Source organism: Saccopteryx leptura, chromosome 2 (genome assembly GCF_036850995.1).
Source record: "Saccopteryx leptura isolate mSacLep1 chromosome 2, mSacLep1_pri_phased_curated, whole genome shotgun sequence".
Classification (NCBI taxonomy): Eukaryota; Metazoa; Chordata; class Mammalia; order Chiroptera; family Emballonuridae; genus Saccopteryx; species Saccopteryx leptura.
The window spans coordinates 122,444,919-122,589,097 of record NC_089504.1 but is presented as its reverse complement, the minus strand read 5'-3'; positions in this window follow the sequence as shown (position 1 = coordinate 122,589,097).

The following is a 144,179-nucleotide window of genomic DNA, read 5'->3' as shown; positions in this document are numbered from 1 at the left end:
AGACATGGAGAAGTTCTGCATCTCTGGGTCCTGGTCCGTCTGGGCCTGATAGGTGTAGGTGTGGGCTTGTGGCCCCAGAGGCTGGACTTCTCTCACAGTAACATGGAACTGAGACACCTGCTCATGGATGAGACACTGGGCCTGAGGAAAGTCCTTATTTTGGCTCCAATAACCCTTGCCACTATGCCTCAAGTCCTCCGATACGTGAGTCCCCAAAATACTTTTCTTATGACTCTGTGGAAGAATACTATTCCCATCAGCAATAATTGCAGCTCAAATCCTGACTCCACCTCATTATAACATTATACCTAAGGCAGGCTACTTAATTTTTGAAAATCTGACTTCATAAATATGTAATGTAAATCATAGTTGTAACCACCACATAAAGTTGATGTGAGAAACAAATTAAATGGGGTAAGCCTGACTAGGCAGTGGCACAATGGATAGAGTGTCAAACTGGAATGTGGAAGGACCCAGGTTCGAGACCACAAGGTCGCCAGCTTGAGTATGGGCTCATCGGGCTTGAGCAAAAAGTTCACCAGCTTGGACCCAAGGTCGCTGGCTCCAGCAAGGGGTTACTCGGTCTGCTGAAGGCCCACGGTCAAGGCACATATGAGAAAGCAATCAATGAACAACTAAGGTGTCACAATGAAAAACTAATGATTGATGCTTCTCATCTCTCTCTATTCCTGTCTGTCTGTCCCTTTCTATCTTTCTCTCTGACTCTCTCTCTGTCCCTGTAAAAAAAAAAAAATTAAATGAGGTGAAGCATATACGTACTTAAGACTATGTCCAGAACATAGTAAGTACTCAAATAAATACTTAAACATCCAGTATAACACTGTAAGTGTATATTTGCATTCATTTCTCTGTCTTCCAATAAGTACTATAAATTTCCTTTGGGGAATAACTTTCCCTAATGATCAACCCAAGAGGTTGGCATCAAGAGGTTCACCCCTAACACAAGAGGATGTAACCTAGAGATCTTCTGGAACCATTTTGCCTTCATGTTAACCTAGGAAAGAAATTAACCCACAGAGGGAACAGAGCTAATCCAATAAATCTAACATTATCTGAGCCCCTAAATCCATCCATGACTGATGACATGGATGCCCATGTCTATTTCATTCATTTATCAGTACATTTTTCTTTCTGCCATAAGCTACTTTGCATTTTTCTGTCACTTGCAACTGAAACTGGTATAAATGCTTGCCTTGCTTTAGCATGGCTGAAGCTGAAAACCTTTTCTAACTTATTCCTCTGGGTCCTTAGTAAAGTTCAGTGGTTGCTCAATACATAGCTATTGCTCAGAGGTAAAATACTGTTAATGGTGATAGTGGGATACTTTCTACACTCAGATTGTACCTCTTTATTTTGCTCACTCTTTCAGCAAGGCATGGACCATAAGCCTGCACAGATTGGTGTAAAGGCCAACCTAAAATGGTATTAATCACAAAAGCCACATGAAAAAAATATTCCTTCACATGTCCATAACTTCCCTGGGGCTTAGAAAATTGTCTGCATTTGAAATGCCATCTCCTCTAGCTGCTATAAAAGGAAACAACTAGCTGGTTTAATAAAACACTTAATTAAACTGACTAGATGACTATGTCAATGAGAATATCCAAACAATATAATACCTCCCATGACAATGGAGAATTGCTTGCTTCTGGTTTTAAAATGACTACTTTCATGACTTTTTAAAAATTATCTTTAGCCTGACCTGTGATGGCGCAGTGGATAAAGCTTCGACCTGGAAATGCTGAGGTCGCCGGTTCGAAACCCTGGGCTTGCCTGGTCAAGGCACATATGGGAGTTGATGCTTCCAGCTCCTCCCCCACTTCTCTCTCTCTGTCTCTCCCTCTCCTCTCTAAAATGAATAAATAAATAATAAATTAATTAATTAAAAATTATCTTTCAGGACTAATTGTTTTATTCAAAAGCAACATTTTTTCAAGTTTATAATGGGAACTTATGGAGTAAAAGAAGGAATGGAAAACTTTTCTTTTCCAACAACTTTTCAAATTTCATAGTTCTGACCTTGCCAGGTGGTGGCACAGTGGATATAGCATAGGACTGATTTAAAACCCTGAGGTCGCCAGCTTGAGTGTGGGCTCACCAGCTTGAGCACCGCACTGAGTCATTAGCTTGAGCCCAAGGTCGCTGGTTTGAGCGTGGGGGTCACTGGCTTGGCTAGCACTCCCCAACACATGTCAAGTCACACAGAAAAAACAATCAATGAACAACTAAGGTGCCACAATGACGAATTGGTGTTTCTCATCTCTCTCCCTTCCTGTCTGTCTGTCCCTGTCTGTCCCTCTCTCTCTCTAAAAAATATATATATATTTTTAAAAATTGTGACATTTGTAAGGTGGTTTTATCTAGCTAAACTATACCTAAAACTAATTTAATAATTCTATAATTGTCAAAAAACTATTTGTGTTCCTTCTCCTGGACATCATGGTGAGGAAGAAAGGAGACCGGCACACGGATAAGTAAAAGGAACAAAGGATTCAAAGAGAATGTGTATTTATTGAAAACCTTGGGGCAGCTAGGATGTGGTGAATAAAAAAGAGACGTTAAACAATTCTTATGAATCATTTATGTGAATTGAAGGCCTTCAGTCTGAATGTAAAAAAATAAATGTTATTTTGATGCAGATGGCGACAGAAATAAATTTCAAGAAAGAACTCAGCACTTGCCATCAAAAACCCTGTGGGTATATTCCCCTTCCTTCTGCTGCTTTGCTCAAAGGGACATAACAAAGAGAACTGGGACCAGTTAGCAAATCATGGTGACCAGTATCACCACTGTGGCAGGGCCCTTCCTATGTTTGGCACACTTTCCAGGTCCGAAGAGTTTTCCTTCTTGAAGGGCTAGAGATAGACAAACTATAATCCCGCTCCTCAAGGTGAGAAAGGTTGTTTCCTCACATGGGTATCTGCAGCTGCTGGTCCTTCAAGGCTTTGCTAGTTAGAGCTCCTTCTCTTTCTTTTAAAAGTTGGCACCATTTTAATATTTTTTTAAAATTTTTTCCTCTATTACTTCCACCATGCTGAGATATAAAGGGGGGGGGGATCTCTAATTTGAGGATTCATTAAGCAGCTGTTGTCACTTATTTGGGGCAGGAGATGCCTGAAATTGGCTGGTTTGCTGGCTTGATAGACGAAACTCTGGTATCCTATCCAGACCGATTTTTATTTGTTTCATTCTGAAGTCAAGCCAGTGGAGATCATAGACATCCAGCTAAAGATTACATCGACAGTTCTTTCTCTTTTTAGAATGGCATTCATTCATTCATCAAATACTATCTATGAGAAAGCTCTTATAATATTGTACGGTTGCCATTTCATGGAGAATACTTTGCAATGGAAAAAGTCTGGTTTTTTTTAGGATAAGTGAAAAAGGCTAGAAGCTGGTTCTTCTTAATATATCAATATATATATATATATGTTTATAATCCACATACATACATACATGCATAAATATATTTATATTTATAATCCACATATGTACATACATACATACATAAATATATTTATATTTATAATCCACATACATACATACATACCATCACACTTCTTTTTCCTTCCCCGATTCTAGCAAGGAGAGAGAAGGCAAATCATTCTTCCAAACTTCACAGCCACATGGCATTGTCTCCACTTAGTGTGCTGTGCAAAAAGTCTAACATGAGCAAAGAGAACTTATGCAAAGTGTGAAATCACACATCCCTCCTCCACTATGGCACAGTTCTATATTTGAGTACCTACAATTTCACCATAGCCATTCTCCCCTACATTTAGGAGCTGAATTTCTCAGCCAAAAATATACTATTAAAAAATTATTAGCATTCTACTCAGTCTCTTTAAGTCAAGAAACGATTAAGAATAGGCTTTCTGGTCAATTAAAAATTGAGACATATCTAAAATTTTGTTAAAAAGAAATAGAGCTCCTTCCTGATTTTTAAATATACGAAAACTGTCTTCATATTACATGACGAGCCCTTAGTGTCAGCTCACTAAAACAATACAACTTAGATTTGTATGTGCAGAAAAAAAACAATGGCATTAGAGAGCTCCTCTGGTAAGACTGAACACCACCCAGGGCAAAACATTTTCTTCAAACAACCAAGTGATCATCCCACAAAAGATGCTGAAATGACAACTCAACCAGGGAGCCAGAGTTGTTTCCATTGGTGAGAAATTGGCACCACCTGCAAGCTGAAAAAAGAATTCTATGGTTCCTGTCCCCAAAAGTCACTCTTGGCCACATTTTTTCTCTGAAGACAGAGAACTGAAATATTTGTTCTTGTGAATTATTTTTTGTTCTTTTATTGAAACTCAATAGAGTAAAAATAACTGCTGCCCATTATCCCTGGCCTGTCAGCTCTACCTGGGCTGAGGTGGTGGGAAAGGACAGGAAGAGCTGTTACAGATGTTGAATAGAAGAAAGCCCTTTTTGGAATGTGTTTGCATGACTCATAAAGAACAGTTATTCTTAGCTTTCCCGTCACAAGGGATAAGCTCTTTGTCCTTAATACAGGTTTCTACTTTAAAGGGAAAACCCAAGGTCCATTCAAAGCTACAGCCCAATAATAAGCACTCGTTATGGTACCTGCCCCAAACCCCTGGAGTTATATTATATCACTCTTTATAAGCTTAGGATGTAATGCAAAATTTTATTGTTTGGCTCTTTACATTTGTTAGGGTTGTGTCACGTGGAACAGTGGGAATTACTTAATGTAGTGACAATGATTTTAATTCAGTTATAGGAATCATCAATTTAGCAATACAATTTAATGTAATTTAATATGTTATGCTGTGTAGAAAATTAATCACCTCTTTTGGATCACCTCTGTAAAATCAGATCTCATAATCAAATTTCAATCTCATATTGATTATGCTTTAGTTAAGCCAGTGTTGATCCCCAGAGTCAATAAACTGATAACCTTTGGAAGCACTTTTCTAAAGAATAGATAGCAGCACTCTTTGATGGATTACATAGGAAGAGGTCAATGGAGACTGAAAGGACTTTGGAATTAAAATGTGTCATTTCTTCAGTTTGCTTCTGAACTGGTTTCTTGCACATTTTTAGATTTTGCTCCTTTTGGATAGTCACCTCCCAAATTGACATTTTCCTCTGATCATTCTATATTGTTTTTTATTCTTTCACCATTGATTGACATTGTTTAAATGCTTTCTTTGTGTTAAATTCTTTGTTGGGCATTATGGGCAAAGTGATGGATGTACTCAAGGAGCTCTTAATCTAAAAAGGAAGACAAACAAGGAAAATGTGGTCATACATAGTGGTAAGAGCTATGAAGATGGGAAGCTCACAAAGCTGTGTGAAACTAGCGTGCAGGTGCCCAGAATAGGTTCCAGTAAAGGATTGTCACTCTGATTCATAGAGGAGACACCATTTACACCTATCAGTGACCCCTGGGGCCAGTGGAAGATGAGAAGAAGGTGGTCTTTATAAGTGCTCCTTCTGACTGGAAAATTTCCCCAATTAAATCCTTTTAAACACTTAGGTCTCACTTTGTCAGCTCTCTCAGGAAGACTTCCCTGACCACCTCTTTCTCAAGTTTGAATTGGGGACAGTTTCATAATTAGCAGCAATATCTCCTTATACTTACCCCTGAGGTACTTCTAATGGGATTTAAACTGAGTGTATCCAGTGACAGCAAAGTCTGTCATCTCATAATTCACACAGGCTGCTGTCCCCTGAGATGTGGCTAGTCTTTCTGTGTCATGCATTCTTTATTGTTGTTTTATAATGTATTAGAAATAAAATATTTAAAATACATAAGAATAAGGAATAGAAGCAACTCCCACTTACCCACCTCCGATTTTAATTAAAGAACTGTAACTTACCTTTGCTGTTGTTGTCTTTATGCACATTTATCTTTTCCATTTTTCTCGCTAATCAGGTAAGCAAAATGTTGAATTTCTTTTTATCACTCCTTTGCTTTCCTTTATACTTTTACTACATATGTTAGCATCCTTACATTTATTTTCCATTAAACATAATGTTCCTGAATTTATCTAAATTATTTGTTTCTGAAATACATAATATTTTCTTATATAAAGATATCAAAATTTGTTTAGCATTTTCACTAATAGTGAGCATTTGGTTAGTTTCAAAGTTTAGGGTTTTTTTGTTGTTGTTGGTTGTTGATGTTCATAAACAGTATCTTCTAGTTAATATGTGCAAGAATTTTTCTAGAATATATACCAAAGAGTCAAATTGCTATATCATGAGGTATGTACATTCTCATCCTAATAGAAAATGTTAAATTCTTTCCAACGTTGTCATATCTATTAATATTCCCACTCTCAGTGTATAAGGGGTCCAGTTGTTTCACAGCTTCACCAGTCCTTGAAAAAGTCAGTATTTTTCCTACTTGAGGGATATGAAATGATATAATTTTGGATTTAATAAGCATTTTTCTGATTTCTAATGAAACTGAACATTATTTCTTAAGTTTCTGGTCATTTATTATTACTCTTTTGTAAAGTTTAGTTATTTCAAGTTTTTTGTCCATTTTAACTTGTCTTTTGAGTTGTTCTTGGGGTGTGGGGTGGGTTAAGTTTTTAAATATTTTTGGTAGCATTTATTTTACTTGTTTTTGGTTTTGCAACTATATTTGCAGATCTTTGGGTTTTAAAATTTTCTTTGTGGTAATAAGCATAATTTCTAATTAAAACAGTCAACATTGTCTATAATTTAATAGAATGATTTAAATATCTTATTTAATATACGTTTCTTAAGGCATAGTATCCTATATAGTCTTCTCAATGTTTTATTGGTCTGACTTTCACATTTAAATCCTTTATTCCTCTAGCATTATGTGAATTCACCTTATTTACTTAATTCTGACTTGGAGGGAGATGATTTTATATAAACTGTGAGGTAAAGATTCGATTTCTTTTTTTTATCTGAAAATAAATGGTCCAGCCCTGACTGGTTGGCTTAGTGGTAGAGTGTCGGCCTGGTGTGTATAAGTCCTGGGTTCGATTCCCTGCCAGGGCACACAGGAGAAGTACCCATCTGCATCTCCACCCTTCCTCCCTTCCCTTCTCTCTATCTCTCTCTTCCTCTTTTGCAGCCAAGGCTCCACTGGAGCAAAAGTTGGCCCAGGCACTGAGGATGGCTCCATGGCCTCTGCCTCAGGCACTAAAATGATGCTGGTAGTAATGGAGCAATGCCACAGATGGTCAGAGCATCACCCCCTAGTGGGCTTGCCAGGTGGAGCCCAGTGGGGCACATGCAGGAGTCTGTCTTTGCCTCCCTGATTCTCATTTCAGAAAAATACAAACAAACAAAAAACAACTAATGGTCCAGCTCTACTTAGTAAAAAAATACACCCTTTCCAAAAGAATCTTGATACTATCCCTGTTATCAATTTTCCATACCATGAGGGGTGTTTCTTTGCACCTCCTTCTGTTCTGGTGGTCCATTTGTCTGTCTCTGAACCAATACATACCACATCTTCAGTCTTGAGAACTGATACTGAAACTTCAATCATTCATCTTTTTCTTCTAGGAGAATTCATTCTAACTATTCTCAGGCATTTCTTTTCAATATAAAATCTTAAATCAATTTCCTGAATTTCATGAAAGTACTCGTTGGGATTTTGAAATGTGTACATTTATAATATTGAGGTTTGAATTCACAAAAGTGATAGAAGGTATGGCAAAAGTAGGCTCACAGTTGTTCTTACTGAAAATAATACAATAATTAACAAATAATAATACAAGAATAAATACTGTGTTTCACCTACTCACAACTGTAAGCCTGCTTTTCTTCCACCTTGTACATCTCTCTATGCAATTTTCCTTAATATATTTCAATAAAATTGTATTTTTTCTTTTATTGTCTGACAAATATTATATTGTACTTATTCTTGGGTACAAATCTTTCTTAAGGATATGGTAAGTGGCATATTATTATTATTATTATTATTATTATTACATTTCTTTTTTTATTATTATTACATTTTTTGTTGTTGCTTGTCCTTAAAAAGTAATTAATTCTTGTGTTTGATTTTGCAACAGAAACATTGCTAAATTTTATGTTCCAAATATATATATTTGCAATCCTTATCTATTTCACTTCATTTTCTTGCCTTATTGTTTAGACACAAAATTGAATTGAAATGTTACTAGAAGGCAACCTTGTCTTTTATTTTCTTCTTTTTTTTTTCCAACCAAGAGGAGGGGAGATAGATAGAGAGACTCCTGTATGCATCCTGACCAGGATCCACCCAGCAACCCCCGTCTGAGGCCGATGTTCTGCTGATCTGGAGCCATGTTTGCAACTGAGTTACTTTTAACACCTGAGGTGGAGGCTCCATGGAGCCATCCTCAGGGCCCAGGGCCTGAAGTGCTCAAAAATGTTGAGCCACAGCTGTGGGAGGTGAAGAGAGATAGAGAAGGGGATGGGGGAGGGGTAGGGAAGGAGATGGTGGCTTCTTCTGCGTGCCCTGACTAGGAATCGAATCCAGAATACCCACACGCTGGGCTGATGCTCTACTGCTGAGTCAACTGGCAAAGGCCAACCTTGTCTTTTATGATCTGAAAGAGAACATCTTTAATATTCTATTAAATTATTTTTGAGTATTTTATCTAGTTTTTGTATATTTAAGAGTTCTTTTTTATTCTTAACTTACTGTTTTTATCAACCAAAATTAAATTTCATCAAGAGCTTTTATGACTCTATTAAGATAATAATCTAATTTTTCTCACTTAAACTTTTGATATTAAAAATGAATATAATAGGATTTCTAATTTTAAACAAAACTCAGAATGCTGGAATAGAACCCAAATTATTTAAGATATATTACCATTTGAAATAATCCTACTATTTTCTGCTAATATATACAGAATTTTTTCATTCATATTCATGAATAAGATGGTTCTACAAAATTTCTTTTCTGTCTTTGTCAGGTTTTGCTATACAAAATTAACTTAGTCTTCTAGAATTACTTGAAGGGAGATGTTTTCCCTTTTAAAAAAATTTATTAATTTTAGAGAAAGAGGAAGGGGGGAGAGAGAGAGAAAGGAACATCAATTTGTTCCTGTGTGTGCCCTGACCAGAGATCAAACCAGCAACCTCTGCACTTCAGAATGATGCTCTAATCAACTGAGCTATCTAGCTGGAACTCTCTTTATCTATTTGTGTTCTCTACATTATTTATTGTAAGATCAAAGCACTTGCTCCTTGAATGTTTGATAAAATTTGCATATAAGATTATCTGGATCTGGTATTTTAGCTTAGCAAATGTTTTTAGTTACTGGTTCATTTTTTTTTTCTGTTTTATAATTTTATTTTTTAATTACAGTTTACATTCAATATTATTTTGTATTAGTTTCAGGTGTACAGCACAGTGGATAAGTAATCATATACTTTACACTGATTCATTTTCCTTATGGTTCATTCAGGTGTTTTCATTCTGCACTAATAGTTGTGATTAGCGACATAGTTCTACAAACTTGTCTGTTTTCTGATCTTTTCATTCAAATTGTACATATAATTCTCTCTCTCTCTCTCTCTCTCTCTCTCTCTCTTTGTAATTTTTGATCCATTATAACCCTCTTTTCATTTTTTTGTCTCTTTTATTTTACTTGATCAATCATGGTATTTCAGTTTTACTTTTTTTAAAAAAAATTTGGTTTAATTAGTTACTTTTGATATGTTTGTTTTCTAGTATTTTTGTTTTAGTTTGCTTTTGCTTTTGGTTTTTTGCTGGGGTTTTTTTTTTAGATTTTTGTGGGGTGATTTATTCTCTTGTTCTTTTCCACATCCTTTAAGATGAGAAAATGAGGTAGATTTTGTTATTATTTGCAATCATTCATGCTACCCTTTTTATTTATTTATTTATTTATTTAGTATTTTTCCTGAAGTGAGAAGCAGGGAGGCAGAGAGACAAACTCCTGCATGTGCCCAACTGAGCTCCACCTAGCTTGCCCATTAGGTGGAGATGCTCTGCCCAACTAGGGCATTGATCTATTGCAACCAGAGCCATTTTAGAGCCTGAGGTGGAGGCCATGGAGCCATCCTCAGCACCTGGACCAACTTTGCTTTAATGTAGCCTTGGCTGCGGGAGGGGAAGAGAGAGATAAAGAGAAGGGAGAGGGGGCAGGGTGGAGAAGCAGATGGTCACCTCTCCAGTGTGCCCTGGCTAGGAATTGAACCTGGAACATCCACACACAGGGCTGATGCTCTACCGCTGAGCCAACCAACCAGGGCCCTACTCTTTTAAATAAAAGGACCCTACCTCTCTGCCACTGATTTTGATCTAAACTCTGTAATGTGCTTTGGGAGATAAAATGTGAGCAGAGGGGGCAGGGTGCCAGTTCTTTACTCCTGATTCTTGGCAGAGGCTCTAAGAAGCGTGTGAATTGCTGGCACAGAAGCCAGACCTTCAGCCATGAAATAGGAAGCAGTAGAGTGGAGCCCAGACCATCAAAAGTCTCTAGCTGAACAGCAGCTGACCTAAGATTCTGTGTAACATGAGCAAGAAATGAATTTTTATTGTTAGAAGCACTAAGAGTTTTTAGCTCATTTGTTACAATAGCAAACTCGACTAAAGCAGAAATTGGTATCTCCTGTAACAAAAAACTCAGTCTGTGTTGACCTTGGGACCAAGAGACACATCACAAAGAAACTGCTCTTGGAGGCTGGAGGAAAAGGTGATCCATAGTATGCAGTGACACAACATTGAACAAACTTGCAATAACATAAAAAGCAAATAATTTATCTAATGATTGAATAGATCTAAGGAAGAAGTTTTAAAGCAGAATGTTACTAGTGTGATTTGGTTATTTTTCCCCCAGAATTGTCAGACAAACTCAGAAAAGAATTGAGTTGCTTTGCAAGCAGGGAAGAAGGAGAAATGAGAGTAACTGGGAATTGTAGGGATTGCAGAGTTGGTACACAGAGTGTTTCTATTACTAAATGATAAATGAAAATGCTTTGAGCAATAAAGGCCTCATTAAGACTCAGATGAACATATATGCCCAAACAAAGGGCATTGCCATTCACAACCTTTGTTAAAAATGCTACATGGTTAAAGTGACCCCTAGATAATTATGTTAGTTGCATAAAAATGGCTTTGCAAGCCTGGCCAGGTGGTGGTGCAGTGGATAGAGCACCAGACTGAGATACAGAGGACCCAGGTTAGAAACCCCAAGGTCACCAGCTTGAGTGCGGGCTCACCAGCTTCAGCGTAGGATCATGAATATGATCTCATGGTGGCTGGCTTGAAGCCCAAGGTTGCTGGCTTGAGCCCAAAGTCTCTGTCTTGAGCAAGGGATCACTCGCTCTGCTGTAGCCCCCTGTCAAGGCACATATGAGAAAGCAATCAATGAACAACTAAGGAGCCGCAAAGAAAAATTGATGCTTCTCATCTCTCCCTTACTATCTGTCTGACCCTCTCTGTTCCTCTCTCTCTCTCAATCTCTCTCTCTCTCTGTATGTCACCAAAAAAAGAAACAAAAAAAGGCTCAGCAGAAAAGAGATGCCCACAGTCTCTTTAAAGCCTGGTAGCTCAAGTTATCTTTTAAGTCTAGAAAGAAAGATTTATTTTAAAAGAACACAGGGATTAGGCCCTGGCCAGTTGGCTCAGTGGTAGAGCATCAGCATGGTGTGCGGGGGACCCGGGTTCGATTCCCGGCCAGGGCACATAGGAGAAGCGCCCATTTGCTTCTCCACTCCCCCCTCCTTCCTCTCTGTCTCTCTCTTCCCCTCCTGCAGCCAAGGCTCCATTGGAGCAAAGATGGCCCGGGCGCTGGGGATGGCTCTTTGGCCTCTGCCCCAGGCGCTAGAGTGGCTCTGGTCGCGGCAGAGCGACGCCCCAGAAGGGCAGAGCATCACCCCCTGGTGGGCAGAGCGTCGCCCCTGGTGGGTGTGCTGGGTGGATCCCGGTCGGGCTCATGCGGGAGTCTGTCTGACTGTCTCTCCCCGTTTCCAGCTTCAGAAAAATACAAAAAAAAAAAAAGAACACAGGGATTGAGAGGAAAGGCTATTTGCACTGTTTCTGATTGAAATAAAAAAAAATTAACAATATTTTTGGAAGACTTGTTGTCCAAGTTCTAATAACCAGAATTAAAAGAAACTAACTACTAAGACATAAAACATTCTGGATACCCCAGTTTTCTATAAGGACTGAACAGGTTTGACAGGCTAGTCAGCCCCCAAAGTTGCATATTACTCACAGCCATTCTGAGATGTGGCCAACAAAGACAACAAGAAAGAAGTCTTTTCAAGAGAGAGGGAACTAAGAAAACAATGGCTGTGCAGAATGAAGGCCTAAACAAGTGATACTTCTTATCCACTTTCCAATGGGAGTGTACTGTATTTCCTCATGCATAAGATGCTCCCATGTATAAGATGCACCTTAATTTGGGGGCCCGAAATTTGAAAAAAAGTGTATCACATAAAGTTATTGAACTCAAGTTTTATTCATCATAAAATTCATACAAAACTCCCATCCATTAGCTTGTCCTCATCTGTGTCTGATGACGAATCACTGTCTTCAACAATGAGCGCAAAAACAAGCACAAGAAAAGCAGGAGCAGAGGGACAGCTGTCAGAGAGAAGGGGGATGAGGGGATGGGGTCAGAGAAAGTGAAGGGATTAGTGATGTTATATATACATAATACAGAGATATAGATAACAGGACAGCAAATCCCAGAGAGAAGGGGGGAGGGAGTTAGGAGGAGGGGGGCAGAGGGGGTATAATGGGGGACATGGGGGTAGGGGTGAGGGAGTTATATTCAGAGGGACACTTGATTCCATGTTAACACAATAAATTAAAGTTAATAAAAATTAAAAAAAAAAAAAACTATGGAATTACATTTTATAAAAAAGCCAGAAATGCAACTAAAAAAAATCTACAACCACTGTATAATACACACCCAATTCTTAGACCCCAAATTTTTCTAGGAAAGGTTCATCTTATACATGGGGGAAATACAGAATATTGCAGTTATATCTACTGTGCTATGATTATATATTTGAGGGAAGTACCCCTTTATCCCTTTTATCTGATAGATCTCCAAATCTTTACCTGATGACAAAACTATCATGAGACCCTACATTTTGAGCTTTTTGCCCAGATAGCCTGAGATATTCAAGGTTTCTTTATTAGGGGTGGCACTGAACATCTTCTGAATGCAGAAGGAAGAAAACCACTTGTCTTTTTATCAAGATAACACACAGTCATGTATTTCCTTATAATACAGCCCAACCTGTTGGCTTTGGGCTTGGGCATGGACTTGCTTTGACAATGTGCCAGTTGTGCTTAAAAGCTTTGAGGTACAAATAAGTTTCCACCATTGCTCTTGCTCTTTACCTCACTGTAAAAATAAGAATAGACTGGTCCCCACAGAGGGTCTTTCATCCTGAGCCTTGGAATGAAGAGACACTTGAGCAGAGCCACTGAGGCCGAGCAGCAGCTGACTCCCAGCTCCATGTAACGTGAGGAGGAAATACATTTCAGTCATTGTAAGACACTGAGGTTCACAGTAGTTTGTGACCACAGAAAACCTAATCAAAAGAGTTACTTAGTTCATTACTTTTCATACTTTATTTTCCTAATTAAAAAAAATCAAGTTATAACATTTTCTCTAAGTATTGCTTTTAGCTGTATTCCACAAAGTTTGATAGGTAATAGGCTCATAACCATTCTATTCCAAGTATTTTCTAATTTCTGTTTTCATTTTTTGTCTCATGTCTAATTTAAAGTGATTTTTGCAATGTTAAAATATTTGGGAGAATTATAGCTACTATTTGTATTGCTTTCTAATTCGATTGCATTTTAGTAAGAAAAGGCGACTCAGATTATACCAACTCTTTGTGACACATTCATTAGTCACTTTTAATAAATGTCACAAGTGCAGTGAAATAAAAGTATGCTGGTGCAAAAGCCAAAACCAAGCAAGCATATTAAAACAACACAACATCACCAACAACAGAACACACACCATTTGTATTCCCCAAATGACTGATAAGTATGCTTCACTTAGTTACATTTTCTCAGGTGTACCTAGGAAAGCTTCATCTGGAACCAGTATCTAGAAAACCCTCTGCCAAGAGAGAGGTTCAATGATAGAAATTAAAAAAAAAAAAAAAAAAAAGAAACCATTTGTTCATGTAAACAAAGGGTGTTAAGGCTGGGGGTGGGGGAGAGGAGATCAGTGGGAATAACTGCCGGCCTGGGGCAAAAACACGGGCATACTGGAACAGAAGAAGGATCTGGAGATGTCGTCACAGCCTCTCCATCATCCATCACAGCTCTTACCCCTCCCCCACCAGCAATAGATGTATTTTCAATGAGAAGCAGAAAGCAGGCATGGGCTTTTCCTCCTTCCTTCTCTCCTTTCCTTCTTCTATTTCCTTCTCATTTATTGTGTACCTACTGTGTTCCCAGCATTATGAGGATGATTGCATCTCAGCCTCTACTTTCAAGCTGTTACACATTCATATAGACACTAATAACAATAATGAAAGACATGCTTTCTAGAAAGTATGGGGTGCTAGGAAACAAATGAGAAACGAACCAGCCTACCTCACATGAAGGAAGGATGGTAAGTATTTCCAAGTTTGAAACAAGAACTTGTCTGGGCTCTCAAGAAAACTGTCACTCTGGTTTTCCTGCTCGGAATGTGTAGAAATCAGGAATGCAATTTAGATTACCAAATCAGTGCATCAGTTTCCTAGGGAGGAAGATAGTTGAATTCTTACAGCATTTTTGCACATGCCAATGCTGTAAGGTTTTCTCTAGGTGATTACGTAAGTTTTGTTCTTTCCAGTCAAGACAACATTACTCAGGCCCTGTTAGTCAGACAACAACCAGTCATACAAAATCATTTTTAAAGCTGTTAGCATTTCCTTAAAAACTTCTTCCAGTTCTAATGTCATTAAGAAATGAGAAATTTAACTTTTATAATCCCATAAGATTTGAGGAGCTAACTTTCTGATGATTTTTCCGGTTTTCTCCTTTAATAAGAAAAAAACAGGATCATATCAGAGGTAAGTAAAATCCTGGTATAATGCAAATATTTTCAGAGACAAGTTACAAACATCACTCTCTGATATTTTCAACTACTATTGTGATGAGACATTTAGAACTATCCCCTTGGTGAATCACTCTAGAGAATTTCAGTGGGAATCTGAATCATACTTCCTCCAATCTGGAGCATGGGTCATATATCATTTCCAGAAGTGAGCAGTTTACTCATTTCTTTACAGAAGAATGTGTTTCGTTATTTTACTATAGAAAATAACATAATTACAAAAAGCTCTTGGAAAAATACAAATGACAGACATTTTCATTGTTCCGTCACCTTTAAGGAGTTACATTCACTTCTAGTAGTCTCCCTTGTCTTCAGAATATATGTTCAGGACCCCCAGTGGTTGACTGAAATGGGACATACTGAACCACATATTTATATATTACACTACATATATAATATATATATAATATTTTTTTCTTATACATACATACCTATGGTAAAGTTTAGTTTATAAATTAGGTAAAGAGACTAACAACAATAACTAGTAATAAAATAGAACAATTTTAACCACTAACTGTAATGAAAGGTATGTGATTGTGGTCTCTCTCTTTGGTAACTGATCTGATAACCAAAATGGCGGCTAAGGGACTAAGGAGCAGTAGTGTTCACAGTGAGCATACACTGGACAAAAGGATGATTCACATCCTGGACATGATGGAGCAAGATAGTGTGAAATTTTGTCATGTTACTCAGGACTGTGCATAATTTAAAACTTATAAAACTGTTTCCTTCTGAAATTTTCCATTTAATATTTTCAACTTTTGGTTGACCATATTAACTGATTCCAGGGACAGCGAAACCACAGATAAGGAAAGAAGTACTGTATTTACTAATTACCTAAGAGACATTTTCTAGACACTAAACAGATAAAACCTACTGTGATGAAAAAAATCACTGTATGTTTTCAACGAATGTGCAAACTATAGACTTACTGTTTTTTGCCCTAGAAATTGTTGATAAGCTGGTCATTAAGGTAAGGTTATTTGATTTAACTCTCTACTTCAGCTATGAAAGGTCATTAATAATAATCTGTATTGCTTATAAATGTCCTTTCCAATAGAAATATAATATTAGCCACATATTTAATTTAAAATCTTCTAGTGGTAACATTTTAAAAAGTAAAATTAAATTATTAAAATTACTTCAATGATGTTTTATTCAACTGAATATATCCCAAATATTATCATGTAAATACACAATCAATATAAAAATATTAATGAACTAATTTTGTGGGTTTTGTTGCATAGCATCTGAAATTCAGTGAGTATTTTACACTTTTAGTGCATATCAATTTGTACTAACCATATTTCAAGCATTTAGTAGTTGCATAGAGCTAATGGTTAACATATTTAGATAGCTCAGGTTAAAATATAAATTAATTGTTAAGTGTTTATATTGTTTATAACACAGGAAGGAAGAAAATATAGTAATCAGCGCAACAGTTTATTAAAGTCAGAGAGGTTTAATACATCTAAATAAAGTTGAGAATAATAACAACAAATGTAAAGACTGTATAAAATTCATACTCAGATTCACAAATAAACAGAGATCCCTTTAAGAAACTGAAAATTATTGTTTCTCCTATTTATATGGGATTGCATTTGTTTTTAATTTACGTCAATGTGTTTTAAATTGTCTTGTTTACAGGGTGGACAGTTCTTAGTATAATAAGTCACCAGAATAGCAAATGCAATGACTTTTTGGCCTTGTACAGAGGAAATCCTATACTATACGGAGCTGCTGGACTTCAGGGTGGGGTTCTGTTATTCTGAAGAACAAGCCAGTCAAATTAATCAAGGTTTCATTCAGAGCCAAAACCAAAATAACTACTGCTTGCTTGAGTTGGACTTCAATGTGTCCTGAGAATGGAGAACAATTTGATGTAATCACAAACTACATGTGTTGAGTACTTGACATATTCCATGCACTGTGTTATTCCCTGGGATTAGTAGTAAGATTTTTTTAGGGAAAAGTCAAGAATAAATTGGGTTATTTTCTGGTAATAAATACATCAACTTTTAGTGATTGCAGGATTTGTGAGAAGGGAGGACATAGTGGTAAAAAAAAAATGTAATTCTCTGATATCTGAACTGTGAATTTTTAAGCAAAGTCAGACTGTTAACAAAAGATACAAGAAAGTACTGGAATGTATGACAGAGGAATTGGACCCAGAGACATTGACTTATGTGAGCTATGTAACAAAGGAAGATTTAAATTAAGATTATTTGAGCTTTGAATCAACAGTCACAGAGTACCCTTGGGCATTTGTATTCACATCTTCAAGTCTACCTGAGCCAGTACTATTCATGCTCAAAAGCTGTCATCATTACTTTGTTATTATTATTCTATACTTTATGCATTTGGTATAAGATTTAATATCCAATCTTATAAAAACAAATAAACAAACAAAACAGTATTTAAACAACATCTAGTTACTTTAAAACACAACCAAAAAATTGATTTGCCAACCATACTTCTGGGGCTAGCTGACCCATAGATTCAAGAATGACACTTGGAGAACAAAGGTTCCAATTCATTATCATTTTATAATAACAGTAAGTAATAGTCTGATAAGATCTTGGTACAACATTGCCAGATTTTTACTTTGTTCTGAATAGAGCTGAGTGTGAGATAATCGCCAGCATGACCTCTATAATCCCCAAGAGCCCTAAATGAATGCCCAAACACAGAAGTTACCTCAGTGGTGGGATTCAAGTCATTTAACAATCTGTTCTCAGTCCTAATAACCATTTTAAGTATAAAAAAACTATATACCAAAAGGTAGTTTATTATTTCATGCAGTTAATACTTTAAGAACAATAAGAGAGGTACACAAAACCAAATTATGTTATGAGTTTTAAAATGTTAATTAAAAAATATTATATAATAGCTGACAAAAAAACAAAACTGTTATTTAAGATATTTCCATATTGCTTCTTGATTGGCATCCTCACTTGCAATTTTTTTGTCTATGGACGAAATGAACATTAATTACTACAGGCACTGTTGCGCAGATGAACATTAAAAAAGAGTGAGAAATGTAAACTTGTGATTTTTACATTGGGCGGCTGCCCAGGTGCCCACCTTAGAGAGAACCCCAATTACAAGTGCCATTTTAAAAACCAGTTCGCTTAACTCAACAAAAAATTGGGTATTGTTTCTGCTGAACAGGTATGAACCGGCTGAATCCCACCACTGAATTACATCCTGAGCAGGTATAAGAAAAATGCCATCGCCTCATCTGTGCAGTAGCCTCCCAGGCTTCTGTTACATATTCAGAGTGTTTGAATTTTTGTCAGTAATGATACACGTGAGAAAACAAACAAAATGTCATACAGCGCATGGTGTCCTTCCAAGTGTCGTGTCATACACAGCTTGCAAAGTGAGCCCAGTCATACATGTGTGTACCTTTCAGTCCCTTTCACTAATTATTCATTAAGCTTATTTCCCAACCGATTTCTCATTTCCATAACCTATTTTCCTTTTCACCTCTCTACTTCTCTGCTCTAGTTTTTAACTTTTTTCCTTTCCTAGTCTCTAATGCAAAAGAACATTATGTCCCTTGATAGCACATTTTTTATATTCAGGTTAATATTATTAGATAAAACCATTTCTCTGTACCACCATTGGTCCCTGAAGCAATCCTGAAATAGCAATCCATTTAAAGCAAAATGGCAATCTAGATGCAAAGGAACACATCCCTCAGTTATAAAAGGCGTACATATTTTATTGTATTTTCTATTCGTGTTATTCATTGAGAGACTATGGAGCTCTAGCTTGAGTATATTTATAATGTCAGAAAATATGTAACCAAAAAAGTAATCTCTTCCTTTTCATTTATGGTAAATTAAGTACTTGAGGAAGGTTACAACCTTAGACAGCGCATCTTATTCTCAGGTAGAAGTCTCCAACTTAACATTAGCTGTGAGATCATAAGCAATGTTGCCAACTTCCCTAAGCCTCTGTTTCCTCATCTGTGAAGTGGTAATAATAGAGCACCTACTTAGTGTCACTGAAAAAGTAAATAAAATAATACACAGTTCTTTGAAAATGAAGAATCCATTAGTTGTTATTGTTAGCACCATTATTATTATCATATATAGTACATTAGTATTATCATAATGAGTTCTTGACCAATTGGCGAACAAATGTCTATGGAGTCTAGTCAGTGTCCAAAATACAGATAGAAAAAAGGTGATCAGAAAGCCGGTATGTGGGGGCCAAGAGAGAGAACTATGCTCTTTAGGTTTTCCCAGTTTAAATAGAAAACACAAGATGAATGCTTGATTCTGCCCCATTATTTATCAATTTATTGCATTAAATTTTGTTGATAAAGCACTTAAGTCTATTTTAATTGATTGTCTCCTCCATTTTATTCTATTGATTCTTATATGTTAGAAAACTGAGTCTTTTCATCATTAGAGAAATGACTATAAAGAAATCACTTTCCCTCAGTCTAAATTTTTCTAATTATATCAAAATTTTGCTAGTTAGTAGATTTCTGTGTTCTCTATTTTCCTTGCCAAGTTGTTAGATCTAAGGCTTGATCAGACTCAGATTAGATATTTTGCAAGATTTTTCTATGGATGATGTATTGTTCTATCAGGAGGCACACTGTCTATTTTTTGGTTTTATAAGCTGCCATTGATGCTTAGTGTTACGATTTCAAATGGAGATTGAGGGGGGTAAGAGGCAGTAGTAATACTGCAATACTATCATCTTTTCATTGATTTCCTAGAATATTTCAATAAAGAGAAATTTTTCTTCATCTACCTCTTTGTTACCCAACAGGATAGTATAAGAAAGGCAGATTGAATGCTTAATCTCTTCCTCTTCTCTTATTTTTTACCAGTTTTAAAAATAATGAGTTTGTTTCTTAGTGTTTTGAAACCAATACATTTTTTAGTGGTGATTTTTGGTTTTGGTATTATTAAGAACAGATTGATTTAAACATACTTGTACTAAGTCATTGAAATTTGCATTTTTATTGATGATCAAATTGTTTCATCATTTTGTGATAAAGTTGATTTTATTGTAATGCATGGATACTTGCCCAGTAACTGAAAGAATAATCAGGGGAAAAAAATCAGTAAATATAAAAATGTTTTTAAAACACTAACACCTACTGCCTGACCAGGCAGTGGCACAGTGGATTGAGCATCAGACTGGGATGCGGAGGACCCAGGTTCGAGACCCCAAGGTCACTAGCTTGAGCGCATGCTCATCTGGTTTGAGCAAAAGCTCACCAGCTTGGACTCAAGGTTGCTGGCTTGAGCAAGAAGTTACTTGGTCTGCTGTGGCCCAATGGTCAAGGCACATATGAGAAAGCAAACAATGAACAACTAAGGTGCTACAACAAAAAACTAATGATTGATACTTCTCATCTCTCTCTGTTCCTGTCTGTCTGTCCCTGTCTATCCCTCTCTCTGAATCTCTCTCTGTCTCAGTAAAAAAAAAATATATATATATATATATGTATATATATATATATATTAACAGCTACTGAAAGCAATCAATAGATTCAACACAATTCCTATTAAGATACTAATTGCATATTTCACAGAACTAGAACAAATATTTTAAAGGTTTATATGGAACCACAAAGACCACAAATAGCCACAGCAGTCTCAAGAAAGAAGAACACAGCTGGAGGTATCATCCTACCTAATATCAAACTATACTACAAGGCCACAGTAATCAAAACAGATGATACTGGCCTAAAAACAGAGACCTAGATTAATGGAACAGAATAGAGAGGCCAGAAATAAATCAATGCCTTTTTAATCAATTAATATTTAACAGAAGAGGCAAAAACATACAATGGGGTAAAGACAGTCTACTCAAAAAGTGGTGCTGGGAAAATTGGAAGATACATGTAAAAAGTGAAACCAGACCACCTTCTTAGACCATACGCAAAAATAAGCTAAAAATCAATTAAAGATTTAAATATTAGACTCAAACCTATAAAAATCCTAGAAGAAAACATAGGCAGTAAAATCTCAAACATTTCTCTCAGTAATATTTTTTCTGATATATTTCCTGGGGAAGGGAAACAAACAAACAAAGTAAACAAATGGAACCACATCAAACTAAAAAGGTTTTGCACAGCAAAAGAAACCACCAACAAAATGGAAAGACAACACACTGAATGGGAGAACATATCTTCTGATACAGCTGACAAAAGGTAAATATTCAAAGTTTATAAAGAACTTATAAAACTCATTACAAACAAAATAATCGAATTAAAAAATCGGCAAAGGTCTTGAATAAACACTTCTCCGAAGAGGACATACAGATGGCCAAAACACATATGAAATGATGTTCAATGTCACTAATCATCAGAGAGATGCAAATTAAAACCACAATGAGATATCTCTTCACACCTGTTGGAATGACTACCATCAATAAATCAATAGACAACAAATGCTGGCGAGGATGTGGAGAAAAGGGAACCTTTATGCACTGTTGGTAGGAATGCAGATTAGTGCACTGTGAAAAGCAATATAGAGTTGTCTCAAAAATTAAAAATGAAACTATCTTATGATCCAGTGGTTCCACTTCTGGGAATATATCCAAAGAAATTTGAAACACTAATTTGAAAGAATATATGCACTCCTATGTTCATTGTAGCATATTTACAATAGCCAACAGTTGAAAGCAGACTAAGTGTCCATCAGTAGAGGAGTAAATAAAAAAGCTGTGGTGATTTACACTACTGAATACTACATAGCCATAAAAAGAAGGAAATCTTCCTTTTATGAAAACATGGATGGACCTGGAGAGCATTATGCTAAGTGAAATAAGCCAGTCAGAGAAAGACAAGTACAATATGATTTCACTCAATGGGGAATCTAATAAATAAAATGAACTAACAAGCAAAATAGAGACAAACTCATGGATAGAGAGCTGGCTGACAGTGGGGGGGGGAGAGAAAGGGGGAGTTATGGGGGGAGGAATTGATTAAAAAAAACTCATGGATACAGACAACAGTGTGGTGATTGCTGGGGGGTTAGGCAGTGGAGGTGGTAGAGGTGGGTAAAGGCAGGATAAGTGATGATGGGAAGAGATTTGACTTGAGGTGGTGAACACACAGTACAGGGTACAGACTGTGGAATCCTGTTGAGGAATTGTGCACCTGAAACTTGTATAATTTTGTTAACAAGTGTCACCCCAATAAACTATAAAAAAGAAATTAAAAAAAATGACTAATAGAGTTTTCATAGTTGTATATAAAAAGCATTTCTGAAACAACTATAAAACGCGGGTTTTTTTCTAATACAATTGGAATTGTTCCATCTTTTTCTGGTGGAATCCTCCTTAGCTTGATTTCTGAATCATTTCAACATGACCTTAGTAGAATTTGAAAGCTTTCTTACTAATTTGCATGGTAAAATGTTCCAAACTCATCTGGAACATTACCTGTCTTAAGCACTTTGGTTTATTTTACTGGGAAATGGCATCTCAAAGCCAAAATCTGAATGCCAGGGCATTTATTGGTCTTTGCTTAGTTATGGTGTTTAGGCTTTTTTGTTAGACTAAGTCAAGTTTCTGCTCCCAATTCTACCATGAGGTAGGGGTTTTCCCTCACATCCGAGAAGGAATTCTCAGACACCAGCTATGTCTGTTACAATTCAGCTTAATTCTAACACTATCTACCCAGAGAGAGCATCAGATTCCATAGATTAAGGGTTCAGTCCTACAAGACTATACCCCTTCACACCCACACATACACTAAGCTTTTGACTGACATATTACTGTTTGGAGGTTCCAGTAATCCCCTCCTCAGGTTCAATTAATTTGTTAGAGTGGCTCCCACAACTTAGAGAAACATGTTACTGACTAAATCACTGGTTTATTATAAAAGGATATAAATTAGAAATAGGAAGATGAAAGAAATGTATAAGGCAAGTATGGGGTAAGGGCACAGAGCCAATCTCCAAGGGTTCACCAACCCAGAAATTCTCCAACCTTGTCCTTTCCTAGCTTTATGGAAGTTTTTTATTCACAGACTTGGTTTATTAAATAATCAGCCATTGGCAATTGATTTAGCCTTTATTTCTTCTCTCTCCCCTGAGGTCACAGGGGTGGGACTGAAAGTTTAATTCCTCTAGTCACAAGGTTAGTTCTCCTGGCAATCAGTCCTACCTTTAGGTGAGGTCCAAATGTCACCTCATTATAACATAACAAATGACACCCTTATTGCTCTCATCACTTGGAAATGACAAGGGTTGTAGGAGCTGTGCCAAGAACAGTGGACAAAGACCAAGTACATAGTTTTTTATTACAAATTACAATATCACTAAGCTACAATTTATTTTTAAGACAAATTATAACAAGATTTCTACTGTTGTGGACTGAATGTTTGTGTCCCCCCAAATTCATATGTTGAGACCTTAACCCCTAATCTGATAATATTAGTGAGTGGGGCTTTGGGACCCCTTTATATCAGGGTCCCAAATGGGAAAATGTATGGAATTGAAATAAATGATAGACAGGGACTTAAAGATATATATATCTTTATATATCAGGAGGATGCCACAGCAAACAATCTCTACTGTTCCTTAGTCATAATGAGCCTGCTTCCAGAAACACATCCACTTTTATTCATAGAAAAAAATGTGGTCCATCAGCAATTCAATTAAGTTTCCAAGGCAACTCAAAGACAACCCCCACCATACCATCCAAATCTACTTTACACTAATAAGAAACTAGCTTCAAGCCTCCTCCAGAGAACATAGGTGAGACAAATGAGAATCAGGTGTAGCTCTTTGTTAACTAGGCAAATGAGGTGGGTTTTGGGCCCAGCACCTCTGTCCAGATTGCAAAAATACCCTGTTTATTTATTTGGTCCCCAACATATTCCCCTTTTTATTTTTATTTTTTTAAGCCAGTTCGTGTGCTGTGATTCATACTAATCTAAATTCCCATGTTCAAATTCAGAGGCAGACCGGAAAACAATAAAATAAACAATAAAATTGAAATAGCCAATACTAACAGATACTATAACAAGTGTCCTAATACAAGTGATTAGATTATCAAGCAAAGTCTTAACTAATACAGCAGGATCTATAATAAAATTTTTACAGTCTAAAATGTCCTTAACATGTTAATGTAATTTCACCAAGTCCATGTTGACACCATCATCACTTCATATTATTTCTAAATGTAACCCAACCCCACTTCAGTCTGAGAACTCTCCCAAGGAGCAGGAGTCAAACACATTCAGGAAGTGTCCACAAGGCACTGGAGTTGTGGTCACATTTCTACACTTCACAGGTAGAGTCCAAGTCCCAATGACCACTGCTTCTAGCTGATAATGATTGAGATGGACTGGTAAAGCCATCTGCAGTACAAATGGAGATGAAGATTTCGTTTTCTTTAAACTGGAGAGATGAACACAGGGTGCCTTTCCCTGGAGCTCTGCAGCTGTGGCGTGCTGAAGAGAACCTTGGGATAAACTATGCTGGGTGGAAGAGGTAAATTCATCTAAATTAGAAGCAGTTTCCAGCCTAAAATAGGCATAGGGCATTAAGGCAGGAGAAATAAAGGAAACACTATATCAGAAAATAAAGACTATCAACACCCACAGAGATCTTCAAGGGATGAATAAAAATCCAAATATTCAGGCAAGGCATAGTAAGTGGTCCTCATGTCCACAAGAAACGAGATGAGTTTACCTGCTAATTGGAAGAAATACCCTAAGCGCGGTCCATGGTGACGTGAGATGGGGCTGACAGCCCTGGGCACCTTTAGTCTTCAGTGGCAAGTCCCAGCAGACTGGGCAAGGTTAGGTCACAGGTGGCTGGAGCAGGGCTGGAAGAGACTGAACCCTCCCTTAAAGGAGTGAAGGGGCACCTTACCTTCCAGTGTCTCTTTTTTTTTCCACAGCAAAGGTATGTCCCTGGTAGGGGCAGAGAAGCCTGGCAGGCTTTAGCTCAATGACCTTCCTTTCTACTCTTGAAGCAGGGCTCTGATGAGTCCTATGAGGCTCCTTTGGGGCATTGGAGCCTTTAAGGGTGTATGCCAAGAGCTGGTATTTTTCCTGATCTCTTTTGGGTTTTGTCTGCCTTCTCTTTTTCTCTTGGTCATTGCAGACCCTAAAAGCCATGCTCAGAAGATCTTGCTGAGGGTTTGGAGAGTCCATATCCACCTATATAAACTTTTTCTGTATATCTGAAACTATTTAGAAAAAGACAAAACAGTGTTACTAGTTGGATCAAATAAAAGGGGGTAGAAGTTTGCAAAAGAAAGAGGTTTGGCATCTCCTGTACATCAGTATTCAAAAGAAATTCTTCAAAGTAAATAGATTTGCAGGAGTTCCAGGACATGACTCCCCCCCTTTTTTAAATATTATATATAATTTACAATTGACCCCTAAGCATTTGTTGAGTACACTCCACACACCTTGACCTCAAAAACTGCAAGAAACACCCATCTCAATGCCAACCTCCAACAAAATACAGCAAATGTACTTTCAAGCATCATTCCCACATCCATCAAAACATTTCTACCCAATCAATCAACAGGCAATTTAAAGAGTAAAAAAAAAAAATTTACACCTTTGTTAAGCAAATCCACCCTGCTTCAAGCTTTGCAGCTGCAGCAACTTTAACTTGGAGCAGTTTGGCCAAATTAGGAAGTCTTTAGGATCTACATTTCATTTTATCCAAATTTCAATGAGTGTACTTTACTTATTTCAATTAATTTTCAGAGCCAGCATTTCTAATTTTTGCATGCATAAACTTAATTCAGGCCTTGAAGACAGACACATTTAGACATTAAACAAAGACTTCACATATAATTACACAAATCAAGAGTGAAACCCGGGATTTTAGAGATTAGAATGTGGCCTGCTTGATCTTAAGTAGGGCTATTTTAATAGGAACATGGTAAGGATAAATACCAAACAGAAATTTCTCTTGAAAAATCTCAAGTTGGCCATATGAGATCTCTGTTTAGGCACATCCAAACAGGCTCCCCCTTCACCCTCTTTCCAGGCTTGGAACAGGAAAAAAATAAAATGACCTAGAACATTAAAGAAAATTAGATAATAATACAACTTTAAAAAGCATACCAGTCTTCTAATTATTCTCAACAGAAAAAGGGATGAAAGCATAGTAAAATAAGTCTTATTCAATTGTTCTTGGAAAGTGAGCCTCTCATTCAGAAACATGGTGTCTCTCCAATTGTTCAGGAATCCACCAAGGAGCTTCAGCAGACCTAGGAAAAGCACACACATATTCTCGGCTCCATAAGAGAACAGGGTCAGGCCCTTGCCAGATTCCTGTTAGCGTGTCCCTCCATCGCACTTCAGGGAAGGCTTTCCTTGTAGAATTCCAGAGTCTCTCAGCTGCTGAATGACCTTGTACATCAGTATTCAAAAAATTTAAAGTGAAAAGAGCATGAGAAAGAAGATTTTCAGGAGTTCAAGGGTATAATTCCTCTTTTTTTATTTTTTCTAATTGATTTTCTTTTTATCTTTCTGAAGCTGGAAATGGGGAGGCAGTCAGACAGACTCCCACATATGCCCGACCGGTATCCACCCAGCACGCTCACCAGGGAGCGTGAGGCAAAGGCCACAGAGCCATCCCCAGCGCCCAGGCCATCTTTGCTCCAATGGACCTCGGCTATGGGAGGGGAAGAGAGAGACAGAGAGGAAGGAGAGGGGGAGGGGTGGAGAAGCAGAAGGGCGCTTCTCCTGTGTGCCCTGGCCAGGAATCGAACCCAGGACTTCCGCACGCCAGGCCAATGCTCTACCACTGAGCCAACCGGCCATGGCCATCTAATTGATTTTTAAGTGTTTGATGTGCATGCTCTATAATGCCTTGACCCTGGGGATTGTAAGGCATTCCCGTCTTTAGGTCAATTGTAAAAGTCTGACAAAATGTAGTAAATGCTTTTTCTACATATGCAGGAGCATTGTCAGTTTTAATAATTTTAGGAAGTTTAATAATAGAAAATGCATAAAAACAATGAGCTATAACATGCTTAGCAGCCTCTTCTGTTCTGGCAGAGGCTACTATAAATCCAGAATAAGTATCCACTGTAACATGGACAAAGAGCTGTTTGCCAAATGAAGGTATATGAGTAACATCCATTTGTCAAAATTGTCCTGGTAGGAGTCCTCGGGGGTTAACTCCAAACAAAGGGACAGATTGTAGTATAGGACACCTTGGACAGGATTTACCAATCTGTTGTGCTGCTTCCTGAGAAAGTTGAAACTGTTTATGCAGGGCTCCAGTGTTCTGGGGATGAATAGTATGAGACTGAATTGCTTGATCTGTCACGGTTGTTCTAATAATTTTCTTTTGAGTAGCTTGATCAACAAGGGCATTTTCTTGTGCTAAAGCTCCAGGGAACATGGAGTGAGCTCGAATATGTCCTATAAAACATGGAGCTCTATGTTGATGTACAAGTCTTTAAAGAAGAAGAAATTGTTGAAATAGTTCCTCATCAGCCGTTGTTCCTAAGACAGCAGTCTCTATAATGAAAACAATCATAAGTAAATATTTGCTGTCTATATACAGATTAAAGGAGGAACAAGGCAAATGCTGAAAAGCCATGATAAGGCATGTAATTCTACTCTTTGAGCTGATTTTAAGGCAACTGTTTCAGTATAAACTTGTCCATCAATTATTAAACCTGCTATTCCTGAGCTGGACCCATCAGTAAAGACTATAGGTTCTTCAAGAATGGGCTCATTAACAATTGTCTTAGGAAAGACAAATGTAGTAATTAATGAAAATTGAACTATTTTATCAGCTGGGTAGTGAGAATCAATTTGGCCTGTAAAATTTGCAAAAGCAATTTGTCATTTTGTGGAAGTTTCCCAGAGCCATTGTTGTTGATCCTTTGAAAAAAAAAACAACAATAATTAATTTGAGGCTCATAACCTATAAGCTGTAATAGTCGCCTATGCCCCTTGATAATCAAGGAGGCGACAAGATCAAAATACGGAGATAAAACTTTCTTAGGAGTAAGAGCTAAATGAATCCATTCAATAGGACCTGAAGCTTGCCACAATAGTCCCGTTGGAGTGTAATTTGAGGGACAAATTAGTAAGGCAATTGATTCTTCAGAATTTATGCATTTTAGCTGTGCTTGTTGCAAGGCTTTTTCTACAAGCTTTAAAGCTTGTTGTCCCACAGCTGTAAGTAGTTGAGGAGAAGCTGGTTCAGCTGAGCCTCTAAGTATATCAAAAAGTGGTTTCAGTTCCCCAGTAGTTAATTTCAAGGAAGTCTAAGCCAATTAATATCTCCTAATAATTTCTGAAAATAAAGTTTTCAAATGATCTGTTCTGATTTCTAATTTTTGTGGATGAATTTGTTGTTCCTCAATAATTTGCCCTAAATAAGAAAAAGACAAAGATTGTTGTACATTTTCAGGGGCTATATAAAGTCCTGATTCTTTCAAATAATGTTTTAATTGTTGCAAAATAGCACAGTATCTTTATCTGGATGAGCAATAAGAATATCATCCATATAATGAATTATGTATGCCTTAGGGTGCTGCCTTCATACTGGAGAGATAGCTTGAGCAACATATTTTTGGCACAAGGTAGGACTGTTAGCCATACCTTGAGGCAAAACTCTCCACTGGTATCGCTCCATGGGAGCCTGGAATTTAAGTGAAGAAACACTGAATGCAAAATGCTTGCAATCATGAGGGCTTAGGAATAGTATAAAAGCAATCTTTCAAATCAATAATTATAAGGTGATAATTCCATGGAATGGCAGTAGGAGAAGGGAGTCCTAGCTGGAGAGGACCCATAATTTCCATAGTTTTATTTATTGCTCTTAAATCTTTTAATAGCCTCCAGTTTCCTGATTTCTTTTTAATTACAAGTATAGGTGTATTCCATGGGCTATTAGAAAGTTCAATGTGCCCAAGCTGTAACTGCTCTTGTACCAATTGAGCAGCTGCCTTAAGTTTCTCCTGAGAAAGGGGCCATTGATCTACCCATACAGGATTATCTGATTTCCAAATAACTGGTTCTGCACAATGCATTATTGGGGTAGCAGGAGCTACCAAGGCCCCTATGCTAAATTTGGATACCCTAATCCACTCCTTCTGGTATTAGGTGCCACTTCTATGGAGGTGAGAATTCCTTGCTGTTCTCTCCCTAATCCCTTAGTGCAGTGTTTCCCAACCTTTTTTGTGCCATGCCCCACCTTAACCTTTCTAAAATTTTTATGTCCCCCCCTATGTAACATACATAATTTTTAACATTAAAAAATTGATTTGTTCACTTAATAAACATAAATGATAGGTTCTAGGAAGAAATCACTATGAAATTGTTAACAAAACACAGTAAGTAAAATTTCAAAACATATAATGAAAAACAGAAATTTAAATTCCAAATAATTTTAATACATATTTTTCTATATTAGTTTATTATTTTAATTTAGTGTGATCCTTGCGCTTGATGCTTGCTGCACAGAGATTTTATATTAGGTTCCAATTTGGTTAGCTTTAGTCTCAAGTCTCCACGTGTGTTATATCCAGCTGATTTCTTTTTTTTTACCAGTAAATCATTTACAACACTAAATCCACATTCAGCTAAAAATGAAGATGGAAGTGGTAGCAATAGTTTTCTTGCACATTTGGTTGAATTTGGGTATTTGATTTCTGTTTCCTCACAAAGCCATGCCATCGCTCCTTTGATATTAAATAAAGCTTTAACTGACTCATCATTTTGCAATTCTGCGAGTTCTTCTTGATACTGCATATTTGATATATCACACAAATCCACTAACATTGGCTGCATCATCCATATTGGGAAATCAATTTGTTTTAAATCAGAAAATCTTTCTTTTAAATCAGCCGATAGAATATTCAAATGATTGACACTAACAAGTAAAGCGGTATCAGTTACTTCACATTTTTGGAGCCAATGAAACCGTTTAAAGTTTTTGTTGTTAATATGTTTCTGACATAACTCAATATTGGTAATGAAACCAAATATCTTTGCTTTTGCATTGCCAAGAGTTTTATTTGTTCCTTGAAGTTGCTTATTTAATATATTTAGTTTTTCAAAGATATCGGCTAAATAACTCACAAATGCTTTACCATCTATTGTTAACAGATACTTCATTTCAGGTTTGTCGCTTAAAAAATCACTAAGAGTATCAAACAGTTCCATAAATCTTTTCAAACAGTTTCCTTTAGATAGCCATCTTACTTCAGTATGAAGTAAAAGTCTCACATGGTCTTCATTTTGTTCACAAAATAGCTTGAAAAGACGCTCACATTTGGCACTAGCTTTAATAGCATTAACACACTTTATTACTGTATGTAATACTTCATTCAGAACAGGCGAGATGTTTTTAGCTACCAAGTCTTTTCTATGAATAACACAATGCACAAGAATCATTTCTGGATTCGCATCTTTCATCAATTTTAAGCAGCCATTTTTCTTGCCCATCATATTGGGAGCACCATCTGCAGCACAAGATGTTCTATTTTTCATTGGTATATCATTGACATCTAAGTAGTTTTTTAGCTTATTATATATATATCTTTGGAGGTAGTGGTGCTTTCTAATCTTTTACAGAACAACATTTCTTCAGCAGAATGTCCTTTATCAATATATCTTACGTAAGTTATCAATACTGCTTCACTGTCTCTCAAAGTTGATTCATCCATTTGCAAGGAGAATTTTCTTGTTTTCAGCTTTTCAATAAGTTGTTTTTCAATATCCTCACTCATTTCGTCCATTCTTCTGCTAACAGTATTGTCACTGAGTGGCATAGCTTTTACATCTTTGTCATCTTTTTCAAGAACCCTTTTAAGAAATGCTGATATCGACGGTTTTATTAAATTCTCTCCTATAGTGTGATTTTCTCCAGTTTTAGTGATGAATAAAGAAATTTGATAACTAGCCTCAAAAACATGATTATTAGTTGAAGTATGAGCAGTAAATAGAGACTTTAATGTTCTTTTTTCAAAATTTTTCTTTAAAGTTTTAAAGTAACTCCAATCTGAATTAATATGAGCACTATGTTTTGCCTTCAAATGCGCCTCAAGACGACCTCGTTTCATTGATTCATTGGTCAAGCATTGCTGGCATAAAAGACAAAAAGGAATCCGCTCATCGTGAACAGTGGGTATGAACCCAAATTTTAAATATTCCTCCGAATATTGACGAGTTTTTTTCTTGCTTACACCACTCATTTTACTATGGGCTATAAGAAATAAAAATAAGATCAATTAAAAACTAATATTAAAATATGTGTTAAAATATATTCAATGTGACATAGAGTAAATGTATACTAAAAATTCATATTTATTTAAATGTATATAACACATTTACTACACAACCACCGCAAATCAAAAGGTATCTATATTTTTTCCACTTGACAAAATTTTCTGGAAAGTTATGCTTCTAAAATTAAAATTGTCATGCATGCACTATTATAGCCCCAATAATATTTATAAAATATTAGTGCTTTCTAGCCCCGATGCAAGAAGTACTTAATAAAGAGTTTAATATTGATAAAAATAAAATCAAATACTTACCAATTATATCTATACAATATATATATGTATATTTATTAAATCAACGAGCTTTTACAACAGTTTTGACTGACACTTATTTCAAATTAACACCAACTGAATGATGTGAAACACTACAGAAGTTGCGATGGGCCAATTAGGTGAGAATAACTGCGTTGTTTAGCGAGTTTTTAAAATGTCCGGGGTTCCCCACGGCACGCTCCGTGGTGAACCCAGGACGAAGTTTACTTGACGACGCCAATCACCCAGTTGATATATTGGTCTCGTCAAACGAAATTATACTTAATAATTAGTTACCGCAATTATTTAAGAATTGCATTTTTTGTTAAATTTGGCACCGATATCTAGCATTGCATTTAAATGGCCCGGGGCGAAAGAGTTAAAGTGTGTCGAGTCCATTTTCAAATTGCCCCCCTTAACTATCGAATTGCCCCCCTGTGGGGCGTGGGCCCCACGTTGGGAAACACCACTTTAGTGTGCAAAAATCCCTGGTCAAACATTTGAGTACTGACTAAACCATTAGGACTGACAAGCAATGCTCCCATATTTTTCAAAACATCTCTACCCCACAAATTAACTGGCAATCCAGGGAGCACATAAGGCTGAAAAAACATAGAATGACCTTCTTTATCTTCCCATTTTAAAAAACTAGAGCTCTGTTGAGGGGATTTACTCTGCCCAATACCTTGTAATTATGTGGCTGCTGTATGAGTGGGCCAAGAAGGAGGCCAATGTAGCTTAGCAATAACAGATACATCAGCTCCAGTATCTACAAGTCCTTTAAATTTATGTCCTTGTGTTGTTAGTTCCATTTCAGGGCTTTCATGACCTATTTTTTGAACCCAATAGACAGCATCAGTGGAGCCAAATCTTCGATTTTCTTGGGGTCCCTTTTGCAGGGTTTGGCCTTATCTTAAAGGAACTAAAAGGATTAATTGAGCAATTTTCATATCAGGGGAGAGAGTGACTACATTCCTCAGAGTGTGAACCTTACTTTAATTTCCCCTATATAATCCGAATTTATTACTCCAGGGAGAATAAAAAATTCTCTTACAGTTAAATTACTTTTGCCTAATAAGAGTCCTACTGTGTTACTAGGAAGTGGCCCCAAAATTCCAGTGGGTATAGCTTGAGGTCCCATCTCTGGAGTTAATACAAATTGAGAGGTGGGTCTGAGGTCCAGTCCTGCACTACCTGTTGTTGCCCGGATTAGTTGGGCAATGTTTGGCCTGCTGGAATAAGAATTTGCTGAAGAAACACCTACATCGCCCCTATTGTTTGATGGGGCCAGGGAGGGCCCCATTATCCATTTCCCTGGCCTTTGGTAGTATATTTAGATTTACACTCATTTGCCCAATGTTTCCCTCTCCTACAACGTGGGAAGAGGTCTGGGGTTTTAAGGGTTGGCTGTCCTTGAGAGAGAGGCCAAGACTGATATCCCAGGGGGAATAGGGCAGTTTCTAGCAAAATGTCCTACACTCCCACATTGGATACAATATCCACAGGCAGAAGTACTTCCCCGACTTCCTGCCTTTGCTTGTTCTGCCTTTTATTAAAGTATCGTCCTGGAAATCTCGCCTTAACGTCTGTGGCAAAAGCAAGACCTTGCATGTATGAAGTCCTAACATCAGCGCATATTCTAATATAGTCCTCTATATCTCCCTTGCAGTGAGGCCAAAGTGCAGCAAATTAGCATTTTCATACGCTAATTGTTTTATTAAAATCTTTCCTACATTTTTAATTCTCTACTATTCTTTTGACTGATTGAATTAGCCGTGAAACAAATTCTTGATATTACTCATCTGAACCTTGTCTAATTTTTCCAAATTCTTCCGTTTTGGCCCCTGAAGTAGGCAGGCATTTCCATGGCTTTGTGGCTATCTGATTAATTATATTATAAATAGTTAGTTGATACTCTAATTGATTTGCCATATGGGCATATTGTCCTTCTCCAGTTAACATATCTACAGTAAAAACAACCTCCTTTTGATAATTATTTTCATTCTGCTCCTTGGCCTTTTCATAAAAGTCTGATTTCCATAGCAAATAATCACCCCCTGAGAGATAGGCACGAGCAATTGCCTTCCAGTCATTTGGCAGTAGAGCCTTTGCACTGATAGTATCTAATAAACCAAGTGTAAAAGGGGCAGTAGTAGGTCCATACTGAGCACAAGCAAGTTTAAGTTCTTTCAGAGTTTTAAAAGGTACAGGTTCATGCTCTCTCACTACTTTCCCCTTATCGTCTGTCTTTCTACAACAGGAAAACAGGTAAAGCCATTTATTGTTTCTCCTATATTTCAAGTTTGGTCTACAGATTGTTGGAGCGGGGATTTCCCAGATTTTGAGCTATAGACTATGGAATTAGCCCGATAAGGAACAGAGAAGCAGAGGATTGAATGTAGGAAGGAGCCGAGGGCGGCGGAGTCCCGCAGTTAAGGCAGCCATAGCCATGAAATTTTTATCCCCCGAGTCATCCTTAGACTCCAAGTTGTTCCCACATTCACGCCTATCCGCTTCCAGCTCACCCTGATACTTTCTCATATGGAAACATTTTTATGAAAAGGTCCCTTATTTTTGATCCTAGCACTCCCATATTTATTTTTCTCTCAAAATATTTATTATAATTTCTCACCAAACTCTACTTAAAGGTTAACTCTTTAAAAGCTTTATACTTACTTTGTGTGCACACTTCTGGGGAGTTCCAGTACCTCTCCTCTTTCCCTTTTTCGATGGCCACATGTATGGGCGCCAGTTGTTGCAGTCCAGCCACAACAAGTATATATTGGGGTCCCGAACAGGAAAAGGTATGGAATTGAAATAAATGATAGACAGGGACATAACGAGACACACACACACACACACACACACACACACACAGGTTCAGGAGGATGCCATGGCAAACAGCCTCTACTGTTCCTTAGCCATAATGAGCCTGCTCCCAGAAACACATCCACTTTTATTCATAGAAAAAATGTGGTCCATCAGCAATTCAATTAAGTTTCCAAGGCAACTCAAAGACAACCCCCACCATACCATCCAAATCTGCTTTACACTAATAAGAAACTAGCTTCCAGCCTCCTCCGGAGAACATGGGTGAGACAAATGAGAATCAGGTGTAGCACTTTGTTAATTAAGCAAATGAAGTGGGTTTTGGGCCCAGCACCTCTGTCCAGATTGCAAAAATACCCTGTTTATTTATTCAGTCCCCAACAGGAGGTGATTAGATCATGAAAATGAAATTAGTTCTCCAATTAAAGAGTGCTCTCTAGTCCTCTCTCTACCAATGTGACGATACAACTGAGAGAACAGCCATCTGCAGATCAGGATGTGGGCTCTCACCAGACATCAGATCTGCCAAACCATAACCTTGGTTTTAGACTTTCAGCCTCCAGCACTGTGATGAATAAATTTCTGTTGTTTCAGCCACCCAGTCTATGGTATTCCATTATAGCAGCCCAAACAGACTAAGACACTGACCATATCTCCCAATTTAAACACAAGACTATAGAGTTTTTACTTAACCTCTATCTTAAATATATATATACTTCCTGTTTCTTATTTTGAGGATGACAATCCCAGCTCCCAACGACACAGCTATAATTAAATTATCACATAAATACTCATTTGCTGCTTACAGATTAACACATAACACTCAGAATGAAAGATCTGCACTATGACCAACAATATTGTTATTGATAGCAGCTTGAGATTTTTCTTCATTTTTGATTGATTTATTGATTATAGTTCTTTTTATCCTTTTTGTTTACACCTCTTGGTACATACAGTCAAATTACTAGGTTTTAAAGTAAAGTGGAATGAAACACTTCTAACTGGATAGTTATGTGATATATTAATATACATTCTTTGTTTTTAATGAATAAAGATTTTTAAATTGAAGTTTCTAATTATGTACTTCCAAAATCAAATATACCAATATAGTATATTTAAAGAATTCTAGCTTTCAACCCTACCTTCTCTACCCTATTCTTTCCTTCTTTCTTGAGGTAACCATTTTTTAATGTTATTGTTGAAGGGATTCAGAACAGGCTTCCCCAAAATGTGCTACTTTGGCACATTGATTGTTTTGATCTGAAGGTAACTGAGACCCTTCAGAATCACAATGAACTTTTATCTCTTTCTTAAAATTTTTCAATTAGGAGCCTTGCCCATAATAAGAGTTACCACCACAACTAACTTTTTATTTATTTTTTTTAGATTTATTTATTTATTCATTTTTATTAGAGAAATAGAGAGAGAGAGAGAGAGAGAGAGAGAGAGAAAAGCAAGAGATAGAACAGGAGAAGGAGCAGAAAGCATCAACTCCCATATGTGCCTTGACCAGGCAAGCCCGGAGTTTCAAACTAGTGACCTCAGCATCCCAGGTCGAGACTTTATCTACTGCACCACCACAGGTCAGGCACAAGTACTAACTTTTTATAACTGAACTATATAGGGCAGGACAAACTTCTAGTTACTCAATGTCTGCTTTTCTCATTGTCCTGTGAATGAACTTTCTCTCCTCTAAAGCCGCAATGTGCCTCATTCTAAGCTCATTTTTCCTTTCTGTCATTGAACCTTTCTTGTATGTGGGATTCCAATTTGTACATATGTAATTAATTTGGTTATTTTCTCTTGTTAATTTGTTTAATGTCAAGTTTATTAGACCAGCTGGGAAAATCTAGAAAAGTAGAAAAAAATTCCTTTCTTCCCCACATGGTTTTTCCTTTCATTGTTTTATTTTTATATAGCATACTATATAATTAGTTAAATGTAGCATACTATACACATTTTCTCCATCTTGCTTTTTACACTTCACAGTATAGCCTGGACACATTTATAGTAGATCGTGGCGATTGTTCTCATTCTTTTTTTTTTTTTTTTTTTTTTTTTGTATTTTTCTTAAGCTGGAAACGGGGAGAGACAGTCAGACAGACTCCCGCATGCGCCTGACCGGGATCCACCTGGCACACCCACCAGGGGCGACGCTCTGCCCACCAGGAGGTGATGCTCTGCCCCTCTGGGGCATAGCTCTGCCGCAACCAGAGCCATCTAGCGCCTGGGGCAGAGGCCAAGGAGCCATCCCCAGCGCCCGGGCCATCTTTGCTCCAATGGAGCCTTGGCTGCGGGAGGGGAAGAGAGAGACAGAGAGGAAGGAGGGGGGGTGGAGAATCAAATGGGCGCTTCTCCTATGTGCCCTGGCCGGGAATCGAACCCAGGTCCCCCGCACGCCAGGCCGACGCTCTACCGCTGAGCCAACCGGCCAGGGCTCTCATTCTTTTTTATAGCTGCATAGTATCCCTATTGGATAATTATGCCATAGTCTACTCAACTACTCCTTTACTAACGTACATTTAAAGTGGCTCTAGTATTTTAGTAGAATAAAAGGTACCTCAATAAATAGTCTTGAGGAAATGCCTCTTTGAATTTGTGTTAGTGTAACTTGGGATTGGTTCCTAAGAAATGGAATTGCTGGGTCAAAGAGTAAATACATATGTGTTATCTAGATGTCCAAACTCACTGCCATAAACATTGTACAAATTTGCATTCACCTTGGCAGAGCATGAGGGGACCTATTTTCCTGAAGTCAAACCAATAAAACAAGTTGCCAGATTATTTTATTTTTCACACCAAATAGGTGAGAAATTTTGTCTCGATGAGTTTTAATTTACTTTTCTATTATTTAATCAAGTTTGATCTTCATTCCATATGTTTAAAAACCATTTGAGTTTCTACTCAACTATCCATTTTCCTTGTTCATTGTTTATAGAGTTACTGGTTCATTCCTTCTCTAGTTATTTAAATATTAGGAATGTTTATGAGATAATCTGAAAATGTTTTCCTCAGTTTGACATTTTTCTTGTATCTTAAAATATTTCATATATATATATAATGATGTATATATACAAACAACTCATATACACACATCTTTATCTACCTTTATTGCTTTTGGATTTAGAGTTATATTTAGTAAACTTTTACCCACTTCTATTTATAGAGGGATTCACTTATGTTTCCACTAATTTAAATCTCTTCTACATGGGAAATTTATTCTTGTATATGGTATGAGAAATAAATCCAATTTTATCCATTTTCCATAAACCCTTTCTTTCCCAGGGTTTTCCTGGCTATTCTCATTTATTCTTCCAAATAAAGTTTACAATCTATTTGTCCAGCTCCAAGGGGAAAATTTGATGGTACTCTTAGTAGCAATAGTCTTTTAACTTTGGGAAATCACATATTTACTTTCTGATGGAGGCTCAGTGATTCATACAATGAAAGGTAAGATAGAAGTACTTGATATTATATGCCAGGAGCTATAGCTTAAAAAATAAGAAAAGTTTTACTAATAATTACTTGGAAATCAGATGTGTAAACACACAATTCCTTTATAGTATCAAGACTTTTTAAATGCCAGAAACCACATTCAAAGTAGCTTAAGAAAATAAAAAGGAATTAATTAGCCCACACAATTAAAACCCCAAACAAGGTCTGGTCCAGGTACCCCAAAGACATCAGAAGTAGGTATCCAGCTTTCACCTCTTTGTTCTTCACTGTTGTCTTCCTGCTCAGCACATGCACTTCAGTTACTGGTTCCTGTAGCTACAGGCATGCACTTGACCAACTTATAAATTCCTGAGGAGAAAGGGTACCTCCTCCTCAATACTTGCAGCAACAGTTGCATAATTGAATCTCATTAATCTGGCCTGTAGCAGAGGAATAGAATAGTCTGAATAGCTGTGGGCCATGAAGCTATTCCTGAAGATGAGGATGGCATCCACTTTGCCTAACCACAAAAGGGAGGGATTCCCCAATGGAAAAGGCAAGCCATTTGAGCTGAGTAAGATCTAATGAATGTAGAGCAGGCAATAGTAACATATGACCAGGGCAATGGATTTGTTTCATATAATAAATAGAGGTGTCAAGTGTCACTGCACTGGGTGTTGTGGTGATAGGGAAAGGGGGTAATTAAACCAGCTGAAGAGATGATCAAACTGTCAACATTTAAACTACACACAAAATCCCAGTTTTGAACTCTGAAAACGTTATCTCCAGACTTGCCAAACACTTAACTCTAGTCTTGCCAAGCACCAGCTGTAAAGAATCTGACTTTCCAGAAGAGTTGTGCCTTCCCAGCTGTGGGAGCCAGGTTGGCTTATCTACTAGACTAGTTGGAAAGAGTTTCAACCCAGTGCAGTTAAAATAAAAAAGAACTTTAAAATATTTGAACATAAAGTTTATTGAGGAGAAAAATTTGTCTAACAAGCAGTGCAAAATAATTTTATATAGTTCTACTTAAGAAATCCCAATGGATAGTAATCTTTCCAAGTAAAGAAAAAGGAGAAAGCCTTTTCAAGAAAAAGAAAAAAACTGGCATGGTAAAAGAACGTGGTATGTTTGTGAGGCTCTGGAAATTCTGTCCAGCTGCTTTAGAGCTTATGCTTGAGAGGTTGGTACTCAAGCCTGGAGAAGTAGCTGAGGGATCTTTCACGACAGGCCAGTGTTTGCACCTGATTCTTAACGTTATTAGTGGTTTGAAGGAGGAGGAGTGTAAAGATAAGGTTTTGATTTAGGAGGACAGTTACATTGATCACAAAATCCTGGATTGGGCAGGAGGGACAAGCAGATGAGCCATGAGACAACTACTGTGATGGTTTTCAGCAACGTAATAAAGACAATAAGAGTTGAGACAACAGGTTGACTGCTGTGGGAAGGGGGCTGGATAAGGAGGGCGGAGGGATTGAGCAAAAGAAAAAAACTAATGGTCACAGACAACAGTGTGGTGATTGCTGGGGAAGTAGGAGGGAGGTGGAGAAAGGTAGAGGAGAAATAAATGGTGGTGGAAGGAGGCTTGACTTGGGGTGGTGGACACACAGTATGTTGTATGATGTGTTGTGGAGCTGTGCATCTGAAACCTGTATAATTTTGTTAAACAGTGTCACCCCAATAAATTTAATAAAAAGGAAAGAAAGAGTTGAGGAAAAGAGAAGTTTTAGATCATCATTTTTTCCAAAGAGTTTTCCAAGGAACACTAATTCAGCTGGATAGTAAGGCATTATCTGTAGCCAAATAAATTGAAGTCACTTTGTTTACTGCAGAATTTTTCAGAACATTTAATGTAGTAATGGGTAGGTTCAGCTATTCCAAAACAGTTACTTTGCCAATTCCATTCATTGTGGTCATCATGTTAATCAGGTGTTTTTTAACCACTCTTCAGAAAATATTGAGTTACAGTGTTAAAAAAAGTGATAAAATATAAAATAGCTATGACACATAACATAAGAAATAATAATAATGAAGAGGTAATACAAACATAATATTTAACTCATAATCTATTCAATATAGATAAAATATATCAGTATGGCCTTTCTCACCAAGTCGTTTGATGAGATAAACTATGGCAAGTGTGTCAAAGAAAGCCTAAGAACCAGATCACAATAACTTGACGTTGTAGCTCTTGTCAGGATAATAAAACATTTTGTTGAGGAAAACTCATCTTTTTTTCCAGAACTTCTTTTATTGTTCAGGCACTAGTGTCCTGATATCTCACCAAAAGCTATTACTTTTAATAGCATTTACAGTAGACGTTTTTAAAAAGAAATGTAGAAGGTTGGATATAGAAGATGTGGTACATATATACAATGGAATACTACTCAGCCGTAAGAAATGCCGACATAGTGACATTTATAACAACATGGAAGGATTTTCAGAACATAATGCTCAGTAAAATAAATAAATCAGAAAAAGCTAAGAACTATATGACTTCACACATAACTGGGATATAAGACTGAGATTCATGGACATAGACAAAAGTGAGGTCGTTATCAGAGGGGGTGGTGGGAAGGCAGTAAAAAGGGACATATATACAATGACAGAAAATAATGTGAAATTGGGTGATGGTCACACAACCCAATAAACTGTTCAAATGCTATAGAGATGTTTACCTGAAACCTATGTAATCTCAGTGACCAATGTCACCCTATTAAATTTAATTTCTAAATTAAAAAATATAATAAGGAATGTGATATGTAACCACAATCTACCTACCTTACCACTCCATACAAGAAAGTAAGACTTTTTACTTTGCACTTCCATGCCCTCCATGATAGTCAACCTCTAAGCGAGGCCTCCTGACACTGATCCTTCTCCTATAGCCAGTGAGGAACAGAAGCTTCCTACCAATAGTCATAAGAGTGAGCTTGGAAATGGAACCTCAAGTCTCAGTCAAGGTTTCAGGGTCTGCAGCCATGATGTACATCTTGATGGCACCCTCACGAGAGACCCTGACCCAGACCATCTAGCTAGGTTGATTCTGGATTCCTGACCATCCTAACTCTCTCTTGACCTTCTGCTACTTCCTTCGAATAAAGCCAGTATCGTGGAAATTCCAGGAGATAAGTCTGGAGAGAGGGACAAAAGTTAGGTTGTGAATGACATTTTATATTAGACTAAAGAGTGTGGACTTTTTTCTTCAGCTCTACTTTACATATACCCCGTATTTCCCCATGTATAAGATACACCTCAGTTTGGGGGCCTGAAATTTGAAAAACAAAACAACACAACACAAGCGTGAAAAACGAGAAATGCAAGTAAAAACACTACAACCACTGTATAAGACACACCCAGTTTTTAGAGCCCAAATATATCGAAACTGGTGCACCTTATACATGGGGAAATATGCATGGCTATTTTTGTTTCTATTCTAAGCCCATTTCTTTGTGTTTTCTTTCATTGAATGTATTGGGGGGACACTGGTTAACATAGTTATGCAGGTTGCAGGTGCCCAATTCTACAGCACATCTCTGTACAACATATTGTGTGTTTATCTCACCAAATCAAGTCTCCATCTGTCACTATCACTATTTATCCCCACCATACCCTCCTTTACCTCACTCCCCTGGCAATCACCACACTGTTGTCCATGTTCATGGGCTTTTCCTTTGTCTTTTTTGTTTGTTTTTGCTCAATCCTTCCATCCCCCCTCACTGAAGCCTGCCCCCCTGGCAGCTGACAGCCTGCTCTTTATCTATGACTTTGTCTCTATGTTGCTTGTTAGTTCATTTATTCATTAGATTCTAAATATGAGTGAAATCATATCATACTTGTCTTTCTCTAATTGGCTTACTTCACTTAGCATGATGCTCTCCAGGTCTATCCATGCTGTTGCAAAATGTAAGATTTCCTTCTTTTTTATGGCTGAGTAGTTTTCCATTGTGTAAATGTACTACAGCTTTTTTATCCTTTCATCTACTGATGGGTATACCTGGGCTGCTTCCAAGTCTTCACTATTGTAAATAACACTGCTATGAACATGGGGTATATATATTGTTTCGAATTAGTGTTTTGAGTTTCTTTGGATATTCCCAGAAGTGGAATTAATTGCTATATCATAAGACAGTTACATTTAAAAATTTTTTTAGGTAACTCTATATTTCTTTCCACCAATCTGTATTCCCACCAATAGTATGCAAAAGTTCCCTTTTCTCCCCATCTTCACAAGTATTTGTTATCAGTAGATTTATTGATGACAGCCATTCTGACAGGTGAGAGGAGATATCTCACTGTGGTTTTAATTTGCATTGCTCTGATAATTAGTGACATAGAACATCTTTCCATATGTCTGTTGGCCATCTGTATGTTGGACATCTCTTTGGAGAAGTGTCTATTCAAGACCTTTGCCTATTTTTTAATTGGATTTTTTTTTGGTGATAAGTTTTATAAGTTCTTTATAATTTTTGGTTATTTACCTTTTATCAGTGGTGACTATGTTCTTCCATTTGGTGGGTTATCTTTCCATTTTGTTGATGGTTTCCTTTGCTGTGCAAAACCTTTTTAGTTTGATGTAGTCCCATGTGTTTACCTTGTTTGTTTGTTTCCCTTCCCCAGGAAATATATCAGAAAAAATATTGCTGAGAGAAATGTTTGAGATTTTGCTGCCTATGTTTTCTTTCAGGAGTTTTATAGTTTTGAGTCTACTATTTAAATCTTTAATTCATTTTGAGCTTATTCTTGTGTATGATGTATGGTATAGACAGGTGGTCTGGTTTCACTTTTTGCAGATATCTTTCAATTTTCCCAACACCATTTATTAATTAATCACCAAACCTATTGATTTAAATTCCAAAAATATCTTTCAAACTGTTCTTTTCTCTTCATATACATTCCTACCCCATTATAGTGATATTTTTCACTGTTCTCCATCACCCCACAGTGCTCACACATGTTACTCCTTCCTCTTGGACCACTTTTTAAATATCTTTATTCTTAAAACTTTTTATTCTTCCTTTAAATTTTTGGTCTAAAATTTTGCATATTGTAATAAGTTCATATTCTATTATTATTTTGTTGTTTAAATACACATTTTTATACTTAAAATACACAATGCTTACAATAGTCTTCTTCTACTTAATCACTTTGTGTCCCTCTAATCTATTCCCCAGTTTATAACTAAAATAATAGTAAAAATGCAGATCTGACCATGTCGCTTTTCTACTTAAAAACTATCAATGGCTTTTTAATGTCAATCAAGATAGAATAGGCTACTGCTAGTGTAGCAAAGTGAAAACCTCAGTGATTTAAGACAGAAGGCTTATCTTTCACCTTGGCCTAGATTAGGAATCCCAGGCAACTCTGTCATCAGTTTAGATTGGGTCAGTCTCATATCTCTGCCACCACTGGTCTTCCATATTCAATTCTGGGGAATAGAGAGAGAGAAGGACTCCTTCAAAAATATTCATTACCGAGAGATGACGTCAGAGTAATGGCGGGGTAGGAAGCGATACCGATAAATCTCCCCCAAAACTCAACAAGATCTTCAACCAGAAACAGAAAAAACTATACTTGGAGCTTCCAGATGCTTCGCAATACACCCAAAGGTATGATTGAGTGAAAAATTGGCTAAATATATAACCAAACCCCGAAGGAAATAGGGAGTAAGAAATGCTCCGCCTTCCTCACTAACCTAAACAGGGCGGCTTTCTCTGGTAACTGTGAATATAGAAACTGAGGCGGGCAAAGGGGGTGAATACATCCAGGCCGTGACACAAACGGCCGAACCAGGCTGTGGCACGGAGATCCAAGCCGAGGAAAATCTGATCCTGTGGCAATCCGGGCAATACAAGCTAACACTCGCGCCAAACCCAAACAAAGAAAGAGAAGCGGCGCGGACATTTTACCCGGTCTCCTGGTTGGTGCGCAGTTAGTGGGCGAGAGATTTCTTCCTAAGCCCCGGAAGTGGGTGCCCGTGTTGCCCCACGGAGAGGCAGGGTCAGAGGCCTTTCTGTGGGCCGAGGGCAGAGTCTCTGGGCAGCCCCAGCGCCCTGGGAAAGCCACGCACGGGAGGGAGTGAGAACTAATTCCAACGGTGGAGATTTTCCGTACTGGAGGGTGTTTCACTCAGAGGGAAACGCGGCCGGCCTCATATCCTGGTTTGCGCGCGCAGATAAGGAGTGAGCGATTCCTCCGAGTGCCTCGGCAGTGCGCGCCCGTGTTATCGCACAGAGGGGCAGAGTCAGGGGCCTTTGTGTGGGCCAAAGCGGAATCTCGGGCCGCCCCAGCACCTTGCAAAAGCCGAGCACGGGGACGGAGCGAGACTCAATTCCAACGCTGCAACTTTTCCCTGCGGTTGGGGGTTTCACTCAGAGCGTGAGACTGCTGGCCGGATATCCTGGTCTGCGCGCGCAGCCAGTGAGTGAGAGTTTCCTCCAAGCGCCCCGGAAGTGGGCGCCCGCTTGTGTTACCAGACAGAGTGGCAGAGCCAGAGGTCTTTGAATGGCCGGAAAGCCCGCCTGATTATGCTAGCAGCTCTGACTGACTGAGCCTTACCCAGAGCCCTGTGCTGAGTGGAAATAGAGTGGGGAGTTGCCAGCTCTTTGAGCCTCTTACTATCCAGGCAGAGGCAGCAGCAACCCCATAGCTGGATTATCAGGCTACTAATTGAGGAAGGAAAGACTAGGAGAAAGGCTCCAGGAACACGGACTCTCTCACTGTCGGAGCCTATAAATGCTAATAGCCTCGACTGCCAACGAGACTAAAGCACAATACATGACATTGCCATAGAGACTTATCAACTGCAAACCTCCACCTGAGCGTGGCAAAGGGGCAAAACCCGGGGTACAGAGTCACCGACCAGGAAGAGGGAGAGAAAAGAAAAAGCAAGAAGATAACCTCTCAAAATCAAGAATAATCTGCAGACTTTATAACCTATCCCATTTTATTATATTTGTTCGTTTGTTTCTCTTATCTTCATTCTTGATACTTTTTTTTTCCTCCTCCAATTTGGCCGATTAACTCTCTACCGGTCTTACTCTCTCCTCTCCTTGAACTACACTACCCATAAGTGTTACATCTCCCATTATCTTTTCTCTTCTCTTCCTTTCTCTCTATGAGGGTTGCACTCCAAAACCCTTAACTCTCTCTCTCTCTCTCTCCTTTCTTTTTTCTTCTTTTAGTGGTTCCCTTTTTTTTCTCTCTCTCTCTGTCTTTCTTTTCTCCCTCTATATTAGTTTCTTCCTTTCTCCTTTACATCTCCTCTCATTCAAACCTCAATAACAAACAAATTATCTTATCTGGGACTCAAACTCATGTTTGTGGCATTTTGGGGGGGTTTTACTTCACCTTTTTAACTCACTAGCAGTGCTCCCATCCCTGGCTCTCCATATTATCTAGTTCTTGTTCCACTAAATACAATAGTAATTTTTTAATATGTCCCCCCATTTTTCCGTTTTCCTCTTAATCCTCTCATCATAACTCTTAGACAACCAACACCTAAAAGGAAATCATTTTATTCTTGACCCAAATTTTTTCCTTATTTGCTTTTTGTGGGTCCATACGCTCTTTTTTTTTTTTCTTTTTTCTTTCTTTTTTTTTTTTTTTTGCCCCTTTATTACTTTTCCCCAATTCAGGCCCTCCATCACAGGCATTGTTTGTTATAATTCACAGTCCACCACAAGATTTTATCAAGAAAGAGGGGAGAGGAGAGGAGAGGAAAAAAGGAGGGGGGGAATAATTTCCTTTTTTTTTTTTTTTTTTTTTTTTAATTTTTATTTTATTTTATTTTTCTTTATTTCATTATTAATTTTTTTAAAAAAAACAACTCTTTCCGATTTTTTTTTATTATTTTTTAAACTTTTTATTCTTTATTAAATCTCATTAATACTATCAACAAAACCACCCTCAGATGCCATTAAGGAAGAGAAAATCAAATATCATGGATACAAAAGAAAGAGAGGTAACACAGCTAGATGAGGAAAAATCTATGGAGAAAAAATTTAATATATTGGAAACCTTGGAGCTAAATGACAGAGAATTCAAGATAGAAATTCTAAAAATCCTCCGAGATATACAAGAAAACACAGAAAGGCAATTTAGGGAGCTCAGAAAACAACTCAATGAACACAGAGAATATATGTCCAAGGAAATTGAAACTATAAAAACAAATCAAACAGAGATGAAAAACTCAATTCACGAGCTGAAAAACGAAGTAACAAGCTTAGCTAATAGAACAGGTCAGATAGAAGAGAGGATTAGTGAATTAGAAGACAAGCAACTTGAGGCACAACAGAGAGAAGAAGAAAGAGACTCAAAAATTTAAAAAAATGAGATAGCCCTACAAGAATTATCTGACTCCATCAAAAAGAGTAACATAAGAATAATAGATATATCAGAGGGAGAAGAGAGAGAAAATGGAATGGAGAACATACTCAAACAAATAATAGATGAGAACTTCCCAAGCCTGTGGAAAGAACTAAAGCCTCAAGTTCAAGAAGCAAACAGAACTCCAAGTTTTCTTAACCCCAACAAACCTACTCCAAGGCATATCATAATGAAATTGACACAAACCAACAGCAAAGAAAAAATTCTCAAGGCAGCCAGGGAAAAGAAGAATACAACATATAAAGGAAGGCCCATTAGATTATCATCAGATTTCTCAGCAGAAACTCTACAAGCTAGAAGAGAGTGGACCCCAATATTTAAAGTCCTGAAAGAGAGGAACTTTCAGCCACGAAATCTATACCCATCAAAGCTATCCTTCAAATATGAAGGAGAAATAAAAACATTCACAGATACAGAAAAGATGAGGGAATTTATCATCAGAAAACCCCCACTCCAGGAATTACTAAAGGGGGTTCTCCAATCAGATACAAAGAACAAAAAAAACACAGAGCCACAAGTAAAAGCTCCAAGAAGAACACAATAAAACCAAATTTAAACTGTGACAACAACAAAAAGAAAGAGGGGGAGAAGATGGAGATTAACAGTAGCAAAGGACGATGGAGTGCAAAAGTACTCACAAAATAGTTCACTACAATGAACAGGGTAGGGACCCTTTTCATTATTCAAAGGTAACCACCATTGAAAAAACCACCACAGAAGCACATGAGATAAAAAAGATAGCAACAGTGGAAAGATGTATGGAATACAACCAAATAAAAACAAAAGATAGAAAAACAAAAGAGAAGGATCAAACAAGACACAAAACTAACAGAAAGCAAGATATAAAATGGCAATAGGGAACCCACAAGTATCAATAATTACACTAAATGTAAACGGATTAAACTCACCAATAAAAAGGCACAGAGTAGCAGAATGGATTAAAAAAGAAAATCCAACTGTATGCTGCCTACAGGAAACTCATCTAAGTAACAAGGATAAAAACAAATTCAAAGTGAAAGGCTGGAAAACAATACTCCAAGCAAATAACATCCAAAAAAAAGCAGGTGTAGCAATACTCATATCGGATAATGCTGACTACAAGACAGGAAAAGTACTCAGAGACAAAAATGGCCATTTCATAATGGCTAAGGGGACACTGAATCAAGAAGACATAACAATTCTTAATATATATGCACCAAACCAAGGAGCACCAAAATATATAAGACAGCTACTTATTGATCTTAAAACAAAAACTGACAAAAATACAATCATACTTGGAGACCTCAATACACCGCTGACGGCTCTAGATCGGTCATCCAAACAGAGAATCAACAAAGACATAGTGGCCTTAAACAAAACACTAGAGCACCTGGATATGATAGACATCTACAGGACATTTCATCCCAAAGTGACTGAGTATACATTTTTCTCCAGTGTACATGGATCATTCTCAAGAATTGACCATATGTTGAACCACAAAAACAACATCAGCAAATTCAGAAAAATTGAAGTTGTACCAAGCATATTTTCTGATCATAAAGCCTTGAAACTAGAATTCAACTGCAAAAAAGAGGAAAAAAATCCCACAAAAATGTGGAAACTAAACAACATACTTTTAAAAAATGAATGGGTCAAAGAAGAAATAAGTGCAGAGATCAAAAGATATATACAGACTAATGAAAATGACAATACGACATATCAGAATCTATGGGATGCAGCAAAAGCAGTGATAAGAGGGAAGTTCATATCACTTCAGGCATATATGAACAAACAAGAGAGAGCCCAAGTGAACCACTTAACTTCCCACCTTAAGGAACTAGAAAAAGAAGAACAAAGACAACCCAAAACCAGCCGAAGAAAGGAGATAATAAAAATCAGAGCAGAAATAAATGAATTAGAGAACAGAAAAACTATAGAAAAAATTAATAGAACAAGGAGCTGGTTCTTTGAAAAGATCAACAAAATTGACAAACCCTTGGCAAGACTTACCAAGGAAAAAAGAGAAAGAACTCATATAAACAAAATCCAAAATGAAAGAGGAGAAATCACCACGGACACCATAGATATACAAAGAATTATTGTAGAATACTATGAAAAACTTTATGCTACTAAATTCAACAACCTAGAAGAAATGGATAAATTCCTAGAAAAATACAACCTTCCTAGACTGAGTCAAGAAGAAGCAGAAAGCCTAAACAGACCTATCAGTAGAGAAGAAATAGAAAAAACCATTAAAAACCTCCCCAAAAATAAAAGTCCAGGCCCTGACGGCTATACCAGCGAATTTTATCAAACATTCAAAGAAGACTTGGTTCCTTTTCTACTCAAAGTCTTCCAAAAAATTGAAGAAGAAGCAATACTTCCAAACACATTTTACGAAGCCAACATAACCCTCATACCAAAACCAGGCAAGGATGGCACAAAAAAAGAAAACTACAGACCAATATCTCTAATGAATACAGATGCTAAAATACTAAACAAAATACTAGCAAATCGAATACAACAACATATTAAAAAAATAATACATCATGATCAAGTGGGATTCATCCCAGAATCTCAAGGATGGTTCAACATACGTAAAATGGTTAATGTAATACACCATATCAACAAAACAAAGAACAAAAACCACATGATCTTATCAATAGACGCAGAAAAGGCTTTCGATAAAATACAACACAATTTTATGTTTAAGACTCTCAACAAAATGGGTATTGAAGTAAAATATCTCAACATGATAAAGGCCATATATGATAAACCATCAGCTAACATCATATTAAATGGCACTAAACTGACGGCTTTCCCCCTTAAATCAGGAACAAGACAGGGTTGTCCACTCTCTCCACTCTTATTTAATGTGGTACTAGAGGTTCTAGCCAGAGCAATCAGACAAGACAAAGAAATAAAAGGCATCCATATCGGAAAAGAAGAAGTAAAGGTATCACTTTTTGCAGATGATATGATACTATACATCGAAAACCCCAAAGAATCCACAAAAAGACTACTAGAAACAATAAGCCAATACAGTAAGGTCGCAGGATACAAAATTAACATACAGAAGTCAATAGCCTTTCTATATGCCAACAATGAAACAACTGAGAAGGAACTCAAAAGAATAATCCCCTTCACGATTGCAACAAAAAAAATAAAATACTTAGGAATAAACATAACAAAGAATGTAAAGGACTTATATAATGAAAACTATAAACCATTGTTAAGGGAAATCGAAAAAGATATAATGAGATGGAAGAATATACCTTGTTCTTGGCTAGGAAGAATAAATATAATCAAGATGGCTATATTACCCAAAGGAATATACAAATTTAGTGCAATTCCCATCAAACTTCCAATGACATTTTTTAAAGAAATAGAGCAAAAAATCATCAGATTTATATGGAACTATAAAAAACCCTGAATAGCCAAAGCAATCCTAAAGAAAAAGAATGAAGCTGGGGGCATTTCAATACCTGACTTCAAACTCTATTATAGGGCCACGACAATCAAAACAGCATGGTATTGGCAGAAAAATAGACACTCAGACCAATGGAACAAAATAGAAAGTCCAGAAATAAAACCACATATATATAGTCAAATAATTTTTGATAAAGGGGCCAACAACACACAATGGAGAAAAGAAAGCCTCTTCAATAAATGGTGCTGGGAAAACTGGAAAGCCACATGCAAAAGAATGAAACTGGACTACAGTCTCTCCCCCTGTACAAAAATTAACTCAAAATGGATCAAAGATCTAAACATAAGACCTGAAACAATTAAGTACATAGAAGAAGACATAGGTACTCAACTCAGGGACCTGGGTTTTAAAGAGCATTTTATGAATTTGACTCCAATGGCAAGAGAAGTGAAGGCAAAAATTAATGAATGGGACTACATCAGACTAAGAAGTTTTTGCTCAGCAAGAGAAACTGATAACAAAATAAACAGAAAGCCAACTAAATGGGAAATGATTTTTTCAAACGACAGCTCAGATAAGGGCCTAATATCCAAAATATACAAAGAACTCATAAAACTCAACAACAAACAAACAAACAATCCAATAAAAAAATGGGAAGAGGATATGAATAGACACTTCTCCCAGGAAGAAATACAAATGGCCAACAGATATATGAAAAGATGCTCATCTTCTTTAGCTATTAGAGAAATGCAAATCAAAACGGCAATGAGATACCACCTCACACCTGTTCGATTAGCTGTTATTAGCAAGTCAGGTAACAGCAAATGTTGGAGAGGCTGTGGAGAAAAAGGAACCCTCATACACTGTTGGTGGGAATGTAAAGTAGTACAACCATTATGGAAGAAAGTATGGTGGTTCCTCAAAAAACTGAAAATAGAACTACCTTATGACCCAGCAATCCCTCTACTGGGTATATATCCCAAAAACTCAGAAACATTGATACGTAAAGACACATGCAGCCCCATGTTTATTGCAGCATTGTTCACAGTGGCCAGGACATGGAAACAACCAAAAAGCCCATCAATAGATGACTGGATAAAGAAGATGTGGCACATATACACTATGGAATACTACTCAGCCATAAGAAATGATGACATCGGAACATTTACAGCAAAATGGTGGGATCTTGATAACATGATACGAAGCGAAATAAGTAAATCAGAAAAAAACAGGAACTGTATTATTCCATACGTAGGTGGGACATAATAGTGAAACTAAGAGACATTTATAAGAGTGTGGTGGTTACGGGGGGGAGGGGGGAATGGGAGAGGGATAGGGGGTGGGGAGGGGCACAAAGAAAACAAGATAGAAGGTGACAGAGGACAATCTGACTTTGGGTGGTGGGTATGCAACATAATTGAACGACAAGATAACCTGGACTTGTTATCTTTGAATATATGTATCCTGATTTATTGATGTCACCCCATTAAAAAAATAAAATTATATTAAAAAAAAATATTCATTACCTTTGAACATATATTACTTTCCTATTTCTCCTATAAGAAGCATAAGTGCTGTGGCTAAGAACAATGCTAATTTGTTATGTAGCTATGGAGGTCAGAAGGCTAAAATGAGTCTCATTGCGCTAAAGTCTAGCTATCAGCTGGTTCCTCCCCAAGTGTCTTAGAAAGAATCCATTTCCTTACCATTTCTAATTTTAAGACGTTACTTACACTCTATGGCTCAGAGCCCAGTCTTCAATCTTTAAAGCCAGCAATATAGCATCTTTAAATCCCTCTCTCTCTCTCTCTCTCTCTCTCTCTCTCTCTGGCCGCCCTCCCTTCCACCTCTCTGCTTCTGCCAATACATCTTTTTTCTTATAAGGACCCTTAAAATTACATTGGCCCATTAAAAAATTAGGATAGCTACTGTATCTAAAGATGCTTAAATTCAATATAACTACAAGGTTGCTTTTGCCATGTAAGGTAACATACTCACAGGTTCTGGGGATTAGGACCTGGATATCTTTGAGGAAGACATTGTTTACCATAGTCCATGTTGCTCTCTATGGTCTATTGCCAGAAGTAGTCATATACATTCCCCCAGCTGCATAAGTTCTAAGAAGAACTTTTATGTATTCCAGAAAAGAGAGGAAACCAAACATTGGTGAGCACTAGTAATGTCTACCCTAAGCTCCCACTATATAAAATCTAAACAATTAACTAGTCTCACTAGACCCTGTAGGATCAGCCTTACCCTCACCCACCTATATGAAGTACTTATAATTCCTCAAATGAACTGTTCTCCATCACCCCAGAGTGCTCACACATGTTACTCCTTCCTCTTGGACCACTTTAAAAATCTTTTTATGCAACATAATTGAAAGACAAGATAACCTGGTCTTGTTATCTTTGAATATATGTATCCTGATTTATTGATGTCGCCCCATTAAAAAAATAAAATTAAAAAAAAATCTTTTTATCTTCTAAATTTTTTATTATTTCTTCAAGTGTGTGGTCTAAATTTTGCATATTGTAATAAGTCCACATTTCATTATAATTTTTTGTTTAATTATACATTTTTTGTATAATTAAAATACACAAATCTCTTCTAATTTTATATAAAAAATATTTCCAGAATCAATGTTCCAAGGTTAGCTTTGGACTTCAGACAAGTTTTTTCACTAATATAAATTTTAGTTTTTTCATCAGTAAAAATTTGGATCATCCTATGGTAAAAAAGGCTGCCTGGCAAACAACAACAAAAAAATCTCTATCCCACCAAGTGTTTAAGTTGAGGCTAGCTCTACAATCTATCCAAATCAGCATGTCTCCTGTTCCATTTCTGTTAGTCATTCTACCAAACTTCTGGTCACTAAGTTTCAAAACGTTAACAGTCAGCTTTGACGTTTCCCACTCTCTCATGCCCATCTCAGTCATAAGATACAGCTTTCTGTTGTCTCTTCCTTTGTGAACTAGTGACTGCTGCTCTAGCTGTGGTGTTATTACCTTTAATTTACTGCAGAAACTTCCCAACTCCCCTTCCTACCCCTCATGATCCTACATTACCTCTTTTCCCCCTATTTCTTTTGCACACAAATCCCAGGAAGTCATATGAACTTTAGCCAGTTCAACATGTGAGGCCATGAATGCTCTTGCTCCAGATAAATTATTCAGATTTGGCAAAGACAAAAGCTAGCTTTGCAGAACCCCGCCCCATGTCTATTCACTGACCCTTGCCTGACCCCACCACTGCCGCTATGCCACCTCAAATTTAATATATTAAACTAAAACACCAGAGTACTTATTATGTAAATGAAACTTCTGGATAAGACCAAATTAGCAACTCCTTTACCAGATTTCTACCTTAGACCTTTCTTCATGTAGAAATTCTGTAGCTGTCCTTTTTTGTATTATTTTATTTTTATTAAATAAGATGTTTTAGCTGTTCTGGACTCTTCAAGGCACACTGAGTTGAGTTTCTTTTTCCTCATACCTTGAACCACTTTTTCACATTGATTCCACATGCAGTGATGTGGTTAAAAGCGTGGGTGCACTATTTATACTACCTGGGATCAAAGGCCTGCTTTATTATTTACCTGTCTTGTGGCCCTTGGGCAAGTTCATTAACACCTTTACACCTCTGCTTCCTCACTTGTAAAATGTGGATAATAATAAACTTAACTTTTAGAAATTTTTCAAGGATTAAATAAGAGAAATGTGTGTGAAGTATTATTTGTAGATGGGTTGTTACTAAGAATGCCTAATTCATTGATTATTATTATAAGGGATTTTCTTCTTCTTTTTCTGTTCCCAAACTGAACCTTTTAAAAATGATTTGACTTTGGGTGATGGGTATACAACATAATCAACAGTTCTAATGTTATAGAAATATTTACCTGAAACTTATATACTCTTATGGATCAATATCACCCTGTTAAATTTAATTTTCTAAATAAAAATTTAAAAAAATTTTATTACCTTTTTAATGTTCAGTTCAAAAACATGCCATTCTAATGAAAATATAATATTCAACTAGATCCTTTCTCCTGTATATGCACATGTCTATACATGTATACACACACTTTCGTCAGTCTCATCCAACTAAATACATATAGCAACCCAGTGAAACCTAGGGAGAAATAAAGCAGTCACAAGCCACATATGGGGGTGATATCAAAGGTGCGAGGAGGGTCTCAAGATTTTTGTTGGCCGGCTGATCCTGTGGGGACAGAGAATAGCTATAGCAGAAGAAGACCTACATTATAATGGCTGATAAGTCAGATAGCAGTGATTTCCCATCTATAAAGGGCATAGGAAACATTCGGGAATCTAGTAAAGGTGCAGACTCTGAATCAGTGAGCCTGGAATGAGACCTGAAATGTTGCATTTCTAACAAGTTCTGAGGTGATGACAGGCTGATGGTTTTCCAATCTTTTTTGAGTAGCAAAGCCCTTGGGAAGTGGGTAGGGTGCAATCTATGGAACTCAAAAATAAAAACAAACAAAAGAATTACTAAACTAAAACCTATGGGTCAACAAGACAAGAGTAGATGTATTTGTGGTGACATTGGCATCATGATATAATAGGATGTCCCTTGTCTGTGTCCACCACCCTCAACAACAATTTTTGCATTTATACATGGACAAAATTTCCTTTGTAGGTGCAGTGGGATCCAGCAACAGATGCTAAGGGACCCAGAAAGAATCTCCCCAACTTGGGCATTAGGTAATAGGCATATAGATCTTGCAGTGGATCATAAACTGGCTTTATCATCTTGCAGCCATACTCCAACAATTTCTGAAGAAAGCTGTCTTAGACACTCACTCACAGACAAACCGAAGCCATTATGGAAGTCCAGGCTTTCAGGAGAGAAGTTACAAAATGCACTGGAGCAAACTCATACAAGTCAGGATGGATGCATTGAAGAGCATGAGAGGGACAGTTTGATTTTACTTGCACTATCCCTCCCCCAAGGTAAAACTTACAGCCAAAAGAGATTTTCTCAGCTCATGATTTCTTCTGGAGAGAAATGTGTGAGCATGTAAATGAGCAACCAGTTCTCTGTTATGTGGGGTGCTTCCACAGAGGCTCGTTTCCCTCTGGCCCCATCCAGAGTGCTGAATCATGAACTGCATGGCTGGAGAGCTACCAGAGGCTGAAGAGAGAGGCAAATAAGGCTCTTGGAGGATGTTATAGGGACACAGACCTTAGTAACTGTGTGAACTCATTAAGAAGCCCTCCCATGAGCTGCTGAGGACACACCATCTGTGGACTCCCCAGCTGATCCACGGGCAGCCCCAGCACCTTGTGCATCTCACTCACATATCTTCCCGTCCTGTGTACATCTGCCTGTGTGCACCTCCAATGGTGGCCAAAAAAGCAAGCTTTGGAAGATGGCTAGTGAATATGTGCAGAAAGCCAGCTTAAATCTATGGACCAGAGAGAAACCACAGACTTGAGCTGTAGTCCCATCTTTAAGAAAACAAAATGGAGGCTGTCAGCATTCAGCCTGTTGTGTCGTGAGAACAGTTGAAGGCATACATGCTTAAGAATTCTGGAGCAAGAACCATGGGGGAGGTGTATCCATAAATGGTCAGAGAAAATCTCAGAATCCCTAGGAGGGGTGATAGAAAGTGTTTTTCACTTAAAGGCACTAAAGACTGGAGGAGGTGACTGCAACTCCAAATGTTAAGACAGCAACACAAAACTTTAAGACACATGAAAAATCAAGGAAACATGATACCACCAAAGAATCACAGTAATCTTCTAGTAACTGTTGTTCCCAAATGTATCACAATCTTGGATTTATTCAATAGAAAAAAAAACACCTCAGAATGCTGTTTTAAGGAAACTCAATGAGACACATAAAAACAGAAGAATTTCAACAAAATTAGAAAAACAATTCATGAACAAAATGAGTTTAAGAAAGAGTCAGGAATCATTAAAAAGAATAAAACAGCCTGACCAGGTGGTGGCACAGTGGACAGAGCATTGAACTAGGATGCAGAGGACCCAGGTTTGAGACCCCAAGGTCACCAGCTTGAGCACGGGCTCATCTGGTTTGAGTAAAAGCTCACCAGCTTGGACCCAAGGTCGCTGGCTCAAGCAAGGGGTTACTTGGTCTGCTGAAGGCCTGCGGTCAAGGCACATATGAGAAAAGCAATCCATGAACAACTAAGGTGTCGCAATGAAAAACTAATGATTGATGCTTCTCATCTCTCTCCGTTCCTGTCTGTCTATCCCTATCTATCCCTCCTCTAACTCTCGCTGTCTCTATAAAAAAAATAAAAGAAATAAAACAGAAATTCTGGAGCTGAAAAATGAAATGAATAAAATAAAAATACAATAAAAAACATCAATAGTAGAATGCATCAAGCAGAAGAAAGAACTTGTGAGATAGAAGACAATAACCTTGCAATTATCCAGTCAGGAAAACAAAAACGAAAAGAATAAAGATAAGTAACGAAAACCTGTGCTATCTATGGTACATCATAGGTACATTTGCAGATTATTAATGTTTCAGAAGGAGAGAAGAGAGTAGAAAACATATTTAGAGAAATAATGACTGAGAAACTCCCAAACTAGGGTAGAGCTATGAATATCCAGGTTTATCATAAGTCACTACACAAATGCAACTTAAAGAGGGTCTCTCCAAAATATCTTAGAGTAAAATCCTCAAAAAGAAAAGAAAAAGAGGGAATCTTAGAAGCAGCAAAAAGAAAAAAAAAAAGTTGTCACTTAGAAGGACACACCCACAAGGCTATCAATAAATTTCTCATGAGAAACCTTAGAAGTCAAATGAAGGAAACCAAAAGTTTTGCCACCCTGAAGTTGCTTTTTGAGTCTGTTGACTTTAAGCTGTTTATTAAAAAACAAAAAACTCAGACCTTTGACCATTTTCCCTTTCCTGCCCAAGAGAGTCAGACAGAGATACTTGGTTTTGAAAGGAGATCTTAAAATATTTGTCTTAGCCTAATTTGAATTAAGTATGATCAATAGAAGACTTCAAAAGGTGCCTGATAGTGGATACTCCCTTTGTTCCATTGTTTCTGAGTTGCCTTGCAAGGATTTGCCTGTGATATGTGTTCTGCCCTTCCTAACCTATTTGTTCTCTATTCTGAAATCTAATACCCATTCCCCATCCCCTCTCCTCTCTCTAAAAATGTTTTATGGACCCAGTGTTGCCACACTCTTTTGAAATTTTTATGCTCATGTGAATTTCCCATGCAAACTTATAAAACTTGATTTTGTCCTGTTGATCTGTTTCTGTTACTTTGATTATTAGCCAAGCCTAGAAGAACTTAGAAGGTAGGAGAACACAAAGTTCTGAAAGGAAAATAACCAGCAACCAAGAATACTCTATCAGGCAATGTTAGACTTCAGAAAGGAAGGAAGATACAGACTTTTCCAGAAAAACAGAAGCTGAGAGAATTTATCACCACAAGATTTGCTGAAAGGAGTTTTTCAAGTTGAAATGAAAAGATGCTAATTAGTAACATGAAAATGTATGAAAATATACAACACACTGGAAAGTATATAGTCAAACTCACAGCACTCTAATGCTATAATATGATAGCTTGTTAACCACTTAACTCTAGTATAAAAGTTAACAGACAGGAGTATTTAAAACAACTATAGCTACAATTATTTGTTCATTGACATAATATAGAAAGTAGAGAAAACTTTAAATTCATACAGAATCCCAAATTTCCCAAATAGTTAAAGCAATCTTGAGAAAGTCCAAAGCTGGAAGGCTTACATTTCCTAATTTCAAACTATACTATAAAGCTATGATAATAAAAAAGTATGGTACTAGCATAAAAATAGACATGTAGATTAATGAAACAAAATCAAGCACAAGGAAATAAATCCTCACATATACGATCAACAAATATTTGAAAAGGCAGACAAGAATAGGAAATAATCACATGCAGAAGAATGAAATTGGACTCCTATCTTACCTCACTCAGAAAAATTAACTTGAAGTAAATTAAAAACTTAAACATAAGATCTGATATCATATAAGTCTTAGAAGAAAACAGAAGAAAAAAGTTCTTTGACACTGGTTCTAGCAAGAATTTTTGGATTTGATACCAAAAACACAAGCAATAGAAGCAAAAGTAAATAAGTAAGACTACATTAAACTAAAAAATTCTGCACAGCAAAAGAAAACAATCTACTAACTGGAAAAAAATATTTGTAAACCATACATCTGATACAAGGTTAATATCCAAAATATTTTAAAAACTCATAAAGCCAAGAGCAACAATTGATTAAACAATAAAAAGAGGAACTGAACAGATATTTTTTCAAAGAAAGTAGGCAAATGGCCAACAGGTACCTAAATACATGCTCAACATCACTAATCATCAGGTAAATACACATCAAAATCACAGTGAAATATCATCTCATACCTGTTAAAATACTTTGTATAAAAAAGAAAAAGGCTCACAAGTGTTGGCAAAGATGTGGAGAAAAGGGAACATTTATGCACTGTTGGTGAGAACTCAAATTAGTATATCTACTATGGAAAACAGTATGGTGGTTCCTCAAAAAATTAAAACTAGAACTACCATACAATCTATTAACTTCACTTTTGGGTATACATCCAAAAGAAATAGAATCAAGATCTCAAAGAAAGATCTACACTTTTATTTTCATTGCAGCATTATTCACAATAGACAAGATATGGTAACAACCCAAGTATCCCTCTATGAATGAATGAATAAAGATGTGATATATATATATATATATATATATACATATATATATATATATATATATATACATACACAAAATATTGTATATTACACTGGGGAACAATTTTTTTTTCTGTTGCATGAGGGTTTAAAACTGTTTCTATATATTTCTGCATCACTGATTCCAAATCTGGAATCTGTTCTTTGGTGCATGCTCTAGTTTTTATGAAATTTTAATTTCTTTTTGTTACAGTTAATGGCATGCATTGGTTTTTAAATTGGAGTTAAAGGGCAACGACTCTTGGATTGAACATAACCACAAGGAAATTAATTTTTACAAACATCACTTTTACATAATTGTAGTTGTTTTTAAATGTAAAAAATTATTATCTGATAAAAAACACCCTCTTATTTTGTTTTAAGACTGAATCATGGCTTCTTCGAGTAGGCGTAAACGTAAGAATAGTCCTGACACCTTCTGTTATATATATGGCTGTTACACACTTTAACGTCAAAGGCACAATATTTCATCATTTGTGACACGTGCATATATTGTCTATTTTCAAGTTGCCTTGGCAATCAAGACAAGAATTGGGCTCCTCATATTGTGTGTCATAATTGTGAGAAAATGCTTCATGACTGGACAAAAGGAAAATGCAAAGGAATGCCTTTTGGTATTTCCATGGTTTGGCATGAACCTAAGGACCACAGCAGTGACTGTTATTTCTGTCTGATCCATACAAAGGGCATCAGCAAGAAAAAAAAATGGCATATGATTGCATATCCTAATATCCCTTCAGCAATATGACCTATCCCACACTCTGAGACACTCCCGGTTCCAGTTTTTAATGGTTTTATTTCTTCTAAGGACGAAGAAAGTGAACATGGTGATCAAGTGTATTTTGATAAGATGCATGAGGAAATGGTTGTAGAATCTAAAGGGTCTTCTTCTGATACCAAGCAGTCATTAACTCCTCAGCAGTTTAGCTAACTTGAATTGAATGATTTAGTAAAAATGACATAAAAATTGTCCTCAACTTTCTGAAGTATGAGAAGCATAACTGGATCGTTTGTGTGGATCTTAAAATGGTAAATTTCCTGCTAGGACAACAGAGAGTTTTCACGAAGTATCCTTGCTTTCTGTGTTTGTGAGACAGCAGAACTCGGGAGAAACACTGGACACAGAAGGAGTGGCCGAAACATGAAGCTCTGGAAGTAGGGATGCAAAATATTGTGAATGAACCTGTAGTTAATCGAGACAGGATCATTTTTCCCCCACTTCACGTTAAACTTGGCTTCATGAAGCAGTTTGTTCAGGCTATGAATAGAGAAAATGAATGCTTTCAACATATTATTTCTGCTTTTCCTGCCTTGTCTTTGGAGAAGATAAAAGCAGGCATATTCGGTGGACCTCAAATTCGAACCCTCATACGTGACAAAGAATTTACCAGGAAGATGAATAAGGAGGAGAAAGCAGCATGGCAGTCTTTTGTGGCAGTTACAAAAAACTTCCTTGGCAACAAAAAAGCAGAAAATTATGAACTTCTGGTTCAAAGGATGCTATCAGCTTTATGCAACATTGGATGTAACATGAGCGTTAAGATTCACTTCCTGAACAGTCACCTTGATAAGTTTCCCGAAAATCTTGGAGCTGTTAGTGATGAGCAAACTACTGCTAGAGCATCAAATGAGACTGTTCTCAACAAGTACACAAAATGCAAGAAGAGCTACAAACGTAAATTTTTGCCTGAATAGAATTTAAATAAGTTTTGCGCAAATTTTATGATTGTTTTAATATGTTCTATTTTGAAATTGTAGACAAATTCTGATGCAATTATATCTTTTAGTGTATTAATGTATTTACTGCATTATATAAATTATTATATTTTCACAAATATGATGCCCAAGAAGACATTCTACTTCATTATGTTAAATTAAATGTTGAAAATTTTACAATAAGATGAAAACCGAAAATCTTGAATTGCAAAATAACTGTAGCTTAAAAAGGAAAACTAACATCATATTTGAGATCAGCACACTCGAATTAGGTAAGAACAAGTGTTTTTGTGGATGCAACAAAAATTTTGTTCCCCAGTGTTCTATGTGGAATCTAAACAAGCTGTACTCATAGAAACATAAGAGTGGAATGGTTGTTGTCAGGGGCTGGGATTAGGGTTGGGGACTGGGGAATGGGAAGATATTGGTCAAATAATATATAATCTTCCAGTTATAAAATAAAGAAGTCCTGGATAATCTATTATAGTTAACAATGCCATATTATATATTTAAAAGTTGCTAAGTGAGATCTTAAAAGTTAGCATCACAAAAAAATGGTAATTGTATAAGGGGATGGTGTTAACTAATGCTACTACAATAATCATTTCATAATATATACTCACAAAAATTAGGGGATATTTCAAAATGAATATGAAGCAATAAAATATCCCCTAATTTTTGTGAGTAGTATATTTTATCAAAACAACATATTGTATATCTTAAACCTATAAAATCTTATATGTCAACTATATCTCAATAAAGCTGGAAAAAAAAAACAGGACACAGAGTGGACTCAACAATAACGTAGCAATAATAAAATTTGAGCCAGGAGACCATAATCTAAATTAAGGGCGGGGACATTACACAGTTCTTGAGTTAGTAATGTAGAGGGTCCAGAGTGTGCCTAGAGCAGGGGTCAGGAACCTATAGCTCGTGAGCCAGATGTGGCTCTTTTGATGGCTGCATCTGGCTCGCAGACAAATCTTTAATAAAAAAAATAATGTTAAAAATATAAAACACTCTCATGTATTATAATCCATTCATTTCCTACCACTCATGTTCATGGTTGTGGGTGGCTGGAGCCAATCACAGCTGTCCTCTGGGACAACACCAAATTTTTATTGGATAATGCATAAGGTACATAGGTCATTGTATGGCTCTCACGGAATTACATTTTAAAATATGTGGCATTCATGGCTCTCTTAGCCAAAAAGTTTCCCGACCCTTGGCCTAGAGTCAAAATCAGGGGCAGGGATGCAGGACCAGAGAACTGAGCTGGTATATGGGCTGTTGCCTACTCTCACATTAACTACGCACAAAACCTGCTTTCTTGTGGGAAGCCAGTAGAGTATGGGAGCAAGAGCTCTGGACTTGAAACAAATTGCAGTGAAATAGAGCACAGCTCTGCCACTCACTAGCTGTGTGATCGCTCTGAGGACCCATATTCTCATCCAAAAGGAGGGTAATAATATCTTCTTAAAAAGGTTGTTGTAAAGATTAGATAATACTGGCCCTGACTAGTTGGCTCAGTGGTAGAGTGTCCACCGGTGTGTGGATGTCCTGGGCTCGATTCCCAGTCCAGGCACACAGGAAAGGCGCCCATCTTCTTCTCCACCCCTCCTCTTCTAGCTTCTTTCTCTCTATCCCTCTGTTCTCCTCCCCTCTTGCAGCCAAGGCTCGATTAGTGCAAGTTGGCCCAGGTGCTGAGGATGGCTCCATGGCCTCTGCCTCAGGTGCTAAAATGGCTTCAGTTGCAACAGAGCAAGGGCCCAGATGGGCAGGGCATTGCACCCCAGTGGGCTTGTTGGATAATACTGTCTATGCTTCCCCTCCTCTCACTAAAATAAAAAACAAACAAAAATGATTAGATAATACTTCCACTGATAAGAAAGGTACCTAGATCTCTAAATTCACTTGCAATGCTCAGATTTTCATTTATGATTGCCTTAAGACTGTTATTTTTAAACCACCATCTCTTTACCTCTAAGAAAATTCAGAAGGCTTATCTAAGTTGCTGGGCATAAAATACTTTCAGTGAGACCATTCTTACATAAGAGGTAATAGTAGCCTAAACTGAGAGGTTGCAAAGTGCAGTCAGAGAATCATCAAGAGCAGGGGTCCCCAAACTACAGCCCGCGGGCCACATGCAGCCCCCTGAGGCCATTTTTCCGGCCCCCGCCGCACTTCCGGAAGGGACACCTCTTTCATTGGTGGTCAGTGAGAGGAGCATAGTTCCCATTTAAATACTGGTCAGTTTGTTGATTTAAATTTACTTGTTCTTTATTTTAAATGTTGTATTTGTTCCCGTTTTATTTTTTTACTTTAAAATAAGTTATGTGTAATGTGCATAGGGATTTGTTCATAGTTTTTTTTATAGTGCGGCCCTCCAATGGTCTGAGGGACAGCGAACTGGCCCCCTGTGTAAAAAGTTTGGGGACTCCTGATCAAGAGTGTTGTGAACCAGAGGGGAACTGGAGACTTCCAAAGGGTACTGCCCTTTCACAAGGTTATCATCAAGAAAGAAAGTCAGCCTGATTTCAACACAAAACGATGTTTATATGAAAGCCTCTTAATTTTTAAGTATTGGCAATAATTCAAATATCTAAACACTTGTTTAGGCCATCTAAAACTTATTGGCAGGCCCAGTTCCTGCCCCTGGCCAACAGTTTTTCCTCTTCTATCTTTGCCTTAATCCTTCTAGGAATTCGTGCATTTAAAAAGAGGACAAAGGTCTGTGGAGGGATTCAAATAATTTAACTGGCTCTCTGCCCTAATGACCATTTAAGTATAAAAAGGGATATACCAAAAGCTAGATTATTTTTTCATGCATTTAATACTTAAATAGGAACAATAAAAGAGGTACACAAAACTAGATTATGTTATAAGAAAGAGTTTTAAAATATTAATAAAAAGATATTAAATAGTACCTGACAAAAAACAATAAAACTTTTAAGATATTTTCATATTGCTTCCTGATTGGCATCCTCACTTGCATTTTTTTTTTCTTTTTTTTTCAGAGACAGAGAGAGTCAGAGAGAGGGATAGATAGGGACAGACAGACAGGAACTGAGAGAGATGAGAAGCATCAATCGTCAGTTTTTTCGTTGCGACACCTTAGTTGTTCATTGATTGCTTTCTCATATGTGCCTTGACCATGGGGCTACAGCAGACCGAGTAACCCCTTGCTCAAGCCAGTGACCTTGGGTCCAAACTGGTGAGCTTTTTGCTCAAACCAGATGAGCCTGCGCTCAAGCTGGAGACCTCGGGGTCTTGAACCTGGGTTCTCAACATCCCAGTCCGATGTTCTATCCACTTGTGCCACAGCCTGGTCAGGCCTCACTTGCAATTTTTTTAACCTATGGACAGAATGAACATAGGTTAACCTACGGGCACCTAGAATATGCTCTTGTGCAGATGAACATTAAAAAAAAAAGTAAGGGATGTAAATTTGATTTCCACGTGGGGCAGCTGCACAGGTGCCCACCTTAGAGAGAACCCTGGTTACAAGTGCCATTTAAACAACCAGTTCACCAAGCTCAACAAACAATTAGGTATTGGTTCTGCCGAACTGGTGCAAACTGACTGAATTCCACCACTGGAAGGACTTCAGTTCCCTAATGCTGTTTAACAACCTACTGTCAAACTTAGAGACACAAATCTACATTTTGGGCAGAACTTAGCAGGGAAGGCTCCATGCAGAGTTAGTTGTGGCTTGGCTGGGAGACGGAGATCCACTTCCATGAGTTCTCACTGGCAAGTGGGTGCTGGTTGTGGGTTGTGAGCTCAACAAGAGCTGAGGACTAGGGCCTTGGTTCCTCTCATGGGGGTCTCTCTACATGAGCAGATTGGGTTTCCTCACAGCATGATGTTGGGTCCCAAGCATAAGAAAGTGTACCACCTCTTATGACTCAGCTTCCAGTCACATAGTGTGTCATAGCATAGTGCAAACTCCATTCAGATTCAGGATTACAGAATACAGATAGATCTTGCCTTTGAATAGAAGTGTGAAAGTCATATTATAATAAAATATATTAGGCCCTGGCTGATTGACTCAGTGGTAGAGCGTCGGCCTGGCATGTGGATGTCTCAGGTTCAATTCCCAGTCAGGGCACACAGGAGAAGTGACCATCTGTTTTTCCACCCTTTCTTCTCCCCCTTCTCTCTTCCCCTTCCAAAGTCATGGCTCCAAGGGCTGAGGATGGGTCCATGGAGCCTCCTTTTCAGGTGCTAAAAATAGTTCAGATAAGAGCATGGCGCCAGATGTGGGTTGCCAGGTAAAGCCCAATCGAGGCCCATACAGGAATCTATCTCTCTATCTCCCTCCTCTCACTTGGAAAAGAAGAAAAATACCTTTTTAAAATAATAATATTAAAACATGTTATATGAAAGAAATTGTTGTGGATATTTTTGAAAAACACTATTTATCAAAAGAAGTAGAGACTCTACTCAAATTAAGTCACATAAAATCACCAAGAACTTATTCCACAACCTCAGCCATGGGTCAAAATTAAAAACAAAACATAGAAACACACTTGTCTAGATGTGAATATGTTTTTCTCCTTTCCAAAGGAATTGAAATATTTTCCTAAAATGTTTGAGTCCATAAATAAGCAGACAACCAATGAAACAAAAAAGGCTAGCAAACCAGATTGTCCTCTTTGACCACCTAACTAAGATCTTGGAATGATTAGACCATAAAGCCAAGTTCCTTATCATTGCTATAACCATTGGAGAATAACCTATCAGCCACGTGCTTCTGACCTAATAAAAGTAATGGTGAGCCTGCCTGAAAAAACTCCTCTTAAGTGCACCCTCAGAAAAATAAAGTGTGTTTGAATTTCACAATTCAGCCTGATTTACACAAATGGTATTTTCTAACAGGAATACAATATTATCTAAAACAATTTTTAAATTAAAACTTATAATCAAGGCAAGACAAATATTTGGCCAATAAAATCATGACTAGAAGTAATATTGATTTATTTTTAAAGTATTTTTATATCTTTCTGGACAAACCTTTGGCTTTAGCAATAGAGTGCAGTAGCTGGAGTGTGGGTATAGATTCACATACTGGCTCTATTGCTCACTGGCTGTGTGTGCTTAGGCTCCTCTCTAGTCCTCAGTTTCCTCATGGGTAAAAAGGAAATACTACTTGTACCTCACAACCTCACATGAGTATCAAATAAATCAATTTAGATAAAACACAGCCTGATGCCAGGCGTGGAGTAATCTTAATAAATGCTAAAGATTATTACTATAATAATACTACATAAGAGTAACATCATAGAATATCTATATCATATAGTAGATATTAATAGTTTTTATTATTTCTATAGTAATATTACTGTTACTCTCTTCTTCATACAAGCATATAAGCTACTGTGATATTGAAGAATACCTGTTAATTTGACACTATTGTATTTTCAATGATCCAAAAATTAAATTGATAATGATAAGTCTCCACAAACTTTCAATATTTCAATCATAAACTCCAGAGAAGAACACATTGTGATCCAATTACCTTTCTTTTAACCCACACATATATGTGGTACATTTAATCTGTGCTTTTGTTTAAAATTGAATTGTTTTTGGTTTGAAACTACTTTAGAAACAACAAATCATTTTTGCTGCTGGCAGTTAAGGAATTTTTACTATCTGAAAATAGACCCTGCCTGACCTGTGATGGCATAGTGGATTAGGCATCAACCTGAAAACAGACAGCTAGATCCAGCTCCTTACTACTATTGTCATTCATTGGTCCCAGAAACCATTTTGGAAGGTTGATATTTGCAGCCACATAAATGCAAGGTTGACCCCGTGCTCCTACAGCTATACATGTAAGTAAAATTCAAGCCCTTTTTCATTGAGGTTTCTTCTTCTGCTTATTATGCCCTGAAAGGGGGACAGGTGCATACTAAAGAAAAGGCAGATTTTTCAAACTCCTCTCTTTAGAAAATGTCGGTTTCCATATATCAAATCACTGTCCCTGATCCCGTGGCCATTCACAGGGAGAACGATGAACAACCTCCTCTGAGGGAACAGCTGACTATCCTGCAGCCACATCTCTAGCTTATCCCCAAATACCACCTTCTTCATAACACAGAGCTCCCGGTCTGTACACAAAAACAAACAAACAAACAAAAAACTCTTAAAAAATAGGGTGATAATAAGAAAACAAAAACTAAGCATTTTGAAGACACGTCTTTTTCTTTTTTCTTTTTTTGATAAATGACCAACCAACTAAACTGAAAGCGCCTCAATCCAGCACCCTCATTTTCTGCACAAGAAGGACGACTAGTGGTCAGAGATGTACTTTCACTTAATTTCTCATGCCTTAAATTCATAAAATCAAGTATTTGAAATTAAATTTACAGATTATTTAGTTTAAATTTATCTCTGAGTAGAAAAAACAAGGCCATGAAAAAGAGAAGTAAATTAATTAGTCAAGGTCCCCCATCTGTCAGGTGCTAACTCCAGGTCTCTTCCTAATCTGTTGCCACTCTTCGGTCGAATTTTCTTTGGCTGTGACTATAGAGTTTAAATAGTTAGCTTGGATTCATTTATTGTAGTTCAGAAAAATGTGGTTCTTTCTTCAAAAACTAGCTGTAACCAGCATGCTCAAAAAATGGAAACATTATTCCTTAGTCTTCCTAAAGAATTTTAATAGAGATTTGTCTTAGTCTCTGACAAGTCTCTCAGTCAAGTCTTTGGTTTTGAACCTTTTGAAAAGGAGTAGGTGTTACGTATTTATTTTGGTCCATATGTGTGCATTCAAACTTCTCCGATGGAATTATTGTTGAACGAATAGATGGAAACTTGAAATGCTGTGCCAGAACTAAGCTCGCAATCCTTCTATCCACATACCTAAATGTCTCAAGAACCCAATCACCAGAGCCCTGCCTTTCTCAGGCCAGAACACCTTGTCAGACTGTGTGTGTCTAGGAACAAATGTGTACCAATAAGTTCTTAGTTTTTAACTAAAGTTAATTGTGCTTTGGAAACTTGAAATAGCGAGTAGGTAATGAGACTGTCTGGAAATAATTGTTTTTAAATTCAATCTTAAAGATTGCTGCAAATTATCTAGGCTTTTGCTTTTTATCACTCAAAGTCTTTCTTTCTTTCTTTCTTTCTTTCTTTCTTTCTTTCTTTCTTTCTTTCCTTCCTTCCTTCCTTCCTTCCTTCTTTTTTTCTTCTTTTTTTTTTAGCTGAGAGGAGGGGAGATAGTGAGACAGATTCCTGCATGCACCCTAACTGGGACCCATTTGTCAACCCCATCTGTGGCCAATGCTTGAGTACAAAGCTATTTTTAGCACCCGAGGCTGATGCACTCCAACAGAGCTATCCCCAGCATCTGGGGTCACTCTGGAACTAATCAAGCTACTGTCTGGAGAGGGGAAGAGAGGGAGAAGGAAGAGAGGAAGGGGAGAGAAGCAGATGGTTGCTTCTCCTGTGTTCCCTGACCAGGAATCAAACCTGAGCTGTCCATATGCCGGGCCGACACTCTATCCACTGACCTACCAAGCCACCGCCCAGAGTATTTCTTAAATTTAATACAAAATGGTCCTGTGGGCAGAAGATGCCCACACAAAAGAAAAAAGTTCTTAGAGGTGATCAATATAAAAGCAATATAGGCCTGACCTGTGGTGGTGCAGTGGATAAAGCATCGACCTGGAAATGCTGAGGTCGCCGGTTCGAAACCCTGGGCTTGCCTGGACAAGGCACATATGGGAGTTGATGCTTCCAGCTCCTTCTTCCTTCTCTCTCTCTGTCTCTCCTCTCTCTCTCTCTCTCTCTCTCTCTCTCTGTGTGTTTCTCCCTCTCCTCTCTAAAATGAATAAATAAAAAAATAAAAAATAAATAGAAATGTTTAGAGCTTTAAAGAATTAAAAATAAAATAAAATAAAATAAAATAAAAACAATATAGAAAGAAAAAAAACTAAGAAATATTCCCTTGGAGGTAAATTGAGTACACTGAATGTGTAGCCAAGAAATGTGGGAATTAAGTGATTCTGCCATTCCCGATCTTCTACTCAAATTAAAGCTGCTCCACATCCAGATGTTTTCTTGTATGTGTATCTCAACATGTTCTGCACTATAACCAACAAATACAGAAGTTCTGAGGGGAGTGACATATTTATAATGGACTTTGAAGATTGTGAGATATCACAAAGGTTTAAGTAGATAAGAAAAAAAAAACCCTCAGGAAAGACAAACATATGCGTAAAGGTTAATTACTGAGAAATACCATGGTTCATACTTCCTTCTCTGTGAAAGTTTTCTTTTGTACATGCCACTGGAAGAGTTCTTTTTCTTATTTGAATCTTTAATCAATTATCTCCAGTATATAAAAGAGGAATACTGTTTACAAGGTAGTAAGTGGTAGTGTGTTTTTATTCATTTATTCAACATTTATGAAGCACTTACAGTGTGCTATGAATTATGGATACTGAAGTTATTAAGTAACTAAAAGTCTACTAAAGGAGCCAGATTTTTAAAAAATTCCAACCCAATGGCATGCATACTCTGGCAATGTGTACAGACCAATCCAATGGTAGGTATATATTAACAAAACATTTATTAATAGGAAGATTATATTGAATATATTGTATTTTGTCCCCCTTTACCTGTTGTCCCAATGGACATTCTAGTTTGGAAGGCAAATTATATGGTTGCCCTATTTATTAAATTAAGCAATTTTTGCTTGCTAAACACTAGAGATATAAAGAAATCTCTACCCTTAGGGTATTGAATATCTAGTAGATGAGATAGACAATTAAATAAGCAACTTTAATTCATGTAATAAGTGTTATATATTATATAGAGAGTGACTGTCTTCAAAGTATATTCATAACATATCTTATTCAGAACTAGGGTCAGGAATACTATTCAGAGTCCAAAGGGCATAGAGTACATAGTCTGACAAGAAAAATAAGAGTTAGTTAAGAAAAAATGTTCCAAATCAGAGAAAGATGTAGTTGCCAAAGCAGAGGAATAAGAGAAAGCAGAGCAATTTTTAGAAACTAAAAGCCTTTGATTTTTCTGGAGCGCCTCTTGCAAGCAGGGAGGGACGAGAGAGGAAGCCAGAGAAAATACTATAATAGCCAGATCATGAAGGAACTCGTGTAGATTTAAGGCCTGAACTGAATCTCAAGAAGTGGGAAATTACTGATGCATAAAACACTGGAGTGCTTTGGCTACAGCATAGGGCATGAAATAAGGTGGAGAAAGAATACAAGGAGAAGTAAACAAAGTTTTTGTGTGAGACTGACCTAAAATCATAATGAACTGAGCTTAATTTGCCAAGGACCTCTTTTTTCTCCCTTTCCTCCTTTCTACTGATTTTTGTTTGAAATAAGAATGTGATGGCTAGATTCAGCAAACATCTTGAGACCTTGAGGAAGAAAGTGATACACAGTGAGTTAGCAAAACAGAAATGATGAGTCTGGATTCCTACGACTGTGGGCTCATTTTAATTGCTATGGGGCATCTATCTGTGCACTACTTCATCCTTTCTTTCTGTTCTTCCCCAGAGTTAACCATTATCCTAAAGTTGGTGTGTACCACCTCACAAATAGTTTATATTTTATTGCATATGATTTTAAAATAAATGTATCACTTAGTGTCATATTCATTAGGAACAAAGAAATCCCAAAATACAATGGCTATAAAATACAGCGGCTCTAGCGAGCAATCCTGTGATACACTAACAATCCGAGCAAGATGACCTTACTCACAGGTCATCTGGGACCTCATTTTCTTCTCTTGGTGCCTCTTCATCATGCTGGGTGTTCTCATAGTTGAAACTTGTATTTCTGCATTCCAGCAATTAAAAGGGAGAAAGAGAAGTGGTGGTGGTTTGCATTTATATAAATTGATCTCATTGTGTGTATTTTTTTGTAATTAATATTTTTACATTCAATGTTGCATTTCTGATATTTATCCCTATTTACATATAAATACATTTTAGTCATTTTAATAACTGCATAAATCCAATTATGGGTTTAAATCACACTTTATTATTCTTTAGTTGATGAATGTTGAGGTATAAAGATCTAGTAAATAACTCTCTTCTTTAACAGTGTTGAATCAATTGGGAATCAATTTCAACATATGAACAATGAGCTTAATACAATGGTAACCTTCAAGTATATTATCAAGAAAGTAATCCCAAAGATCATGGAACAGAAAGGTTCACAGACCAAGTTAAGGTGCTCAACTCACTTGATTTATTAATTCGAAAAAAACCCACAATGAGAAGCAAGGGGAAAGAGATGGGCTGGGCTGGGTTAATACAGGTAGGATAGAATGCAAACAGGATAGAAAGACCACACCACCTGAAGCCTGTCTCTCTCTGCTGCATCACCCTTCTTCATTGATGATGTGGTTGTGAGGGCCACAAGTGACAGGGGCCCACAGACAGAAGATGGCTGAGATAGCACAATTCTTGCTCCATTCAAGAGACCCAGGGGCAATTAAATTAATGAATAAGAACAGATTTTAGTTGCATTTTCCAGGCAGAGAATTTGTAGGGCCAGAATGAATATTATCAGTAAGTAGCTGATTTAAATCCTCACAAATATTGAGTGCTACTTCATGTGCTTATTGGTGTTAGTGCTTCAGTGCCTTGTGTATAATTACTAAATTACTACTATTTATAACTTTTTGGTACTTCTGTCCTTTCTACCTGTTTTTAGTATTCATGTGCTCTATTTACTTCATCCATATCTGTCATACCTTATAGGTTACTAATTTGCCTATACTTAAATGCATCCTGTGAGTTTCATCTATCCCATTTGTATTGTTTGTCCTCTACAACAGAATTGAATATTCTCAAATAATACAGAAGCATATAGTATAAGGTGAAACTGGATGGGTATTTCATGTAGGAGCAGAGCCTTTACCACTAAGTCCATGACATGGCCAAAAACAACTGACAGGGTTATTCCAAAATGGATGAAAATATAAAGGCATGCCCAGTTTGTTTTTCCAAAACTATCAAAAATATGCACTGCAGCACTTCTCCAAACAGTGAATGAAGGAGATACAGAAACGTCAAGAATTCAAGTGGCAAATGTAGATTATGCCACTTGAAAAGAAATATCAAGAGTGTATAGTATTTCCCCTATAAAATAAGACTAGAATTGGTAGCTGAAAAGCCAAAATGTCACCATTGCAATATGTGGTTCTGGTATCAGGGAATGAAGCGTTAATCCACAGAGAAGCGGATGTCAATGCCAGGGTTAGATTGATTTACCCACAGTCAACTACCCACGATCAGTGCTGCTTCAATACAACCTTTACCCATGGGGACAAGACCTTCACCCCTAAGATGAGGCAAGACTGAGATCAACTGGAAGCCATGCTAGCTCCCAAGAGGCATGCACATTCTGCCCCATATCCCAAATCATCAATCAGGTATTTTATTTTCACAGTGGGGTTAGTAAGTGAGGTTGGGCGAAAACAAAGCATTTAGGATAGAAAAAACTGTTCTTCCTAACAGTTTCCAGTCTTTCTCTTAACTGATTAGATCTACCATTAGAGTAGCCTAACAGGGAGGAAAGCTTCATCCTGTTAGGGTGGTCCTTTTTCTACTTTTACAAAGCCTCTCTGCTAATACCATTACTCCCATGGTTCTTCTTGGAACCACTGCTGGTGAAGGAAGCAGAATCAGAAACCAAGTGTAGAATATCCTCTTAAAAGGATCTGTTTCTGAGCAGTAAATTAATTAAATTAACTTCAAGACCACTCTATTCCAAGGCTGAAATTCATTCTTCATTCTACGTCACATCACAAATGTTGTCCAGCATCGTTGTCCAATATAGCTCAGGAGATCCTAAAACTCAAAGATTAATATTCTGAAATGTTCAAGGTCAATGATATCAAAGTCAAAAATCAAATGGTTTTTCCATTGTGATTTGAAATTAAAATAGATGAGAAGGAAGAGTGTAAATTTTATCCTCTTTAATTTCTCATTCTGCTTGGTCTCAGCTATAAAGAGGTTCTTAGTTGCATCTTGGGCTGACCTCACAAAAAATAATTTAGTGCCTCCATGAGCTGAAAATTTGAGTAATTTCAGTAATGCACCTCCCTTATTAAATCATCCAAAGGATTAATAGGACACATAATATTATCCCAGCACCAGCACCCCACCTAAGAGACACAGAAAAAAAATAATAACTCCTAATGCAATTATCCCAGAAAAAAATTAAGCTCCTAAAACTTACTAGTTAATAATATCAAAGATCCTAGCAAAACCTTAATATCTAAGGTAAGGAAAATACAGAGAGACTTGATTTTAAGCTTATCAGAATGTTAATAAATTTATTCCAAATATTTAGTATTTATAAATTGTGAATTTAAATTTAAATGGGAAAGCTCTTCCAGCAAGTGATTAATTTGAGGGCTATACACTTACCATTTTGAGTATCCAGGGGTAGGGGGCTTGGCATAAGAAATCCATTTATACTTATGGTTTTTCTCTCTGACTGTGCAAAATGTTCTAAAATCACTTCCATTTTTACTCATCTCCTTCACATTTGTTTTTGTCATTATTCTTTTACTTCTTTTGTGTTAGTGTGTATCCCTTAACTTCCTGTTGTAATTATACATTATCTTTCTACTTTTGCCTTTTAATCTTAGTACTAACGTTAGTGTTGGTTAGTCTAGCAGGGGTCTCAAACTCGCGGCCCGCGGGCCGCATGCAGCCCGCCAAACAATTTTGTGCGGCCCGCAGACTAATCCACGAAGTTCAAAATATTTTGGATAAAATTAAGTAAGCCCGTGGATTAGTCTGCGGGCCGCACAAAATTGTTTGGCGGGCCGCGAGTTTGAGACCCCTGGGTGAGAATTCTTTTCTTTATGGTATTTTCCTTCTTTTTAAAGAAGTCCTGTTAACATTTTTTTGGTGGTGATGGATTCCTTCATCTTCTGCTTGTCTGAGAAGATTTTTATCTATCCTTTGATTCTAAATAATACTTTTTCTGAGTAAAATAATTTTGGTTATACGTCCTTGCTTTTCATAACTTTGAATATTTTATTCCAATCCCTTCTGGTCTGCAAAGTTTCTGTTGGAAAACCAGTTGATAGTCCTATTGGAGCTCCCTTGTAGGTAACTACCATACTGCTTTCTTTCTTTTTTTTTTTTTTACTGCTTTTAAGATTCTTTCTTTGTCTCTAACCTTTGGCATTTTAATTATGATGTCTCTTTTTGAGGGGCTCTTTTGGGTTCATCAGTTTTAAGACTCTCTTTACTTCCTGAACTTGGATGTTTAATTTCTTTGCCTGGTTAAGAAAGTTTCAGTCATTATTTCTTTAAATAGGTTTTCAATCTCTTGCTCTCCCTCTTCCCCTTGCAATATCTTTATAATGTGCATGTTATTACACACGATGTAGTCCCAAAGGTTCTTTAAACTATCCTCATTTAAATTGTTTTTCTATTTGCTATTCTGATTTTATTTTTGCTACTTTGTCTTACAAATCAATAATCTGATTCTCTGCTTCATCTAATCTGCTGTTGATTTCATCTGATGTAGTCTTTATTTCTGACTGGTCTTTTTTTAATGTTTTTTATCTTTATCTTTATTTTTATGTTTCCTGTCTCTTTGTTGAAGTCCTCATTGAGATCATCTGTTCTTCCCCTAAGTTAATTGAACATTCTTATAACCAGTGCTTAAACTCTGTATTTGGTAGATTGCTCTATTTTGTTTAGTTCTTTTTCTGGATTATTGTCTTGTTTTTTCATTTGGCACATGTTTCTTTGTCTCTTCATTTTGGCTGCCTCCCTGTGTGTGTTTCTATGTATTAGGTATATATGCTATGTCTTCTGGGGTCCTTTGGGGCTCTGTCTTACTGTTCACCTGAGCAAGGTGCTCCACAGGTGTCCCCTGTGTGAGTTGTGTGTACCCTCATATTGTAGTTGAGCCTCAATTGCTGCTGACATAGAGGCAGGTGGAACTAACTCTCAGGCTGACTGTGAGGACTGGCCATGACTATAACAAATAAGGTATTACGCAAGGACTGACCCCATAAAATGGAATTCACTTTAACAGGGGTCTGATGCCTGCTGAGTCCACCCTTTAGATATGCCCTTTCTGGTGCTAATTGGGTGATACTCTGGTGTGGTCTGAAGCCAGCCACCAATTGTGTTGGTTCTGAGGCCTCTTGTGAAGTTCTCTGATGCTGGCCAAGATCAACTATTTCTTATGTCTGCCTGAGCTGCCCAGTAGATAGAACTTGGTAGCTGCCTATACTGAGCTTGAAGGTACCTTGAACTGATTATGCTGTGAACTAAGGCTTGCTACTACTAGCACAGGGCTTGGGGCCACTTGGCAATTGGTACATGACATGCCTCAGCCAGCCGTTGTTTGTTTGGGATTTGTGAATCTTTGAGAGATTCTAGGAAAGTGTGCAGCACAAGCCCAGTATGGATGCTTGTGTGCCTCTGAAAGGAGTTCAGGGTAGAGATAGGAATCGGGTAGAGTGAGGTTTCAGAGAATTACCAGGGTGAGGAAAGAGTGGTGTTAGCCAATTTAATGGAAATTCAGATTTGTCATGAGCCTGCACTTGCTGACTGTGAGGGGGAAGGACTCAACAAAAAACAATGGCACCTTAGTCCTAGAGAGAGCTCCCTCTCCAGGTCTCATCCTAAAAGCAAAGAGTTCAGTTCCTCTCCATATGTCCCTAGCACTTTTCAAGCTTCTGTCAATTCTCTGGAGCTTAGGGCATATTTTTGAGTGAATGAGTCTGTGCTCAGGCCCTTTAAGAGAATACCTGGGTCTCCAGCAACCTTCCATCTTACCTAAATGGAATCTCTGCTGATTTTCACAGCCAGATATTGTAGGAGTCCTCTTTCTAGCACTAGTGGTCAGGTTGGAGAGCCCAGTGTGGGGTTGGGGCTCCTTGCTCCTCAGGGGGGATCTTCATAGCAAAGATATCACTCTTGATTTTTAACTGCCACACATGGGTGTGGGAACAGCCTGTCTTGCATCTCCATCCCTTCTCCAATCTCAATGTGGCTTCTTTATATCCTTAGTTAAAAGAGTTCTATTAGCTAGTCTCCAGGTAGATCTTAAAGGTGGTTGTTCTGTAATTTAATTGTAATTGGATGTGGTCATGGGAGGAGGTGAGTACAACATTTGCCTACTCTGCTACCTTGATCAGAAGTTCTAACATGATGCTTTGATGTATAAATATTTCTGTAGTATTTATTTATGTAGTTTTTTATGTAGTATTTATGTATTTATGTAGTATTGATGTAGTATAATGATTACTACAACAAACAAATAATATACCTTCTCACATAGTTATTTGTGTGTGTGTGTGAGCAGAGTACTTGAAATATACTCTTTAGTAAATGTCTTGTATTCGTTACAGTGTTGTTAGCCGTAGTCACCATTTAACATTAGAACTCCAGAATTACGCATCCTGCAGAACCGCAATTTTGTGCCCTTTGACCCACACCTCTTCATTTTTTTCAACTTCCCCACCCCTGATAAGCACTATTCTACTCTCTGCTTCTATATATTCAGCTATTTTAGATTCTGCATGTGAGAACATGCAGGTTTTTGCTTTGTTTTTATCTGTCTCAGCACATTCTTGAAGTGAAGCTGTAGTTGATTTTTCTGAAATATGTGCCCCTTGTGACTGTCTACTCTGTTTTTAAATGTTCTATCTTTGGGTAGATTTTCTGTACATTGTGTGTGGGGGGTAGACCCAGGGGGAGTGAATTACAATAGTGGGATAATCCTCTAATATTTTATTTTACTCTACTCTTCCTCTGTATCTTTGAGGAAGATTCTACAGGGTTTATAAACAGTTTATTTTGTTTTTTGAAGGACTCCCTTTCCTCCTCTACTTCATAAAAGGTTATGATTTTGTTAACCCTAAATATATCCTTTTCTTAAACATATAGTTTGATTTCTGACCTAGACATTGTCTCCCAACATATTCCTTCACAGTTTATTTTGAATTTCTTTGTTACTAACAGATATAAAATCAGTATGTTTGGAACCTGTTAAAATTATCTACTGCTCAACCAAACCTCCTTCACTTCCAGCTTTTTTGATTGAATAACCTCAGCCAGAATAATGCTTGAGCTTGACCTTAAACCAGGGCTGGACTCAACCTGTCACCGCAATGCCTATTGCTCCTTTGATAATTTATATTTGCTATATCTTCCTTTAGCTTTTCAAATCCCTAATTTATTCACACATATTCCTTCTTAGAGCAAGAAGGAATTTCTGTGTCCCCATCTGCGGAAACTGGCACCTTGAAACCCTCCCAATGAGCCTTTGAGAATAATGCTGACCTTCCTCATTTTCTCTGAAATCTGTCCCAGTTTTTCTGCTACCACTCTCGGCAGCTGTTTTATTCTACAAGGGGACCCAGTCTTTAAACTTTACAAGGCAGTGTCTCAAATGCCTCTGTCCAAGGAACAAGACCATACCGAGCTGCTTTTCCTATATCATGTTAAAAAGTTGTCTCTTACCAGTGGCCTAAATCCCAGCCTTTCCTGGGGCAACCATGCTAGTTTTCTCCCTAAGATTCTGTCTTTCGTCAGTGGGTCCCAGTCCATGCTTCTGACAGGGTGATAGTGACGTCAGTGTCTCCCTCACCCTGCCTGATGCACTCCAAGAGACTTCGTTTGAGACACATCTCCACTTTCCTTTAGTATTTTTTATACGCTCCACACTTAAATTTTTCATTTTTGTGTTATAAAAGTCTTGCCTATTCTCTAGAGTCTCCACCATTTTTGTCAAGAGATTTCTCCTCTTTCAATCAGTTTGTTTTTCTGTTTATTGTTTTATTCATATACTTTACTACACTGTGTGTTTCAAACTTCTCCATTTTACCCTTGAATCCTAAGCAGACAAGACTTTGAGAGACAGATTATGCCAGGCATGGAATTTGTTCATTGTCTTCTTGTTGGGTCTGCAATATTTCATTGAGTTCTCTCCTCCAATTCTCCTCTTTAAACAGGGTAGGTCAAAAGTAGGTGTACAGTTGTTTATATAGAAAATAATGCCATAATTAACTAATAAAAATACAATAATAAGCTCTGGACATGTACTCGCAACTATAAACCTACTTTTGTCCCACCCTGTAATTGGTGCCCTGATCATACTGTCTGTTGCAAAACAATAACATTTAACATAGACTGGATCTCAATTCAGGTTTGAGTTCATGTAGTATTTAAGTCTAAAGTGAATATGAAATTATGTGAAAGCATTATGTGAAGCATTTAAGTGAAAATGCTTCATAATTGGCTGGTGTCAGGGGTGGGAGAGAACCCTGCTGTGTAGGGTTTATTAATAATTGGTTGGGGTGGAGGAGAACTTTAATGTATAGGATTTACTAATTTTAGTAGCACACATGTTCCCATGATGACCAATTTCAAGCTATCAATGTGATATCAACCACATCACAAAATTATGAAAAATTTAACAATCAACTCTTATAAGTTAATGCTAGCTAGATTCTTTTTTAATCTGTGTACAAGCAACATGAATACAAGATATTTAAGGTTAGTTCCTTTGAATTTCTCTGTAATTTTGGAAGTAAAATAAAATTTGAAACAGTGCCCTAAAGCTGCCTAGCTAGGCCTAATTCCAAAAGTTTAAAGCTAGAACCCCTGAATGCATGTTCTGTTCAAGATGTCATCTTGCCTCACCATGACCTCCAGTACTGTGCCAGGTGGAATTGCATTCTTAAGTACCCATCATTTGATTAAGGTGTCACCTTGACATGTGCCTTTGCTGAAGAATACAAGCTGCTGAACAGTTGCTTTATACAAAATGAAAGTCAGGGCCAAGTGATGTTTGCTTCTATGTGCATCCTTGCCTTTCTAAACGGAGGTGAAGAATAGAGCTTCTGCCTGTGAGTGAATGCATTTCTTAATTCTGGACCCCAGAATGTAAGTCATAGGCAGCAGTCACCAGAGTAGTCCTCTTCACACCAGCGGGTCAGGACTGCAAATCTTCCGGCTGGAGTGACGCAGACATAGCGTGCACTTTTGCATGGTGGCACGCTCCCAAGAAAAGAGAGAAAGGAACCACACCAAGCAAGCTTATTTCCTTATGTCAAACTCACCAATAATTTACTTTTCATCCTGTGGAAAGAACATGGAAGTGTGTTAATTAATATCCCTTTATTGAAGCAAAACATCATCATAAGGGTATCAGTGTCTTAACTTCACAGTAAACAATGTATTGCATCCCAGCTTTTGCACTACTAGGAATAATGTTCTATACAGATCTTTATGCCTATATTTTAAAACAGTGTATAAGAACATATACTTAGAATATATCTAGGAGAGGATTCATTGGGTAATATTATATGATGTGATAAATATTGTAAATTGCACTCCACGGTTTATAGTTCCACCACTGGATTATAAAATCTAATTCCTATATAACCTTGCCAAATCTTAATACTATTTTTTTAAAAAGCCAATCTATTGGGTATAAAATGGTTCACAGCTCAATGTAAAAATGGTATATATGCCTGACCAGGCAGTGGCACAGCGGATAAAGCATCAACCTAAGACACTTGGGACCCAAGTTTGAAACCCTAAGGTCACTGGCTTGAGCACAGGTTCATTTGGCTTAAGCGCAGGCTCACCAACTTGAGCATGGGATCATAGACATGACCCCATGGTCACTGGCTGAGCCCAAAGTCCCTGGCGTGAGCCCAAAGTCACTGACTTGAGCAAGGGGTCACTGGCTGAGCTGTAGCCTCCCTTCCCATCTGTCAAGGCACATATGAGAAAACAATCAATGTACTACAAGTTGATGCTTCTCATCTCTTTTCCTGTCTGTCCCTGTCTATCCATCTTTCTCTTTCTTTCTCTCTCTCTCACATGCTAAAATTTTTTTTAATAACAAAAAATAAAAATGGTACCTCAATATGGCTTTAATTTGTATTTTTATTTTCCTGGTGAAATTACATTTCTTTCATGTTTATTTGCCATCCACATATTCTTTCATATGACTTACCCATTTGTATTTTTACTCATATTTCTGTTATTTTGTGTAATTCATAAAGAAGTGGGTTTTTTTTTCTTTTTAAATTCTAAACACAAATTTAAGTTCAGTTATATATGCTAAAAACGCCTTTCTTTTTTGTATTTTCTATCTGTCTTCCTATACTGTAATTTAGGGGTTCTTTGGGGGGGGGAAATGGCTCAATTTTTCTTTTTTCTCATTCTCTCTTTTTCTGTATTGAATCTTCTATTTAATCCATCAATCAAATTTTAAATATCAGCTGAAATGGAAGAAGAAAGAGGAACTTCATGTCAAACGCACTCCCTACCAAACAGTATTGTAAGCCTCCCTCTTTGACTTTAGTTCTTTGACTTCCTTCCTTGGCCATGAACTTCTGGGTCTTCTCCTTTCTTTGAGATCTTCCTCATTTAGCCCCTCTTAAGTGCCTTTAATTTCTCTAAGAAATACATCTTTTTCCCCAAATTATATTTTCCATTATGAAAAGCAAGTCTTGAAGTTAACAAAGCCCCAATGACTTAGAAGACAAATTGATAACCTTATATCCCGTATTTTCCCTCAGTATCTCAGCGTACTCATCCAGCCAAAGGGAGGATTCTGCTGTATGGTGGTCAACAGCAAGCTGGTCAGGACATGCCCAGCACTGGGAAAATGACAGTGCTAGAAAGGGGAGAGTCCCCAGCAAATCTGGACAAGTTGGTTACTTGATTCTGATGTCAAGATAAATGATACATATTTTTTCCATAACAATTCTACTTGTTGTTTTCAAAGAGCATTCATTGCTTAAGTATTTTCACATGTATTTTTAAAAAATAGCCTTCTAGGCCTGACCTGTGGTGGTGCAGTGGATAAAGCGTCGACCTGGAACACTGAGGTCGCTGGTTCGAAACCCTGGCTTGCCTGGTCAAGGCACATATGGGAGTTGATGCTTCCTGCTCCTCCCTCCTTCTCTCTCTTTCCCTTTCTCTCTCTTTCCCTTTCTCTCTCTTTCCCTTTCTCTCTCTCTCTCTCTCCTTTCTGAAAAATTGAATAAAATCTTTAAAAAAAAATAGCCTTCTAATATAACCATTCAATTCCACAGGCAGGAACAATGATTTTAGAGTTTTGACAGGCCAAAATAGAACCCTCAGCTTCAGAGGATTACATTAGAGACTATTCACCTTAGCAGGTGAGTGAACTAAACAGGACCATTCCCACAGGTGATCTGCAGGACATTTATATCACCAGTAGATAGACAGAAACTCTCTCTCCCACTAACACATACACACACACACACACGCACACACATATCATTGGGACCATCCTACAAATGTCTCCAGAAGGTTAAAGACAGACCAGACCCAGCCTATAGTGCCATCTTCAGTAATCCATAGCCATTTGATGAACAGTTATTCTGTGCTAGCTATTCTGTACCAGGTACTGTGCTAGATACCATAGATCTCAAATGAATTTGAAAAAGTCACTGCCTTCAAATCTCATCTATTTGGGGGAGATAAATATATATATATAAACAATACTTAAAATATTTATAGTCTAAACTTTTAACTTTTCCCAAACAATTATACAGACAGTAGGTCTGAGTACATTTCACTTTTTAAATTGGCCAGAGCATCTCTGTAGGTGTCACATATTTACACAGAAATTTCCAACATAGATAAAAAAAAAAAAAAGTTAGCTCCATAGAAGAATAATAACACAAACAAGCTGAGTAGTAAAGTTAGAAAAAAAATATAAAACCAGTATATAAGTGATGCACACCTATGCACTATTTGAGCATTTAAGATATAGATATCTCTTTTTTATCACCATTTTTCCTTAGACTGACACTTCCTAGAAGGCAGGGTTTCCTCAATTGCTTCAGGCCACCTAGCACCCAAAATTTGTGACCATCGGAGGGGTAAAAGTCAGCTGAATATTCTAACCAGGAGTCTCTGACATTTTTGTCTTAGCAATCAGAGTTGGCAGCAACTCTAAAACATGCTGCTCCCTTTCCTGTGAGGAAAAGCAGCCTTTCTGAACACAATCAAACTTTTCTTTGGTGACTCCGATGATTAGTGTCTCAGGAACATTTTCTGGAACAGGAGTTTTCTTTGTCCAAAACCATAATTGTAGAAGATGTGGGAGGCTGACCTTCTTAAACTTAATCCTCTACAGCAAATGGTTTTCTTAAGTTTACTTCTTTCTTCCAAAGAGAAGTACAAAAAAACCATGTCTAGAGGCATTAAACCATGGTCAATTTAAATGAAATATTTCATAGGACCCTAAATTGTAAATGGTCATAATCTGTTCATTCTGCATTCTCTTTTTCAGCCTGCATTTGGGGATCAGAGTCACAGATATCACCTTTGTGAAAGGATTAGTTTGTCTATTCTCAGCCATCAGCTTCTCTCCTAATATGGCCAATTGCTTTGCAAAAACACAGACTAGACTCAGCAATAGATGGATTCATGCACATTCATCTTTACTGAAAACACTGACAGCTCGGTGTACATGCACTTCTATTGCTTTTTCAACATATGAAAGATTCTACTAAATATTTTGCCATCTACCTGGCACTGAGCCATTACATAAACAATTCAGTTCAACCAGCATTTATCAAATGCTAAACTACCACAGAAAGTACCTACCATTTTCTCTTAGTGAGTCTGTGGGAACTGAGAAATTACTAGATCATAAACCAGCTCTACATCCCCAACTAGCTGTGCACCTTGGGCAGAAGCAAGGACATGGTGATTGTGCTATTGTTGAAGAGCAGGGACAGCTTCATCGGGTATTCTGAGGGATGCTCCAACATCTCTCCAAAGCCATCCTCTCCCTAACCTGGTATGAAATTTCTACTAACAAACTCTGTTCCCCTAGGACAATCAATAAACATGTATCTATTCATTTTATTTATCTCAAGGTAGACTGACTCTAAGCTACTTCAAAGCTGCATAAAAGGTATTTGTTAATGCTTGCTTAATTAATTGAATGTATTTGAATCACATTATTTCTAGAAAGCCCCTGTTGTTTGAATGCACATCTTCCCTAAGCCTCCAGAACTGACAGACCAACTACTTTCAGAAGCAGAAATGGCCACTGTCAAAACTGTGAAATAGATCATGTGTGTCCAAACAACAATTTGTTTCTTTTCCTCTTTACCTTCTAGACTCCCACCAAAAGTTTTCAGAATTCTTCAGAATTATGAACAGACAGCCAACCTATACAAGCAAAAAATACTAGATAAGTAACTACCATGTACCAGGCTCTGTGGCAATCATTCTATTTATTTCATCATGAATATTGCCCTGCATATGAGAAATGCGGAGGTTCAGAAAGAGGTTGACTTGCTCATCCAAGGTCACAGAGCAGGAAAGTGATAGAGCCAGGCTTTGAATGTAGGATTGTCTAACATCAGTGTTCTTTGCACTTTTTTTTTTTTTTTTTTTTTTTTTTTTGGCCAATGCCTTTCTCAGGCCTCAGTTTCATCTGTAGCCTTAGGATTTTATGTTGATAACCTTGGGTTTTATTTCAGGTGGACCCTTCAGAATCTGTGTTCTATTATCTCATTTGTCAGGATTTTAACATCTATTTGGTCCATGAGTAAATTGAGACTCAGAAAGGTAAATCGACTTGTTTAAGGCCAACAGGTGACTCATTGTGGCCCTAAGACCAGAGCCCAAGGTTTTAGTATCTATTTCCAGTTTTTAAACATTTACCATCCGGCCTGACCAGGCAGTGGCACAGTGGGTAGAGCATTGGACTGGAAAATAGAGAACCCAGGTTTGAAACCCTGAGGTCATGACTTGAATGTGGGCTCACCAGCTTGAGCATGGGGTTGCTGGCTCGAGTGTGGAATCATAGACATAACCCCATGGTCACTAGCTTAAGCAAGCCCAAAGGTCACTGACTTGAAGCCCAAGGTCACTGGTTTAAGCCCAAGGTCACTGGCTCGAGCAAGGGGTCACTTGCTCTGCTGTAGCCCCCCAGCCAAGGCACATATGAGAAAGCAATCACTGAACAACAGAGGTGCTGCAATGAAGAACTGATATTTCTCATGTCTTTCCCTTCTTATCTATCTGTCCCTATCTGTCCTTCTCTCTTACTATCTCTCTGTCTCTGCCTAAAAAAAGAAAAACACAAAAAACATTTACCAGCCTTAACCTAGCCTGCTAACCCCTGATCTGTCTGGCTTCTCCTCTCTTTCTAGCCCCATCAAATACCATTTCCCCTCTATTCCTTACATCATGCCCATGACTAAAATTACTAGATTCTTTCCTACTTCAGTTCACATGCCATTCCTTCTGTCTATCTTGATAACGCTTGTCCTTTATTATCTTCCCCACCCCTCTGAACCTGGATAACACTAAGTATTTTATTAGGTCTAATTTCAGATATTGCTTCCGAAACATAGTCTTCCTTAACTAATGCCTTCTCCACTCTATATATAGGGTTGCCACATAAAATATAGAAACACAGTAAAATTTGAATCTTAGATAAACAATAAGCTCTTTGCGTATCCCAGATATTGTATGAGTTACAATTATACAAAAGGATTCATTGTTTATCTGAAATTCAAATTTAACTAGATGTCTTGTATTTTTATTTTCTCTGTCCGACAACACTACCTACACTTTCAGAAGAGGTTTACCTATCTTGCTATACAATCTTAAGAGTACAATTAAAAAATGGGCAAAGAACTTAATGGACATTTCAGCAAGGAAGTCATCCAAATGGAAGACAGGTATACAAAATGATGTTCCAATCACTAATCATGAGGGAAATACAAATCAAAACCACAATGAGATATCCTCTCATGCCTATTCGAATGGCTTTTACCAAAAAACAAAAGGTAACAACTGTTGGCAAGGATATGGTGACAAAAGAACCCTGGGCACTGTTGATAAGAGTGTAAACTGAGGCAGTCACTATGCGAGACAATACGGAGGGTCTCCGAAACATTAAAAATACAACTGCCATCTAATCCTGTAATCCCATTTTTTAACATATATCCAAAAGAATTGAGGTTAGGATCTTGAAGAGATATTTGTACTATCATATTTATTGCAGAATATTCACAGGAGCTAAGAAATAGAAAAGCCCAAGTGTTCATCAACAGATAAATGCATAAAGAAAAGGTGACATACTCGTGCAATGAAATGTTATTCAGTCTTAAACAAACAAACAAAAAAGAAGTTGGGAAGCTGAGAGGGGGAGGGGGGAGAGGGATTGAGCCAAAAAAAAAAAAAAAAAAAAGAAAAGAAAAGAAAGAGAAAAGAGGAAAAACTCATAAACACAGACAACGTGGTATTACATAGAAAAACCAGAAACAAAGAGAAAGAAGAAAGAAGAAAAGAAAAAATAAAAAGAAAGGAAGAAAGGAAGGAAGGGAGGGAGGGAGGGAAGGAGGGAGGGAGGGAGAGAGGGAGGAAGGGAGGGAGGAAAGAAGAAAAAGAAGAAAGAGTTATCTTAGTCTTCTTGGATGGAGAGCATTCACATTAATATGTGTGTATCATCATGATTGCAATAAGTCATTACAATAGTCATTTAAGACTGGTTGTACTGGAGCCTAGGTAAACACACAGATGCAATATATTCATTTCTTTCTTATTCTTTCCCTGCCTTCCTTACCATACCCCCCAGGGTCTACTTGCACATGTTGTACTTGGAAACATCTTTCAAACAGGAAATTTTTAGCATATCAAGATATAACAAGTTTTAAAAAGCCATCCCTACTCAGCTTCATGGGAAAGGATGTGGCCACGTGGGAGCCATATCAGAAGAGGGAGAACTAAGAATGCGAATGAGGTGATTTTAGCTGACCATCTTACTTACGGGTACATAAGAGGCACCCATTTGGGGTACCCACAAATAACTGAGCACTCTTTGACAAGCACTAATGTAAGGCAAGCAATCTTGAAACACCATAATTTAATTTTTATAAAAGGAAAGCAACCCTTTGTAGCCACAGACTAACGAGGAATTTTTCCAGGTGCGTTATTGGCAGAAATAACATTTTTAACATTTTCCAGGTGTTTTCTTTTACCTTCTTCAGGCTTATTCTGCTACAGTTGCCCAATTACTAAGAATAAGTTTTCTCTTTACATCTAGATATTTCCAGGAGGTTGGATTTCGTACTGGATATCCTCTAAAGTTTGCAAAATGGACTAAACCAGATCCTGCAAATCTATTCCCTTCTCTCTCACACTCTCACTTTTGAATACTCCCCACCTCTTGGACTTATTCATCAGCCAAGGTTCTCTATATAATGCCTAATCCTTAACCCAGGCGTAAATAATGACAGGTTCGTCTGAACAAATGCAGTTACTGTCACTTCCTTACACAACCAAACGGAACCAAGTTGTATCATGAGACACTGGGCTCTGACTTCCATTGGGAAAGACGCATTCCAAGAGGCTGAAGCAGAAACAATAACAGCAGGGGAAGGAGGAAGCACACCAAAAACTAACGTCAATATTTCAAATTACAAATCGGGTTGGCGGTTCCCCTCAGTCCGCCTGGAGACCAACCACAGTCACTTAATTCCTCAATTGTTTCCCTTAGGCCCAGCCCTGACTTGCCTTTAGACATGAATTGGCTCTGTGATGAACGGGAAAACAAAGTCTGAGGAAGATTTTGCAAAGCTAAACCCCAGAGAAGCTGTGCCAAGCAAATACCAAATGCTTGCTGAAGCATTTTATTTTGCCCATGGTGGTTTTCTGTGTACGTATTGAGGGAACAATGCCCTTTATACCTTTTCCAGAATCCCTCACTGGGCTCCATTACAGAAGAGACTCAAGTCTTATAGACCAAAACTCTGTTCTAGAGGATGTTAACATCTTATAGAAAGATGTTCCTGTATAGTCCATGAGAAAAATGAGCCCTGGTTGGTTGGCTTCGTGGTAGAGCATTGGTTAGACATGTGAAAGTTGCAGGTTTGATTTCTGGTCAGGGCACAAAGGAGAAGCACCCATCTACTTCTCCACCCTTCCCCCTTCTGTTTCTCTCTCTCTCTCTTCCTCTGCCACAGCTATGGCTCAAATGATTCAAGCAGGTTGGCCCCAGAGTGCTGAAGATGGCTCCATGGCCTGGCCACAGGCACTGAAGTGGCTCAGTTGCAGAGCAACGGAGCAGCAGCCCCAGATGGGCAGAGCATGCCCTATAGAGGGCTTGCCAGGTGGACCTGGGTTGGGGAGCTTGTGGGAGTCTGTCTTGCGGTCTCCTGGCCTCTCACTTAATAAAAATCAAAAACAAAACAAACAAACAAAAGAAGTAATTCCCTGATAAAATATGCTGAGAAATGTTATAGCATGTATATATTTGAGATTCACAATATACCTTAGCCTACTAAAGGACCTCAAGAAAAATACTTTTCAGGGAAAAAAAAAAACTTCTATAACTTTTCACAGTGTTCTTATACTATTAGATTTATAGAGCTACTTTCAATTTCACAGAACATATTTTGAGAAGTTTTACCACAAGATGGCACATTAGTTTCCTAGTGTTGCTGTCACCATTTATCACAAACAAGTTGGCTTTAAAGCAATAGACATTTATTCTCTCACTATTCCAGAGGCCAGAGGTCAGAAATTAAGGTGTGGGAGGGCCACACCCTCGGGGCTGTAGGGGAGAATCTGTTCCTTGCCTCTTCTAGCTTCTGATGGCTCTAAGTGCACTTGACTGTGGCAGCATTACTCCAACCTCTGCCTCCATGGTCACATGGCCTCCTCCTCTTCTCTGGGCCTCCCTCCACTCATCAGGACATGTGTGACTGTATTTAAGGCCTTCTCAGGCAATCCTAGATAAGTTTTTCCTCTCAAGATTAATACAATTTAATATTAGCTCCTGCCACATAAGGTAATGTTCAAAGGTCCCAAGGATTAGGACATGGACATGTCTGGGGGCGGTTGGGGGGAGGCATCATTCAACCCACTATAGATGTTAACTGATAAACATAAAATTGTTGCCTTTAATTCAATTCAATTTAATTTTACTCAACAATCTTCTCATGAGCCTTTAGTAAATACCAGGCACTGTCCTAAGCTTGATTATAAAATGATTCAACTCCTAGTTACCACCTTAATCAACTCACAGCCTGGTGGAGGAGATAGACAATGACAATGGAAAAATACTATGCATAAGGATAGGTGCTGTGTGAGAGTTATAATCAGAGCAGAACTGAGGAAGTGATCACTCTTTCTGGGTAAGTAAGGAGGACTTCTCAGAGGAGGAAATGCTTTAGCTGAGATTTAGAGAATAAGAAGCAATTTTTCCAAATAAAGCAGGAAGGGAATACAGGTGAAAGGAATACCATAGGCAGACACACAGAGGTGTGAAATAGCATGCAGATTTGGGACACTGTTTTGAAGACTAGTGAAGAAGAGGAAGGTGGAGGAAGGTATAGGAGGAATAAATGGTGATAGATGGAGACTTGACTTGGCGGGCGGTGAGCACAATACGGTGTGTAGAAATGTGTTCCAGAATTGTGCACTTAAAACATGTATAATTTTGTTAACCAGTGTCACCTTAATAAGTTACATTAAAAAAAAAGACTACTAAAGAAAATGCATGTAAAGCTATTGACACAGTACCTGGTACTCAGTAAATGTGACTGTTTTTCCTGGAGTGAAGAGTGGACTCGGGACACGAGGCAGACAACATAGCAGAAACCAGCTTACACTGGACACATTATATCATCTGACCAGCTCAGAATTCACCTCAAAGGTCATAGAGAATCATCAAAAAGTTTTAATTGGAGAAGTACTGTGATCAGAGTTTTGTGAGAATTTTCATGCTTTATTAGATACTTGTAAGAGGAAAGCCTTGAAATTTATATTATATCAATATAACTAAATTTTATATTAATGGCAAGATTTAAGATTTCAAAGTGAAAGGGAACAGGACAAAAAGAATACTGTAGAACATCCTCCATGAAGACAGCCAGGCATGTGGCTACTTAGAGAAACTGCCCCAAGGTGGCTCAGACAATAAACTGTTGACCAGACATGCCAGAGGTCATGGGTTTGACCCCTGGTGAGGGCACATTCAAGAAACAATCAATGAGTGCACAACTAAATGAAACAACTAAGTGAAACAAGTTGGTGCTTCTCTCTCTCTCCCTTGCCCTCTCTCTCTCTTTCTCAAACAATGGGAAAAAATATTTTTAATTAACAAAAAAAAAGAGAGACAGGCCCTAGCCGGTTGGCTCAGTGGTAGAGCGCTGGCCTGGCATGCAGGAGTCCGGGTTTGATTCCCGGCCAGGGCACACAGGAGAAGCGCCCATCTGCTTCTCTACCCCTCCCCCTCTCCTTCCTCTCTGTCTCTCTCTTCCCCTCCCGCAACCAAGGCTCCATTGGAGCAAAGTTGGTCCAGGTGCTGAGGATGACTCTGTGGTCTCTGCCTCAGGCGCTAGAATGGCTCTGATTGCAACAGAGCAACGCCCCAGATGGGCAGAGCATCGCTCCCTGGTGGGCATGCCAGGTGGATCCCAGTCAGGCGCATGTGGGAGTCTGTCTGACTGCCTCCCGTTTCCAACTTCAGAAAAATACAAAAAAAACAGAGAGAGACAGACAGACAGAAATTGCCCTGTACGTAGGATATTCCCAAGCAAGTGGCACTCTGGTCACCACACATTACAAATTCTCTCCTTAAAGGACCTGAGGACCACATTTCCTTCAGGCCTACAAGCCTTAGAAGAGAGTCTCCAGTAGCTTTGCATTTGTGTGAACACTAATATAAGTCATCTACTGGAGAAAATACGGTATAGATACATTGAAGTTACACTGGTATTGGCATACATTTTTTGTCAAGAATTCTTCTTTTTCAGGAATGTGTGTTTGCGTCTTTATGTGCATCCATGTGAACATGAAACAGGGCTAGCACAGAGGAGACTAAAGAAGGCTCTGTTAGGATGGTTCTTAGGACATTATGTATAGTAAATAAATATAAATGAGCCAGTTTACTTCAGCCAAATGGGTATTTAGGGGGGGGGGGATGAATTCAATCAGTAGCTGAATGGTTGGTTGGCTGAATTTGTTCATCAAAACACACACACACAGGCCCTGGCTGGTTGGCTCAGTGGTAGAGCATCGGCCTGGCGTGCAGGAGTCCCGGGTTCAATTCCCGGCCAGGGCACACAGGAGAAGTGCCCATCTGCTTCTCCACCCCTACCCCTCTCCTTCCTCTCTGTCCCTCTCCCCTCCCACAGCCAAGGCTCTATTGGAGCAAGGTTGGCCCAGGCGCTGAGGATGGCTCTGTGGCCTTTGCCTCAGGTGCTAGAATGGCTCTGATTGTGGCAGAGCGATGCCCCAGATGGGCAGAGCATTGCCTCCTGGTGGGTATGCCGGGTGGATCCTGGTCAGGCGCATGCGGGAGTCTATCTGACTGTCTCCCCGTTTCCAACCTCAGAAAAATACAAAAAAACAAAAACAAACACACACACACACACACACACACACACACACACAATAGTAAGTCTACAGATAATCCATAATAATTGGGGGAAAACTATGCCACTTAAATGGGCTTAATTTTTTGGTCATGCCTCACTCAGTGCATGCTTTCAAAAGCCTCACTGAGCAGTGTTATTCCAAGTTTTGAGAGTCTAACACTTGAAAATAACACTTCAGAATGTTTGTTTCTTGTAATCACCTTCTGCTCGCCAAATGGCTTCCTTTCAATAATATTGGCATGTTGGGTGGTGCTGACACCCCGTTGTCAGTGAAGCAGTTCTCACATGGTGACTTTAATTTGCAGGTGGTTAGAGTTCACAAAACTGAATGATGATGGAAATGATTGAGTTTTCAAATAGCTCCTGGGTTTACCCTTTGGATCTCATGTCAGATTTCACTTCCTCATAGAGGTCTTCTCAGATCACTCCATCTAAAACAGCCACACTAACCCCAGTTCATCTTTCTTACGACACTCTCTGCCTTGCCCAACCAACACTCATCATGTCTCTAACATCTTATTCACTGTGTGTTCATGTATAAATTCTCCAAGGCTGGCACCTTCTCTGTCTTGTTCAACTGTGTATTCCCAACACATAAAATAGTACTGGCATAGTGTTTATTAATAAATATTTCTTAAATGAATGAATAAAAAAGGAAGAGTGAATGAAATAAGAGAATAACTAAACTGACAAAGAGATCAGAATTGATGTTCCCAAGAAATAAAAGCTAATGAAATATTACCTTTTGGGAAATGAATCAATCACTTTAGAATAAGTAACTTATCACAGAAAAATAGCAGGCCTAAATGGGTACTTGTAAAATGGCTCCTCGTTTAGATTTCTTGAAAGAGTTCTTTCAATAATTTTTACCTTTGGCACTAGCCAGTTGGCTCATTGGACAGTCAGCCCGGCATGTGGACGTCCCGGGTTTGATCTACGGTCAGGGCACACATGAGAAACAACCATCTGCTTCTTCTCCATCTTCTCTCCCCCTTCTCTCTCTCTTCTCCTCTCACAGCCAGTGGATCAGTTGCTCCGAGCATCAGCCCCGGGTGCTGACAATAGCTTAAGTAGGTCCAAGTGTTGGCCCCAGGCACTGAGGATAGCTTAGTTGATTTGAGCATCAGTTCCAGATGGGCTTGCCGGATGGATCCTGGTTGGGGTGCATGCAGGAATCTGTCTCACTATCTCCCCTCCTCTCACTTAAAAAAATGATTTTCTCAAATTAAGATTCAGATCATATTTGCAAAGCTATGAAAATATGAGTTCTTACAGGCACACAGATCTTGTAATATTACTAGAATTCACAGGACTATTTAAGAGTTAAAAACATCTTGGATACATTTTGTATTTTTTTTTTTGCATGAACATTACATTTTTAAACACAGGGATCTGAAAATTTTATATATATATAAGACAAAATTTTGGTTTATAATAGTTTCTGTCAAAAATTTCATAAGAGTTTCTGAGATTCACTTTCTGAGAAACTCCCTCCTGAGGCAGAAAATACAGTTATTTTTTTCTTCTGTTGGAATGTTTTTCTTTGTATCAAACAACAGCTTTAGCTCCATTGTCCAGTACCTCTAGCCCATGTCTTCATCTTAAAAACCAAGGCTAATGCAATCTCATTCCTAGGTATCTACCCGAAAGAATAAAAACAGGTACTTGGACAAGTACACATACAACTCAAGTTAACAGCAGCACAATTCACAATTGTCAAAAAAGGGGAAACACCCCAAATGTCCGTCAACAGATAAATGGATAAACAAATTGTAGTATATACAAAGAATGGAATATCATTCAGTTATAAAAAGGAATAAAACACTAATACATGCTATGATGTGGATGGACCTACAAAACATGCTAAGTGAAAGAAGCCAAACACAAAATGTCATATGCTCTGTGATCTTATGTATGTGAACTATCCAGAGCACTTAACCAACCAGACAGATTTTCAAGGCCTGTGGAGGAGGGGCTAATGGGGAAAACTGCTGAATGAGTAATAGGCTTTACTCGGGCTGATGAAAATGTTTTGGAACAAGATAGAAGTAGTGGTTGTGCAACATTGTGAATCTACAAAATGTCACTGGATTATTCACTTTAAAATAGTTAATTTTATATTATGTGAACTTCACCTCAATAAAATTTTTTTTTTTTTTTTTCCTTTTCATCTTTCTGAAGCTGGAAACAGGGAGAGACAGCCAGACAGACTCCCGCATGCGCCCGACCGGGATCCACCCGGCACGCCCACCAGGGGCGGTGCTCTGCCCACCAGGGGGCGATGCTCTGCCCATCCTGGGCGTCGCCATATTGCGACCAGAGCCACTCTAGCGCCTGAGGCAGAGGCCACAGAGCCATGCCCAGCGCCCAGGCCATCTTTGCCCCAATGGAGCCCCGGCTGCGGGAGGGGAAGAGAGAGACAGAGAGGAAAGCGCGGCGGAGGGGTGGAGAAGCAAATGGGCGCTTCTCCTATGTGCCCCGGCCGGGAATCGAACCCGGGTCCTCCGCACGCTAGGCCGACGCTCTACCGCTGAGCCAACCGGCCAGGGCCTCAATAAAATATTTTTAAATAAAAGATAATATTATTAGCTCCTAACTTTTACTCATATGTGGTCCAAGATTGCTGGTAAGACTATTTTCTTTGTTGGGGAAAGCAATAGTGATGATAATAATACTTATAATTTCCTTGTATTAAGTGCTGTGAACTCTATAGCCAACAGATGGCGCTCTAATTTCAGTTGTCAGAAGTTCTCAGTAGGTTCCACAGAAAGGATTCAGTTTCCACTAAAGAAAAGAAACATGTGCTTAAACTGTTATGTAGTTAGAAAAATTGTCTGCAATTTCTTAAATTATCTTAGAAATTACTTTAAACCTAATCATGAAATGAATATAAAGCAATGACTTGAAGTACAGAAGTCACACATGAAAATTCCATGTGTGACCAAAACAAGAAACACGGGTAGAAAAGCAGCAGTTTTACAATCAGATACACTTGGATACTAATCCAAACTCCACATTGTTGGCCATGTACTTTGAGAAAGTTGTTTATTCTCTCTGAATCTCAGCTCTCATGTGTGCAAAATATTGATGACACCTACTTTTGAAGGTAAACATAACAATTACCTAGGCCCTGGCTGGTGGCTCAGTGGATAGAGCACTGGCCCAGCACATGGATGTCCCAGGTTCGATTCCCCGTCAGGGCACACAGGAGAAATGGCCATCTGCTTCTCCCCGCCTCCCTCACCTCTTCTATCCCTTATCCTCTCCAGCAGTCAGTGGTTTGATTGGTTCAAACTCACCTAGGTGCTTGATTGGTTCAAGGGTGACAGCCTGAGGTGATAAAAATAGCTTGGTACTGAAGCATGGGCCCAAGACGGGGTTGCTGGGTGGATCCCGATCAGGGCGCATGCAGGAGTCTGCCTTGCTATCTCCCCTCCTATCACCTAAAAAATATTACGTAAGTTTCAGGTGTACATTCCGTAACACATCATCTGTGCACTGCACCATGTATTCGCCTCCCCAAGTCAAGACTCCTTCCATTGCCACTGACTGCGATGGAAAAGTCTCCACCTAGTCACATGAACAATAACTGATATCTCGGACTGGCAGAAGAAACCAATTGATTTATTCATTCAAAAACATTCATTGAATATTTTAAGGTGGCAAGTTGATGTTAGTAACCATGGGTGCAAGAATAAACATAAGACACATGCCCTCTCCTCAAAGAGTTTCCAGGTGGATATATGTAGCCCATCAAGGAAAAAAATTCTGAATTTTCACTCATTCTTTTATATTGTATACTTTTGAAAAAGTTAGTGGAAATGAGGGGTTTTTGGTGGTCTTGCAGAAAATAAGTGATGATAAATCAACAGGGACTCAAGAAAACACTTTTATGATCAAATTCCTAAGATTTGAGAAGTTGATTTCATCCCCAGCTACCAACATACACCATTCACTTATTCTACCTCTCAGCCCTTAGTGGAAGCCGGAAATCTCTTCATTATGCATCACAAGGAGACAGAAACAGTGCTGCCAGCCATGCCAAGTCTAAATCCAAAATTACCCTCTGGGAAAGCCTGTATAATTGCAGCAACAGGAAAGACCACAAGATGGCAGAATGGAGACAATTCCTGGAGATCACAGTATTCTATGAGGAGCTTTAGAGAATCGAATTCAACTGCCCTGCCAGAAGAGAGATTGGGGAGGCTTCTTCACTCTATTAGATGGTGGGCTGAGAACTCATAATTTTGGCATCATTCTTCTGCTTGTTAGTATTATATTCAGTAGTTTTCACCATCTAAAAAAATGTGTTTATTTCTCCTTCCTGCTCCAGACATACTTGCATACTTATCAAACTCAACCATACTTTATTGTTTGCTAGGATTTGGTAAAAGATTTTGTAAACTGGACAAAATCTCACCAGTCTTGAGGATGGGATGCTTCTTGGCTTGTGGAGGGGACAGAAGGCAGATGAGTCAAGATTTGCTGCGACAAAGAAGCTCCATATGTACAGTGCCACCAAGGAAAGGATTATTTCATGGTATAAGGGGACCATGGTTAAGAATTATTTCCAGTAAGGCTGTGTGTGTGTGTGTGTGTGTGTGTGTGTGTGTGTGTGTGTGTGTGGTTGTGTGTGTGTGTGTGTGTGTGTGTGTGTGTGTGTGTGTGTTGGGGGGATTGGTTTTGCAGAAACAGTTTTATTATGATGATTATAAAATAAAGGCATACTCACTGAAAAACATTTAGGAATAATGTGAGGGGGAGAAACGGCTACATAAAGCCAAAACCATAACCTCCCAGACATAGCACGTACAAGAGTAAATCGGTGCAGCTGTTCTAGAGACAAGCCTGGTAGTATCCTGGCAGATCAAATATCTGTATAACCCATGACTTAACAACATTATTCTGGGATATATATCTCAAATCCTCATAAAAATATAAGGTTGATAAGTATATACTATACATAAGATGGCAGTATGGTTTGTAGCACCCTGCAGCTAGAGACAACCTGGGTGTCCATCATTTTATGTGTGTGTGTGTGTGTGTGTGTATGACAGAGACAGAGAGAGACAGAGAGAGGAACAGACAGGAAGGGAGAGAGATGAGAAGCATCAATTCTTCGTTGTGCACCTTAGTTGTTCATTGATTGCTTTCTCATATGTTCCTTGACTGGGGGCTACAGCAGAACCAGTGACCCCTTGCTTGAGCCAGTGACCTTGGATCCAAGCTGGTGAGCTTTGCTCAAACCAGATAAGCCCACACTCAAGCTGGTGACCTTGAGGTTTCAAATCTAGGTCCTCCACGTCCCAGTCCGATGCTCCATCTACTATACCACCGCCTGGTCAGACTGGGTGTGCATCATTGAAAGATTTTGTAAGTAAACCATGGCAGATTGTCAGGGTCATGCACAGAAGAGCAGGTGGCCAAACAGCACACACATTTGACTTGCTGGAGCAGTGTTGACAAGGCAATTTGTGGAGGCAGGAGTGGAAGGCCTCTGCGACCCCCAATATTGCCTTCCCCCACTCTGTGACAATACACAGAGATCTAGAAGTGCCAGGTGTCTAACTCTGAAGGAATGACCTTCAATCTTGGGCTATGATTGAAGTAGTACTGCCTTCATTTAGCCTACAGAAAGCAAACTTCCAAGTAGCATTTTGAAAAAATTAAGTTGTTTCTAAAATAATTTATATAGAAGGTCAAAGGCCCAAGAAGAGGCAAATATGCTTAAATTTTTTAAAAGTAATATGTGTTCAACCAGACTTGTTATTAAGGGAGAATAGTTAACACTGTATAGGATAGGCACAGAGATAAACTTATTGACCAACCGAACACACACAGTACAGACAGAAAGAGAGCACACATAGAAAGACAGTGGAAAAACAGATGGTTGCGGAACAAAAATGCTATCAAATAAATGATGCTGGACAATTGCTTAGTCATATGAAAAAAATTTTAAATGATTTCCTGTCCCACACCATTTATAAAAGCCTACTTCAGATGAATTCGAATTAGAAATGAAAGAAGTAAAATTTAGAAAAATTTAGAAGAAAATACAAATACATTTAGGAAATTTTTATAAATACAAAATATGATGAATCATAAATAAGATTGATAAATTTATATTGAAATTTTAAATATCTATTCTTGAAAGCATGAAGAGGAAAATAAAATGGAAATAACAGAATCAATGAGAACAGAATACAGAATGTGTTTTAAAAACACTGACAAGTCAATAAAGAAAAGACAAATAACTAAAAAAATAATACAAAGTCATAAACAGGTATTTTATGGATGGAAATTGAAAATGGTGAATATAACCATGAAAAGATGTCTAACTTCATTAGTAATGTAAATTAAGTAATTCATAAGTAATGTAAATCTCTGACATGTAAATTAAGACCACAGTGAAATACTATGTTATAACCAGTCAATAAACAAAAATACAGATTTGCCATTGCCAAATAGTGGTAAGAACTTGAATCAGTAGATATCCATTCACTGCTAAGTGGGAATATAATCACTTTAGAAAAGAATTTGATGTTCTTGGTTAGTGGGAATGTAAATTAGTACAACCACTATGGAAGAAGGTATGGTTGTTCCTAAAAAAATTAAGAATAGAACTACCATATGACCCAGCAATCCTCTACTGGGTATTTACCCCCAAAACTTGAAAACATTGATACATAAAGACACATGCACCCCATGTTTATCACAGCAATATTCACAGTGGCCAAGACATAAAGACAACCAAAGTGCCCTTCAATAAAAGATTGGATAAAGAAGAGATGATACATATATACTATGGAATACTACTCAGCTGTAAGAAACAATGACATAGTATCATTTATGACAACATGGGTGGGTCTTAATAAGTAAATCAGAAAACGCTGTAGGATTCTGTACGTGGGTGGGACACAAAATTAAGACTCATGTACATAAATAGAAGTGCAGTGGTTACTAGGGGAAAGGGGAGGGAGAGAGGGAGGGGAAGGGGGAGGGGGAAGGACATAAAGAGGGACAAATATAAGGTGACAGGATGATTTGACTTTGGGTGATGGGTATACAACACAATCAATAATCCAAATGATGTGGAGATATTTGCCCAAAATCTATGTACTCTAGTTGACCAATGTCAATCTGTTAAATTTAATTGTCTAAATAAAAATTTTTAAAAATTGATGTTCTTTGTGTAAAGGTAAATATTTTATATTCACAAACCAAGCAATTCCACTATTAGGTGTAGACCCTAGGAAAATTATTGTACATGTATATTAAAAGAAAGAAGAACATTTATCACATTATCACTTACCTAGGCAAGAAATGAAAGAAAGAAAGAAAGAAAGAAAGAAAGAAAGAAAGAAAGAAAGAAAGAAAGAAAGAAAGAAAGAAAGAAAGAGAGAAAGAAAGAGAAAGAAAAAAGAAGGAAGGAAGGAAGGAAGGAAGGAAGGAAGGAAGGAAGGAAGGAAGGAAGGAAGGAAGGAAGGAAACTTCAAATTTCCAATAACAGAACAGTGACTAAATGAATTATAGAATAATCACACAATGAAATAATACAGAGAATAATAACATAAACTATGGCTACTCACAAGCATATGACTATATCTTAAAAACATAATATGGCTTGAAATAAGCAAGTCACAGAATATGATAGCATGATACAAATATGCTAATGCTCAAATCCAAGCAAAACCATACAATATATTGTTAGGGAAATACATAATGGAAAAACTAAACTACTTTTTAAAAGTGCAGCCCTGGCCGGTTGCCTCAGCGGTAGAGTGTCGGCCTAGCGTGCGGAGGACCCGGGTTCGACTCCCGGCCAGGGCACACAGGAGAAGCGCACATTTGCTTCTCCACCCCTCCGCCGCGCCTTCCTCTCTGTCTCTCTCTTCCCCTCCCGCAGCCAAGGCTCCATTGGAGCAAAGATGGCCCGGGCGCTGGGGATGGCTCTGTGGCCTCTGCCCCAGGCGCTAGAGTGGCCCTGGTCGCAACATGGCGACGCCCAGGATGGGCAGAGCATTGCCCCCTGGTGGGCAGAGTGGCGCCCCATGGTGGGCGTGCCGGGTGGATCCCGGTCGGGCGCATGCGGGAGTCTGTCTGACTGTCTCTCCCTGTTTCCAGCTTCAGAAAAATGCAAAAAATAAAAAATAAAAAAAATAAATAAATAAAAGTGTAAGGGAGTGAATGCAGGAAGGTAGTAACCTGTGAGGAGGGTTTGAGGAGACTCAATCTACTACAAGGGCAGACTGAATTCTTGTTCTTAACATCAGTGGTAGATTCATACTTATTTATTTTCTTACTATGCTATATAGTTATATAAATGTTACTATGATATTTATACATTAATTTTTATATCTTTAAATAATTTTTCAAACAAATTTACTACAAGAGAGAAAGAAAATAAAATCCAAAGATAATTGCAGTATGAACTCAGGCATGTTTAGCAGTTGGCTGTTATTTTGTATTCAGTTTTATTTACTTTAATACTTTTTAAATTTTTTAAAGTTTTTTCAATTACACTTGGCATTAAATATTATTTTACATTAGCTTCAGGTGTACACATTGTGGTTAGACATTTATATAATTTATGATGTAATCTCTCCGAAAAGTCTAGCATGACCTGACACCATATATAGTGATTATAATATTATTGACTATTTTCCTTATGCTGTACTTTACATCTCAGTGACCATTTTGTAACTTTGTTAAATATACACATTTTTTTTCTTAAGTGAGAAGCGGTGAAGCAAAGAGACAGATTCACGCATGTGCCCTGACCGGGGATCCCCAGCAAGCCCCCTATGGGGGATGCTCTGTCCACCAGGGGCTATTGTTCCGTTGCTTGGTAATCAAGCTATTTTAGTGCCTGAGGTGGAGCCATGGAGCCATCTTCAATGCCAGGGGCCAACTTGCTCCAACCAAGCCATGGCTGCAGGTGAGGAAGAGAGAGTAGAGAGAGAGAAGCAAGAGGGGAAGGGGTGAGGAATCAGATGGGTGCTTCTTCTGTGTGCCTTGACCAGGAATCGAACCCAGGATTTCCACACGCTGGACCAACGCTCTACCACTGACCCAACCAGCCAGGGCCAAATATATATATTTTAAACATCAAGCTCTTCAGATTCTGTCTTATCGGACAGCATTTTGTCAAAGATGAACAGGAGTAGATCAGGAATAGGAGGCACAATCTAAGAACACTGCCAGGACAGTGCAGCCTTGAAGATCTGTCTTTGATCTGTTACTAGATGATAAAGTAAATTTTACTTTGATTGGAAAATATTATAGTTGTAGGTTTTGGTTGTTTAATCCATACCCTCCATTTTGAGAGTACGTTATAAAGTTCTATCATTTCTAAATTTTAACTTGAAACAGCTTATCTCTACTAACCTACAGAGTGGAATATTATGGTAGAGTATGTCTCTGTAACTTACTACACCCCGGCATTTAACAGAACCCACTGAAAATGCTAAGGACTCCTGAAAGAAATGTGCTTGTCTGTGGATATTAAAAAGTTTAAATTCTAATTTTATTTTTGGCACTTAATCAGCCTATTTCTGTTTTTACGTTTGACAACTTTGATTCTTCCAATTTATGCAAAGACCTCTGTAAATTTGGATTGAAAGCACTTCAGCTAACTCTATTTTAGTATGATATCCTTCTCAACCAGTGACATGTGATCTATTTCCAAATCACATTTTTACTCTGAGTGCCAGACCTTGTCAGTAGCTACTAGAGAATGAGAGTATAGTAAAAGGAACACAGGATTCAGAGTGCTAGAACATGCCTTCAAGTCTGATTTACTTACTAACTAGGTCAAATTACTTAACCTTTCTGCACTTCAATTTACTCATCTGAACAATGGAAAAATAATTAGTCAGGACCTTTTTGTTTGCAATTATATTCAATTTTCTTTCAAACTCAATTTAATATAGCTCAAAGAACAAATTCAGAAACTTCACATTGCTGGAAGTTAGGAGTCAACCACAATTAGTTCTTAAGTCTCTTTCCCCATTCCTCTTCCCTGTCTCTTTTCAAATACTCATTTTCTTATGCAAACAAACTCTCATCATTTGTTGGGAAAAAAACTATTTTCAATTAACTCAGAATCATATTCATCTTATTTAGCAAGCACAGAAGTTCAAGAAAAGGACAATTCTATACCCAACATCTAATATTCCTTTTTAAAGCACATGCTCACCTCTAAGCCAATCACTGCTCTTGGAAGGATGAGTTGTTATAATTGGTTCACTTGGGATTAACTTCTAACCCCTGAGAACAAAGAAGAGGACAGTATTGACAGACTTAGTTGGTCCACTTGTTTTGGACAATAGCAAATGCCATAAGGCATCGGAATAGTGTCCAGACAAAAATATAAACTTCACACTACAGTAAAAATACCTCCAGATAGGGTCAGATGAGGGCTGAAAATTTGGAACAGAGTGCTTTGTGTATTATTACCTACATTAATTCTTAGCTTAAAAAGATTTTTTTTTAATAAAATAAACTAATATCAAGGAATTGAAAGAAAAGACCCTGGCCAGTTTGCTCGGTGGTAGAGCGTCAACCTGGCGTGTGAATATCCCAGGCTCAATTCCCGGTCAGGGCACACAGGAGAAGTGACCATCAGCTTCTCCCCACTCCTCCTTCTCCTACAGCCATGGTTCAGTTAAAGCAAGTTTTCCCTGGGCACTGAGCATGGCTCCATGGCTTCCACCTCAGGTGCTAAGAAGAGCTCAATTGCTGAGCAATGGAACAATGCCCCAGATGGGCAGAGCATCACCCCCTAGTGAATTTGCGGAGTGGATCCTAGTTGAGGTACATGCAGGAGTCTGTCTCTCTGCCTCCCCTTCTCTCACTGAATAAAAAAAGAAAGAAACATAAGATTAGATTAGAATAAGGCATCTATTCAAAAAAAGTCATTTTTTAGTATAAAATTGAGAAAATTGTCTATTCTTTACAAAACAAATTATCTACAAAATGATGGAAATTTTAGTTTTATGTGTAACATAGGTTTTTTGAGAAATAGAAGCCACAATAAAATCCCTAGTCCATGTCTCTGTGTGCCCCCAATCAGCTAAATGTCTTTTTTCTGTCAAGAACTAAATGTGCTCAGAGGCATGAATGTGTCACAACTGCTTAGCTTAATGGGTGTAAAGTAAATGCCCTCTTTTCTAGAGGGAAAGTCTTTTCTAAAGATCATTGTAACATTTACAAAACCAAGCACATTTTTATAAAATCAGACAGTTGGAAGTGACCTGCAAAGCTCATCAAATGTCTGCCATGGCCTTAGAATGACAATCAAAGCACACCAGGGAAATAAATATCTTGAAATAGCTTTTTAAAATGACTTCTAGGGAGAGTCTCCCTGGGGAATCTATGTTTCACACAATAAATCAAGATCCACCTTCACCTCTGTCCTTCAGGTGCCAGAAACCATGGGATTACCCTAGAGCTCCTAGGGTGGTGCTTCCCAAACCTGGTAATTCATCAGAACCACTTGGAAACTGTCATGTACAGACATCAGGGCCCCAGTCTAGACTGACTGAATCAGGGCCCAAGAATCAAGTGGTTTCAAGCTTCTCCCAGGTATCTTCATTCAACCACTTTCATCCAGGCACTGGCTTTGGGGAGTCGCAGTGTTTGGGATGAAGAAAATAATCAGTCATGCCTCTAAGATGCCATTGCCAACACAGGTATTTCTACTCTTGTATCAGGCACTGGACAAGAAACTAGAAAGTTGTTTTAACTTTGGAAGCTTTAACTGTTTGAAGGAAGTTTGTGACTATTATTTTCTAATCTTACTTTCACAATGTTTATGCTAATACTCTGAATATTAACCTTTCGATCATGTTCTAATACCTCTGCAGACAGAGGCAGTAGGCTCCCTATCATGTGCTCTGGATGTTGGAGTATGCGAGAAAACTAGATTATGAGAAAGAGGAGAAAGAATACATAGATAAGCTTACATAATTTTGTATTAGAGAGAATTTCCTAAATTTATTAAGACAAGCTTCATTCTTTTTTTGAAAAGCTTATCAGTTCACATCCAAATGATGAACTACCATGCAGTTATTAAGGCAGGCCTGTGAAGAATTTTAATGAGATCTGACTGGATAAAGGGTTTTGCATCCTGATCTTTTCTTATTACATAACATCATCAGCATTTAGATTCAGCTACAATTCTTCATACATGTTGGTGTACACATGGTGTGCATGCATATGCATATATGTAATCTGGATGTGAATGAGTCGAAGTATTAACATATTATCAATGGTTGGATCACAGATGATTTCAACTTTATTCTTTTTTCTGTTTTGTTTTGTTTTTACTTTTCTCTAAATATACATATAAGTTAAAGAATTTTTCAGAATATATACTGGGAATTGTTAATACAGTTTGCATTGTTTTCAATGACATTGAAAACAAACAAAAAAAAGCATACAGTAGCTTATACTTAGAGAAGTAAAGTATGAACCTTCAACTAACAGGGAAAGTTTCCAGGAGAAATTAAGAAGAACCTTCCAGTCTGACCTGTGGTGGCACAGTGGATCAAGCATCGACCTGGAATGCTGAGGTCGCCAGTTCAAAACCCTGGGCATGCCCGGTCAAGGCACATATGGGAGTTGATGCTTCTCTGTCTTTCTTCTCTAAAATAAATAAAATAAAAATAATAATTTAAAATTAAAAAAAATTAAAAAAAGAAGAACCTTCCATTTTTTATTTGTAATTGGAATTTATCTGCTTAAATCGGCCTCCTTGCTCTCTTTTAGTAATCATCTAATATTTCTAAAAGAATGTATTACTTTTATAAACACAGAAAACACTATTAAAACAACACTAAAGGCCAACTCTGCATTAGAAGTAACTGTTTTACACTATACAGTGTGTCCATAAAGTCATGGTGCACTTTTGCCCGGTCACAAGAAAGCAACAAAAGATGATAGAAATGTGAAATCTGCACCAAATAAAAGGAAAACTCTCCCAGTTTCATACCTATTCAGTGCAGTTCGATGTGGGCTCACGCACAGACTTTTTAGGGCTCCTTAGGTAGCTATCCCGTATAGCCTCTACAGACTCATCACTGACTGATGGCCTACCAGAATGGGGTTTCTCCACCAAACTGCTGGTTACCTTCAACTGCTTATCCCACTGAGTAATGTTATTCCTGTGTGGTGGCGCTGCATTATAAATGTGCCGATATTCATGTTGCATTTTGGTCACGGATTCGAATTTAGTGAGCCACAGAACACGCTGAACTTTCCTCTGTACCGTCCACATCTCGACTGGCATGGCCGTGGGCTGCTCCACTGTATACACAGTGTTATGTCATCATCTGCGCATGCGCATATGCTGCCACATCATCCTACAGAAACTGGGATGGTTTTCCTTTTATTTGGTGCAGACTTCACATTTCTATCGTCTTTTGTTGCTTTCCTGTGACCGGTCAAAAGTGCACCATGACTTTACGGACACACTGTATGTTGTTACTGGAGATGCCAAACAGAGCTGCCTTTGTTCCGACAGTTATTGTTTCTCTTGCTGTGGTTCTTATATTTTTCTTTCTCTTTATCATGGGTCTCCCTTTCTTTAGGATCTTGGCACAATTTTACAAGGGTCCACTCCAGAATACAAGTCTGTGTCCTAAATTCAATATTGTACATCCTCATCAACCCTACAGACAATCTCCTGAAAGGATGAGTTGCTTTCTCATAACTCTGTCTGGGAGGTTAAAGGACCAGTTCTTGTTGCTAATTACCAACCAGCAGCCTCAATGCTTCTATTCTTGGCACACCCAATTAGCTAATTGCTCAGGGTTCTACCACCAGGAAGCGTTCAATATGCCCAGACTCACACTGAGTGCTCTAGGTAAGGCAGGCACTGCTGACGGGAAACAAACCAGATGTGGTTTCTTCATCACCATCCTCAACACCGCCATCACCTTTAACACCACCACCTGTTTTGCATATTGCTTCAATCCAAGAGCCAAGAATAGTGCCTGGAGTTCTAAATTATTTGAGTGAATAAAAACAGGAAACTAGGACACTGAAAATAGTGAAATAGTTTTCTTTACAAAGTGTGTTTACATGATTTCATGCAATGATTCACCTGGCAAGTCAGATTCTCTAGTAAAATCACCTTCCATCTGTTTTCATGAAAGTAATTGATACAGTTAAGGTGTGAAGAACTAGCTTTCTAATGTCCTTCATTTATTTTTTCAATAAGTACTTTTTCAGTGCTACTCTGGCACTTGCCAACTAATTGGAGAGAAAAAGGGACATCAAGAAGCAGATGAAGAACCATGATAGGCAGATTGGGATGCAGGAATAGGCAAGTCATAGATATCCTAAATGTTTAGAAGAGAAAATGATTAACTGAAGAATATGGATATTTGGCATGGTTTTCTGCAGGAGATAAAATTTAAATGAGTCTCACAAAAAAGGGTGGGGCTCAGAAAAGCAGAAAAGAAAAAGAAGAGCCTGACCAGGTAGTGACACAGTGGATAGAGCATCAGACTAAGACACAGAGAGCCCAAGATCGAAACCCCGAGGTTGCTGGCTTGAGCATGGACACATCTGGTTTGAGCAAGGCTCACCAGCTTGAACCCATGGTCGCTGGCTTGAGCAAGGAGTTACTCGGTCTGCTGTAGCCCCCAGGTCAAGGCACATATGAGAAAGCAATTGATGAACAACTAATGTGCCGCAACAAAGAATTGATGCTTCTCATCTCTCTCCCTTCCTGTCTGTCTATCCCTATCTGTCTCTCTCTCTCTCTGTCTCTGTCACACACACACACACACACACACACACACAAACACACACACAAAATAAGAAGAAATTTCATGTGGTGGGAACAAAATAAGTAAAGATTTAGTCAGAAAAGTGTCCATTCTGTTCAGGAAGCTATAAAAGAGAGAAGTGTAAAAAGTTTGAATTTATAGAGAGCTGTGAGACTGTGTAGTTTTTGCTTTAATTTTCATTTGGCTTGTGTTTTATAAATACAAAAGATTTCAAACATTAAAAAAGTACACAGCAGATGTAAAGGACGAGAGGGGGTTGGGGGAATGGTATAAAGAGGGATAAATATAAGGTGATAGAAAATTATTTGACTTTGGGTGATAGATATACAACATAATCGACTATTCAAATGACGTAGTGATATTTACCTGAAAACTATGTACACTTGTTGATCAATGTCACCCTGTTAAATTTAATTTTCTAAATAAAAAAAAAGTACAAAGCAAGCCCTGGTAGTGGCTCAGTGGTAGAGCATCAGCCTGGCATGTGGATGTCCCAGGTTCGATTCCCAGTCAGGGCACACAAGAGAAGCAACAATTTGCTTCTCCACTCCTCTCTTTTCTCCTCCCACAGCCATGGCTCGATTGGTTCCAGGTGCTGAGAATGGCTCTGTGGAGCCTTTATCTCAGGCACTAAAAATAGTTCAGTTGCAAGCATGGGCCCCAGATAAGCAGAGTATCAGCTCCAGATGGGGGTTGCCAGGGGAATCCTGGTCAGGGCACATGCAGGAGTCGATCTCTCCATCTTTTCTCCTCTCATTTGGAAAAGAAGAAAAAAAAAAAAAAAAAAGTATGCAGTTATATAACAGGTATTTATGTGTCCACCACAAACTTTAAACAGATGTTCAAGTTTGACATGTGTGCTTGATTCTTGGACAGTTTTTTTTTTTTTTTTTGTATTTTTCTCAAGCTGGAAACGGGGAGACAGTCAGACAGACTCCCGCATGCGCCCGACCGGGATCCACCTGGCACGCCCACCAGGGGCGACGCTCTGCCCACCAGGGGGCGATGCTCTGCCCCTCCGGGGCGTCGCTCTGCCGCGACCAGAGCCACTCTAGTGCCTGGGGCAGAGGCCAAGGAGCCATCCCCAGCGCCCGGGCCATCTTTGCTCCAATGGAGCCTCGGCTGCTGGAGGGGAAGAGGGAGACAGAGAAGAAGGAGGGGGGGGGGGGTGGAGAAGCAAATGGGCGCTTCTCCTATGTGCCCTGGTGGGAATCGAACCCGGGTCCCCCGCACGCCAGGCCGATGCTCTACCACTGAGCCAACCAGCCAGGGCCAATTCTTGGACAGTTTTTAATGGCATGATTTTGAATTCAGATCCTACAGATCTGGCCTGGGCTTTTCAAGCTAGAAATAGGCAGCAGACTGAAGGGATAATGCATCACCATGGTATCAATAGGAGATGTCTTCTTGACCTCATGAAATTCAGAGATGTGGAGGTAGGAAAAAGGGAATATAATAATTTTCCCAGTAAATAATTTTAAACATTTTAACACTCTTGAATACTGGTACATTTTTGAGATAAATAAAAAGAGACTGATGTAAAGATCTAATTATAATAAAGAAGAGAAAAATGTCACCTACTGCGTACACCCAAGGGCTCCATTCCCAGAGCCCTTCCAAGTGTGAGCTCCTCCCTCCCCACAGGAATACACATGTTCCTCTCTTTTGCTTTAAAACTGCTTCACTTAAGAAAACATGAGATGCTATCTTCCAGACCGTAAGAGTCCACAGAAGATTATATTGTTTGCAACTTAAATTAACCACCATCAATTAGTCTATTGAGGAATAATGAGCAGAAACCATGGGCCCTTTTCAAATTTTCATTCCGAGGCAAATAAAGTTTGCCTCCCCTGAATAAAATGTTACATTTTTATTTTGTCCTGAGTCATGTGTATTCAGTTTATTAGTTACTTACATGAAATGTCAAGTAAGCTGAGGTGACCCCTGGTCTTCTTCTTATAGAAGGGCTCAAATTTCCAGGATGATGTGAAGGCCTAGGAGGGAAATCTAAGCCAACAGACTGCTCAGATTGTTCCAATTCTGAGTCCACTTGCACACGGCATCAGACAAGTGAGCTTGAGTTTCTGACTTCCCCTTTGCACAATGTCCTTCAGGCTCTGATGTCAACCATGCAAAACAGATTATACAGTGACAAAATGCTAGCGCATAGTTTATTAATGATGGTGTCCTGACCAGAATCAGTGGGAAAAGACAAAGCCCAGAAGTTATTCAACTCTCATTCTTTGATTTACACAGATCGTTGTGCAGTGCTCAAGATTATGTTATCTGGAGACTGAGTTCAGAGACCCAGCTCTGCTACGTATGCTGTTCATTGTTATCTCCTTTGTAAAATGGATAGATATACTTTATCTCCTAGAGAATTGCAACAAAGATTAGATAACTTAATACACAGAATGCATTTAGAACAGTACTTGACAATAGAGGCTCAATTAGTGCTATTGTTATTATATATCTATATAAAACCAAGAACTCTCCTTTCCGGCCTATAATTCTTGTTGTAAATCCTCTCAGATTCCTGCCCAATACCTCCCCTGGACAGTCCCACGGCACTGTCTCTGTCCATGCCTGAACTAGGTCTCTGCCTTCACCTCCCCATATTTCTGAGTCCTTGTAACACGTTGGGGTGGTCCAGCGGCCTAGGCTGTCTTCTTCATTGCCCTTGTCATCCTTCCTTATGATAACTCGAATAGTGATAGTTGGTTTCCTCCTGAGTGTGTAAAGCATATGTGGAAGATTCATGCCTTGAACTATATTAACTTTGTTCTTCTGGGCATTTTCTCTTATACTGATACTACTTAGTCAACACAGAAACAGAAATAAAGATGTAAATAAATAAATCAGTGCCAGAGACACTCTTTCAGGGCTGAATTTTTTATGTCTGGGATGGTCCAGAGGAGAGGAGAAAGCTTAGGTAGAGGCAGAGGCGGGTTAAGGTCTGTTGAGGCCCCGGGTAGAAAAAAATATTGGGCCCCTAAAAAAAAAGACAGACAGGGAAAATAAAAATACATGTTAACTATATTTTTAAATAAATAAAAATATGTACTATTAATGTTAAAATTGCACATATGAAATCAAACTTGGTGTCATTAGAAAAAGGTGTAAAGTTGGGATTTTGAGGGGCCCTTCAGAAGTTGGGGCCCAGGGCACACACCCAGCGCACCCACTTTTAAATTCACCTCTAGGTGGAGGAACACGCCTTAAAGAAATAAAGAAGTAGAATTCCTTGGCTAAACAAGGAAAAAGAATCTGCTGCCACACTGTACCAGGAACAGAGAGGAAGCCCTGTCTTAGACGAGGCTCACTCACCCTCATGTCCTGTAAACCTCCCATCATGTAACAATCCTGGGGACTTACAAGCACTGCCTACCCCTTGATAGAGGAAACAAATGTGTGGTGCATAAAGGGGAAATCTGCATTTCATAAAGGTGATACTAAGCTGAGTTAGCAGGGAACTTTCCTGTGAGAGGAAGATACACATTAAGCCTCTGTGATTAATTTTATATAAAAGTGGAAGAGCCCCCAAATTTATCATCTTCTTAAGGAAACCAGTTTGTGTTAAACAGATTTCTTTGTAAATTTCACTGCTGTATCTCTTTTGAGGTACTGCTCAGTTTTACCCCGGTAGCAATCTTATTGTTCAAATTTGAACATACTAATTTCATCATGTTTTATATTTCATTATTTTTGCTCCCAAACAAGAGTCTCCTACATGGGGCTGAAAGAAACAGAAAAATCAGGCCTGATGATGCAGACTTTGGAGTCATCCATACACAACAAATACTTGGAGCCATGAGCAGAAATAAATTCTTAGAGGAGAGAGTAAAAGGGGAGAAAAGAAGGTGATCAAGGACAAAGTCATAGGAGTTGCCGAGTTTACTTGCATGAGAACAAGAAAGAGATGCTCCCCTAGGAGAGGGGGTCATTCACGGAAGATGTAGGGAACAAGAACACATTGAAAGGCGGGATCGGTCAACAGAGTTAACCGTTTGAAGGAGTAAGAAAGATGAGGCTGAGAAGAAAAACTTCTGGGTTTACATAAGAATCTGCTGATGATATTCAAATGGATGGTTTTAATAAAGTGATAACAACAACAGCGGATACTTGGTTATGAGAAGCTGAGGAGGGTGAGACAGTTCTGGGTCCAGAGAGCAATGAAACAGCTCTGGGCATAGACCAAAGATCACTCTATTCAAAGACCCTACATTCCCTATCTACTGAGCTGCAGAAACTGGGGGCATTTGCCTGGATTTCTTCAGTCCAGCTTCTCCACTGAGCCAGCCTTCACCGGGGAAATAAGTACTTCGAGATTTTCTGGAGAGAAATTTGACATTAGTTGTGGGGCCACAAAGCCAGGTATCTGGGCCTTGGCAGTGAGTTTGAACTGAGCTATGGCCTCCCCAAAATCACCCTTTGGCTCTCACTCTATAACTAGAATTCAGCTTTGACTTTGGGATCAAAATTCCCGTTTGCACACCGGTATTGAACATGCCCTGAATACCGGCACTGCCTGTCTAAGAAATTGACATTAAGCTAACCTTTGCAGGATTTTTGTTAAGGGCCTAGATTTTGTTTTCAAGCTCTGGTGGGGGTCATGGTCCAAAAGGCTGCCCACCTACAAGGAAGATACTGCCACCCACCTGACTTCACCTTTTATCATCATTACCTAGAATTTCTAGACTTTGTCCTACTAAGGGATTACTCATTTCTGTTAAATATAACAAATTAATATTTAAAAAACCCTCTTCTGCCCCACCACCTCCTCTTGACTAACACGACCTGTCACTTATAGTCTTACCACTCTGATGGGCTTCATTAAGTCCCTTGGCTTGTATTCTAGAGCATCATATGTTTTCTGAAACTTTCCCTTTTTTTTTTTTTTTTTTTTTTTTTTGAGATGGTTTGGATATTCTTTTCTGATTTACAGGCCCCTTCTTACTTCCAAGACACATAAAACATGTGCACACACAGGTACACATATGTAGAAAAGCAACCTCAGCTCTTAGATGACCCTTTCATCCCTGTAGTTTCCATAGCTTGGGACAGTATTGGATCTACTAAAGCTCTACCATCTAGGCTAAACCTCAACTATAATCTCCCAACACCCCAAGTTGGGAAGAGAGAATCAGACACAGTCTTAGGTTACAATAATAGAACCCTACTGTCCAGAGGAAAGGAAGTCAGAATTTCACTGTAATGAGAATTAGGGAAAGAAACAACTGAGCACTGAATTCAATTTTGTGTTCATTTTAACCTTGGAATTCTCACAGAGTTTGAGTAGTAATTGCCAAACAAGATCTCTAACAAACCCAATGTCTGAATTAGAAATAGATATTCTATAATAAGGTTATTTTAACCTATGAAGTCTGATTGAGAAGGGCCGTGGCAAGACATACTAAAAGAGCATCCAACTAGAAAAACCACACTTGACATCAACTGATCTCCAATCTTCCTTCTAGGTCTAAAGTTGGAGAACTCGAAAACATTAAGTTCTCCCTCAACTTCCCTCAGGTCCTAATCACTTTTCATATATTTTATTTCTTTCTTTAAAATTTTTTAAAGACAGAGGCAAGGAGATAGACACCAAAAGACAGGAACATGAATCTGCTCCTATATGTGCTCTAACCTGGGATGGGACCAGCAACCTCTATGCTTCGGGACAATGCTCCAACTGACCGAGCTATCTGCTCAGGGCTTCACATATTTTCTTAATCTTCCACATCTTCCAAATTTACAATGTCTGTATCTAATATCTGGTGTGGCTTCTCCATGACATATCTGCATCAACTTGATAGCTGCTTATTAAATTTATTCAGACTCTCACTTCTGAGAGTCAAGCAAGTCTTTCTTCAAATCATGGCTCTGTCATTTAATAACTATGTGACTTTGGGTAAGTTATTAAACCTCTCTGAGTCTCTACTTTTTCCTTTGTAAAATAGGTACACCAATGCTTACCTAACTTCATTTGTCCAACCGGTACTTTCCTTTAGAGAGTGACTGAAGGAACTATGGCATTTGCTGGAAGGAGGAAAAAAACAGTATGGAGTACACTCCCTTCCTGGACTCTCTAATGAGAATCAGAAGGATCATCAGGTAGAAACAGCAAGAAGACTTATTTTAGGGCAAGAAAAACTATGTACCACCTGAAACCACCTTGCAGTGAGTAGGATGTCCTGTCCCAGAAAATGTTCCAAAAACAGCCACAAGACCACAGGTAAGAATTTGTGCCAGATTCCTATAATAGCAAGTAGGTTAGAAGGAGAAAGAAACCACCTTCCAAGTTCTTTAGTAATTGCATAAAATATGAGTCTACCCAAAGTACATCACTAAAATAATCAAGCCCATTGAGAAATGAGATTGCTCTAGTACTGTAATAACTATGGATGGCACTAGATGGGTACTAAAAATATCAGGGAGGAGGACACTTTGTAAAGTATATGATCGTCTAACCACTATGTTGAACACCTGAAACCAATACAAAATAATATTAAATGTAAACTATAATTGAAAAAAAAAATTTGAAAAGAGAAAAATAAGATTGTTTTATTATTATTTAGAAGTTTCTTATTCTGGTTTTCCTGCATTGCTCTTCTTGCCAGTGGCTTCTGCTTCTGCCAAGGGTCTGGAGATCTCTTTCCTGCAGAAGAGTGTATCTTTCGAAAGGCAGCAAATGGCTAATTAGTGAAATGATGAGTTAATGAGGTAATAGTCTCGTGTAAACAATTTCTGTGGCAGATTAAATGTGATGAGTATTTAATAATATGAAAGCAGCCCTGGCCGGTTGGCTCAGTGGTAGAGCGTTGGCCTGGTGTGCGGGGGACCCGGGTTCGATTCCCAGCCAGGGCACATAGGAGAAGCGCCCATTTGCTTCTCCACCCCCCCTCCTTCCTCTCTGTCTTTCTCTTCCCCTCCCGCAGCCAAGGCTCCATTGGAGCAAAGATGACCCGGGCGCTGGGGATGGCTCCTTGGCCTCTGCCCCAGGCGCTAGAGTGGTTCTGGTCACAGCAGAGTGACGCCCCGGAGGGGCAGAGCATCGCCCCCTGGTGGGCAGAGCTTTGCCCCTGGTGGGCGTGCCGGGTGGATCCCAGTCGGGCGCATGCGGGAGTCTGTCTGTCTCTCCCCATTTCCAGCTTCAGAAAAATACAAAAATAAATAAATAAATAAATAAATAAATAAATAAATAAATAAATAAATAATATGAAATCAAATTTCAATCAGGTATCCAATGCTGGGTAACTTAGAAAAATAATCACTTTCAATAACTCTATATCTAGGACTTCTACTATGTTGCACACGGCGGTAGGCAAAATGATGCCCGCCCACCACCAAAAACAATGTCCTCAGAACCTGTGAATATGTTACTTTACATAGCAAAAGGAACTCAGAGATGTGATTAAGTTTATAGTGTGGAAGGGGTATCCCACATTATCTGGGTGGGCCCAATGTAATCACATAAATCTTTAAAATTAATGAGCCATCCCCTGCTATGGTCAGAGAAGTGTAATTATGCTATCTTTGAAGATGAAAGAAAGGGACAATGAGCCAAGGAATGCAGGTGGTTTCTAGAAGTTGGACAAGGCAAGGCAATTGATTTCCCCTATCCTCCAGAGAGAAACAGCCTAGTTGTACCTTGGTATTAGAAATCCAGTGAGACCTGTGTTGGACTGCTGATCTTCTGAGACTTAAGATGACAGAAAATTGTTGTTTAATCCACTAAATGTGTGGTAATTGGTTAGACTAGCAGCAATACAAAACATATATATTGAGATATTTCTTATGCTCAGTTGAACAAGACCTTATAAACCCTATATATAAATGGCTCTTCAATTTTATTAACAATTATATCTTTAATTTTTTTTTTTACTTTGTGTTTAGATTTTTTATTTATTCATTTTAGAGAGGAGAGATAGAGAGAGAGAAATGGGGAGGAGAAGAAAGTATCAACTCCTATATGTGCCTTAACCAGGCAAGTCCAGGGTTTTGAACGGCAACCTCAGTGTTCCCAGTCAATGCTTTATCCACTGCACCACCACAGGTCAGGCTGTATCTTTAATTTGAATAGTATTTTACTATGTAACATAAGCAATCTATGGGTTAATAACCCCTAAAATTTTACAGATAAGGAAACTGGGGTTAGATTGTGAAGTGCCTAGCTCAACATTGTGGAGCGATAGGCCAGGGGTTGGGCTGGGATGTGAATTTCTGTCTCTGACTCCTCCAGTCTCCTTTCTGTGACACCAGCATTGTCTCAAGCACTATTGCACAATACCCTCATACCAACTGTTTGAGGCAAAAACAAAACAAACCAAAAAACTCCGATGCCTTTATCTTTATTTTATGGATGCAAAATTTCTTATTGCAGAGGAGTTTAGTGATCAACAGGAAAACCAGGACGAGACCGTCTTACTTTTACTTTGTAATCCAGTGCTTTTTCTGATATTTGTCTCCCCTTGTAAGATATAGTGTGTACACCCAGCTAGATAACATGCAGGATTTTTAAAAGAGGTAAAAACATAAGTTCAGATGAAAACAAACTTGTTTATAACAGTAGTGACTTATAACAAGTCACTTATCCTCCTTGAATCTCAGTTTTCTCATTTGTAAGATATAAGTAGTAACACCGACTTGACAAAATTGTTGAAAGAATTTGAGACCATTGCATTTGAATGAAGCCCCTGGCATACATGCACACGTAGGCACGTCATGTCAGTATACCACGGCAATTTTATGACTACTTTGTGTCCTCTTTATAAACAAATAGAATCCAAATTTTCAGTCTGGAAAATCACTGAATCATGGCTTAAATCAAACTAATAAATTCAATTTGTAAAAGACTTAAAAGTTAACGTCATGTTCCCCTCCACTGCCATGAATGAATAAATTTTTAGTGATTCCTTTGCCTTCTTGAACCCAAAAAGAAAATGTGAAGATTATATTTAGTCTTCCAAACTCTTATTTATTGAGACACAAGGAAAGATGAACTTTAACCTCAATGAACTTTCCCAAGAGATATTGCAATCATGTTCAAATCTGTTGTGTTTGTGCATGTCTCATAAAATCATTTGAAATTGAATAGAGATCCCTCAAAATGCTGGCTGATTCATTTTCACAATTATTTAAAAATACAGTAGTGTTTTATGTCACTCTAGAAGGAACTTCTGTGGCTTAAAACAAACCTACTTTCTCTAGATACTTACAACATTATATAAATAAAACATGTTTTTAAAAGAAAGTAACTTTATTTAATTGGAAATGGGACAGTAGATAGTATTTTAATTGTAGTGTAAAAATCTGGTTATTTTGGGTATCTTTTGCATTCCTATATTAAATAATGATAATAATACATTTACAGCAATTTAAAAGAAAAAAATTTTTTACCAAAATTTATTCTTCACACAGACTGTCATTTCAGATGAAAATTAGAAAAAGCATTTTATGAATAGTCATCAAAAAGACATCTTCTTTTTTACACTGTGATTTTCCTCAGTAAAAGGAATTAAAGGAAAATTAGGAATACACAAGATGATTTATTTACTTTGGTGTACAAATCATAAAATGCAGCTAGTGCTTTCCCACTGGCTGTGGGGAATAGTTGATTGAAATAGACACACTAATTTATTAAAATAGTAGACTAAAATAGTAAAATAAATCTACTATTAAAATAGTAGATTAAAATAGGCAAGTACTTCTGAAGTCCTTATATGCTTATGATACATATTCTTACAGCCTTGTGAATAGATCAGAAAAGCTCCAAAAGCTGCTTCCATGACACGGACCTGACATAGAAATCAGGGACTCTCAGAGTCAGACAAAAGCTTTGGCCCTCATAGACTTCTCCACCTGGGCATTTTAAAAGCTATTTTAATTCAACGTGCTCCAAAATGAACTCGACATTCCCCTTCCCTGCTTCCCAACCTGTTCCTGTCCTGATTTTTTGAATACTGAATGGTCATAGCCCCATCTCTTCATCCTGTTTTGGAGCCTGAGATCTTGGTGTTTTCTCTTCCCCTTCTCTTTTCCCACTCAACAAATCAGTACATCCTGACAAGTCACGGGCTAAATATTTCTTAACTCCAGACACCAGACACCACTTCCCAAGTCCAGGCACGCAAATTCTGTCACCCGGATCTTGAAAATGATTTCTCAACCCATCTCTGGCTCTGCCCTCACTTCTTTCTTCCTCACTGACATTGAGTTTTCTTAAATTTTACTCGTGAGACTCAAAATCATCCTGTATATACCTCACCCCTCAGAGAGGAGAGCCATATTCCTTAGAATGCTATAAAGAAACAGGGCTTTTGGCTTTTGCTGGTTTTCCACAAGAGCCCTACACTTGTCTGCTCTGAACCCTTGAAGTTTGCCTTGGCTGGGACAGGTTCCTCCACAACATTGCCCATTTTTACATCTATTGTCCTTACCGACTCAATGAGCTCCCTCAACGTATCTGCCAATAAAATCCTCTTGTCCTTAAAAAGATCTCTTCAGCCTGACCTGTGGTGGTACAGTGGGTAGAGCATTGACCTGGAACGTTGAGGTCACAGGTTTGAAACCCCAGGCTTGCCCGGTCAAGGCACATAGAGAGCCAATCAATGAACAACTAAAGTGAAACAACTACAAGTTGATGCTTCTTGCCCCCCCCCTTTCTTCCTCTCTTTCTAAAAATCAATAAATGAAATCTTTATTTAAATAAAAAAGACTCTCTTCAGATGTCCCTCCCTAAGAAGCCACCTCTTTGCCCAGATAGGTATTTTTCCTCTCCTGGTATTGCATCTATTACACATGTTGTCACCTGACTTGTCTGTCTTCCTCATTAGATAAATGATAAGCTCCTTAAGGGCTTCATTTTCATCACAGGGTGTGTCATGTGGTTAAATATTCAATAATGGCCATCTAGACGAATGATAAATCCAGACAGGCTAGCATTTTTCTTTGTCAGTTGAGATAATCTAGCTTCAGAGCAGCAAAGCAACTTGCCCCCAAGGTCACTAAACTAAATAATAAAAGGGACAATAAAGACAGAAACCAGGTGGGTGCTCCCAGATTCCAGATTGCAGCCTGGTAATTACTCTGGGTATCCAGCTGCTTTCATATCTGACACAATCATGTTCTGCAGCAATACTTCTCCCTGAATTTTGCAGACTTTTATTTTGGGCCTTGGTTTTCTTTTTTAGTACCAATACCACCCCTCATGTATTTCTGGTGCCATAGTGGATGTTGCTGGCCTCACACCCTGACTTCAGAGGACAGGTGGTCCAGGGCAGCCCAGTGAGAGGACTGTGTCCCTTTGAGAGAAGCAGGGACATGGAGGGTCAGCCCAAGGCTTGATAGAAGTAGTGATGGAGAAAAGCACCCCTTCCACTGGGTTTATGAAGCTAAAGTGAGAGAAGAGGCTCTTGAAGGAAAAAAAAAGTCAAAAGAAAGAAGAAACTAGAGCTGAGAGATTTCTGAGGATTCTGAACACTTTCACTCAGCCATTCCTCATAGGGAGGAAGGGGTTATAATCTGTCACCTTGGCTAAATTGCACTACATTTCCCAGAATCCCCTTCGCGTACGTTAGAGTGAAACACAAAAGACATTCTGCATGGATTCAAAAGGCAGAAGTGAAGGCAATCATATTGTTTTAAGGCTCAAAGGCTCAGGCAGGGGCACCAGAAACTGCTGGAGCACATGTGCTCTGTCACTCATCTGCAGACTTGCCTTTGTTTTAGGGGAGAAACAGCCAGGTTTACACCTGCTCTACCTGCGCTCAGGTAGTCTTACAGCCTCACCACTCCTGGAGCACGTGCATATTTAGCATCATGACCCAGCTTCTCTCTGAGGGACCCCACAGGAGTCCAAATGATCTGCAGGTGGTAAAGAGTAACATGGGTTCCGGTCCATTCTCATAGGTCCCCTGCCCATGTTCACAGTGTCCATTTGTCCTTACCCTTTCCTGCTGTACATCCAGCTTTACTACCAGACAGCTGGCCCTGAGGTCCTCAAAGAAACAAAGACAACAGTCTTAAGGTCCGGCTAGCAGCCCCTAAAATGTCATAGGTCAAATTCTTGTAATAAATCCATGTGTGTGTGTGTGTGTGTGTGTGTGTGTGTGTGTGTACTTCTGATTACTTGAATTCTGTTTGAGCACTGACTGATATGCAGTATTACCCTAGACTTTTTTCCATTATATAAACAATATAGCCTCTTTCATGTTTAAGTCAGTGTGCATTTGAATTCTGTTATTTGCCGCTAAAAAAAAAAAAAGACTAAAATGCAAGATTATCACATCTTGACTAAACAACTTGATATCCCAAGAGCAGAATCTGTGCTTCATTTGTCCTTAAATCCCCAGCCTTCAGCACACAGCCAGAGACAAAGTAGGCCTTGATAAAATATGCTGAATGAATCAACAACAAACGGCTACAGAATCAAAATGCTCTCCTGGGGACCTAGAGTTAAAGCCTTCCACGATGTGAACCACATGGAAGATGAAAAGCAGATGAGAGGGGACTGCAGGCCTCTGGGTAAAAAGCCATGAGGATCCTGGCTCTGAGGAGCAGCTGAGCCTTCCACCTGGCAGCCCGGGGGAAGGGCAGCACATGTCAGACAGCTCATGTTCATTCCTAGCACAACAGGTGTGCCGGGGCCGGCCAACCCTCACACAGAAGTGAACTTCCTGTCACTCCTGACCAGCACTCGCTACATGTGCATAACAGAAGTGGTGCAGGAAGATTTTTTTTTTTTTTTGAATAGAAAATTTGAAAGCATATCAGGTTCCTAGTAAAGGCAGTTTCTAAGAAAGGTGATTTCACAGTAAGAAGCTCCATGAATCATCTAAAGAATTTATGTCTGAGGTAAAACATAAATGCTCACCATTCTTCGTTCCTGCCTAGAACAGTTGAACAGATTCAAAGAAAATAAGGTTCAGGGAATCACAGAGACAGATCTGAGCAGAGATTTTTCTGAATGGTGACTGATATTCAGCATAAATAATTCAGGCAACGAGCCAGTTTATTTTCAAGTACAAACCTTCACAGGGAAAAAATATATAGCATATACATATTAAATCAAAATGGTGACGGTGTATGGTAGGCTCATAATGGTCCCTAAAGATATTTAGGTTCTAATCCTGAAACCTTTGAATATTACTTTATATGAGAAAAGTGTTTTTTTTAGGGGAGAGATTATTTAGTTACAGATCTTGAGATAGAAAGATTATCCTGGTATATCCGGGTGGCCCTAAGTGCAATAACGAATGTCCTTATGAAAGGGAGACAGACAGAGATTTGACTGCAGGGGAGGTGATAGGAAGAAGCAGAGAGAGATTTAAAGATTCTGGTCTTGAAGATGGAGCTAAGGGCCATGAGATGCAGTGAGCTGCACAGTGGAAGAAGTAAGGACAGAGAAACTTCCCAAGAGCTTCTATAGAAAGAACCTTGGTTTCAGCCTCATGAAACCCATTTCAAACTTCTGAGCTCCAGAACTGTAAGAGTATTGATATGTTTTGTTTCAAGTCACCAAATTTGTAGTAATTTTACCTGAGAAAGTCTCCACTTAGGCATCTTGAATACAATGTGCTTTTTTTTTTTTCCTCAGCTAGGGGGAGCCCATGCTATATATCAGTGAGTCATGACAGATGCAAAAGTCCAATTTGGGTTTTTTGTCTGACCGAATGAGTGGATTAGGAAAGTAGACTGTGAAGTCAGATGTCCTGGATCAAAGCTCAGTTCTGTGTCTAGTTATGGGATCTTCAGCAAATTACCCTCTGTGAGCTTCAGATTCCCTATTGTAAAATGGGACTAATAATAGTGACCAACTACCTCACAGAAAGTGTGGGAAACAATTGAACAGACATTTCACAAAAGAGCATATCCAAATGATAAAAAAGAAAAGAAAAAAGCTCTACCTTATTGGTCATTAGTTCAACCCACAATGAAATACCAATATATACCTAGCAAAATGGCTGAAACAAAGAGGACTAACAAGTCTAGATGAAGCAGTAGAGCAACTGGTATCCTCATACATTGGAAGTGAATGCAATGCTGTCCTCCAACCCAGTCAGAGGAATCTTCAATGGCCGTGGCCCTGCTCTAACCCATGGAGTAAGGTGTCTCAGCTGCCCACTGATATGTAATTGGCTGTGAATGGAATTGATTTCTTGGATTTATTGTTCTATAGAAATACATATGTGCACAATGATATATTTTTTAAAAGGTCATTGAATAATTGTTAGAAATAGTGAAAAATTAGAACCAATTGAAATGTTTATTGTTAAGAGGAAAAAAATGTATAATACTGCCCTACTATCGCAGTAATAGGCAGCTGTTAAAAGAACATAAACTGCGTCTGATGGCTTGGCATAGAAAGATGTGAAAATTATTCAAGGAGAAAACTGTACAACAATATATCATTTCCATTTACATAACAATTTTAAGTAAAAAGACATGTTTATAAAATGCATAGAAAATCATCTGGAAGGATTCATGCCAAAGATTAGTAGTGATCACATCAGAGCAGAAGAACCAGAGAGACATGAGAAAGAGGAGGAGGCAGGGAGAGAAGGGATGACATTTTACTTTTCCTATTTATTTTTCTGATTTACTTGAATCTTTCACAATGAGCGTCTATCACTTGATAACTTTTAAAAACTTCAAGGCCCTGGATTACTTTAGAGCCAGGTTTGGAGTCAGCTTCTCTGCCTGCCTTGGGCATTTAATTCATCTTCCCATGTATCAGTTTCCCTAACCATAAAAATAACCATCACTACTTTGTGGCCTGGTAGCAGGGACCAATCTACGTAAAACTTTCAGCCCACTGCCACATACTAATAAAAATGATTTGTGTAAGGGAACTGTGCTGTGTAATAAAGCATGACAAAATTCAGTGGTTTAAAATAACAACCATCATTGAATAACAACCATCACTCAGGCAGATAAAGCTTCGCCGAGGATTGGCTGATATCAACCGGGCTTCACTGGGCTGCTCTGCTAAGTTCGGCTGTGCTTCACGCACCCCACATCCTCCTTGGACCAACGGGGTAATCAGGACATGTTCTTCTTACAGTGGTGGCAGAAGCACAGATAGCACAAACATGTACAATTTGTGAATGCCTTAGGCTCGGAACTGACATACTGCCATTTCTAATTCATTCTATTGGCGAGGCAAGTCACATGACTGAGCCCAAAGAAAAGGGATATATAAAAATACACTTTGTAAAGGGTGACCAATAATCCCAGCTTGCCTGAGACTAAAGGGTTTTCCAGGATGCAGAGTTTTTTCATTCTAGAAACAGGAAAGTCCTGAGTAATCAGGACCAGTTGGTCACTCAGTCTCTCTACTGCTTCAGTCTGATGAACTGCAAAGTCACTCAGCCAAGAGTATGGTATAGAGACAGGGTGAAGAATTGGGGCCAAAGACCCAATTTGTCACACTTTTAATAATGTTATTCTCCTCAACAAATAGGAAAACAAGCAAACAGTAGGTGGGCACAATTGCTCTTGGTACATTGGTTTTAGGTTGGCCAAACAAAATCAGATCCTCCCAAAGTCTTCAGTAATCAAATATTTCCCAGAATACTATCCTCAAATTAAATTGGAGACACTTCGGTAGCAAGGGGTTATAGCATCAGAAGGGGTAATTAGACTAGCTTCTCAAAAAAGCTTAAGACTCTTTCAATCCAATTCTAACCTCATTTGTAAGAGAATAAGATGAGACTTGTAAGACCAATGAGAATCTCTAATGTCAACCTTTTCTTCCAAGGAGAATGTTTTTTTTTTGTTTTTTTAATCTTCTCCCCCCACACCCCACCCCCAGAGACAGAGAGAAAGTCAGAGAGAGGGACAGGGACAGAGAGAGATGAGAAGCATTAATCATCAGTTTTTTGTTGCGACACCTTAGTTGTTCATTGATTGCTTTCTCATATGTGCCTTGACCGCGGGCCTTCAGCAGACCGAGTAACCCCTTGCTCGAGCCAGCAACCTTGGGTCCAAGCTGGTGAGCTTTTGCTCAAACCAGATGAGCCTGCACTCAAGCTGGTGACTTCAGGGTCTCGAACCTGAGTCCTGCGCATCTCAGTCCGACGCTCTACCCACTGTACCACTGCCTGGTCAGGCGAGAATGTTTTGCTTATAGCAGATCCTTAGCAAGGACAGGGTTATTTGACTTTAAACCACATGCTTGTGTGTGATTATTAATATTTATTTAACTCTTTTAGTTTTACTAATACTTTTCAAATGCCAAGACTCATATTGTTTGGTTGTTCAGAGATTAAATCCATAGAACTACAGGGAGCTCAGCTCTGCCTGTAGTCTCTTGATACCTGCCACTTCCCTCTTCCTGTCTAGACTGTATTTCTCATCTGAAGACAGGTCCTTAGTGGATAAGATCAATACACAGGCACAAATCACAAAGAATGATTTCTCTCTTCTCCCAAACATTTCCTTTATCTGAAACATGCCAATGAGGAAAGCCTATTAAAGCCCACAGGTGTTTGGGTTTTTAAATCTTTTACAAAGTACATTTTTTTAAAATGAAACACAGGACTCTAGACACTCCGAATGGGAATGGCCTGTTAAAATACCTTGGGGCTTATTTTCATATAAATTTGGAGAATAAAAGAAAATGATATTTATCTGCTAACTAAAACACATTCCAAGAGATGCTCAGTTGGGAGCTGACTCTCAAAAGCTTTGGAGGGTCAACATGGTAGGTTGTTTTGCAATGATGGGGAAAATCAATTAGAGCTAAAGTGACCTTTGGGGCAAATATCCAGCTGCTAACCTCTTCACAGATTCCAATTCAGGTGCCAAGGAAAGTGAATTAAACTGCTTAGAGGACTTTCAATGGGCAAGGATGTGTAGTTTAGATAGATTATTTTAAATTACATCAATAGTTTTAAAGGAAGCCAATCATTAGTTTTATTAAATCTGCCCAGGATACGTGGGGTTGACTAAAGAATAAACCCTTTGAGCTGCCCCGCCTCTCCTGCACACATGGATGCCTTTCCCACTCTGATATTTACACAGCTTATGGTTCTGAACAGACCACCTGCTCTGAAAGACCTAGAAGCTATTTAGTCTAAAGATTTAAGATGCTGTTAATAATCACCTGGGCCTGAGAGCCACCGACAGCAGTTTTGCCTTGCCTGAGATTCCAGCCCAGCTGCGCACCAGGCCATTCCTTCTTTACAAACAGGGGGTTCAAAGAGCAGGCTGATCCCTGAGACAACCTTCCTCCTGGCCCCTTTGATCTATTGGTTTCCCACCCGATCTATTTTCATTTTTGTTTCAATTTGATGAGACCGATGGTAGAGAAGCCCATCCTTCTAGGAAGACATAAGACGTGTGAGGGAAACATCAATCAGCAGTGTACTTATCATCAGTTTTTCTCTAAATGATCCCATTTGGCGTTATGACTACAATGATAAACCTGGATACCGAGCTTCTCAGTTTACCATGGCATTTTCTGGAAAGAGCAGATCAACTAGCCTTTTATTAGACCATACTGACTAAACAGGGAAGAGATAAGACAAAGTAATACTACTCCCCTTGCTCTCAAATCATCAAAGGAATAAAAAAAAATGCAAGGCAAATCTCTATCTTGAATTAAAAGCTACTCAGGGGATAGGAAATAGGGAAGAATCTATTATGCCAAAGACAGGGTCTCCACAGACCTGGAGTAATTATGTTTTTTTTTCTTAACATAAGTGGTATATTAATGACTTGGGAAAAAGGAATGTTCAGGGAGTTAGAGACTTGTAATTTTATTTCCTTCTGAGAATAGAAATTGCGGAAAGAGAGAAAGCCACCTGAGGAATTAGAATGGAAAGATTTGAGTTCGGGAAAAAGAAAGGAAATAAAATTAATTTAAAGAATCTCATAGAAAGAGAAGGAAGCATGTAAAATAAAAAAGTCTTCCTAGAGAGGTAAACATCAATAACTAACAGTGACTGAGGGCTTACTGAGTGCTGAGAACTCGCTGTGCTAATGCTGTTCCACAGGGCAGGCCCCACCACATAGTCTAGTGATTCTGAATCAAACACAGAGGCAGAGAGATGTTGTATATGTTGAAATTCAGTACACATGTATATAATGCATACATATCTATATATATATATATATATATATATATATATATATAGCACATAGATATCCCATAGCTAGATAAATCACACACACACACACACACACACACACACACACTCACTCACACATGAAACATTTAAACACAGGATTGATGTCACCTTCCATTCACCATAAACCAGAGGGCAGACATGATGTAATTCTACCATTGTCTGTGAATGTGTAAACTCATATTACTGTCACTTCGATTGACTTATGTACATCATTGGAACTACATATGTTGGGCTTAATTGAATTTTTTAAATCTTTTACACTATGACCCAGTATTTAAAGATTATTTTACAAGCAGACAGGTATAAAAGCTGAGCAAGGACATGGATTAAGTTTGATATTAGTAAAGCAAATATTCACCACAGGAAGGAAAAGACCCTGACTCCAAATTTTCTTACAAAGCAACAGCCAAATCCTTCCTGGAACCCGAAGAAATAAAGCTACCAACAGACTAATGAAGTCGTGCTTCATTTATTACCAAGGTTTATGCAAAATAATTGCCTGTTGCATGCCAAGCAATACAAATGCAGGCAGAAGAAGTAACCAAATTTCCAAAAACGTTTAAAAACATTTCCAAACAGCCCTGGCCAGGCAGCTCAGTGGATAAAGCATTGACCCAGCACACCAAGTCACAGTTTTAATCCCAGCCAAGGCACAAGAAACAATCAGTGAGTGCACAACGAAATGCAACAGTGAGTTGATGCCCCCCTCTCTCTCTCTTTCTCTCTCTCTCATCAATGGAAAAAAATTAAAATTAAAAAAAAAAAAGGAAATTAAAGACATTTTCAACTTTGGATAGCCTGGTTTGACAGACCTGTCCTGATTAGCAGTGTTGTTTTGTCCTTCTTACCGGTCCATGAAGCCATGGCACACCTGTGTCTAATGGCACTTCAATTCCATTAACTAGGGTATTATCACATCCTTGCTACAAATAAGAATACAGAGGCTCAGCTAGGTTGAATTACTTGCCCCAAAGCCCACAGGGAGTGAGTTCACAGAGGCATCCTCTAAAATAATATGTTTGATTCCAGAACTTAGTGGTCTTAATTCTTATGATAAACTACTTCCCCAAACAAGAAGATTGGCCCAATCCTTTGAAAAATTAAATCAGATAATGGCAATTCTCTGTTTAAAAAAAGTTTGGCCCTGGCCAGCTTGCTCAGTGGATAGAGTATCAACCCAGCATATGGATGTCCCAGGTTCAATTCCCAGTCAAGGCACATAGGAAAAGTGACCATCTTCTCTTCTCCCCGACCCTCTCTCTCTCTCTCTCTCTTTGGTCTCTCAGCAGCCAGTGGCTCATTTGGTCTGAGTGTCAGCTTCAGGCCCTAAGGATGGCTTGTTACAGGGTGGATCCTGGTTGGGGCACATGCAGGCATCTCCCTTCTCTCACTTAAAAAAAAATTTTTTTTCATCTCACTAAGAGTAAAAACTGAGAAGTCTTTACAAAGACCTATTAGACATGATAGGATCTTCGGCCCTCCCCTACCACTACCACTGTGTCTCATCTTCTCCTAGTCCCCCTCATCCACTCAGCTTCAGCTCTACCAAGTCTGTGCTTTTCCCTTACCACAAAAGCAAGCTTGCTCACACTTCAGGCAAGCTCCTACCGCAGGGCCTTTGCACTTGCTGTTCTCATTACTTGGATCACATCCTCACCACATCTTCACTTGACTGGCTCTCTCAGTCCTTCAGTATCTGCTTGGATGACACCATATGAGAGAGGCTCTCACTGACTACCATCCCTATATAAACTAGCAGCACTGCCTCATCTCAGCCCCTCTCTTTCTCTTTTGACATGTTTTCCCCATAACATACTATCATATGAAATAGTAGAAAAACTTTTGTTCATTTTCTTATTGCTTACAGCAATGTAAGTAAGCTTCAGAGGGCAAGGGCTTTGCTTTATACATTTCTGTATCTGTGTACATGGTGGGCACGCAATAAATGAATGAAAAAATAAATGAGTCTTCTTCAGACAATATCAGTCTACTAATTTTTCCTTCTCTTCTGTCCATTCAGAAAATTATCATAAACTGACATCTGTGACTCATTTTTGTCTGTAAATCAGTTTTTCTGATTTTACTCCTTTTGAGGTCTTACTAAAGAGTGACACTTCTGTAGTAATATTTTCAAATGCAGATTTCAGAGCCAGACCGCCTGGATGTTAGTGCTGGCTGCTACCATTCGCCTCTGTGGCATCATGAAAACTACTCAGCTCCTCCAAGTCTGTTTCTTCATTTATAAAATGGAGAGAATAACAGCACAAGGCTTACTTGTGAGAGTTCTTATTATTATTAAATAAAAATAATACGGGTACAGAGCCTGACACATGCTAAGTATTTAATAAAAGACTTATTTTGATTGGCAAACTATTTTCAACTTACCTAATACAAAACCATTAAGATGGCTTTCTACTGGGAGAAATATATACAACCACTCCCCACCCCGGACACTGCTGGAGGAGTTTTTGGTTATCACAACTGGAGATAGGAAGAGGGTTCTATGAGTACCTTGTAAGTAAGAGGCTAGGGTGCATCTTAAAACAAAGGGGGGAGGAGACACAACAAAGAATTACGGAGTCCAAAATGTCAATGATGTCACTGCTAAGAAACCCTAATAAATAGCATTTGTTTCAATATACAACTCCAACATCCCAAGGAAAAGAATTTCTCTTTTAAAGCCTCCATCACTTCTTCTGTCATACTTGTAAAATCAGCCTAGAGATGAAAATCCACACTCACATTGCCCTGATCTAGAGACCTGGCCTTAAATCTTTTCTTACTGCTGCCTTTATAAGTCATGATCCAACAGATGCTCATGGCCCTGTCCAGACCTCCTGAGTCCCAGACTGCTGTCCACAGAGCATCTTGTGTCGGCCATCCCGGTTCCGCCTCAGACCACTAGAGGGTACGGAAACACTATCAACCATTCAGCATTTGGGTGCCAGCCACAGTTTTTAGTGATATAAATCTTAACAAAATATTAAATTATTCCTGACTCCTAAATTAAAAACCATCGGGAATATATTTATTAAATACCTTGACAGGTACACAGTTTAAAAGCTCGATTCAAGCATTTCATTCTAATCGTCATCACCCCCGAATGTCTAATACAGGACTTCCATTTAATACAGAACGGAAGCCTGATAAGTGACCATTGATGATGTGAAAAGTATGAGACTATTTTGAAAATATTAAAATAACATTTATAACTATATTGGTAAAACTTTTTAATGAAATTGTGATTATGTTATGAGGTAAATTATATTAGATAGATATAGATGACCTTCCCACTAGGAATTAAGCAAAAATTAATCAGGAATTGGAATTTAAATATGAAGTCCAAATTGGAATACATACCATTATTTTGCTGAGCTCTGAAACAAATAGAAGCCAAACTATTAATGCTTATTGGTCCTAAAAATATTGCATTAGGAAGAACTGGTATAGCTGAAAAATATTATGGAATCACTAAATATTTAGCAATATCTCCATTTCACACACTCGGGTTTTGAATAGCGGCACAAAGGGAAAGTTATAGGGAACTTTGGAGGGAAAAGATTAGAGAGTTATCTTAAAGAACAGCCTCCAGCTGTTTTTCCTTTCCAATGAAAGTTAACAGAAGCGTGGACACAAATGTGTGATTCCTCAACTTATTCTTGTAACATCCCAAGCTGTCCATAATTATCGCTAAAAAGATTGCAAAATTTTATTCAGAAACATTTTAAATTTCCTTTAACTTAACACTCACATGCACGCACATGCAAACAGAGATGAACAGAAAGGCGGTGTGTTTTGACATGGAGCTGAAGGGCTAACGAGTGCTGTCAGATTCAACAAATGAGAATAGGATCTCTGATTCAGAGATGTCTAAGTACTACACTAGAAAACATGAGACTTAACTAAGTCAGCCAGAGAAAGATAAATACCATAGAATTCTGGATATATGGACAATCTAAAGAACAAAACAAAATTGAAAGAGACTGATAGAAACAGAGAACAAACTGGTGGTTGCCACAGGGGAGGAGTGGGGGTCCGGGTGAAAGACGGGAAGGGATGGACAAGTACAAACAGGCAATTATAAAAGAGTCATGGGGGGGTGAAGTACAGTGTAGGGGACGGAGTCAATAATATTGCAATAACTATGTATGGTACCAGTTAGGTACTGGAAGTATTGAGGGGAACACTTTGTAAAGTATGTGAGTGTCTAACCATGATGCCATAGACAGGAAACAAATACAAAATAATATTGGAAATAAACTGTAATTGAAAAAATCAATCAATAAAAATAGTTTAAAGAAAAATGAAAAGATAAGGCTCTACGAGACTGCACAGGATTGTGGTTAACTCTGTAAGTCTGACATCAGACTAGCTGGATTTGAAAAACTGCTTCTATCATTTAATAGTTTTGAAGTTCTTGAAAATTATTTTACATCTCTACACTTCCACTGCAAAAAGAGCTGTAAATATTGCAGTATTGTTTTCCTCCTAGGGGTGATGTGGGAATGACATGAGTGAATATATGTAAGCATAGCACTTAGAACAGTGTCAGACACATATTAACGCTATATTAAATGTTTTCTATTATAACGATTAGTTTATATAAAAATAGATGGATCCAAGAGATAATATCCATATCTCTTCTATTCATTCCCTCTCAAAAGTACCACTAAATCATTTTTTATTCAAGAAAAGCAACAGACTGAAGACACTGGACTTCATGGATCTTGAGAAATATGAAAAAGTCGACTCAGTTCTGAGCTTGCCTTCATCATCACAATTTTTTTCCTTTCCTTTCCATCCCCCATTATATGCCCACTCCACATTTTTTTTTTTTTTACCATCACAGATCTAAGGAAAAGGTGCAAACGAGGGAGAGAGAAGAATTTACTATTCTTTCTTATTTTTATTTTTCCATTGAACCACCCACCCTCAAGCCAAGCATAAGGATAATTATAATCCATAACAGACAAAAATCTCTTAAAATCTTGTGAAACACCCTTTGGAAAGGTCAAGTGAATTAATGACAACACTACTTTTTGCCTTTTTCCAGGTTCTAGAAAGATTCACTGGATGCTGAACATTTTTTTTCCTCTTGTGACAACTGGTTTTAATTAACTTGTAATAAGACCAGAGGCAAGAGGGAATCTATCCAGGGATTGGAGAACGCAAGGAGGCAGGAATGTATGGCAAGCCTTGAATCAAAATCTTGTCATCATATCAGCCTTGCAACAGTTAATGCCCTGACCTGTTGCCATGGGAACAAGATCTCTATATCAGAGTTAATGGGTTCCAGGGGCACAGGGCACACCTCACCCTGCACTTCATTCAACTTCAATCTATTTCATTTCATTCAGAAAAATCCTTTTTGGGGAGATCAGTCCCAAATCCTAAAGAGACCAAAACATCAGTTGCTCAATATATTAAGGTGTAATTCTGTTAGTGAAAACTCACTAATTCATGTCATAATTGGCCTTATTACATCAGGATATTATTGCATCTTTACAACAGTGAGTTGCCCCAAAATAAAAAATTTAAATATGCATAAAACAGAATAGATACCACTATGTTTATATGCTTATTATTCCCTTTAAATTTCATTCTTTTAAAATCTAGCTCAAAGAGAGCCTCGTTAGTTAAAAAATGACTTTAAATATTTCTCTACATCATAGAGCATGGTTGTAAAGTGAGCAGACTCTAGAAACAGATGGACTGGGTTTGAACCCTGGCCTTGCCACTTTTTCCATAACCTTTGGCTACACCCCTAATTCTCTATGCCTCAGTTTTCTCATTTCTGAAATAAGGACGAGAGTCACCTCTTCAGAAGATCATTGGGAGAATTAAATGAGTTAATTTACACAAAGTATTCGGTACTTACACATTAGAAGCAGTAAACAGGTGTTTTCCATAAAGAAAATAATTATTTTATTATAAATAATAATTATTTGGTTGGAGAAAAGAAAAAATTTTTATAGTCTTTAGATGTTTTGTTTTACTTTAATTGATTTTTAAAACCCTATTTGTAGTGCTTTAAGCACTAAAAAGTTATATGTTCATTAGATGCAATGGCTAAGTGAGTAAACAGAACATTAAAAGAAGCCATAGTGAATTCACTTGGGATGATTTTCTATTTGCCTTCATTTCTTGTCTCTTGGGCTCTGTGCAAAGCACCTTGCTACATCCAATGACAGTTTAGGATGACCCCGAATGAATGAATGAATGAATGAATGAATGAATGAATGAATGAACAGTGTTCTGACCAACCAGCAGCCAGGCTCATTCATTCTCATTGTGGGACTAGATCAAAAATTACTTAGCAACCACTTGAGTAAATGATGGGGAAGACTCTTCAGAGCAGTTTCATAATTGTAATCAAGCAAACATCATTAAAGACTTTCTCCTGACCATATTTCTTGAGCTCCGATTCTCTGCAAGTCATCAGAAAAAACAGGTTCAGTTAAAGGAAACAGGGATATGCTCTAAAGTTCATGGATGCCAAGAACATGTGGTCTCAATGGTAGAATGCCTGACACATCCTTGGGCTCATCTGAAGACAAATACAATATTACATAATGTAATATTTGAGACTGTAAATCTCTGCCAGGATGTAGAGAGTTAGTGACCTGTATGAGCATGTTTAAACCCTGGTGGGACTGCCACTTGAACATTTCTTCTTCATGCCACCCTGGGGCACAGCTCTGGCTCAGTTCTACCATCTGCATCTAATCTCCTAAGAACTTAGAGTCAGAAGGATCTGAGAAGTTGAATTCAGCCTCCCAGTGGTTTTTCTTACAGATGGTCATAGGCTGCAGCGTGAACATTTAAAGTGGTAAATTCCAGCTCCTCCATATACATTTATAAAACACCTACCATGTTGTATACACTGGGTTTTATGTTAAGGATACAAAATGAAATGCAATTAAGTCCTTGCTTTCAAGAAGCATGTTATTTACTGGATGAGAGAGGTGTCAGGAAACACCAAAGGTGAAACAATGAGAAATATTTCTGCAGGAGTAAGTACAGCAAGCTATGTGAGTATATCATAATGGTGATAACAGCAAACATTTATTTTTCACTAAGCGCAGTTCTAAAATTCTACGTGGATTGACCTTTTTTACTCTCCTGGCAGTCTTGGAAGTAAATTGAGGTGCTGAGAGGTTAAATCGCTTACTCAGAGTCACACAGTATGTGTTACAGGCAGTTTGAGAGAGACATGTAACCCAGCCGGAGAGAATTCAAAAAACTTCTTGGAGGAAGGAGGTGGAATATGAGATGATCCCCGAGAGATGTCGTGTAGGAGGAAGGGCATCCTAGGCAGCAGGGAAAACGTGTGACAGTATCACCCTCCCGCCCTGCAACAGGACCTCTGCGTTAGTGCCTCTCCCATGGCTGTGGATTCTGCAGAGCTAAGGGCTCATGCACACCCAGAGCCCATTCCCACTTCTTCCATTCTAGACCACGGTTTGGAAATCAGGACCCCAGAAGTCCTTGCTCCTGTGGCTCTAGGTCCCCTTGCCGGGCCTGTGTGGTTTCTTTCAGCCTCCCAAGGGAGGGCCAAGCTGTGTTGTGTGTTTGCTGGTAGGGAACAGCCATTTGCAGGGGTGTGGAGGGTGCCTGGATGAGCGGGCGGGGGTGTCCATAACCTGAATGTCAGCAGGATTGATCAAAAGCTGGGAAGAGCCTGACTTATGGTGGTGCAGTGGATAGAGCATCAAACTGAGATGCTGAGGTCCCAGGTTCGAAACCCTAAGATCCCTGGCTTGAGTGTGGGCTCACAGCTTGAGTGTGGGGTCGCCGGCTTGAACGTGGAATTACAAACATGACCCCATGGTCACTGGCTTGAGCTTAAGAGTCACTGGCTTGAAGTCAAGGTCGTTGGTTTGAGCAAGGGGTCACCAACTAGACTTAAGCACCCACCCTGGTCAAGGCACATATGAGAAGCAATCAATGGACAACTAAAAGTGATGCAACTACGAGTTGGTGCTTCTCATCATCATCTCTCTCTTCTTGTTTGTCTGTCTGTCTTGCTAAAAAGAGAAAGAGAGAGAAAGAAAGAGAGAGAGGTGGGAAAAGAAGGCAGGTGGGCTAGGTGCTGGGAGTGTTTCCTGTGCTGTGACATCATGATGTACATTTCTGAATAAACTGAAAATCTAAAGTCTATGCCTAGCTTTTCAGGAAGTTATAAAGGTATTTTTGTCAAAAGAGGAGGATAGAACATATTTTATGTAACAGTGTGTTAGCTTAATGTTCACATTTTAAGAATTGAGAAACATGGCCTATGGCCTCCATTTGTTCTCCAGCCCTGGGCCCTACAAATATTAGAGGTGGACCTGCTGCGCGTGAGGGATGAAGAGGTGAGAGCACAGCTTGCTTGGGAAACTAAAAGTAGCATCACAAAGAATATGAGGCGCAGATCAGCAAGCACTTTCCTCCCTAGTGATCTGAACTTAGTTCCCAAGCAGCAGAGATCATTAAGGACTTTAAGCTGGAGTCAGCCAGCACTGGGTTTGGAGAGCTCACGTCATATGTTTCAATATGCTTTGTCCCCAAAAGAAATACACAGTGATATTTTTGTTCTCTCTTTTTCCCTTTGCCTTCATCCAGAAGCAGGAAAGGAAAAGAAGGGTGACATTTATTACAGCTGTAGGAGTCCAAATAGCAAAGCCTAATGCAGTTAGAAGAGCAAACATCGGGGAAACAAAAGGCAACCCAGTGTTCTTATCTGGCCTATTCAGCTGGGAAGAGCCTGAAATCATAGACCCCCAAAAAGCCACGCAGCTAAGCCCAAGTCCAAGAGCCCACAGACTTGAAGGACAAGACATCAGGGAATGAATGGGTCAAGGTAATGGGTCAGTGCTATGTAGGTAATCAAAGAGCTAACACAGATGGATGAACAAGAGATACATGTCTTTGGAATAAGGCCTGCTTCACATCTAAGCTTGAGGCCCCCTTGGATACAGCAGATCTCAGTATTGATTGACTTCCCAGAGCAAGGCCAGTTGGGCCAGGTGTTTAGAGCTACAGGGCAGTTGTCTAATACCATCAGCCATGTGTGCCTGCATCTCACTATGAGTGATGGACATTAGATAATCAGAATACCCCCTCAGTAGCTCCCTATAATAGACATTTATCCAATTTTGTTTTCAAGGATAACTGGAATTCCACATAGGGAATTAATTATCCTTCCACTACTGCATGTGATCTGGGGAAAAGCACTACAAACTCTAAGAAAGCCTCCCATTGACAGGGCAGATCTTTTTATTACATCCCCCCTTACAGCCAGGCGGTAGTGATATGACTTACGCTCAACCTATCAAACGCTCACCCCAAGACCTTAAACTGTGAGCCAGTGAGGCAAGAATATAACAACAATGGGGGTGCTGATTTTTGCAGCAGCAACTTCTGGGGTGTCAAGAAACAGAGTTGTGAAGGGCCGACTGCTCCAAGAGAACTCCCTGAGGTGGAAGAGACTGCCCACTCTTTTCTCCAGCCCTGTGAGCTCCCTCCATCCTGTTAATTAAGCCCCAAGAGTTCCTAAAAAGTCAACCAGCTTTCCTTCTATGACAGCGGCAGGTCTTTCCCCCAGGCCAGCAGGTTAGTTTGAAACTCTGGAACTTGCTGTTCAAAATTATTTGGGAAGACACAAATTTTCACAGAATCGCAATTTAAGCTGGGAAACCAGGGGCTTCTTCATTTTTAGCAAAATGCATGGAACACGATGGTACATCGTTTCTATGCACTTTCCTCAAAGTCCAGGAGTGCTAACTGTTACAGATCCATATGGCTGTTGTCTTACCCGGGGACACTGGCCCCCCAAGGAAGAGGAGTTACTCTGTACTTCCCTGAAGTTCTGTGCTTCCTGATACTGTGGTGAAGAGCGAGGGGATGCTGACAGCAAAGTCAGTTTGCTGAGCAGCAGGGGGATGCTCTCCGTACAGGGCAGTACTCACGAGCTTGGGCGGGGAGGGCAAATGAAGGGAGAGAAGTCAGCACATGGGGCCTGGGCCTTAGCTTCTAGCTCTGATCACATTTGGGCAGATAGATTTTCATTAAAATTGTCATTCTGAAAATTAGAAAAGCATACAAACACATATGCAACGAAACAGATGTTCGTTCATATTCCTCCTCCTCTTCCTTCCACGGTACTCACAGGAAACACATGTCTGTGTTGTCCTAAGTCCAGTTACTAATTAGCACATTTCAGTAGCACATTTCATGAGGATAGGGAGGATTTCAAAGGGATTCCTTCCTTTTAAGTTGAGACAGCTGGTGCTAATTACCAAGCAGGAAAAGAATGTGCAAACCGATCATTGAAAAGCCACCAGTGGAACAGAGGGCTGAGGGTCTTCTGGTCCTATTGTAGAACGACTCTGCAGTGGTTGGAAGAGGCTACACATTATCAATATCTTCACCTCACTCACAGGAAGCAGCTGTCCAGTTTTATCACTCTGAGAGTAGTTGGGAAACACAGCACAAACACATGAGGTCAGAGGTCAGTTCACCTTATGCATGTAAATGTCACAGATATATGGCTGGAGTGCTTGTAGTAAACCATTTCTTTCTTGGTAAAAGATGCCCAGCAAAATAAAAGCTAAGCAAGGCCTTTTCCCATTTAAACCAACCCAGGGACTATTGATTCACAGTTCATTTTTATAATTAATTTTTGCTATGACGTGAGGGCAATCCATACACCCCAGATGATGCCTGGTAAGGAAAAAAAAAAACAAAAACAATCTTGACTCTAATTCACTCATACCTCTAATGGAAAGAACACTAGACCAGAAGTTAAGAAATTTCTGATACATACTAATTACAAGACTTTGGGAAATATACTTAGTTTTTTTCTGAGCCTCATGCCTTCATCTGTAAAGTGGGAATAATGAGACCTACCACAAAAGGCTTTTGGTGAAAGTTTTGGAATATTATAGCAGTATAATGCATATTTAATGTGAATTTCTAGATAAAGTTAAAATTGAGCATCTTTGGAACTGAGCATTTTTTCCAGCAAAAGCCCACAGAAGTAGTCTCAACTTGTTGGAAGTATATGAGCACCTTGTAGAGGGAGTAGATTGTCCTGGGTTCTCGGGCTACCCAGAGACTATAGAAAGTTTATAGGATGACTGTTTGGATCTTAGGAAATAGATTCACAGTTTGGAACAACTATATAAACACAGTGCAACCAAGTGACTGAAGGTAGAAGTTCTGAAATCACACTGCCTGATTTCAAATTCTGTTCTACCACTTCCCACCTGTATGAAACTAAGCAAATTACTTGAACCCAACTGTAAAATATGGGTAACAGTAATGACACCAACTTACAGATGTCTTCATTGTAAGGACTGAATAAAATGGAACATAGACACAATGCTTTCATCTCAAAAAATATCAGCCTTCTTATTACAAAGACGATGCTGGTATTATTATAATTACAGAACTGAGTAACAAGGTCATTTTATTCTATTTTAATGATTTCTGTTAGCTAATGTGTATCTAGTGTTTACATTATTCAGCTTTTATGCATGACGATTCATTTAAACCTCACAACAACCCTCTGAGACCTACAGTGAGTAGCAGAGTTGGGATAAATCAACGCAGAAGCCTTGCTTTAAACCACTGAATAGCCCCAGCCAAGTAGCTTAGTTGGTTAGAGAGCTGTCCCAATATACCAAGACTGTGACTTCAATCTGTGGTCAGGGCACATTCAAGAATCAACCAATGAATGCATAAATAAGTGAGAAAAGAAATTGATGTTTCTCTCTTTTTGCTCTTTCCTCTCGCTTTGAAAAAAATCAGTCAGTAAAATTTAGTAAAAATAAATCACTGCATAAATAAATGTGGGCCAGTGATTAAGGCTGAAGGAAAACTTAAGAATAAATTACGTAATGCAGTGGTAGTTCATACAGCTGGATTGGACTATGAAAATGGAGCACATGCTTACCGGGCCGAATGTCGCCCCTGCACATCATGAGGACAGATATATTCTGCTTTGGCAGTACAGAGTAGTCATGCCTTGACTTATTCAAAGCATTGTTATTTGTTCTTTTCTCCCCATTGTTTCTATTTTCAGGAAATTGAAAACATTATGAAAAAAATAAAGGAAATTTTCCTCACTTCAAATATTCTACTTGTAAAGACAAAAATAATACTCAGAATAATGGCAAGATAAATTTGATGAATCAAATAGCATTGAAAACCCACTTAACACCCACATTCACTGCCTGTCTAAAAAGTTCCAAGTTCTATCATTTTTAACAAAGCCCAAAGATTTCACTCAGCTCTTTTTATATCAGAGAAAAAAAAATTTCTGAATCACTGTAAGAGATTTTTATAAAACACCTAATTTTTAGGAACTGTGCCCAGACCTATACCTTGCACATCAGGAAACTCAGTGAAAGCTTGTTGATTGCTTAGGTGCTGAAAAACAGTGTCTGCTTGATAGATAATGTATTTCACTAAGTGGGAAATGGAGTAATTCTTATGCAGAGGCTCCTTTGAGCCTGGGAAGGCATACCCAGAAGATGATTGTGTAGTAGCTGGTCATGAAGGCTATAGATTAAATATAAGCCAGTTGTATGAGGCCAGAGAAGGAAAATGTCATGTTTAAGAAGACACACAGAAAGCCTGAGGAGTGACACAAAGAGAAAAAGGGACACACAAGATCACCTAAACAATTCCCAGGGTGATTTAAAGAGCAGAGTACCCCGAGCACTCTGAGGTCATCCTACCAGCTTGTCCCAGAACCTGCTCTCTTCTGTGTGCTGACTCTCCAGCACAGATTCCAGTTCCAGTCATGCCCATCGCTTGCCAACCAACTTGCTACATCCTGCATCTGTGCTCTTATTTATGCTTGGCTTCCTCTCCAACGTTTCTTCTGCCTCTAACAATCCGTACCTTTTCATTTTCAGCTTACTGACCAAAACTCATGTGCTAGCTCCGAAAGTGTGATTTTTTTGCACTCAATAGACCTTTACACATTGAACCAAGTCCTGTATTCCTTTGAAATCAAGTCCTTGCTATTTATTCACCAGGTCTTTCACAGCTAACAATATTTTGTCATTAAACTATTTAAGAATAGTGTCCATGATTCCCACATCCTTTCTGTTTGCCAATAAATTACTCCCTGTGCAATGCATCACACCCAGTACATATTCCATCACTGCAGCAAAGTATTCATAATCCCACTGTCTTCAACTTATCTGTGTCAACAAGATAGCTCTATGAAAGAGGTATAATTAGTTCCTACTATTGGGAAAAGAAGGTGTAGAACCATCAGTATCGACTCTGCCAAAATCTACAGATAACATCTGCTCAAATTCTAGAAACAGGTGAAAAGCTGTGTGATCACAGCTAATAAATGGAAAGCCAGTTAATGTGGTCGTTAGGAGCATGGTTTTGGGAGCCCAAATCTCTGTCCTCTGTGACTTTAGAGTTGGTTGAGCTAATTAACCACTTTACCCTCAGCTCTCTCTTTTACAGAATGAAGATAATCATAGCATTCATTTCATAGAGTTTTTATAAAGAAGATAATACAAATAGCACAGCAGCTGGGACAAAGAAAGCCCTCAATAAATACATGCTATTAATACCATGATTTAAATTATTAATTAAGAATTCAAATATGTTTTAAAAACACAGTCTATTATTAGTAATAATATACAATGTGTCTAGTTGCAAGGTTTAATTTTTACAAATACATGTATTGTTTAAGTTATTTACAATTACTCGTCCTTAATTTTGAGAGGAGTGTGGCATCCAGGGATAACCATGGGTTAGAATACAACTAGTTAAATGGCAGAAGACAAGTTGTCTAATTTGTTGAAACTTTATTTTTTCTCCTCAGACACAAGGAAGCAAAAATAATTCCTTTAGCAGTAAATGACAGCTGTCACGATTTCTGAGCCCTCCATTCTCCTGATTTCCCAGAGGGATAGCAGCTCTGCAATCTTAAGATGAATCTGTAGCAGAAAGCTATACATGAGGACACTCCCCAGAGTTCTGCCTCTTTATCTTCCTAGCGGTATTCTCTCAGAACTGAGTGTGCCTTTGGGGATGTTCATGTGGGAGAACATGAAGTAGGCAATTCATGGACTCATTTCTACAGTGCTGGCAGAATGTGGGTTGTCATCACAAGCTGCACGTTGTCTTGCTTACTGTAGCTTTACAGTCACCACACTGTGGCATGGCATCATTCTTCTCTCTGCAATGGGCTGATTTGAAGGTAAAGCCGTACTGCCTGACCAATGTACCAGGTGTCTGCTCCAATAACTTCAAGTGTCATTATTATTATTTTAAAAGACAGATAGAGCTGTTGAAGGAAAACAAGAGGCCACTAACAGCAAGCACTTCAAGCCACAGCACAGAGACCAGGCATTGCTAGACTGTATTTTGTTTGAACAAGGTCTGCTTAATCTTCCCTGGGATCAGCTGAGGAATTCAACCAATGCACGCCCAGGGCAATAAAGTTGACAATGATTTAGCAACATGTGAAACCAAGGGCAGTTCTTTTTTTCTACTGAGGAAGCAGTGAGAAGGTGAGTGGAGATAGACAAAAAGCTATAAAAAGACCAAACTAAAATTCTAGGTCATTCAATTCACTTTTTCCCTACATAAAGTATAGAAATGGAGCCATCCATTTCTTGCTCCAACATGCACCAGAAACTGAAAACTTCAGGGGATTTAATTATGACTAGGACAAACATATAAATAGAAAGGTAGTTCTTGACATCAAGAGATTATAGTCTAGAGGTGTAACAAACAAACAAATAACAAAATAATAAAAAAAAAACAAAATTAAAAGAAAGAAATAACATAGTTACAAATTAAAATAATAACTTTGAGCTTGAAAACCCCCCAAAAAGGTGAAAGACTCCCAAGGGAGGGGCACTTACTGCTGACACAGACACCTACAGGAGCCGTCCTTACACTGAGGTCGGAAAGGTGGATGGGGCTGAGGTTGCAGGCTAAGGAGAGAGGATGTGTGTGGGCCTGACAGCCAGAGAGAAGTGAGTGTGATAATGTACCTGAGGGAAGAGGTTACTAAAGAAGAGTGAGCCATGGGGACGGTGGCAAGATAAAGGTGGAAAGACAGTCAAGGGCCAGCTCATGCAAGGACTTAGGTCATGACTCACATTGTTAGTAAAATAGAAAGCCATTGTAGAAGGAGAAAGATCTGACATGATTTAGATAATATACCATGACAATCAGAGGACAGGTTCATGAGACAGATTATTGAGCTTCAAATCTTGGCTCAATCATACCTGTGTTAGCTGTGTGGCCTTCAGCAAGTTACGTTTTCTCCTCATCCACAAAGAACAGTAAAAATAGCATTTACTCCCGTTGCTTTAAGGTTTAAATGAATTACTTAATGGGAAACCCATAGAGCAGTCATTAAAATGTACTAAGTACTGAATAAAAGTTAGTTATATACACAATGGACTGAATGTGTTTGCCAGAATTCAGATGTTGAAATCCTAATCCCCAGTGTGATGATATTAGGTAGAGGTAGAGGTCCTTTGGGAAGTAATTAGGTCATGAGAGTAGAGCCTTCATGAATGGGGTTAGTGCCCTTATAAAAGGGACTCCTGAGAGCTCTCTACCCCTTCTACCATGTAAGGATCAAAATGAGAATTTGATAGCCTGCAACCCAGAAGAGGGACCTCACCAGAACCCAATTTATTTTGTTGATAAGCCATCCTGTCTACAGTATTTTATAGACAAACTGACGAAGACAATGTGAAAAATAATTCCTATGTTTTTAAAGGTTATTGCTCTTGCAGCATGGACAAAGAATAGAGCAAAAGAAAAGTAAAAGCATGATGACACACTGGGAGGGTGTATTTAGTAATAAAGGCTAGAAATGCTGAAGGCCTGAAATAGGAGGGTAGAGGTAGAAACAGTGAGAAAGAGATGGATCCAGATACTGACTAGGCCCTGGCTGGTGGCTCAGTGGATAAAGTGTCAGCCCAGTATAGTGTATATGGAAGTCCCGGGTTCAGTTCTCAGTCATGGCACACAGGAAAAGCTACCATGTGCTTCTCCCTACCATCCTCATTCTCTCCCTCTTCTCTTCCCATAGCCAGTGGCTCAATTGGTTCAAGTGTAGCCCCAGGAACTGAGAATAGCTCTATTGGAGTGCATCAGCCTCAGCCACTAAAAATAGCTTAGTATTCAAGCATCAGCCCCAGATGAGGTTACTGGGTGAATCCCAGTCAGGCTGCATATAAGAGTCTGCTTCATTATCTCATCTACTCTCATCTAAAAAAAGAAAATACAGTTTAGCCACAAATAAATTGGATTTCCCAATAAAAATATATGAAAGTGAGGAGAAGGTAGATCAAGAATAGATCTCAGATAGCCCTGGCCGGTTGGCTCAGTGGTAGAGCATTGGCCCAGCTTGTGGAATCCCTTGCCAGGGCACACAGGAGAAGTGCCCATCTGCTTCTCCACCCCTCCCTCTCTCCTTTCTCTCTCTCTCTCTCTCTCTCTCTCTCTCTCTCTCTTCCCCTCCTGCAGCCAAGGCTCCATAGGAGCAAAGTTGGCCTGGACACTGAGGATGGCTCCATGGCCTCTGCCTCAGGTGCTAGAATGGCTCCAGTTGCAGTGGAGCAATGGCCCAGAGGGTCTGAGCATCGCCCCCTGGTGGGCATGCCATGTGGATCCCGGTCCGGCGCATGCAGGAGTCTGTCTCTCTGCCTCCCCCTCACCTCTCACCCACACTTCTCACTTCAGAAAAAAAAAAAAAGAATAGATCTCAGACTAGTCAAAATAGCCAAAAGATGGCATCAACCCATACATGTTCATCAGTAGATGAACTGACAAACTGTGATTATACACATACAATGGAATATTATCTAGTTAAAAAAGAAAATGAAATACTTTAACATCGTACAATGTAGATGAATCTGCAAATATTATGCTAAGTGAGAGAAGCCAAATACAAAAGATCACACACTGTATGATTCCATTTATATAAAATATGTGATTCCATTCATGTAAAATATACAGAATGAGTAAATCTATGCAAACAGAAAGCATATTGATTGTTGCCAGGAGCTCAAAGGAAATATCAGAACTCAAAACATAAAATTTAAAATGCTGGAAATGTATGATACAAGTAAGGAGAGAATTTAGACAAAAGTCAAGCTAAAGATCTAGGGCAAAGCTCTGAGAAATGTCAATATTCAAGAATTGAACCCAAAAAGGAGACTGAAAAATAAAAGGGTATTTTTTAAAAATAACCCTGGAAGCCAAGAGGTAAGCATGCTCCTTACAGGTAGCGTCAACTCTGACAAATACTGCTGAGAAGCCAAGTAAGATGAATAGGGAAGAAGAAGTCCACTGGCTTTGGTCACCTACAGGTTGTAACTGACCTTACCAGGTAGAAAAGATATAGAAGCATATTGGACTGGGTTGAAGAGTGGCATAAAGATGGGGAGGTAGAAGCAGTTTTTTGGGGTCCTCGGGTATCTGGTTATAAAAAAAAAACAAACAGAAAAACAGGGCAGGAACGGAAACAGTATATATGTTTACATGAGAAAAGCAAGTATTAGAAGATGGGAATTACTGGGGCGTGTTGTATGGTGATGGGAATGATTCAGTGAACCATGAGATGTTACTGCTGAGGGGAAGCATAAATAACTCAAGGAGCAGAGTCTTTGATATCCTGAGAAATAATGGGATCCAGAGCCCGAGCAGAGAAACATGCCTCCCTGGAGGAGGAGCAGTTCCTTCATTGCGGAGGGAGGAAAATTCGGATGCAGTTGCACCCGTGTTGGCAGGACTTGTGGGGGAAGTTGAGTGAGTTCACTGCCAGTGACTTCTACTTTCTCAATGGAGTACGAGTCCGGGTCATCTGTAGGAGGAGGATGCATGGGAGGTTTGAGGGAAAAGGAGAGGGTATGGTACAGTCATCTCCGAGAGATGAAGAAAATTAGTAGGATTTCTGAGCAGCCCTAAGTGCCCGTTTCAGGGTTCTGAATTCTGAATCAGTCAGCCTGACCTTGTGATTGTTTCCAACAAAGTTGCTTGGTGGGCTTGAGCAAGCAAAAAAGACGGGAAGAGCCCTGCAACCTTAGAATAGCCTTTGTGATTCACCCTGGGCCTATCCTGTTTCGCTTCCTGCTCATTGGCCAGCAAGCACTGAAGGAAGTTCAGTAAGCCCATCTGTTAAATATAGAAGGGGAGAAACATCAGCATCAAGATATTTTATGCCTCCACAGCTGCCAGCGGTAGTAACAAGGTTAAATCTAAAGCCTTGCCCCCAGTGAGCCAGGGAATCCAGAAACAGTCTGGTAGCCACACTGGCACCGCTGATTGGAAAGGGTTGCCATGGAAATGTCTATATTAAAGAGGCCAAAGTTGTTTCAGGAACTGGAGTTCAGCCTCACAAATTCAGCGAGAGCTATATATGAATTAAAAGATATATGATAGAATAAATGGAAAGAAATGCAATTGTGTTGCTTCCCAAATATTCTGCCATCAGTCTGAGTCTAAATTTTGTTGAATTAAATTCCAAGTAAATGAGATCCAGGTTAATTATCTAATAAAGGAAAATTTTTTAAAAAAGTAAATATCTATAGATCTTTTTGAAATCACTAAAATAAAAAGTAGGATAAGAAAGGATGGATTTTCATTATGTCAGAACAGGCTCTCATATCGGTTAATTAAAGAGAAAAATTGTATTATAACAACTGATGCTATCATTATGGACCAGATGAATCCTCTGTGCTGCCCTTTGGAAGTTTTCCTGTCTTTGTCTTTCTTCACATCATTTGGTGAGGCTCATATGTCCTCCCCTGCTCCTTACCATCTGTCCACACCCACTCCTCCTTCAGGAATACACTGTCTTTTCCTCTTCATGCTTCAGGTGTCAGTTTAGCAAACTCTTCAGGAAGATCTTATATGGCACTCAGCCTGGTTTAAGGACTCTGCCTTTTACAGTGTGCATTTTTGAGAATACCTATTACTATTATAATTGTGTTGGGGAAGGCATCATTGTTTAATAGCTACTATTTCAGCTAGCCGCTATACATTCTCAGGTCTTGGCGTATATCCTGGCACACAGAGACCAGAACATAATTGTAGAAGGGAAGGAAGACGGGGAAATAGGGAGTAGGAATAGAAGGTGAACAACAGGAGGGAAGGGATGTCCCTTAACCTTTAAAGGGGTTCTCCTTCTTTTGAATTTATAGAAAATTATTTCTGTGCCCTGAATTTAATACTGAAATATATACTTCTCTGATACTTCTCTTGTATTTTCCAACATGCACATATTGCACAATTAGTATTTAAATGTACAAGACTCATACCATTAATATCTAACAAAAATACAATGTGTCCATAAAGTCATGGTGCACTTTTGACCGGTCACGGGAAAGCAACAAAAGACAATAGAAATGTGAAATCTGCACCAAACAAAAGGAAAACTCTCCCAGTTTCATACCTATTCAGTGCAGTTTGATGTGGGCTCATGCACAGATTTTTTTAGGGCTCCTTAGGTAGCTATCCCGTATAGCCTCTACAGACTCGTCACTGACTGATGGCCTACCTGAATGGGGTTTCTCCACCAAACTGCCAGTTTCCTTCAACTGCTTATCCCACTGAGTAATGTTATTCCTATGTGGTGGTGCTTCATTATAAACGCGCCAATATTCACGTTGCACTTTGGTCATGGATTCGAATTTAGCGAGTCACAGAACACACTGAACTTTCCTCTGTACTGTCCACATCTTGACTGGCATGGCCGTGGGCTGCTCCACTGTATACATGGTGTTACGTCATCTGCGCATGCGCACATGCTGCCACATCGTTTTACAGAAACTGGGATGGTTTTCCTTTTATTTGGTGAAGATTTCACATTTCTATCATCTTTTGTTGCTTTCCTGTGACCAGTCAAAAGTGCACCGTGACTTTATGGACACACTGTAATACTGTATGGTAAGAGCAGCATTAAACATGCTCTCAGATATGCCAATAGTGGTTTTAGCTGAGATTCTTGAACATGCCTCCTAATGGAAAAGTAATTCTTAAATGTCTTAATTGCCGTGTAAACAGTAGCAAGGGTTGCTGCTTACTGCTCTGCCCTCCTTGCTCATCTCTGTTTTGCACTTTAAGCTCTAGCAATTCTAAATGATCTGTAGTTCCTCAGAGGTTTTCCTGTCCTCTGACTGCAATCTTTTCTTCCCAGGACCAAATCCTACTTACTCAATACTCATTAAATCTCTCCCATCTCTCAAGAAGCATCACACCCCTCTCACACACACATCCTCAGCATTCCCACCGCCCCCTCTGTTCACCCATTGTACCCGTCTCTAGTCCCCTGCAGGACTGTATCTGGGCAGCTTTGTATTCTCAGGGCTCAGTGCCCGGATTGAAACCCAGTAGCTGCTCCGTAGACAAGTATGGGACTGAGATATTGCTTATTTTGAAGCAAGTTCATGATTTCATAGACTTCATTCAGCTCTTCTGAATATTCTTTCCTGGTCAATTATTGTAATTTATAAGATGAATACATTATGAGAGGCATAATACCTACCAGACAGATGTTTCACATGAAATCATCCCTTCACAAAGAAAACATGTATCTTGGTTATCCAAGCCTGTCTCAGATATTTTACAAAAGCATTCATTCCTGTAAAAATTGCATTCAAGAATGCCATAGTGATTTTATCCACAGAAAGTTATATGAGCTTAGACCACGGACTTACAAAAATGGTATTAAGGGGACATCTTAAAGATAAGAATACATGTTTTTAGTACAAGATAAGGCTGATATATTTTATTTATTTCCACTTTTCTCTTTCTTCCTCACCCCATTTCTTTTGTCCTACCATTTTTTCTTCTTTTGTTTTTCTCAATTTTCCCTCTGTTTTGCAATTGCCAGTGACATATGTGACTTGCTTGGACCCACTTAGAACAACCGTAATACTAACTTTCTAGCACGAGGACTTAGGCAGCAGGAAAGATAGGCTGTTAAAGCAAGACTGTATTTTCAGATTCTAAATGACACCAAATTAGAAAATAATTGCATCTGTAAAAGTAAGAGGGTTTCCTTCACCTTTTAATAACCCCTTATACCATCCTTAGTACCAAATGCAAAAAAAAGAAAAAAAAAACAAATGAGGGAAAGAGCAAGGAAAAAATACCAAGGGGATTTTTCTGCTGGGACATTATAAGTAGCATGAAAGAACAGGGAATTACATTTCAGTTGACAATGTTGAACCCACAAAAAAAAGGTGGGGAAAGGCAATAAAGACCTCTGACAATGCCAACTGAGCATCGAGCGAGAAGGCGGGCTGCCTGCCATCTCTTTGGCTAGTGCAAGCTCAGCCATCCTGGGGGGAGGGGAACATCCTCAGGGAGGCTGTCCATGACTCAGTGACTCTGCCAGAAGTGATGTGTGGGCAAAGCAAATCATTTTTTTAACAAAAGACTATCCAGTGAAGAAATGACTACCGAGAATGTGGTGGTGACAGCAGCACTGACTGGCACCTATAGTCAGAGAAATTTACTCACCTTTTCAAGTGTTATTTATGCAGCAGCTAGTCTGCACAAATCATAGCCTTTAAGTAAATGACCTCTTCCAGATTCTCACAACCTCATATTTAAAATGTTCCTGCCTTGGCCAGTAGCTCAGTTGGTAAGAGCATTATCTTGATTTGCCAGGGTTGCGGGTTCCATCTCTGGGAAGGG